This window comes from Choloepus didactylus, chromosome 8, assembly GCF_015220235.1.
Source record: "Choloepus didactylus isolate mChoDid1 chromosome 8, mChoDid1.pri, whole genome shotgun sequence".
Lineage (NCBI taxonomy): Eukaryota > Metazoa > Chordata > Mammalia > Pilosa > Megalonychidae > Choloepus > Choloepus didactylus.
This window is the reverse complement of record NC_051314.1, coordinates 122,441,594-122,561,466: the sequence shown is the minus strand read 5'-3', so window position 1 is coordinate 122,561,466 and position 119,873 is coordinate 122,441,594. Positions and strand designations below refer to the sequence as shown.

Below are 119,873 nucleotides of genomic sequence, written 5' to 3'. Positions count from 1 at the left end.
TCCTTAACTTATTTCCTTCATTTCTCTGCCTTAGTTCTTAAAATTCTTGCATTCAATTTAATTGTTTTTGAACAAATTATTTAGTCTCCAGATATTCCCTGATAAAAATAAGTCTCTTGAAAAGACAAAACCTTAAACTACTAAACTATATCAAGCTAGAGATTCACAAAAATAACAACACATTGTATTAAGCATTCAGTCATGCTTGAATTACTATGACTTATTGTATTTAAAAGAGCATCTGGAGGCGGGGCAAGATGGCAGACTGGTGAGCTGTATGTTTTAGTTACTCCTCCAGGAAAGTAGGTAAAAAGCCAGGAACTGCGTGGACTGGACACCACAGAGCAATCTGTCTTTGGGCATACTTCATACAACACTCATGAAAACGTGGAACTGCTGAGATCAGCGAAATCTGTAAGTTTTTGCGGCCAGGGGACCCGCGCCCCTCCCTGCCAGGCTCAGTCCCGGGGGAGGAGGGGCTGTCAGCTCCAGGAAGGAGAAGGGAGAATTGCAGTGGCTGCTCTTACCGGAAACTCATTCTACTGATTCAAACTCCAACCATAGATAGACTGAGGCCAGACACCAGAGACTCTGAGAGCAGCCAGCCCAGCAGAGAGGAGACAGGCATAGAAAAAAAACAACACGAAAAACTCCAAAATAAAAGCAGAGGATTTTTGGAGTTCTGGTGAACACAGAAAGGGGAAGGGCGGAGATCAGGCCTTGAGGCGCATATGCAAATCCCGAAGCAAGGCTGATCTCTCTGCCCTGGGCACTTTTCCTTAATGGCCCTGGTTGCTTTGTCTATTAGCATTTCAATAACCCATTAGATCTCTGAGGAGGGCCGTTTTTTGTTTTTTTTTTTTTTTTTTAAATCCTTTTTGCTTTTTCTAAAACAATTACTCTAAGAAGCTCAATACAGAAAGCTTCAAAGAATTGAAATTTGGGCACGTCAAGTCAAGAGCAGAACTAAGAGAGCTCTGAGACAAAAGGCAATAATCCAGTGGCTGAGAAAATTCACTAAACAACACAACTTCCCAAGAAAAGGGGGGTGTCCGCTCACAGCCACCATCCTGGTGGACAGGAAACACTCCTGCCCATCGCCAGCCCCATAGCCCAGAGCTGCCCCAGACAACCCAGTGTGACGGAAGTGCTTCAAATAACAGGCACACACCACAAAACTGGGCGTGGACATTAGCCTTCCCTGCAACCTCAGCTGAATGTCCCAGAGCTGGGAAGGGGGAGCAGTGTGAATTAACAGAGCCCCATTCAGCCATCATTTGAGCAGACTGGGAGCCTCCCAACACAGCCCAGCAGCCCAGAACTGCCCTGGGGGGACGGCACTCACCTGCGACATAGCACAGTCATCCCTCAACAGAGGACCCGGGGTGCACAGCCTGGAAGAGGGGCCCACTTGAAAGTCTCAGGAGCCATACGCCAATACCAAAGACTTGTGGGTCAGTGGCAGAGACAAACTATGGCAGGACTGAACTGAAGGATTAGACTATTGCAGTAGCTTTAAAACTCTAGGATCATCAGGGAGATTTGATTGTTAGGGCCACCCCCCCTCCCCGACTGCCCAGAAACACGCCCCACATACAGGGCAGGCAACACCAACTACACACGCAAGCTTGGGACACCACTTGGGCCCCACAAGACTCACTCCCCCACTCACCAAAAAGGCTAAGCAGGGGAGATCTGGCTTGTGGAGAACAGGTGGCTCGTGGACGCCACCTGCTGGTTAGTTAGAGAAAGTGTACTCCACGAAGCTGTAGATCTGATAAATTAGAGATAAGGACTTCAACTGGTCTACAAACCCTAAAAGAACCCTATCAAGGTCAGCAAATGCCACGAGGCCAAAAACAACAGAAAATTATAAAGCATATGAAAAAACCAGACGATATGGATAACCCAAGCCCAAGCACCCAAATCAAAAGACCAGAAGAGACACACCTAGAGCAGCTACTCAAAGAACTAAAGATGAACAATGAGACCCTAGTACGGGATATGAAGGAAATCAAGAAGACCCTAGAAGAGCATAAAGAAGACATTGCAAGACTAAATAAAAAAATGGATGATCTTATGGAAATTAAAGAAACTGTTGACCAAATTAAAAAGATTCTGGACACTCATAGTACAAGACTAGAGGAAGTTGAACAACGAATCAGTGACCTGGAAGATGACAGAATGGAAAATGAAAACATAAAAGAAAGAATGGGGAAAAAAATTGAAAAACTCGAAATGGACCTCAGGGATATGATAGATAATATGAAACGTCCAAATATAAGACTCATTGGTGTCCCAGAAGGGGAAGAAAAGGGTAAAGGTCTAGGAAGAGTATTCAAAGAAATTGTTGGGGAAAACTTCCCAAATCTTCTAAACAACATAAATACACAAATCATAAATGCTCAGCGAACTCCAAATAGAATAAATCCAAAAAAAACCCACTCCAAGACATATACTGATCACACTGTCAAACATAGAAGAGAAGGAGCAAGTTCTGAAAGCAGCAAGAGAAAAGCAATTCACCACATACAAAGGAAACAGCATAAGACTAAGTAGTGACTACTCAGCAGCCACCATGGAGGCGAGAAGGCAGTGGCACGATATATTTAAAATTCTGAGTGAGAGGAATTTCCAGCCAAGAATACTTTATCCAGCAAAGCTCTCCTTCAAATTTGAGGGAGAGCTTAAATTTTTCACAGACAAAGAAATGCTGAGAGAATTTGCTAACAAGAGACCTGCCCTACTGGAGATACTAAAGGGAGCCCTACAGACAGAGAAACAAAGACAGGACAGAGAGACTTGGAGAAAGGTTCAGTACTAAAGAGATTCGGTATGGGTACAATAAAGGATATTAATAGAGAGAGGGAAAAATATGGCAAACATAATCCAAAGGATAAGATGGCCGATTCAAGAAATGCCTTCACGGTTTTAACGTTGAATGTAAATGGATTAAACTCCCCAATTAAAAGATATAGATTCGCAGAATGGATCAAAAAAAATGAACCATCAATATGTTGCATACAAGAGACTCATCTTAGACACAGGGACACAAAGAAACTGAAAGTGAAAGGATGGAAAAAAATATTTCATGCAAGCTACAGCCAAAAGAAAGCAGGTGTAGCAATATTAATCTCAGATAAAATAGACTTCAAATGCAGGGATGTTTTGAGAGACAAAGAAGGCCACTACATACTAATAAAAGGGGCAATTCAGCAAGAAGAAATAACAATCGTAAATGTCTATGCACCCAATCAAGGTGCCACAAAATACATGAGAGAAACATTGGCAAAACTAAAGGAAGCAATTGATGTTTCCACAATAATTGTGGGAGACTTCAACACATCACTCTCTCCTATAGATAGATCAACCAGACAGAAGACCAATAAGGAAATTGAAAACCTAAACAATCTGATAAATGAATTAGATTTAACAGACATCTACAGGACATTACATCCCAAATCAACAGGATACACATACTTTTCTAGTGCTCACGGAACTTTCTCCAGAATAGATCATATGCTGGGACATAAAACAAGCCTCAATAAATTTAAAAAGATTGAAATTATTCAAAGCACATTCTCTGACCACAATGGAATACAATTAGAAGTCAATAACCATCAGAGACTTAGAAAATTCACAAATACCTGGAGGTTAAACAACACACTCCTAAACAATCAGTGGGTTAAAGAAGAAATAGCAAGAGAAATTGCTAAATATATAGAGACGAATGAAAATGAGAACACAACATACCAAAACCTATGGGATGCAGCAAAAGCAGTGCTAAGGGGAAAATTTATAGCACTAAACGCATATATTAAAAAGGAAGAAAGAGCCAAAATCAAAGAACTAATGGATCAACTGAAGAAGCTAGAAAATGAACAGCAAACCAATCCTAAACCAAGTAGAAGAAAAGAAATAACAAGGATTAAAGCAGAAATAAATGACATAGAGAACAAAAAAACAATAGAAAGGATAAATATCACCAAAAGTTGGTTCTTTGAGAAGATCAACAAGATTGACAAGCCCCTAGCTAGACTGACAAAATCAAAAAGAGAGAAGACCCATATAAACAAAATAATGAATGAAAAAGGTGACATAACTGCAGATCCTGAAGAAATTAAAAAAATTATAAGAGGATATTATGAACAACTGTATGGCAACAAACTGGATAATGTAGAAGAAATGGACAATTTCCTGGAAACATATGAACAACCTAGACTGACCAGAGAAGAAATAGAAGACCTCAACCAACCCATCACAAGCAAAGAGATCCAATCAGTCATCAAAAATCTTCCCACAAATAAATGCCCAGGGCCAGATGGCTTCACAGGGGAATTCTACCAAACTTTCCAGAAAGAACTGACACCAATCTTACTCAAACTCTTTCAAAACATTGAAAAAAATGGAACACTACCTAATTCATTTTATGAAGCTAACATCAATCTAATACCAAAACCAGGCAAAGATGCTACAAAAAAGGAAAACTACCGGCCAATCTCCCTAATGAATATAGATGCAAAAATCCTCAACAAAATACTTGCAAATCGAATCCAAAGACACATTAAAAAAATCATACACCATGACCAAGTGGGGTTCATTCCAGGCATGCAAGGATGGTTCAACATAAGAAAAACAATCAATGTATTACAACACATTAAAAACTCGAAAGGGAAAAATCAATTGATCATCTCAATAGATGCTGAAAAAGCATTTGACAAAATCCAACATCCGTTTTTGATAAAAACACTTCAAAAGGTAGGAATTGAAGGAAACTTCCTCAACATGATAAAGAGCATATATGAAAAACCCACAGCCAGCATAGTACTCAATGGTGAGAGACTGAAAGCCTTCCCTCTAAGATCAGGAACAAGACAAGGATGCCCGCTGTCACCACTGTTATTCAACATTGTGCTGGAAGTGCTAGCCAGGGCAATCCGGCAAGACAAAGAAATAAAAGGCATCCAAATTGGAAAAGAAGAAGTAAAACTGTCATTGTTTGCAGATGATATGATCTTATATCTAGAAAACCCTGAGAAATCAACGATACACCTACTAGAGCTAATAAACAAATTTAGCAAAGTAGCGGGATACAAGATTAATGCACATAAGTCAGTAATGTTCCTATATGCTAGAAATGAACAAACTGAAGAGACACTCAAGAAAAAGATACCATTTTCAATAGCAACTAAAAAAATCAAGTACCTAGGAATAAACTTAACCAAAGATGTAAAAGACCTATACAAAGAAATCTACATAACTCTACTAAAAGAAATAGAAGGGGACCTTAAAAGATGGAAAAATATTCCATGTTCATGGATAGGAAGGCTAAATGTCATTAAGATGTCAATTCTACCCAAACTCATATACAGATTCAATGCAATCCCAATCAAAATTCCAACAACCTACTTTGCAGACTTGGAAAAGCTAGTTATCAAATTTATTTGGAAAGGGAAGATGCCTCGAATTGCTAAAGACACTTTAAAAAAGAAAAACGAAGTGGGAGGACTTACACTCCCTGACTTTGAAGCTTATTATAAAGCCACAGTTGCCAAAACAGCATGGTACTGGCACAAAGATAGACATATAGATCAATGGAATCGAATTGAGAATTCAGAGATAGACCCTCAGATCTATGGCCGACTGATCTTTGATAAGGCCCCCAAAGTCACCGAAATGAGCCATAATGGTCTTTTCAACAAATGGGGCTGGGAGAGTTGGATATCCATATCCAAAAGAATGAAAGAGGACCCCTACCTCACCCCCTACACAAAAATTAACTCAAAATGGACCAAAGATCTCAATATAAAAGAAAGTACCATTAAACTCCTAGAAGATAATGTAGGAAAACATCTTCAAGACCTTGTATTAGGAGGCCACTTCCTAGACTTTACACCCAAAGCACAAGCAACAAAAGAGAAAATAGATAAATGGGAACTCCTCAAGCTTAGAAGTTTCTGCACCTCAAAGGAATTTCTCAAAAAGGTAAAGAGGCAGCCAACTCAATGGGAAAAAATTTTTGGAAACCATGTATCTGACAAAAGACTGATATCTTGCATATATAAAGAAATCCTACAACTCAATGACAATAGTACAGACAGCCCAATTATAAAATGGGCAAAAGATATGAAAAGACAGTTCTCTGAAGAGGAAATACAAATGGCCAAGAAACACATGAAAAAATGTTCAGCTTCACTAGCTATTAGAGAGATGCAAATTAAGACCACAATGAGATACCATCTAACACCGGTTAGAATGGCTGCCATTAAACAAACAGGAAACTACAAATGCTGGAGGGGATGTGGAGAAATTGGAACTCTTATTCATTGTTGGTGGGACTGTATAATGGTTCAGCCACTCTGGAAGTCAGTCTGGCAGTTCCTTAGAAAACTAGAGATAGAGCTACCATTCGATCCAGCGATTGCACTTCTCGGTATATACCCGGAAGATCGGAAAGCAGTGACACGAACAGATATCTGCACGCCAATGTTCATAGCAGCATTATTCACAATTGCCAAGAGATGGAAACAACCCAAATGTCCATCAACAGATGAGTGGATAAATAAAATGTGGTATATACACACGATGGAATACTACGCGGCAGTAAGAAGGAACGATCTGGTGAAACATATGACAACATGGATGAACCTTGAAGACATAATGCTGAGCGAAATAAGCCAGGCACAAAAAGAGAAATATTATATGCTACCACAAATGTGAACTTTGAAAAATGTAAAACAAATGGTTTATAATGTAGAATGTAGGGGAACTAGCAGTAGAGAGCAATTAAGGAAGGGGGAACAATAATCCAAGAAGAACAGATAAGCTATTTAACGTTCTGGGGATGCCCAGAAATGACTATGGTCTGTTAATTTCTGATGGATGTAGTAGGAACAAGTTCACTGAAATGTTGCTATAGTATGTAACTTTCTTGGGGTAAAGTAGGAACATGTTGGAAGTTAAGCAGTTATCTTAGGTTAGTTGTCTTTTTCTTACTCCCTTGCTATGGTCTCTTTGAAATGTTCTTTTATTGTATGTTTGTTTTCTTTTTAACTTTTTTTTTCATACAGTTGATTTGAAAAAAGAAGGGAAAGTTAAAAAAAAAAAAAAAAGAAAAAAGACAAACAAGGAAAAAAAAAAAAAAAAAAAAAAACGATGAAGTGCCCCCTTGAGGAGCCTGTGGAGAATGCAGGGGTATTCGCCTACCCCACCTCCATGGTTGCTAACATGACCACAGACATAGGGGACTGGTGGTTTGATGGGTTGAGCCCTCTACCATAAGTTTTACCCTTGGGAAGACGGTTGCGGCAAAGGAGAGGCTAGGCCTCCCTGTATTTGTGCCTAAGAGTCTCCTCCTGAATGCCTCTTTGTTGCTCAGATGTGGCCCTCTCTCTCTGGCTAAGCCAACTTGAAAGGTGAAATCACTGCCCTCCCCCCTACGTGGGATCAGACACCCAGGGAAGTGAATCTCCCTGGCAACGTGGAATATGACTCCCGGGGAGGAATGTAGACCCGGCATCGTGGGATGGAGAACATCTTCTTGACCAAAAGGGGGATGTGAAAGGAAATGAAATAAGCTTCAGTGGCAGAGAGATTCCAAAACGAGCCGAGAGATCACTCTGGTGGGCACTCTTACGCACACTTTAGACAACCTTTTTTAGGTTCTAAAGAATTGGGGTAGCTGGTGGTGGATACCTGAAACTATTAAACTACAACCCAGAACCCATGAATCTCGAAGACAGTTGTATAAAAATGTAGCTTATGAGGGGTGACAGTGGGATTGGGAATGCCATAAGGACCAAACTCCACTTTGTCTAGTTTATGGATCGATGTGTAGAAAAGTAGGGGAAGCAAACAAACAGACAAAGGTACCCAGTGTTCTTTTTTACTTCAATTGCTCTTTTTCACTCTAATTATTATTCTTGTTATTTTTGTGTGTGTGCTAATGAAGGTGTCAGGGATTGATTTAGGTGATGAATGTACAACTATGTAATGGTACTGTAAACAATCGAAAGTACAATTTGTTTTGTATGACTGCGTGGTATGTGAATATATCTCAATAAAATGATGATTAAAAAAAAAAAAAAAAAAAAAAATATAAAAGAGCATCTGATTGAAAATCACAAAACCCTAGTCACACTATGTAGTGCAAGAAAAAGTACTTTTTTAAAATCTTGTCTTTTGTGGGTTGAATTTTGTCCCCCCCCCCCAAAAAAAGTTCAAATCCTACACTCAGTAAGTGTGAGTGTGATCTATTTGTAAATAAAGAGTATTTGCAGATGTAATTAGGATATAAATTAAGATGAAGTCCTACTAGATTGCAGTAGGTTCTAAATCCAATCACTAATGCCCTTATAAGAAGAGACCCAGAAACACACACACACACACACACACACACACACACACACACACACACGAGAGTAGACCACGTGACAATGGAGGCAGAGACTACAGCGATGCATGTACAAGCCAGGAAACAACAAGGATTGCTGGCAACCACCAGAAGTTAGGAGAGAGGCATGGAACAGATTTTCCTTAGAGCTCCCAGAAGGAACCAATCCTGCCAAAACTTTGGTTTAGGACTTCTAACCTCCAGAACTGTGTTTTGTTTTTTGTTTTTTGTTTTTTGTTTTTCATAGTATCCTCTTTTTTTTTTTTTTTTTTTTGAAGTCCTGCTTTTTTTTTTAATCTTTGTTTTATTTAGATATATTCACATACCATGCAGTCATACAAAACAAATCATACATTCGATTGTTCACAGTACATTCACAACATAGTTGTACATTCATCACCTAAATCAATCCCTGACACCTTCATTAGCACACACACACAAATAACAAGAATAATAATTAAAGTGAAAAAGAGCAATTGAAGTAAAAAAGAACACTGGGTACCTTTGTCTGTTTGTTTGTTTGTTTCCTTCCCCTATTTTTCTACTCATCCATCCATAAATTAGACAAAGTGGAGTGTGGTCCTTATGGCTTTCCCAATCCCATTGTCACCCCTCATAAGCTACATTATTATACAATTGTCTTCAAGATTCATGGGTTCTGGGTTGTAGTTTGATAGTTTCAGGTATCCACCACCAGCTACCCCAATTCTTTAGAACCTAAAAAGGGTTGTCTAAATTGTGCATAAGAGTGCCCACCAGAGTGACCTCTCGGCTCCTTTTGGAATCTCTCTGCCACTGAAGCTTATTTCATTTCCTTTCACATCCCCCTTTTGGTCAAGAAGATGTTCTCCGTCCCATGATGCCAGGTCTACATTCCTCCCCGGGAGTCATATTCCACGTTGCCAGGGAGATTCACTCCCCTGGGTGTCTGATCCCACGTAGGGGGGAGGGCAGTGATTTCACCTTTCAAGTTGGCTTAGGTAGAGAGAGAGGGCCACATCTGAGCAACAAAGAGGCATTCGGGAGGAGGCTCTTAGGCACAATTATAAGGAGGCCTAGCCTCTCCTTTGCAGCAACCGTCTTCCCAAGGGTAAAACCTATGGTAGAGGGCTCAACCAATCAAACCACCAGTCTCCTATGTCTGTGGTCATGTTAGCAACCATCGAGGTGGGGTAGGCCAATACCCTTGCACAGAACTGTGTTTTAAGCCATCCCAGTTTGTGCTATTTTGCTATGGCAGCCATGGTAAACTAACACATCATTTAGCCAAAAAATGGAGAGGTCAGAAAACAGAGGCCTGTACCACAAGTTGAAATGACACATGAGCATCCACAGAAACAAAATTTAAAACTTAAATGATCTACTTTGTATAGAATGGAATTGTTTTAATCATTCCTCATCTTTTATTAAGAAAAGGGGGAAAATTTGTTAACTATCATTCCTACGGAAATTCACTTTCATGCACCCTCTCAAGGATTCACTTCAGATTCCAACCCAAATCTTTAGCCTTCTTAAAGCTAGAGAAATGACATTTAAATACTTAGCTTTGTTCTGCTTCTGGACTAATACCTGAACCTTCAATAACAATGGCTAATGTTGACTAAGTATATATACATATTTCTATTAACTATATATTTTTATATTTTCATATAAACTAGTAGTCCTATATGTAAATATATGCATATATGCATAGTGCATATATTTTATGTATTAGAAACATATTTTTCTATTTATTTTATTTGTATTTCATAAGCTAAATTAATAAGCTTGTCTTTTCTATTACTACATTATATAATTAAAACAATAAAATCATTCATCAGGATGCCAAAAATTCAAACTCACTAATGCTATCTTTTTTTTTCTTTGACTTTTCTTTTAATTAAATTCAGTTTTATTGAAATACATTCGCACACCATACAATCATCCATGGTATACAATCCACTGTCCACAGTATGATAACATAGTTATGCATTCATCACCACAATCTATCTCTGAACATTCTCCTTACATCAGAAAGAACCAGAACAAGAATAAAAAATAAAAGTGAAAAAAGAACACCCAAATCATCCCCCCATCCCACCCCATTTGTCCTTTAGTTTTTATCCCCATTCCTCCACTCATCCATACACTAGATAAAGGGGGTGTGATCCACAAGGTCTTCACAATCACACTGTCACCCCTTGTAATCTACATTATTATATAATCGTCTTCAGGAGTCCAGACTGCTGGGTTGGAGTTTGGTAGTTTCAGGTATTTACTTCTAGCTATTCCAACACATTAAAACCTAAGAGGTGTTATCTATATAGTGCATAAGAATGTCCACCTGAGTGACCTCTCGACTCCGTTTGAAATCTCTCAGCCACCGAAACTATCATCTCATTTTGCATCCCCCTTTTGGTCAAGAAGATACTCTCAGTCCCACGATGCCGGGTCCACATTCATCCCCGGGAGTCATATTCTGCATTGCCAGGGAGATTTACACCCCTGGGAGTTGGGTCCCACCTAGGGGGGAGGGCAGCGAGTTCACCTGTCGAGATGGCTCAGTTAGAGAGAGAGAGGGCCACACTGAGCAACAAAGAGGTACTCAAGGGGAGACTCTTAGGCACAACTACGTGCAAGTTTAGCCTCTCCTTTGCAGTAACGAGCTTCATAAGGGCAAGTCCCATGATCGAGGGCTCAGCACATCAAACCGCCAGTCCCAATGTTTGGGACAACATCAACACCAGTCCAGGTGAGGAAGTCCAACACATCTACACCTTCCCCCAGATCCTCGGGGCTGGGGAGGGGGATGCTGTGAATATATTTTTTATTATCTGCCCAAATTACTCTGGGATGTGTCACTATTTCACTCCAGCCTATACTAACCTACCGTATCTCACTTCCTATTCAAAGTTCCATGCAGTTGTGGTGTTTGAACAAATCAACTGTAGAGTTGTATCGTTTAGAAAATTTAGATCCTGTACCAAATAGATATCTCTTCCCTTGGTCTCACACGGAAGTTGAAGTTTTAAAACACAATCAGTTTCAACGTTTACCCTTTGGCTTGGCTTGCCCTGGTCTTAACCAGACCTGCTTCATTCATATCACTAATTGAAGTCTGGGCTCTTTTTCAGCTTTTTTTTTTTTTTTTTTTGACAGTGGCTGTATGCACTAATACTGACATACATATCTGCTGAGTTCTAGCTCTGAGTTTCAGGTGTCTCAGACATATGTAATGCTCTCTTTTTAAATTGAAGGTATTTAGATTTACTATTCCTACAGAAATCCAATTTTGGTGTCTTCAATTAAGTAATATTTTACATCATGTCCTTTGCTATATGTAATAATATGGGTTGGCAGTTCTGCAATTTACAGCTAATGAAATCTATGCTCAGACAACATAAAGACATGATAAAAATTAGTCAAAATCTGAGGAGTAGTTAAAAGTTACTTTATATGATCTATCTATATACCTATCTATATATTTCTAAAAGTGGCATAATCTAATGTTTACAGGGAGATTGCTAAATTAAAATTCAATACCAAGTGAAAATATTCTTTTAATATGATGGCAAAACTCCACTCATTTCCAAGAAATTAAAAATATGACAGTAAATTACCAGCAACTCTCTCTAAAGAAAATATTAAAGTATTTTCTAACAGAAATATATATCCCAGATTAAATCTTGGATATGCAGAAAGAAAAGAAGAGTTGAAGAAAACAAAATTATGTGGATGTATTTAAATACATATATATTTTTAATGTAATTTTATATTGATATATATTCACCCACTATACAATCCATCCATATACCTATGTATGGCTATATTAAAAAAAGAGAAATTTATTATAAAGAATTGGCTCACATGGCCATGGGGGCTGGCAAGTCTGCATTCCATAGGGCAGGCTGAAAATTCTGATAAAGGTGATGTCTAAGTCATTAGTCCGAATTCCCCAGGGGAACCTGACTGTCTGGAAATTCCAAGTAGAGCCAATACTGAAGTTGAGTTCAAAATCCTTAGGGAAAGCTGGCTGCTGAAGCTAAGTCAAAATTCTTTTTTCTGACTTTCAAGTCCTCATTTATGACTCTTATGACCTCCAACTGTTTGGATGAGGAGAATCCCCACATTGCTGAAGGGGATCATTTTGGTGATATAGATGCAATCAGCCTTTGTTTCAATCAACTTATTATAGATGCAAATCTCACCTTTGAAATACCTTTACAATAATAAGCAAGCCAGTGTTTGACTGACCAAACAACTGAACACCATAAGCTGGCCAAGTTGACCTATGAAATTGTCCATCACACAGTGTTTGAATGCGTTGTCATAACTGTTTGCACAAATAAGCTTCTGGACCTAAAAGCAAATTCAACAAAATGCAATGTAAATATCCACACACAAAAGTCAGCTGTGTTTCTGTACACTACCATGAATAATCAAAAAAGGAAATTAAGAAAACAATTACATTTACAGTAGCATCCAAAATAATAAAATACATAGGAATGAAATCACCCAAGGAGGTAAAAGACTTGAACACTGAAAACTATAAAACATAGCTGAAAGAAATTAAGAAAACTTGAATAAATGGAAAGACAATCTATGTTCATTGACTGGAAGACTTAATATATTAAGACAGCAATAATAGCCAAAGCAATCTACAGATTCAATGCAGTCCCTATCAAATTCCAATAGCCTTTTTGTATAAAGTGAAAAGCCAATCTTCAATTTCATATGGAATTGTAACTGATCCTGAATAGTCAAAACAATCTTGAAAAATGAAAAACAAATTTGGATAATTCACACTTACTACAAAGCTACAATAATCAAACTAGCATGGTACTGGCATAAGTATGCATATATTGAACAATGGAATAGAATTGAGAATCCAGAAATTGACCATTGCATCTATGGCCAGCTGATGTTTGAGAAGAGTGCCAAGACCATTCAACACAGAATAACAGTCTCTTCAGCAAATGGTGCTGGAACAAGTAGACATCCACATGCAAAAGAATAAAATTGTACCCCTACCTCACAACATACACAAAAATTAACTCAAAAAGGATCAACATCCTAATTATAATAACTAAAGTCATAAAACCCTTAGAAGAATGCAGAGATAAATCTTCACAACCTGAGATTTGGCAATGGCTTCCTAGATATGACACCAAAAATAGAGCAATAAAATTAAAAATAGATAAATTGGACTTCATCTAAGTTAAAAACTTCTGTGCATTAAAGAGACCATCAAGAGAGTGAAAAGACCATCTAAAAATGGGAGAAAATAATTTGCAAATAATATATCTGATAGGGGTCTAGCATACAGAATATATGAAATATTTTTACAGCTCAACAACAAGAAGACAAATTACCCAACTTAAAAATGGGCAAAGGGCTTGAATAGACATTTTTCCAAAGAAGATATACAAATGGTCACCAAACACATGAAAAGAATATCCATTTTTAGTCATTAGGGAAAAATCAAAGTCACAATTAGGTATCATGTCACAGCCAATAAGATGGCTATAATAAGAAAAAAGGAAATAACAAATGTTTCTGAGACTGTGGAAAATCAAAGCCCTATTGTACTGTAATAAGAATATGGTTCATCTGCTGTGGAAAATAGCTTGGTGGTTTTTTAAAAAGTTGAATGCACAATTACCACATTGCCCCACAATTCCACTCCTAGATATATAGTCTAAAAGATTGAAAACAAGATACGCAGACAAGTACATGTGCACTACAAGGATGTTCAAAGTGGCACTATTCACAACAGCCTGAAAGTGGAAACAGCCCAAATGTCCATCAAAGGATGAAAAGATAAAAAACTTTTAGTACATATTTAATAAACAAATAGTACTATATTCTGTTGCATGAAATATTATTCAGACATAAAAATCAATGACGTACTAAAATGTAATACAGTGTGGAAGAACCTTCAAAATACTGTGCTAAGTAAAAGAAGCCAGATAAAAAGGTCACATATTGCATGAATTGATTTATACGAAAAACCCAGAATAGATAAATCCATATAGACAGGACATGGATTGGTGGTTGCCAGGACTGGGAGGGGGAAATGGGGAGAAAGTGTTTAATGTGTAAGAGGTTTTACTTTGGAGGGATGGAAATATTTTGGAACTAGATATAGGTGGTGTTGCACAACATATTGATTGTAGTAAATGACCATGGATTGTTCATTTAAAAATAGTTAATTTTATGTTATGTGAATTTTACATCAGTAAGTTTTTTTAAATAATTGTTTTTTACATTTATGAGACCTCTTAACTATAAGCATAAAGGAAAGATGAAAGTAAAAAGATGAAAACCTATACCATGCAACACAAACCAAAAGAGAACTGCTACAGATAAAGTACTGATGTATTATAATGAAAGAAACATGATTGGAAATGAAGAGGCATATTCCATAATGATAGTTTATACGAAGCATTAGGAATATGTTTTTAAAATTGCTCTGTACCTAATAATGCAGATTCAACACAAAATTGAAAGGAAAAGTTAACAAACGAAAAATCAAAAACAGATATTTAAACACTTTTCTCTTGCTCTTTATCTCGCAAGTAGATATTTCAGTAAGGCTCTAGAATAATTTAAATTAGACATTTAACCAGCACATGCACACACACACACACAACATACAAGTATAAAATAAATGTATATATTTCAAGTTCACCTGGAACTTTCCCCCAAAAAATATTTGCTCATATTTCCAAGAAAATAAATACAAAATATATAGATCTGTGTTGTCAATCATAGCCACAGGTCAATTCTGGTAAGTAGGCATTTGAAATGTAGCATTCAAACTTACAATTAAATTTAAATAAATTTTAAAAACCAGTCCTTAGTCACACTAGACACATTTATACACAGATATAGAACATTTACAGCTTTACAGCAAATTCTCTAGACACAATTTACCTAAAATAGAAATTAATAACAAAACAGTTGAAAATCCTTATACAATTTTAAATTCAGTAATATATTTCTAAATAACAGAAGGGATAAACAAATGGTCTCAATGAAGGTTCATAATTTTTATATGAATTACAAGGAAAATATATCAAAATCTGGTGAAAAAATGGATTGCTTTAAATGCTTATATTAGGAAAAGAACAGAAAATCAATTATCTGAGTATGTATCACAATAAGCTAAATATTGAAAAGCTAAAATTAACTGAAATTACATCAAAATTAAATAAATGGAAGAAAGTAATAAATAGTGCAAATTTATGACAAACAATAAATATTTTAGAGAGGGTCAATACAGCAAAAAGTGTTTCCAACAAAAAGACAACAAAATTGATAAGACATTGTGCCAGTTTGAATGTATTATGTCCCCCAAACGCCATTATCTTTGATGTAATCTTGTGTGGGCAGATGTTATCAGTGTTGATTAGATTGTAATTCTTTGAGTGTTTCTTTGGAATGCACCCCACCCAGGTGTGGGTGATGCCTGATTGGATAATTTCCATGGAGGTGTTGCTCTGCCCATTCGGGGTGGGTCTAAGTTGATCAGTGGATCCATATAAATGAGCTGACAGGCAGAGGGAACACAGTGCAGCTGTGAGTGATGTTTTGAAGAGGAGCTACAGCCAAGAGGGACACTTTGAAGAAAGCACAGGAGCTGTGTATGAGAGACATATTGAAAACAGCCACTGAAAGCAGACTCTTGCTCCAGAGAAGCTGAGAGAGAACAAATATCCCAAGGGTAACTAAGAGTGATATTTTTGAGGAACTGCAGCCTAGAGAGGAACGTCCTGGGAGAAAGCCATTTTGAAACCAGAACTTTGGAGCAGACACCAGCCACGTGCCTTCCCAGCTAACAGAGGTTTTCCAGACACCATTGGCCATCCTCCAGTGAAGGTACCTGATTGCTGATGTGTTACCTTGGACACTTTATGGCCTTAAGACTGTAACTGTGTAACCAAATAAACCCCCTTTTATAAAAGCCAGTCCGTCTCTGGTGTTTTGCATTCCGGCAGCATTAGCAAACTAGAACAGACATTGTTAAAGAAAACATCAAAGAAGGCACAAATAATTTATATCTGGAATGAAAATGGAGGCACCATTTTGGTTCTTGCAGATTTTAACAGATAAAAGTATTTTATGAATGTATTTTAATAATCATATGAAATACAAAATTCCTAGAAAATGCAATTTACCTAAATGCAGTGTAATAAATAAAAACTTTGAGTAACCCTGTGTTAAAAAATTGAGGTTTTTTTTTTAAATCTTCACACAAAAATATCAACAAGCACGGATGGCATAAATAGTCGATGATAACACTTGAAGATACAGGACTTACACTTACACAAAGGCGTCAAGGTAAGTGAAAAAGAGGAATGTTTCCCGATAAAATCTCAATAGCAAAATTGGTAAGGTACAGAGAAATAAAAGCAAAATCAATTGAATCTCTTAACATGGATGAAGAAAACATCTTAAATTAAATATTACATATATAGTGATTTTAAAAATGGACAGAACAGCACAATCAATGTGGCTTTATTTCAGAAATGCAAGATTGGTTTAACATTTGAAAAGACATAAATGTCCTTTACTTCATGAGCATTATGAAAAGAAAACATATATTGCCATTCCAACTGATATAAAAATGATAAAAATGCAACCTCATTAATTACAAAACCTACTAGAAAAATAGGAATACAAGAGAACTGTTTGAATCTGTGAAAGATATGTTGGGAAAAAAATCAATAAATCTCTATGGTGAAATGTTGAAATTTTTTCCCATAAAATAGGGAATGATGCATATAGAAACTTTACAATGCCTTCTCTTCAGCCTTGGAAATGAAACCATAGCAAGTGAAAGTAAGTCAAAAAAAGAAATAACAATAAAATAGCTGTTTGTGTAAAATACAGAAGAATCTACATTTGAAATTACAGAAATAATACATAAAATCAACAAAGTTGCTAAGATGAACATTCCAACATCAATTTTATTTTGATTTACAGCAAAAATAATTACAAAAGGAAGTTTAAAAACAGGGATGACTTGACAAAAGCATGAATGTGAAATACCTATATCTTTGTAAGACTTGAAAACAGAAAAATATAAAATATTTTAGAAATTAAAGAAAACTTAAATGTGGAGAGATATTTCACGTTAGTGATAGGAAGACTCAATATTGTAAAGATAACATATGTTTACAAATTATTTTAAAAGTTAAATGCAGTCCTAAACAAAATCATGGCAGAGTATTTATTTAACAGCTTTATTGAAATGAAATTCACATAACTTAAAATTCAGCCATTTAAATTGCATAATTCGCTGGGTTTTTTTTTTTTTTTTTTTTTTTTTGTATATTCACAGAGTTTGCAATCATCACCATTATCTAATTTTAGAAAATTTTCATCACCCCTAAAAGAAATCCTTTCTCCGTTAACAGTCATTCCCATTCCCATCTCAGCCCTCAGAAACCATTAATGCACTTTATATCTGTATGGATTTGCCTATTCTGCACACTTCATGGAAACGAAATCATATGATATGTGATCTTTTGTGACATATGAATGCCAAAATATAAAACTGAGCAAAAGAAGCCAGACACAAAATAATTACTACAGCATTATTTCCAATACACAAAATGTTAAAAGTCAATACAAATCTATGGTGTTAAAAAAAGATGATTGTGAGTTTGGGCATGATGTAGTGGATAGGAGCTTGTAGGAGTGGAGCTTCTGAGTTGCCAATTTTATTTTATTTAATATTGAATTATGTTAAAGTTACAAGGGTGTATTTGTTTTGTGATAAATTATCGAGTGGTAATGTAATGATTCGTGTTTTTTTTGTTTATATACTATATTTCAATAAGTGTTTTAATACATTTTCATTATTAGAACAAATAATATAATTCATTATAAGACAGTTGCAATCATATTATTTCCATTTCATGATATATAAAGTAACTTCAAGGACTCCAGACTCAGGCGTTTTAACTCTAAAACTCATGCTTACAAACATAGTGTTTTGGAGATACACAAGTCTCTGCCTGAAGGCCATCTAAGCGTAGCATAGCACAGCTATATGTAGGATTTTGTGAATTTTTCACCCTGTAATAGAGAAAAGTACAGAATTCAGCTATATTTCTTAGGGGAAATCTATGAAACAATGTCTTTTTTCAAATAACAGCATTAGAAGAATATTTCAAAAATAGATAATGCCATTTTTCATGTAATATTAGTAATAACTGGTTCTTTTGACCAATGAATATACCATTCTTAACTAATGTTTATACTGGCATTACATGTCACTAATTTTCAATGCTTCTACATATCTATAATGCAAAGGATTTATTAATCTTATTCTGAATTTTTCTTTTTTATATCTTTTCTTCTATATAGCATCATTCAGAAAAACTTACTTTTTGCTGAAAATGAAGCCTTTTATCCATTCCCATGGATGATTACTGCTTTTACGAGACAGTCCAACCCACAATCCTAATGATAGGGTACTTAGCACACTCTATCAGAAAACAAAGAAATTCCATTTCGATAATCATTTTTAAGATTAATATATTTTAAAAGGCAGGTAGTGTTTTCTTTCATATGATCATTAATTTTCAATTCAAAACGAGAGTGCTAGATTCTGTTTTAACAATACAAATATATTAAAGTTGAAAACCACTTTTTTGTATTGCCAAAAACTTTCAGAATGTTTGTACTTTTGACTGCAAATTAACTCATAAATTTTTCTACCTAATAGTTTTATTTTTCTTCAAGAAAAATGGAGATTTATGTCATTTAATAGCTACCCAGGTTAATAAAATTAACATAACAATGATTTTTAAAAATGTTTCCATATACTGTGATATTTTTCCCTTTAAATGAATGTAATTTTTCTATGTTTCTTAGAGTTTGGCTTTTGAGAATGAAATTAAAGGGTTGCCCTTGGGGAGATAAATGACATGAAAGCCAAAATTTGTTTTCTGGGCCTCACTGTGTTCTTTCACTAGATTAGTCCCCCTTTTATCTGTTTCTATATTGGTGGAATACCAAGAGTCCAGACAAAACGCATTTTCCCCTGCAACTGTCTGCTAAGTACAACTATAAACCCTGGAAATGAGGAAAGACATCAGCAAAAGTCAACTCTGCAAGGTGAAAAGAGAAAGGTAAAATTATTTGGGACCCCAGGACTGGAGGAAAAACAGACTGGCAGGGTATCTTATGTCCCTCTGCCCAACAGAAGAAAGAAAAGAAAGAAACTTAGACCTGGAATTTCCTGACCCCCAACCTGGCAACAGAAGGTGGCTCAGGTAAGTTCATTCCACCTCTGGATTGAAAAAGAGCCCTGCAACAATACCAGGTAAACCTGGCTCTACTGGAGAGAAGGCTCCACCAAGAGCTCTGCTAACAGTAAGGAGTGGAAGGAAGAGCTTCTCCTCCCCGACCAAGAGACACGAAAGGAGGGTGGATAGCAAAGAGGAGCCCATAATAAGGCTCCACCCAGGAAGTCTCTTTACCCAGAAGGCACCAGACACACCTCCCTGCAGGGCCACTAGGTTGTCCAGCGGCACTAGCAAAGAGGATATAGCATGTTTATAACTATCTCAAAATCAAATGTTTAAAATTTTAAGATGTTAATACAGTTTGGAACAGCTCGTAGCCTGCATTTGAAATTGTCATGAGGTCCTCTTGTAACTGCTACTCTGCAAAAGAGTGAAAATCTAAGTCACATTCTATGTTACCGTGAGTGTTACACATAAGGCTAGCTACTAAAAATTTTGGAATATAATATATTTTTAATTATGCTGTTCTTAAAGCTGTATCATTTGGGACTCTTCTCTCAGTACTCCATAGGACATATAAACAGAAAATCATTAACTATATTGAAGATTTGAATGACACCATTGACATGTATAAAATTCTCCACACAACAGCAAAGAATACACAATCTTCAAATGCACATAGTTCACGCACAAAGTTAGACCATATTTTGGGCCATAAAACAAACTTCAGTAAATGTTAAAGAATGGAACCATAGAGTACTTTCTTTGAATTCAACAGAACATAATTAGAAATCAATAATAAAAAATTATGGAGAATCTAAATAACCCAAGGGGTCAAAGAGAGCATCACAACGAAAATTAGAAAAAAAAAAATTGAAAAGAATGAAATGAAAACACAGCATACGAAAATGTGTGGTGTATATCTAAAGAGTACTGAGAGTTAACTTTACAGACTTAAAGGAATATTTAATAAAAGTGAAAATGTTTCAACTTAATGATCTTAGCTTCCACATAAAAAAATAGAAACAGAAAAAAAATTAAACCCAAATCAAGAAGGAAGAAATGTGTAAACATATGGGCATAAATCAATGAAAGTGGGAAATAATAAGTAAATATAACAAAACATTGTTCTTTGAAAGATCAATTGAATTTATAAACCTCCAGCCAGACAGATCAAACAAAAAGAGAAGATATAAATTCTATACACAGAAATGAAAGAAAGGAAATGCCTATATATCTTACTGATATAAAAATATCAAAATATAATGTACATGTAAATCTCCCTGGCAATGCAGGATATGACTCCTGGGGATGAATCTGGACCTGGCATCATGGGATTGAGACCATCTTCTTGACCAAAAGGGGGGATGCAAAATGAAACAAAATAAAGCTTCAGTAGCTGAGAGATTTCAAATGAAGTCGAGAGGTCACTCTGGTGGACATTCTTACGCACTATATAGAAAACACTTTTTAGGTTTTAATGTATTGGAATATCTAGAGTAAATACCTGAAACTATCAAACTCCAATCCAGTATCCTTGACTCTTTTTTTTTTAATTCATTTTTACTGAGATATATTCACATAGCATGCAGTCATACAAAACAAAGCATACATTTAATTGTTTACAGTAACATTATATAGGTGTGCATTCATCACCAAAATTAATTTTTAACATTTTCATGACCACACACAAAAAAATAATAAGAATAAAAATTGAAGTGAAAAAGAACAATTAAAGTAAAAAAGAACACTGGGTGCCTTTTTTTTTTTCTTTTTTTTCTTCCCCCTTTTTTCTACTCATCCATCCATAAACTAGACAAAGGGGAGTGTGGTCCATATTAGCCTTGACTCTTGAAGATAATTGTATAACAATGTAGCTTACAAGGGGTAACAGTGTGATTGTGAAAACCTTGTGGCTCGCACTCCCTTTATCCAGTGTAGGGATGGATGAGTAGAAAAATAGGATTAAAAACTGAACGGAAAATAGGGTAGGATGGGGGGGGATGATTTGGGTATTCTTTTTTACCTTTTTTTAAATTCTTATTCTGATTCTTTTTGGTAAGGAAAATGTTCAAAAATAGATTGGGGTGGAGCATGTGAGACACCAGAAGAAAGGAGGAAAGATAAAGACTGGGACTGTGTAACTTGGTAAAATCTAGAGTGTTCAACAATTGTGATAAAATGCACAAATATCTTCTTTTACAAGGGAGAACAAGCAAATGTCAATCTTGCAAGGTGTTAAAAATGGGGAGGCATTGGGGGAGGGATGCAAGCAATGTAAACTAGAGACTGTAACTAACAGAATAATTGTATTATGCTTCCTTTAATGTAACAAAGGCAATATACCAAGGTAAATGCAGATAGGAGGGGGGGATAGAGAAGGTGTGTTGGACACTTGACATTGGTGGTGCTGTCTGGCTCTTTACCCTACTTTGATTTGGGGTTGCTTTTCCTTTTGCTACTTCCTGGCTGTCTTTTTTTCCTCTTTCTTTTCCCTCTCTACCTTCTTTGACGCTCCCTCCTGCCTTGTGGAAGAAATGTAGATGCCCTTATATAGATAGTGGTGAAGGTGGTGAACACATAAATATGTGACCATACAGAGAACCATCGATTGTTTACTTAGGATCAAATGAATGGGGTATGAACAAAACCATCTTAAAAAAAAAAAATGGGTTGATATCAAAACCTCAAGGGCAATATACTGAGTGAAATAAGCCAGACACATAAGGACAAATATTGCAGGGTCTCACTGATAAGAACTAATTATAATATGTAAACTCATAGACATGAAATATAAGGTACCAAGATATAGGACGAGGCTTAAGAATGGGGAGTGGTTGCTTAGTATGAGCAGAATGTTCAACTAGGATGAACTTAAATGTTTGGAAATGAACAGAGGTGTCAGTAGCAAGATGTGAGAATAACTAACAGTGCCGAGTGGCATGTAAGTGAGGTGGAAACAGGAAGCTTAGAGTCATATATGTTACCGGAAGGGAAGTTGGAGGTCAAAAGATGGGAATGTATAAAACTGAATCCCATGGTGGGCAATATCCATGATTAACTGTACAAATATTAGAAAACTCTTCCATGAACCAGAACAAATGTATGACAATACAACTAGAAGTTAATAGTAGAGGGGCATATAGAGAAGAAATATATACCTATTGCAAACTATATACTACAGTTTGTAGTATTTCAACATTCTTTCATGAACAGTAACAAATGTACTATACCAACACTACAAGTCAACAATTGAGGGGGGTTAGTTAGGCATATGGGAGAATTTGAGTTTCCTTTTCTTTTTCTTTCTTTTTTTTTTTTTTTCCATCTTTCACTTTATTTCTTGTCTGGAGTAATGAAAAGGTTCTAAAAATTGAACAAAAATTAAGTGTGGGGATGGATGCACAGCTATATGAGGGTACCAGGAGCAACTGACTGTACACTTTGGATCTTTGGATAATTGTATGGTATCTGAACAATCCCAATAAAAATTAAAAAAAAATGGATTGTGGTGATGAATGCATAAGTATATGATGGTACTGTGAACAGTTGATTGTACACCATGGATGATTGTATGGTATGTGAATATATTTCAATAAAACTGAATTTAATTAAAAATAAAATGTGAGCAGTAAAAAAAAAAAGAGATTGGGGTGATGAAGGCATAACTATATGATGGTACTATGAACAGTTGATTCTACACCATACATGATTGTATGGTATGCGACTATATCTCAATAAAACTGAGTTAAAAAAAAAGTAAATGAACATGGGAGGAGGAGGGGAATGGGATGTTTGGGATGTTCATTTTTATTTTAATTTTTATTTTAGTTTTTGGAATAATGAATATGTTCAAAGACTGTGGTGGTGAATGCACAACTATACAACAATACTGTGAACAACTGATTGTACACTTTGGAGGATTGTATGTTATATGAATATATCTCAATAAAATTGCATTAAAAATATATAATGTACAATTGCATACTAATGAACAAGAAATTTGGGTGATGAAATCTATTTTCTGAAACACCAAAGATCACTCAAAAAAATGATAACCTGAAAATACGACTAACAAAGCCAAGTGTTAACAAGTATGTGAAGCAAGTGAACACACATACAATTTTAGGACAGGAAAATGTAAACACATAGGAAACAATATTCCAATTTTTCTTTTATAATTTCTTTTAAAAATGCACTTCACCTATAACTAACCCAGCAATTCCAATTTAATTCAACAAAAATTGAAAATATATGTTCCCATAATTTCTTGTACAAAATTCATCATGATAGTTTTCTATATAACAGCAAAATTCTGGAAGCAACTCAAATGTCCATCAACAGTTGAACAGATAAACAAATTATGGAATGTGTATTCACTGGATTAGTACACAGGAAAAGATTACTGGTATATGGCTAAATCTGAAAAAAATATACTATGTTGAATGAATAATGTCAGTTACAAAAATATTATACTGTTTGATTCCATTCATGTGCTGCATTAACATAAGGCAAACTAGGTATAATGTCAGAAATAAGAAGTTCAAAAGTGACGTTTGACTAGGCATAGATACCCAGGTACCTTATGGGATGGAGGAATATTCTGTCTTGATTGGGGAGTTGGGTTCACGGGGACATACATTTGTCAAAAGTGATTGAACTGTATCCTTAAAGTCTATGCATTTGAATGCAGGTGAATCACCCCTCAATTTTAAAAAAACACAGAAAGAACAGATGAAATCACCGCCTTAATATAAATACTCAGATGTACATTGGCATGCAAACATATAAGCAAATTATGATATATCTATACAATTGCTATTCAACAACAAAAAGGAATAAATTCTTGAAACACCCTACAACATGGATGAATCTCAAATTAATTATTTTGAATGAAAGTATCCAGATAAGATGAATATGTATTGTATGACTATTTATAAAAAATTCTGGACTATAGCAATTAATCCATGGTAAAGAAAGTAGATCCATGATTGCCTGATGGTTCCACAAGTTGTATGCATATATCAAAACTTATGAATTATGTGATTTAAATATGTGCAGTTCATTGCATATCAATTATACCTCAAAAATATGTTAAAATAGAAAAAAGGAAACTCCCTCATTCAGATAGAATTATCACCAAAACAATAGCAAAAAGAACAGGAAACCTATTCAATGACGAAATGTTTAAAGTTTCCCTTCTGATATAGGTAAATAAGACCTGATGTCCTATGTCGCTATTTTCAATCATCTTTGAACTGGACAACCTTTACAATTGAAAAGAATAAGGAATAATAAAATATATATTAATTGGAAGAAATGAAACTGGCACTTCATAGATGATAAAATTGTATGTGTAGAAAACCTAAAGGTATTTATTTACAGGTAAATTATCTGAATTAAAAAGTGAGTTTTGCAAGTTGCAAGATATAAGGTCAATGTACACAAACCTATTGTAGTGTGATATGTTAGCAATAGCTGAAGAGTAAATACAAAAGATAACTGGAGACAGCCAAGAGGGACTCTGAAGAATGCACAGAAGCTGAGGGAGTAGCTGTAGCTGAGACAGACAATTTGAAGACAGCCATTGGAAGCTGATGCAGACATTTTGGAGAATGCCATTTTGAAACACAACCCGGGAGCAAGCAGATGCCACCACATGTCTTCCCAGCTAATGGAGGTTTTCCGGATGTCATTGGCCATCCTCCAATGAAGATTGGATGTTCCCCCATCTCTCTTCCTCTCCATGGGCCTCCCTGTTCCCTGGACACAATGATTCTGAAATTAGGCCAGTTACTCACCCTTCAGTGTTCTCTAAGTGTTTAAGTGAAGGAAGAATGGCATGTCTATTGCGTTAAATTAAAAGCTAGAAATGATTAAGCTTAGTGAGGAAGGCATGTGGAAAGCCGAGATAGGCTGAAAGCTAGGCCTTTTGTTCCAAACAGTTAGCCAAGTTGTGAATGCAAAGGAAAAGTTCTTGAAGGAAATTAAAAGTACTACTCTAGCAAACATATGAATGATACAAAAACTGAAACAGCCTTATTGCTGAAAAGGAGAAAGTTTTAGTGGTCCAGGTAGAAGATCAAACCAGACACAACAATCCCCTAAGCCAAAGCCTAATCCAAAGCAAGGTCCTAATTCTCTTCAATTCTGTGAAGGCTGAGAGAGGTGTAGAAGCTGCAGAAGAAAAGTTAAAAGCTGGCAGAGGTAGGTTCAGGAGGTTTAAGCAAAGAAGCCATCTCTATAACATAAAAGTGCAAGGGGAAGCAGTAAGTACTGATGGAGAAGCTGCAGCAAGTTATCCAGAAGATCTAGCTAAGATAACTGATGAAGGCGGCAACACTAAACAATAGATTTTTGATGTAGTTGGAACAGCCTTATATTGGAAGATGTCATCTATGACTTTCATAGTTAGAGAGGAGAAGTCAGTGCCTGGTTTCAAAGCTTTAAAGGAAAGGCTGACTCTCTTGTTAGGAATTAATAGAGCTGGTGACTTTATGTTGAAGCTAATGCTCCTTTGCCATTCAAAAATCCTATGGGCCTTAAGAATTATGTTAAATCTACTCTGCCTGTGCCCTATAAATGGAACAGCAAAGCCTGGATGACAGTGCATCTGTTTACAATATCGTTGACTGAATATTTTAAGGCTGTTGTTGAGACTTACTACTCATAAAAAAAGATTCCTTTCAAAATATGACTGCTCATTGAAAATGAACCTGGTAATCCAAGAGCTCAGGTGGAGATGTACAGCAAGATTAATGTTGTTTTCATGCCTGCTAACCTAATATCTATTCTTCTGTCCATGGATCAAGGAGTAATTTTGACTTTCAGGTCTTATTTAAGAAATACATTTCATAAGCTATAGCTGCCATAGATATTGACTCTCTTGATGGATCTGGGAAAAGTCAGTTGAAAACCTTCTGGAAAGGATTCTTCATTCTAAATGACATTAAGAACATTCGTGATTCATGGAGAGGTTAAAATATCCATGTTAACAGGAGTTTGGAAGAAGTTTATTCCAACCCTCATGGATAACTTTGAGGGGTTCAAGACTCCATTGGAGGAAGTAACTGCAGTTATGGTGGAAATGTCAAGAGAACTAGAATTAGAAATGGAGCCTGCAGATGGGACTCAATTGCTGCAATCTCATAATACTTGAATGGATGAGGAGTTGCTTCATACGGATGAGCAAAGAAAGTTTCTGGAGATGGAATCTTCTGGTGAAGATGTTGTAAACATTTTTAAATGGCATTGAAGTATTTAGAATAGGACATAAACTTAGTTGATAAAGCAGTGGCAGGGTTTGCGAGGATAAACCCCAATCTTGAAAGAAGTTCCGGGGTTTATAAAATTTTATCAAATAGCATCACATGATACAGAGAAATCTTTCATGAAAAGAAGAGTCATTGATATGGCCGACTTCATTGTTATCTTATTTGAAGAAATTTCCACAATCACCCCAACCTTCAGTAACCAGCATCCTGATCAGTGAGCAACCATTATCACTGAGGCCAGACCCTTCAGCAGGAAAACAATTATAACTTGTGAAAGACTCAGATGATGGTTAGCATTTTTTGCAATGAAGTATTCTTTAATTAAGCTACTTTGGTTGTTTTTATTTAAGACATAATGCTATTGCACATTTAATAGACTGCAGTATAGTGTACACATAACTTTTATATGCACTGGAAAATCAAAAAATTCATGTGACTTGCTTTATGGTGATATTTGCTTTATTGCAGTGGTCTAAAACTGAAGCTGAACTGTCTCTGATGTATGCCTGCATAGAGGCAGAAAGTTTTGGTGGATGATGATGGATAGAAATAAATTAAAGAAGAAATTGAGGAGAAATTGAAAAAAAAAAAAAAGATAACTGGAGTCAAAGCAAATTGAATGTGCAAGACATACACAAAACTATAAAAGTCTTGAGAAAAAATAAATGGAAGACTAAACCATGTTAATACATAATATCAAAAAGATGTCAATTTTCAACAATCTGTTGAAAATATAATTTCAATAAAATCACAGCATGTTTTTATGAATGTATTTATATAGGGATTTAAAAGTTCAATATAACATGGTACTCTTGAAGAAGAACACTGTGAAGGAATTATTTAATATATTGAATATCAATAATTAATATGAAGCTTCAGTAAACTTGACCATGTGATCTTGCTGCCAAAAAAAAAAAAAAATTGAACCATGGAACACAAGTGATATCCAGGAACACACACACACACATACTCACACCTATACACCCACATACTTAACTTATGACAAAGGTGGCATAGAACGGAATGGAGAAATGATCATCTTTGCTAAGCATTATGCTCCATCAATTAGTTAATTATATAGAAAGGTCAATGTTTATTCTAATTTGCAGCATCCCAAAGAGAGCATCAGAAGAAATAAACCTAATAGATTGTATATTTAAATGTATAAAGTAATTTTTTTAATTAAGAAATAAAGTAAATGGGAAAAACAGATTAATACAGGAAAATATGAACTTCAGTTAATTTCTGAAATAGGTTCAAAATAAGCACTAATCCTCCCCAAATTCTGAATTGGATTATGTTACAATTAATAAATTCTGTTTATTTATGAGAGCCCAAATCTAAGCCACAAAGGGAAAAATGCTATTTGAATCTCATAAAATCAAGAAAGAGCTCATATCCAAAACAGGTCAAGAACTAATTAAAAGGAAAAGAAGAGCACCCAGGTAGGAAAAATTAACAAGAACAGGAACATACCCTTCACAAAAAAAATTACAGGCATACCTCATTTTATTGCACTTTGTGGATACAGCATTTCTTACAAATTGAAGGTTTGTGGCACACCTTCATGAAGCAAGTCTTTTGGTGCCATTTTTCCAACAGCATGGGCTCACTTTGTGTCTCTGTCACATTTTGGTAATTTTTGCAACATTTCAAACTTTTTCATTATTATTATATTTGTTATGGTGGTCTGTGATCAATGATCTTTGATGTTACTATTGTAATGGTTTTCGGGTGCCACAAACCATGCCAATATAAGATGTCAAACTTAATCGACAAATGTATGTGTTCTCACTGCTTCACTGACCTGTCATTCCTCATCTGTCTCCTCCTTGGGCCTCCCTCTTCCCTGATAAACAACAATATTGAAATTAAGCCAAGAAATCACTCTACAACGGCCTCTAAATGTTCAAGTGAAAGGAAGAGTCACACATCTCTCACTTTAAATCAGAAGCTAGAAATGATTAAGCTTAGTGAAAAGGCATGTCAAAAGCCAAGATAGGCTGAAGGCTAGGCCTCTTGCTGCAAACAGTTAGCCAAGTAGTGAATGCACTGGAAAAGTTCTTGAAGTAAATTAAAAGTGCTGTTCCAGTGAACACACAAATGATAAGAAAGTGAAAATCCTTATAGCTGATATGGAATATGTTCTAGTGGTTTGGATAGAAGATTAAACCAGCCACAACATTCCCTAGAGCTGAAGCCTAATCCAGAGCAAGACCTTAACTCTCTTCTAATCTATAAAGACTGCAAGGGGTGAGAAAATTGCAGAAGAAAACTTTGAAGCTACAAGAGGTTAGTTCATGAGGTTTAAGAAGCCATCTCTAGGGCATCAAAGTGCAAGGTGAAGCAGCAAGTGCTAATGTAGAAGCTGCAAGTTATCCAGACCATCTAGCTAAGATAATTGATGAAGATGACTATACTAAACAAGAGATTGTCAGTGTAGATGAAACTGCTTTATATTGGAAGATGATACAATCTAAGACTTTCATAGCTAGAGAGGAGAAGTCAATGTCTTGCTTCAAAGCTTCAAAGGATGGGCTGACTTTCTCATTAGGCGCCAATGCAGCTGGTGACTTTATGTTGAAGCCAAAACTCATTTACCATTCTGAAAATCCTAGAGCCCTTAAGAATTATACTAAAGCTACTCTGTGTTCTACAAATGGAACAACAAAGCCCAGATGACAGCACAGCTGTTTATGACATGGTTTACTAAATATTTTAAGCCCACAGTTGAAACCCACTGCTCAGAAAAAGATTCCTTTCAAAATATTACTGTTTATTAACAATGCACCTGGTCACCCAAGAACTCCAGTGGAGAGGTACAGCAAGATTAATGTTTTTGTGCCTGCTAACATGACATCCATTCTGGAGCCAATGGACCAAGAAGAATTTTCAACTTTCAGGTCTTATTATTTAAGAGATACGTTTTGTTAGGCTCTAGCTGCCATAGATGGTGAATCCTTTGATAGATCTGGACAAAATCAGTTGAAAACCTTCTGGAAAGGATTCACCATTCTAGATGCCAATAAGAACATTCATGATTCATGGGAGGAGGTCAAAATATCAACATGAACAGGAGTTTGGAAGTTGATTCCAACCCTCATGGATGACATTGAGGGGTTCGAACCTTCAGTGAAGAAAGTCACTGCAGACGTGGTAGAAGTAGCAAAAGAACTAGAATTAGAAATGGAGCCTGAATTGTTAGAATCTTATGATAAAACTTTAATACAGTATCATAATAAAACTTTAATGAATGCTTCTTATGGATGAGCAAAGAAAGTGGTTTCTTAAGATGGAAACTACTCATGGTGAAGATGCTGTGAACAATGTTGATATGACAACAAAGGATGTAGAATATTAGATAAACTTAGTTGATAAAGCAGTGGCATGTTCGAAAGCATTGACTTTGATTTTGAAGGAAGTTTTACTGTGGGTAAAATGCTATTAAACAGCATTGCATGCTATAGAGATATCTTTTGTGAAAGGAAGGCTCAATCGAGGTGGCAAACTTCATTGCACAGCCACCCCAATCATCAGCAACCACCACTCTGATCAGTCAGCAGTCATCAATATCAAGACAAGACCTTCCAACAGCAAAAAGATTACAGCTCACTGAAGGCTCAGATGTTGGTTAGCATTTTTTAGCAATAAAGAGTTTTTAATTAAGGTATATAATTATTTTTTGTTTTTTGTTTTTTTGTTTTTTTTACACATAATGCTATTGAGCACTTAACAGACTAACTTTTATATGCACTGGAAGACCAAAAAAAAAAAATTGTGTGACTAGGTTTATTGCGATACTCACTTTATTGTGGTCTAGAACCAAGCCCTCAATATCTCCAATGGCTAATAGCACATAAAAATGTGTTCAAACTAATTGTAATCAGGAACACGCCTATTAATATCATAATGATACCGCTATCTGCTATATAACCACCAGAACTTCTGCTATTAAAATTCCTGATGTACTAAGTTTTTATGAGAATGTAGATTGAGAGACATGCCCAGTCGCTAATGGATAAAATGTGTATTTGACAATCAAACAGGAAACTGTTGGAATAATTTAGAATTTTGCCACATATATTACTATGCCCATGCAATTTCATTCCTATGAATACAGGTAGTATACACAAGTGTGTTTAGAGAATAATTATTCACAATAACCAAATAATACAAACAACCTAAATTTCCTTCCACAGTACAATAGATTTTTATTGTTATATTCACATAATATAGCAGTGAAAATGTACAAACTACAGTTAACTGCAACAATATGGATGAATTGCACAAATATATGTGATTGAAAGCAGACAGACACAAAAATGCATTCTATATGATTCCATTTATAAAAAGTTCAAAAACAGGCAAAGCTAAATATATATTAAGTCAGGATAGTGCTTTAGAGAAGAGGGTGGAAAAAGTGATGCGAGCAGGCACAGGTTGGGGATACATGGGGCTGAAACTTCTATTTCTTGACCTGATTTGTAGTTAATGGGTCTATTTATTCTTTTTGTGAACAATCTGCACATTTATGATAACTTTAATTTTTTATGTATAGTGAAACTAAACTAAGTTAATTTTAGGGAAAAAAGCATTGTAGAAACATTATTTTTCATGAAAACAAAGAACTGAAAATAAGCAAATATACATTAATGGTATAAAAATATAAATCAAATCTAAATTCAAGTTGGAATTTTACACAGTCTTGAGAAAAACTATAACTATGGGAAATATATGGATGAGTCCTAAAAATATGATATCATTTGAAGTAAGTTTTTAAGAAAATGTTAGAAACACTTAAAATCTCACCATTTCTTCTTCATTATCTGTGTAAAACAGGTTAGATTTCTTAGAAGCACAGGCCATCAAACTCTCGTTCCATGTTTTTCGTTCAGCACTTATGTAATAACAATTATTGGAATATGTAAACCACTCCTTTGGACAATGACCACAATGAGAGGCTGAAGAAAGATTATGGTACAGAAACCACTTGAATTTTAAAAAGGAAAATGAACTGACATGTATTCATTGGTATAAACATATATATGTATATAACCTGTATACACACCCTCACATCACAGGTTGACACATATAAAGCAAACTGCCCCCACATACAGAAAAGGGTCAGCCTCTTAACCCCAAATTTATTTATCCATGTAAAGCAATCAATCAAAAACTCCACCCTATACATGTCCTGAAAAATCACTGAGCCATACCATTTCATTACAATAGTAAAATATTTGCTTTTTATTATAACAGTAGAATATTACAGCAAATTGACAAAAGTGATTTTAAATGAATACTTCTTATTGTTGGACAATAAGGAATGCCCTTATATAATCCTTATTTGTGAAAATTTATTGCTCAATTTTATACTTTTTAAAAAACTATTATCATATTTGTGTGGCATAAGACAGAGACAAAATATAACCTGCACCAATATATGAGAAATTTAAAAATGATTACATACCTTTCTGGGTTCTTTTTATCAGGGAATAATTTTTCAGTTCCTGTATTTCAGGAGCTAGAAATATGAATGTAGTTCTTATAAAATTAATATTGCTACTAAGAAATAATAATTTTAGTTTCCTAGCTTGAAATTTCATATACTATTTAGAATTAGAACAATATTGAATAAAAATATTTACCAAGGAAAATTAATTAACAATTAAAGTCTTGGAGGAAACAATTTCAATAGCCAAATGGTCCAAAATCTACCTCTTGTACGGGATTTGGTTTAATGACTCTCAAATCTTCATTTGTATTTCTAAGTTTTTTAAATAAACTTGCTTCTCCCAAAACAAGTAATTGTGATTTGAGATCAGAAGCTGTATATATATATATATATATATATATATATATATATATATATATATATACACACACACACACTTAAAATTAAGTATATATATGTAGTTAGAATTTTAAAAAATTCTGCAAACATTCTGTTATTTATACTTTGATAAATTCAGAATAACCTTTACACATTTAGTCAAATACATATATTTAGTCCCAATAAATACATTAAAATGAGAATTCTGTCCCCTAATATTATGAAATATTTAGAGGAATTTTCAACATCATTAAAAAAAATTCCCTTATGTTCACTCAAAAACTTACTTGCAGTAATAACTATGACTGACATGGTTATAACAGAGGCCATCAAGACAAGACACAATATTCCCAGGATCCCAGCAATGAGTCTTCCCCGAGGTGATGGGAAATCTTCTTGGAAAGAAAAGGGTAGATGGAGGCAATTGTTTGGTTTACATATAGGGAATCATTTTCATAAATGCTGAACCCCCAAACCACATCCTCCATTGTTATCTTTCTCTCAGAAAATACCACTGAATTTTCAATAAATATAATGCTCCCTGAGGTATTGATCAAAGCCTACAGATTTCAACAGTCTGAATAAAATTACTTTTCAGAATTCATACTAGAATACCATATCCATATTTTGAGCTCTGATGCACAAAAATGAAAAAATAAATGAACTTATTCGCTAAATCTGACTATCCATGTCCCTTCTGTAATCTTTACTTTTCCCTCACCTTTGCATCTCAACTGCACATTTTAAAGCAGTTATATTGAGAATCTATTAAATGGTTTACCTTTGCAGTGTGAATTCTCGTCATTCCCTTGAGGATCATGAGAAACATTTTGAAGTTTTAATTCCGCATAGGTTATTTCCTGCTCAGTGTCTGAAATGGAGCAATTAGTGCCCTTAGGCTTGATTTGCTTCCTCTTTGGGTTCTTGGCCAGATTCAGTTCTGTGTAGATTACACCTTGGTTATTCATCTCTGCAGCTCAGTGGTGACAGAGACTGTGCTCAATGACAACTGTGCTTAAGAAGTTGATACATGATGTATATAATAACAGATCCCTAGTATCCTCAAACCGGACGGGGAAGGGGAGGAGGTGAGGTGAAGATCAGACGTCATTTCTCAGTTGAAGAATCTAAAGGTCTGGTGCTAATTTACATAAAGCTTTAAACAACTGTTTCATGGTGTAGTAAGTATTTGTTAAAATATTCTGCATTTGACAAAATACTATTGGTTGGAGTGATGGAAAACTAAATTATTGTGGAACAAAGTTCATAAATAAGAATAGCCTTATTTATTTGGTGTCAGATTTGAGAAAAAGATTTAAATATTGTAATGTGTTAAATATTAAAAGTCTATATCAAAAAAAGTATGCAATTTTCATGATAGTTTTGGAATACAATAAAGGTTAAATAAGTGCTCTAAAGATAGGAGAAATGGAAAATTAGCATACATTTCATTTATTACACTAAATTATTTTGATTTAGTGATATTCATATATTTATTAAAGAAGATAAGGGGTTTTATATGATCTTTTTCTTATGAATGAATGGATGGAAAGTTTTGAGGACTCATTAAAAACTTAAGGAAATATTTTATAATTTTGAAAAACTAATTAAACTTATCCACAATGTAAAGACTATTGGGAACACCACCAAAAAAAAGATGTTTTAAATATTTATTTTATACAAATAACTGTCAATTGATTTAATGGCTAAAAATACAAGACCATAAGTTGATAACTAATTGTGCAGACCATTTATGAAAGAACATAATTTGTTCAGACTTCCAGAAAGATACTATGATTGTCAAAGGCAGTGAGGATTCCTTTGATTATGTAAGTAATTGTAACCATTCAGTTAATGTAATTTAATAATTCAGTCAAAAAAGGCTCTGGCACCAGTGATATCTAGAATTTAACTCTGGCTTCGCAACTTGAAATGTATGGCCTTTAAATAATTACTTAGTGTCTCTAGGACTAGTTTTCTAATCTAAAATGGGAATAATAATATTTAATAGTAATGCTTGTAAAACATTTAATAATCAACCTCTCAATAGATGTTTATTTAGTTATTATTTTAGTCACAATTACCATGTTATAGTTTCCGATTCCTAGCAGTCAGATATTATAAAATAATTCATTAGAAAAGAGTCTCTGAAAACAGTGAGGTTCATTTCTTTGTATATTTATCTTCAATTTTTAAGACTTTTGAGTTTTATTATTAAGATTAGATTAGCATTTTATGGAAGCTATCTTATGTTTTTTTTTTGGAAAAAATCAAACTGCATGTATTTCTACTAATTTTTATGAGGAATTATGTTTTCCCTTGAATCATTCGATGAATTAGTTTTTAAGAATGCAGTAATAAAATGTGGGCTAATTAAATATAAAATAATGCATTATTATCCAATGACACTCCTTTGACTTATTAAAAAATTCAAAATTTATGATTCATTGTTACGATGATTAGAGAATTTCAATTTAAATTATGTTGCTTAACAAAGCCAAAGGTGTGTGTGTGCATGCATTTGATGATTCTTCATGGGTAATAATTTGAATAATTTAAGAAATACTTCAACATACTTCATATTTGAGGTTTGACTTTTTTTACCCTGAGTTATTTCAATAAAGATTCCAATGTCCTACTTTGATTTTATTGTACATTAATACCACAGCTGTATCATGTACAGCTTTGTAAACTCCCACTGAATGAGGGAGACAGGAGGACAGTGGCACATACCTTTGTCAGCCAGAAAGTCATGCGTCCATTGGTAGGGGGGCTGGTGACTCTCCTACAGAGGCCTGCTATAGCTGTGTAAAAAAAAAATGATATTTAAAGGTATAAATCCAGGGCAAGAACCAACAATATCTGTGCTCTTCACAGACTGCCTTTGGTGACTCAGAGTGAAGCCAGAGTGTAAGAAATAAATGGCTCATGAATGTGTCACTTAAAGGTATGAACAGGAAATTCTCATCATTGGGCTATTTTTAAGTCAGTTCATCACATTGCACACCTCCAGAACATAGGGGACTTTGAACTCCTGTTGCAAGTAAAATGTCTACCTTGAAATGTGTCCCTTAGATGGTCCCTTTCAAGTGCTTTTAAGAAAATGGTCTCATGTTCTATGGGTTTTGGGGGGAGAGAGGGCTTGACCCACCATGCAGTTAGTGTGTTTCAATCTCAATCACAAATTCTGCAAATTTAGGCCACATTAACACTATCTTAGATGTCTAAACCCTATACTTAGGGTTGGTTGCTAAATCTTGGCATGACATACTTCTTTTCTATATCTCCTTATTATGACATTTCTATTATGATATCAAATATTCTAAAAAGCATATTGCCATTATCAACAGGTAAAGATTTTTGTCACTAATTATTCTGAAGAATTACTACATTTTCTACCTTATGTAGCTGACACAAAGACCATAAATCCAAATTTATCTCCTTGATTCTTCTGTCCTAGTTCTTAAAGTTTTTGCTTTCAATTTTATGATTTTAAAATAAATTATTTAATATTCAGTTATCCCCTGATAAAAAATAAATGTCTTTTGTAAAGATAACATATTACAATATTGAAATATATCACCTTGCTAGAAATTGATATATTAAATAGCCACTCATTATCACTTAATTATTCAAACCATAATCATGAAAAATTGTATTTTTTAAAGCTTTTTAAAAAAAACTTTTTATTGAGGTATAATGAAAAATGCTTAAACTAATCTTAAGTGTACAAGTCCATACATTTTTATAAATGTAAACAACTGTGCCAGTTTGAATATATTGTGTCCCCCAAACGCCATTATCTTTGATGTAATCTTGTGTGGGCAGACGTTATCAGTGTTGATTAGACTGTAATTCTTTGAGTGTTTCTGTGGAGATGCGCCCCACCCAACGGTGGGTGATGACTCTGATTGGATAATTTCCATGGAGTGTTGGCCCGCCCATTGGGTGGGCCTTGATCAGTGGAGCCATATAAATGAGCTGACAGGCTGAGGGAACTCAGTGCAGCTGTGAGTGATGTTTTGAAGAAGAGCTACAGCCAAGAGGGACACTTTGAAGAAAGCACAGGAGCTGCAGATGAGAGAGAATTTGAAGACGGCCGTTGAAAGCAGACTCTTGCTCCTGAGACGCTGAGAGAGGACAACTCCCAAGTGCAACTAAGAGTGACATTTTTGAGGAACTGCAGCCTAGAGAGGAATGTCCTTGCGGAAAGTCATTTTGAAACCAGAACTTGGAGCAGACGCCAGCCACGTGCCTTCCCAGCTAACAGAGGTTTTCTGGACACCATTGGCCATCCTCCAGTGAAGGTACCCAATTGTTGATGTGTTACCTTGGACAGTTTATGGCCTTAAAACTGTAATTGTGTAACCAAATAAATCCCTTTTATAAAAGCCAATCCATCTCTGGTGTTTTGCATTCCGGCAGCATTAACAAACTAGAACACCAACACTTATCTTTAAGTTTTTAAACATATTTACAGCTCTAAAATGCATAGGATAAATTACAAATAAATTTTTTAATTAAATTCAGTTTTATTGAAATATATCCGCATACCATACAATCATCCATACTGTGCAATCAACTATTCACAGTACCGTCATATAGATATGCATTCATCACCCCAATCTATTTTTCAACATTTTCCTTACATCAGAAAGAATCAGAATAAGAATTAAAAAAAAGTAAAAAAGACACCCAAATCATGCCCCCCATCCCACCCTATTTTTCATTTAGTTTTTGTCCCCATTTTTCTACTCATCCATCTATACACTAGATAAAGGGAGTGTGATCCACAAGGTTTTCACAATCACACTGTCACCCCTTATAATCTACATTGTTATACAATTGTCTTCAGGAGTCCAGACTACTGGATTGGACTTTGATAGTTTCAGGTATTTACTTCTAGCTATTCCAGTACATTAAAACCTAAGAGGTGTTATCTATATAGTGCATAAGAATGTCCACCAGAGTGACCTCTCAACTCCATTTGAAATCTCTCAGCCACTGAAACTTTATTTCATTTAATTTTGCATCCCCCTTTTGGTCAAGAAGATATTCTCAATCCCACAATGCCAGGTCCAGATTCATCCCTGGGAGTCACATCCTGTGTTGCCAGGGAGATTTACAACCCTGGGAGTCAGGTCCCTCATAGGGGGGAGGGCAGTGATTTCACCTGCCAAGTTGGCTTAGCTAGAAAGAGAGGGCCACATCTGAGCAACAAAGAGGTACTCAGGGGGAGACTCTTAGACACACTCATACACAGGTTTAGCCTCTCCTTTGCAGTAATGAACTTCATAAGGGAAGTCCCATGATAAAGGGCTCAGTACATCAAACCACCAGTCCTCAATATTTATGACAACATCAGCATCAGTCCAGGTGAGGAAGTCCAGCACTTCTGCATTTTCCCCCAGCTCCTCAGGGGGGCCCTGCAAATATATTTTTATTCTCTGCCCAAATTACTTTGGGATGTGTCACTATTTCACTCTAATCTCTACTAACCTACCATATCTCACTTCCTATTCAAAGTTCCATGTAATTGTGGTGTTTGAACAAACTGACTATAGAGTTATACTGTTTAGAAAATACAGATCCTGCAACAAATAGACATCTCTTCCCTTGGTCTCACATGGAAATTGAAGTTTTAAAACACAGTCAGTTTCGACCTTTACCCTTTGGCCTGGTTTGCCCTAGTCTTAACCAGGTCTGCTTCATTCATATCACTAATTGAAGTCTGGTCTCTTTTTCAGCTTTTTTTTTTTTTTTTTTTTTTTAAAAGTTGCTGTATGCACTAGTACTGACATTCATATCTGCCAAGCCTAGCTCTGAGCTTCAGGTGTCATAGAGATACCCAATGTTCCAGAGACCAATCAGGTTACACACTAAGGGATCAGGTTCTCAAAGTTTGGAGATAGCCATTACAATTCAGGAATAGATTTGACTGCTGTAAGAGCTTACAATTTAGGGAACATCACAATAATCATTCCCCTCTTAGACTGTGTTCTAAGATTCAATTCCGAGTTTACACATTGTAGTTAGTCCATATTGGTGAGGCATTATAGTGTTTGCCTTTATTTCTGGTGTATTTCACTCAAAATGCTGTGTACAGGATCCATTCACCTCGTTGTGTGTCTCACTGCTTCACTCCTTCTCGTAGTTGCTCAATATTCCACTGTATGCAAACACAATAGTTCACCATTCTGTCCCTCAGTCTATGTACCCTTAGGCCACCTCCACCCATTGCAAATCATGAATACTGCCTCCATGAACACCAGTGTGCAAACGTCCATTCTTGTCTCTGCTCTCAGATCTTCCAAGTAGATACCCTATAAAGAGGTTGCAGGACCTTTTGGCCCCCACATACTTAGCTTTTTTGTGGAACCACCACACTGGTCTCCAGAAAGGCTATACCTGAATAATTGTATTTTAATAGGAATCTTCAAGAAAAAATGACAAAAACTCAAATCAAACTATGTAGGACAGAGACAAGTTTTGTTTTGTTTTGTTTTGTTTGTTTTTAATCTCTTCTAAACAAAAAAAAATGTGGTAGGCAGAAAAAGGAGACTTTTAAACCACAAGTCAAAAAGACAAAAATGCATGAAAAGAAATAATAGATAATTTAGATCTATTTGTATCAAATAGAATTATTTTAATCATTCCTGATCTTGAATCAAGAAAAGGTAGAAATGTTTGTTAGTTTGTTACTTAGCAGTCCTAAGAAAATTCACTTCCATGTCAGCTCTAGGAGATTGAGGATAGACTCAAACCTTAACCTTTCTTAATTCTAGAAGTATGGCATTTAAATCCATAGTTTTGTTCCTGGGTTCTCTACTTATTTCTTGAGCTTTTAATAATAACAGCTAATGTTGACTAGCTATAAGTGTATTTGTATTTATTATATTTTCATAAACTAAATCCATAATATCCTTTATGTATATATGTATATATATACAAATATACAACCACATAAATACATATATGACTGTGTCATTTCTGATAATGGCAGAACCTAGAGATGGTTAACTTACACACCAACACCACATGAAAATATCCTAGTGTGAAGGCAAAATTGAGTTATTTCCAAAGAAATTTTTTAAGAAAGAGAGAAATAGTTATCTGCTGACTTCCACTAAAGTATATATTAAAGCATCTTCTTCTATTAGAAGAGAAACTTACACTTTAAGTTTCTCTTATTTATGCCTGGATATATAAGAAGGAAAAGTGTGCTGAAGAAAATTAAATTCTGTGACTATATATAATGAATAGTGACTGCATAAAATATTAATGATAAATTTTCCAATTTTAAAATATATATTTGAGTTAAAAATGCAAGGGAGCAATTTGGCAGTAAGCGGTAATTGGAGTATACTAACATCTTTTCACTGTCAGAGAAGTGGTGAAAGTGCTAATTTGCTAGACTTTAATAAGCAAAGAATTTATGTTAAAAAGTGTATAGCACCATTAAAATAATCATGTAAGCATATTGAATAAAAAGCTTTTATAAAGTGAAAAAATAAAAATATGTATTCCAAAAATAAGCCAAAAAACAAAGAAAATTAATATATAGTTAGAGTTACCTATAAAAAAGATAGTAAATGGTAGAGTTCTACAAAAAAATGAAATGATCAATCTATTAAAAATAAATAGAATAATTATCCAATTCAAATACAACAAGTGTTAAGGAAATTCAAAGTAGCTTTTTTCTGCTTAATGAGACACATTAAATATGAGCATAATGGAAAGATGAAAGTAAAAATGTGAAAAATATACTGTGCAACACAAACAGGAGAAAACTACTGTAGTTAAATTATTATAATGGAAGAAACACTATTGTAAATGAAGAGGCATTTTCATAATTATAGACTAAACCATTAGGAACATGAATTTTTTATTTGTATGCATCTAGTAGCACAGCTTCAACACAGAACTGAAAGGAGAAGTGAACAAATAATCATAAATGGAGATGTAAACACTTATCTCACAGTACTTATAGATCAAGTTGATTTTTTAGCAAGGCTATCAAAGGATTTAAACTAGACAATTAACCAGCACACACATACATATATGCACAAAACATACAAGAAGAGAATATACATACAAGTATAGAATACACCCTCCAGGAATGCAGGGATGGATATAAGAAAATAAAATTTAAGGAGATCAGACACTGAAATACACCACTGTAACAGAAGGAAAGGAAAAAAAATCACATGATCATCTCAATTGATGCCGAAAAGGCATTTGACAAAATCTGACACCAATTCATGATAAAAACACTCGTAAAAACAGGAATAGAAGAGAACTTCCTCAACATGATAAAGGTCATTTATGAAAACTCACTAACATTATACTCAATGGTGAAAGACACAGTTTTAGCTTTTCCCCTGAGGTCCAGATGAAGACAAGGGTGCCTGCTCGGACCACTGTAATTAACATTGTGATGAAAGCCCATGCCAAAGCAATTAGGCAAGAAAAAGAAATAAAAGGCATCCAAATTGGAAAGGAAGGAGTAGAACTATCTTTATTTGCAGATGACATGAATACACAAGAAAAGAACTAGAACTAGTAACTTCAGAAAAGCTTCAGGCTACAAGATTAACACTCAAAATTCAGTTGTTTTTCTATACACCAGCAAAGAATATTCTGAAATGGAAAGTAAAAAAAATTCAATTTACAATAGCATCTAAAAGAATAAAATACCTAGGAATAAATTTAACCAAGGAGGTGAAGGGCTTGTACCCTAAAAACTACAAAATACCACTGAGGAAATTAAAAAAGACTTAAATAAATGGCAAGATAAGAAGAATTCTTATTCTTGGAGATAAGAAGAATTAATATTTTTAAGATGTCAACACTACCCAAAGCAATTGCAAAGACTCAATCTAATACCTATCAAAATCCCAGAAATATTTCCTGTAAAATGGGAAATCCAATCCTTAAATTCATATGGAATTGCAAGGGGGCCCAAACAGCCAAATCAAAACTGTAAAGGAAGAACAAAGTTGGAGAGCTCATATTTCCCAATTTGAAAACCTACAAAGCCAGACTAATTTTAAAAGTGTGGTACTGGCATAAAGATAGACATACAGACCAATGGAAAAGAATTGATAGTTCAGAAATAAACCCACACACCCTTGTCAAAAACTGATTTTTGACGAAGATGTCAATTACATAAATTGGGGAAGGAGCATGATCTCTTCAATAAATCATGATAGGAAAACTGAATAGTCACTTGAAAAAGAATGAATTTGGCACCTACTTCACAACAGATACAAAAATTAACTCCAAATGGATCAAGGACCTAAACATAAACTCCCAGAAATAAATATAGAGGGGACCTTCAAAATGTGGATTTGGCAGTGATTTCTTAGAAATGACAACAAAAGCACAAGCAACAAAAGAAAAATTAGATTAAATAGACTTCATAAAAATTTAAATCTTTTGTACATCAAAGGAAACTCATGAAAATGAAATGATGACCTACAGAATGGGAGAAAATAATTGCTAATCATATTATATGATAAGGTTTTAAGATCTAGAATATATTTTTAAAAAACTGTGAAAACTCAATAACAGATAAATAACAGTTAAAAAGTGGGCAAAAAGAATGAATTTGGGGGACTCACAACTCCTGATCTTAAAACATGTTACAAAGTCACAAGAATCAAAACAGCATGGTGGTGGCAAAAGCACAGACATAAACCAATAGAATTGAATTGAGAGTTCAGAAATAACACGTTTGTGGCCAACTGATTTTTGACAAGGGAACACAATTGAATTGGGAAAAACTAATCTCTTCAACAAATGGTGTGGGGAAAACTGGAACTCCATTTACCCAAAAAAAAAGGAGACCCTCCACCTCATACCAAATACAAAAATCAAATCAAAATCAATCAAAGACCTAAAAATAAGGGCTAGAACTATCAAACTCATAGAAGAAAATATAGGGAAGCACCTTCAGGATCTTGTGTCAGGCAATGATTTCTCAGAATTTACAGCCAAAGCACAAGCAAAAAAAGAAAAAATAGATAAATGGGACCTCATCAAAATTTAAAACTTTTATTCCTCAAAGGACTTCATATTGAAAGTAAAATGACACCCTACAGAGTAGGAGAAAATATTTGGAAACCAAATATTTAATAAAGGTTTGATATCCAGAATACACAAGGAAATCTTACAACTTAATAACATCAACAAAAAAAACAAACAAACAATACAATTAAAAAATGGGCAAAATATTTGATTACACATCCCTCCAAAGAAGACATACAAAATAGCAAGGAGCACATGAAAAAATGCTCAACATCTTTGGCCATCAGAGAAATGCAAATTCATTTCCCACTCATTAGAATGACTACTATTTTTAAAAACTGAAAATAACAAGTGTTGGAGAGGTTGCAGAGGAAAAGAAACACTCCTTCAATGCTGGTGGCAATGTAAAATGGTGCAGCCACTATCAAATCAGTTTGGTGGCTCCTCAGAAAGTGGAAAATAGAATTTCATATGACCAGCAATCCCACTTCTTGGTATATACCCAAAAGAATTAAAAGCAGGGACTCAAACAAATATTTGTACACTATAGCAGCATTATTCATAATAGCCAAAAAGAGAAAGCAACCCATGTCCATCAACGGTTGAACGGATAACCAATGTCTTAGTTTCCTGACTGTGATCACAAATACCACAAACATCATTTGAAAAATGATGTCCACACAAAGACCTGCACACAAATGTTGATAGCAGCCTTATTTACAGTTGCCAAAACCTGGAAGCAACCAAGATGTCCTCCAACAGGTGAATGAATAAATAAGCTGTGGTATATACATACAATGAAATATTCATTCATTGTTAAAAAGAAGTGATCTAACAAGCTACCAAAAAGTCCCAGAAGAAATCTAAAGGCATATTCCCAAGTGAGGGAAGCCAGTCTGAAAAAGCTACATACTGCATGATTCCTACTATATGACATTCTGGAAAAGGTAAAACTATAATAAAAATATCAGTGGTTGCCAGAGGTTCAGAAAGTCAGAGGTGAGATGACTAGGTGGAGAACAAGGTATTTTAATGACAATGAAATGATTTCGCATGATATTCTAATGGTGGGTACATGTCATTATACATTTGTCAAACTCTGTAGAATTATACAACACAGAGTAGACCTTAGTATAAACTATGGGCTTTAGTTAATATTAATGTATCAATATTGTTCATCAATTGTAACAAATGTATCACACCAATCCAAGATAGTAATGATAGGGAAACTGTGGGGGAGGGAGGCAGATATACAGAAGTCTGTACTTTCCGCCTAAGTTTCCTATAAATCTAAAACTGCTCTAAAAAATAAAGTTGTTACAAGCAAAAGAGAACTTACTTAAAATAAGTAACTTCATACTTAAAGCTTTATTTATCAGGTCAGAAACAAGGCAATAATACTTCTTCTCTTCAACCTGACAAAGAAGGTTCTAGCAAGTATAGTACAGGAATAAAGAAGTAAAATGTATAGAGATTTTTTTTTATGGTATATAGATTTTTAAAGTAAGAAAAATAACTATTTTTAGAATATGTATTGTGATTGTAGAAAGTTCAAATTGATCCAGAGATAAACTATCATAAATAAAAATGTTTAACAAAAATCACTTGGCCAAAAATTTAGTGTATGGATATCAATTGCATTTCAATATATCTATGTGTCTGTAAACATTTTCAATATTTACAAATTATTGTACCACAACAATAACCCCCTCAAAAAAACACACCAAAAAACTTTCAGAATTTCAGATATAGAATTGTGGGTATAGACATTAATACAATGGAATATTACAGAGCAATGAAATTGTCAAACTAGATACATAGAGAAATATGAATGGATTTTAAAAAGCATAATGTTGAGTTAAAAAGCAAGATATACAATAACATATACAATTAACTTCATTTAACTTATAATCTAACAAAAGAGTATACTACATTATATTGTTTAAAGTATGTCTGTACATGGTAAAATCATAGGGAAGAAAGCAAGAATATTTTTACCATAAAAGTCTGGATAGTGGTTGCATTAGGGATAAAGAAGGGAATGTTTATAAAAAATGTACACATATATGATTTTTCAAGATATGTTCCTGGGTGTACTAAACAGGTTCTGTTTCTATTGTTGTGTTAAGCTGCAGATATCTCTTTTATGAGCATTTACATATGTATTCATATTTCAAAATAGAAAAATAAAAAATCACTACTTATCTGGAGCAGTCTTGATTTTTTAAAAGTGCAGTCCCTCAGGTTCTAATTCCAGGTTTTTTTCTATATTTAATAAGTAATAACAACTGCTGTTGTAAATAAGCCACATTTGGGGGCAATACACACAATGAGGTGCTAGAAAAATAATATGTATTAATATTTGAAAGCAAATTGCATTTAATGTAAAATTTATTGGTATTCCTTCATGAGAATAAATATGAATGTATTTGTGTGTATGTGTGTGAATGAAAACCATCTAACCCTTATTCCACTACTTGCTCATATATTAGACTTTTTAAATGCTTTTTAAAAAACCTTTTCCTATAAAAGTCCAGAAAAAAAAGTAACAACACTACTTAATCATAAAAATTAGAAATACACAGTAATGTAGCACAATAGAATCTTCTGATTTAAGTCATTAGAAGAAAGGAGGGTAGAGTGTTTTAAAAATAATTCACTTTTTTTCATTGATCACAAATTTTAAACCTCCAATAGTGACCATTCGTGAAAATTTAATACTCATTCTCTATTAGGTAATTTTCCCAACAATCTCCTGTCACTTCTAGAGACAAATAGAGACTTTTTAGGTTGCAAAAAAAGAAAATCTTTTAGAATCAATACCTCCCTTTGCTGGAGAAGTCACAGCCACACATGCTTAGTGGCCGTCTCCCAGCCCTCACCTAACCCCAACCTCCTACTCTATTTGTGTGCAGATATTTCAGTCTCTTTCCATTTCACAGCCTGGGGTAGATGTTAGATCTAATGAAAAGGTCCAATCATACCTTAAACCTGAGAACTGGCAACAAGCAACCCCAGATGCTTACCAGGGTGGGAATTCTCGTGGTAGGGACCCTCTCCTTGAGAATAAATATCCTACCCTCCAGCAGCACAGGTTTGTCTCTCCTCTCCAATGTGAAGTGGGGTGTGCCGAATTGTCATCCACAGACCCTGACCTGAGCCTCCCCAGGAGTCCTGCCATGATGAGATCTTTTCCCCTGCTATTTTGGACCCTTTGTGCTGTGCAAGTAGTAAAGCAGGCATTTGCTAGAAATGCCTGTTTTGCCTAAGCCTGTGTTCCCACAATGCAACACATAGCAACTCACTCCACAGATTTTGGTGCAGCAAGCTGGGTGCACAGGAAAGTACTGAGTGAATTAATTTTTTGGCCATTCTTTTCATTGCTCTTGCATTCCTTTTATACAGGAGCATCTTGGGCAAAACAGGACTCAAGGCTTTGTGGGCTCAACTGAGGAGGTCATTCCCACTCTACCAGCCTGGATAGATGTACCAACCCATTGCTAGGGGTCCTAGGATATGCTGTCTCCATCCTTTGGGGGGAAGGACAGCAGTAAATGGGACTTTGAGGATACCCCATGAATGTCAGTTTGTTGGCTAGGTGGTTTCTCTCTGAGATCAATAAGGTTGGGTCTTTCACTAATTGGTATACTCTGCCCCAACTCAAGGCTTCTTGTACCTGCTCATTCTGGAGCCTGGCAAGCCTGCACTTGGGCCACCCAGACTGATCTTGTGGTTACTGTGAGGCCAGTCATTATTCAGGAGGCTATTAGAAGAAGGGGACTTGGAGGTGAAAATGAAAGTACGAGCTTTCATGGAGAAAGAGATATGAGATATGAAAGATAGGTGTTGATAGAAGCCTAAAGAGGATCTCCTCATGGCTGTCCCAGCTTTACAATGATGGCACCACTGAATAAAACTGGCAAATGGCTCAGCCATCTTTCCTATTTATTATCTGATTTGCCTTGATGGAGAGGAGTCCATGATTCTGGATTTACCTCTTTCAGCAGATCATTATTACTCTGGCTGGGAGTAAGCAGCAATGAACACATGATACACAATCAGATTCCACAGAAATATTTTAAACCAACATCATGTTTGAGGTGTTTTAAATAACATTCACATAATTATTTTAAAAAATCAAAGAAAATCTAATTTTCCATTACAATTTTGCAAGCCAATTAAAAGAAAAAAGTTGAATGGTCAAAAGTTAGGGAATTGAAAGGACAGGGAATATATTTAATTTATTGTTTCAAGTGCCATGAGTTTACACTTATCTTTTGAAAAGATTGGGTGATGCATTCATTCATTCCACCAAAAATTTATTTGTAGAAATTTCTTAAATTTTACGTAATCAATGCATGTACAAGTTATAAAAATATTTGTCACTGACAATGCACTATAATAAATACATACAATAATAGCCAAGTAAAGAGCAATTGAATTCTTCAAAGTAATTATTTTATAAACTAATCACATACACACACTTGGAGATTTTAATTTTCTTTTCAAATATGTTTTTACTAATAGTCAATTATCTGAAAAACACTATGATTAGTCAAAACTAAAGAGAGCTATTTAGCTACATAAAAAATTGAGAAATGTAATAGAAATATTTACAGGAATATTTAATGGTAAAGACTTCAGGCAACAGAGGCAGAGAAGACAACTAGAATCTTGTTTTTGTTATATCAACTCGAATGTGTAACTTAATCTCTCTAACCCTCAATTGTTACATATAAAATGAGAATGATATGATAAAATATAAAAAAAAAAGTGTTTAGAGGATCACATGAGTTAGTTAGAAACATTCTTAGTCATGAGCATGTAATATATAATATGTGCCAATAATTGTTGGCATGGTGGTGTACTTGGTCGAATAGACCAGGAACGTGAAGAAAATCATGACTTTACCATCACTTTTTGTCTTTTTCACTAATGTAACTCCTTTTGAGCATTATTTTGTATAGATTTTATAAAAGTTATAATGTTGATAATTTTGTTTAAGGAAAAAAGTTATAATGTTGATAATTTTCTTTAAGGAAAAACTTTTATAGAAGTTATAACAATCTTTCTGCCTACTCATCACATTTAATAAATGTATGAGAAACTGTACTTGATCATGAATTATTTACTTGAATTCATTCTATGGATAGTATCATTATAAAAGGACAAAAATATATAGTACTATATCATACTATTTTTTATTCATTTTATTGAGATATATTCACATACCACGCAGTCATACAAAACAAATCGTACGTTCGATTGTTCACAGCACCATTACATAGTTGTACATTCATCACCTAAATCAATCCCTGACACCTTCATTAGCACACACACAAAAATAACCAGAATAATAATTAAAGTGAAAAAGAGCAACTAAAGTAAAAAAGAACACTGGGCGCCCTTGTCTGTTTGTTTGTTTGTTTTCTTCCCCCACCTTTCCACTCACCCATCCACAAACTAGACAAACGGGAGTGTGATCCCTATGCCCCCCCCAATCCCACTGTCCCTCCTCATAAGCCACATTTTTATACAGTTGTCTTCAAGATTCATGGGTTCTGGGTTGTAGCTTGACAGTTTCAGGTATCCACCACCAGCTACCCCAATTCATTAGAACCCAAAAAGGGTTGTCTATATTGTGCATTAAAGTGCCCACCAGAGTGACCCCTTGGCTCCTTTTGGAATCTTTCTGCCACTGAAGCTTATTTCATTTCCTTTCACATCCCTCTTTTGGTCAATAAGATGTTCTCCATCCCACGTATATCATACTTTTTTAAAAGACCTGAAATCATAGGAAAATTCTGGAGAAATGGTTGATCTTCAAGACTGTTTCCATGAATTCACTTTAAACTAGGCCCACTAACAGTCCCTACTGTATGTATTTTATGAACTTACCTAATTATCTAAGGGTAATAATTTGAGCAGTTCAAGAAATCCTCCTAAATATATGAATTTTGCTCTTGCCCCTAAGTTATACGCATGAATGTTTCAATTACCCACTTTGAATTAACTGTCTATTTATACTAAAATTTTTGTCCACTTTACTACTTTTACAGTCTATCATTAAATGAGTTCAACAAACAGAATGTAATAAAATTGCACTTACCTGATGTAAGCTAGGCAGCCCTGTGATCATTTTCAAGGGGAGTCCTTTGTACCTATGATGAAAGGGTGGCTAAGATGTTAAAAAGTGTATTAAGATAATTAATTCAAATTATTCAGATTAGTTTTCCTAAAAAGAAATTGGAAAATAATCTGTGTTCCTGCAGACTGATTTTGAGTGTGCAGAGAAATCTGAGAATAGGAAAAACAAAATCCAACCACATTACTCAACAAAGTTTCACTTAAGATTTTAATAAGAAGTGATCACACTTTGAATATTGTGAGTTAAATTTAAACTCAACTTCCATCTCAAACACAGAGTCTTTTTATTCTCATTGAAAATAATGTTTCACATATATCATTTCATTTCAAAAAAGAGAATTTTGCCTACCCATTCAGTCAAGTTGTTTTCCCCTCAATTATGAACCTTGAAACCTACCATATGTTAAGAATATCCATAACCATGACCTGCTCCAGGGTTAAGTTGTTAAAATTCGCCTTTTATATGTATTATCATCAAGGCCATTTGAAACAGCCATTTCAAGTAATGTGTATAAATATTAAATGCAACAGCATCATTACTGTTAGGTAATGTTTTTTTTCACAATTACACTTAGGAACACCAACATTTGCTACTTAATATTTTCTGGCACAAAATTATCCTTCACAAAATTATCTCTTTGCCTTTCAATCATAATTATTAGAATCTGTGCTTTAAATTTTATTCATTCTTATTACTGACTATATCTTAAGAAATTGTTAAAAAGCAATGGAAGTTCTCTTAAGACATAGTCAGTTAATAAGAATGAATAAAATTTAATGCAAAAATTTAATAATTATAACAGTTTAATAAATTGAAATATCTACTCTTTGAGGATAGAATTGTAAATAAAATTAGTCAAAATAAACCCAGCAAAGAATGACTTATTTAATAACCTCCCATTCCAATATTTCTTTTGTTATTCACTAATTATGATAAATGCTTCATTTTTGTATAAATAAGATACTTTAGAAAACAAGCTTAGGCCGAAAAGGAAATATTTTATTTCATCTAAGTACAATATAGGAATGGCAGAAATTATGCCAACCAAGAACCCCAAGGTCATCAAACTCTTCTCAGATCTTATCTTTGATGTGGTCTACATGTTTGATTTCTTTTCTCAAACTCTTTTTTTCCCATGAGGCTAAATTCTAGACTTGTAGCAACAGCAATTTTACATATTCCAGGTCTTAATCCCTGGAATTTGTAAATGTTAATTTATATGGCAAAAGGGATTTTGCAGAAGTGTTTATCCTGTATTATCTGACTTGGTTCTAAAAGTAATCACAAGTGTCCTTATAAGAGGGTGGCAAAGGGAGCTATGACCACACAGGAAAAGATGGCCATGTGAAGCTACACTGCTGGCTTGGAATATGGAGGAAGGAGCTAAGAGCCTAGGGATGCAAAGAATGCCGTAAAAGCAAAGTAGGAAAAGCCAAGGAAATAGATTATTCCCTAGAGTCTCCAGAGAGCACAGCCCTGCTGATGCCCTATAAAACTGATTTGAGGCTCTGACCTCCCAAACTGTAAGATGTGTTTGTTTTTTTTTTAATCAGCAAGTCTGTGGTCTTTTGTTACCAAAGCCACCAGAAACTATTACACTCATAATTGAAAAATCTGTCAATAACCCAAATGGCTATCAAAGGATGAATGGATACATTATGATGCATTTATACAATGGAATACTACTCAGCAACTCAAAAGGAATAAACCATTGATTTACATGGATGGATCACAAATGCATCATACCAATTAAACGAATTCATATGCAAAGTTATGCAAATTTAAAATTCCATTTAAATCAAATTCTAGAAAAGGAAACAATATATTGACAGAAATCTGATCAGTGGTTGCCAGTGGCCAGGGACGGAAGTAGATGATTGCAGGGGTAGTCATGTACTTACCTCACAGCCGTCTACCCATCTTCACCCACCCCTCTCCTTTTCTTTGTGTGCAGATGTTTCAATCTGCTTCCACTGCACCACCCAGAGGACACGTTAAGTCTAATGGAACTGCCTGACCATATCTTGACCGTGAAACCAGGAACAAGCAGCCCCAGCTGCTTGTCAGAGCAGGAACTCTGCACAAAGTTTTCATGATACACATTTTTTGCTCAGTGGCAGGTCGCCCTTTCTCTGGGGTGGATTAAATACTCAACACTCAAACAGCAGTCTCTTCTCTTGCATATGAAGTGGGTCCTGTATTGCTGCCATTCACTGACCCTGACCCAGGCAGTTGATCTCCCTGGGCAAATGGCTATGATGCTTTGGCTCTTTACCCTTGCTCTTTTGGACACTTTGTGCTGTATAAATAATAAAGGGGTTGTTTGCCGAAAATTTCTGTTGTGCCTGAGCCTGTGTTCCCATGATGCACCATATAGCAACTTGCTCCATAACAATTTACTGCAATGGGACATGAGAAAATTTTGTGGTGGTGGCAATATTCAAGATTGTTGCGGTGATTCCATAACTGTATTCCTTTGTCAAACTCATTAAAATTTACAGTTAAAATTGGTCAATATTATTGTAAGCAAAGTACTCCTCAATAAAGATTATTAAAAATCCAAGTTATTTAGCATTTTATCACTTGGGATTCTCCTACTCATTATTAACAAAAGAAATATAATATTTTTTTCAAGTTTCATAAGAAATTTCTCTACTCTGCTGACAATAGGAGATTTCATAGCACCAGTATAAAGTCAAAGCCAATGCTAGACTTCCTTTATGCTTATAAGCACAACACTATATATTAATTCAAGGTTGATAGCTTTCTAAAAACTTATTTTTTTCAGTACTTTAAAGATGTTCCACTTTCTTTTCTTCTGCATTATTTTTAATGAAAAGTCATTGATAATTTGTACCATTTTTCCACTGAATATAATGGGTTGTTTTTCTTTGGCTGCATTCAACATGTTATCTTCATTTATTTTTAATTTCAGCCTTTTGACTATGACATCCCTAGGTATCACAGTTTTCCTTTTATGTATCTTTCATTAGGTTTGTTGAGCCTGTTGGTTTTTATTGTAAACATTTTTATAAACAAATTTGGAAAATTTTCAGCTATTGTTTCTGTAAATATTTTCTACCTCATTTTCTATGATCTATGTCAGTGATTCCAATTAACTATTTTTATTAGATCTTTTTGATTTGTTCTTCAGATAAGATAATTTCTATTCTATCTATATTCATGTTCACAATTTTTTGCTCCATTAGGTATCTTTGGTTAAGCCCTTTCATTGAAATTTTCACTTCAGTTATGGTTCTTTTCATTCACATTTGGTTTTCTTTCATAGTTTTCATTTCTCTGCTAACATTCACACCTATTCATTCATTGTAACCATATTTAATTTCAAGTTCTTGAAAGCATTTATAAAAGCTGCTGTAAAGCTCTTCTCTGCTAATTGCAAATATTGGAACTATTTTTGGTTCACTTTCTGTTGAATTTTTTCTCTTGAATATTGGTCAAATTCTCTGGCTTATAAACAGACATAATTTTTACTTGTATTTTGTAATTTGTGAATGATACTTTATGGAATCTGTGAATACTGTTATGCTCCCATTGTGTCATAGACCATCACTTTTTAGAGAAAAGAATGGCTCATTTATCTAAGGTAGGCTAAGAGACTAGGAAAAATATTGGCTTGATTTAAAGATAGGTCCATACAAGATGCTGGTAATGGCTCCAAATATCCAGCTGTTGCATTATAATTCTACTTAGAGTTTGATTTTTAAAGAGATTTCATACTACTCAGCATACTCATGCAAAACTAAAATTTTTAAAATTCTAGTTGAAATGATGATGTTTTCTTGGATTATAGGTCTGCTCTTAGTAAGAGGATGTAAAAAGGGTATTTTTTAACCTTCTGAGTAATCTGCCTAGAAGGCAAAAGACTTTGGTCTTTTCAGAATAATGTCCTGTGCTTTATGTTGACTTCTTCAAGTCCTTTATAGTTTAAGAGAACAAAGTATTCTCATTTTTTTTTTAAAAGAGCCAAGATTTTTTTTTACAATCATGTAACTCCTCTATTTACTTTTTAAATCTTTTATTGTCACTTCAGTTAAATAGGGGACCAAGGATTGTTTCATAGTGACCCATGCTCCTATTTAACCAAATGTTCAAACCTCTTGACAACTCTTGACATTTTGTCTTCCTCAAATCAAACCCTAAATGATGTAATCTTGGTTTTATACTGTCTTTGGGATTTCCCAAAGAGTCCCTGGAAAATCACAAAGGATTTTTTGCCTTGTAAAAAGAGAGATTCTAAAAATAATTAGGTTTATTTGATAAGTTATGAATTGCCTGGAAAGCATTGTTAAATCAAGAGAGATACTCTTTTGTATGGGTAAAATGTTATTATTATAAATATTCCAGAAATTATGTGAAGTTCCTAAAAACATGTCAGTGTCCTCCATATATGTCCTGGTGCTGCTCTACCTGATGCTGGCAAAAACAGTAGAGTGTTACTGGTCATAATTTCAACTATTCTTTAAAAATATGCTACCTGCCACAGAAACAACCAAAGTTCTTTCTCAGTTGCATTATTTTGTAATGATTTCCCATTAGATCTTTCACATTTGTAAAAGAGTATTAAATTAACTACAGCCATTTTAAGTCTTTTGCCATCTATACAGTTTTTTATTCTGATGCTTCCCTCAAAGCACTTGCAATCAGCAACAGGCCACAATGCTTCATCTTCAAGTCTTCAACAAAAAAAGACTACCTCAAAGACATAAGGAAAGGACTATGGCTTCTAATGACATTGCTTAAATATCTTTGAGACCCAAACCACTGAACCATGTCAAGATTTCCAGCGCTCTAGTGGAGAAGCTGAGGGGTTCATGAGACCCAAGATCGAGCAAACCAGGATTAATTATTTAGGACTAAATGAACTAATGCAGAATAGAATGATCAGGGTTTTGTTTGGAATATTGCTGGTGCTTTAATATTCTGTTTTCTAGATACAAGGAATTCCTTTCTTTTTTCCCTTAAACTACCTATAACTCATAGAACATTTTCTTTTTTTCTCCCTACCTGATCCCTCCAGAACTCAGAAATTCTTACTGAAAATTCTTATTTTCATGGCAATATAATTATTCGTATAGCTTCAGTAAGAATCTGTCCTTGTTAGCAGGACATAGTTGGAGACATTGATTATATAACAAAAGCATTGCCTGCAATGTCATATTTGAAAATGATGCTTATTTAATCAGATATGATCAGGAAGTTTTAAGGAACAAAGGTTGACTTTATGGAGCCAATCCCTGCAAAGCTCTCTTTGAAACACTGTCCTGGTACCTGACTTCAGGGTTCCCAGCCTTACAAGTAAGTAAGGAACATCCCTTCCTGGCAGGCATACACACTGTATGATAGTTTGGAGACCTTGAGAAAAGACGATTTCACCCAAATCTATAAGTACTACAGGTGAAATCTTGTGGTGAGTTCTTGGCTTGCTTGGCTCCCATGCCTGGAGAGGCTTTTGAAAGTACAATCTGAGAGTCTGTATAAAAACATCTAGCAAAGCAAAGTTAAACTGCCTATAAGACAAATCACCATTTCTTGCTGCTCCTAGGTAAATAAGATAATGAAATCAGCCTTATTTTATGATCAAGAATAATTTTTCTTTGGGAATATCTTTAATCAAAAGTGAGGTGACTTAGGAGAGGGGCAAGATGGCAGCATAGAGAGGAGTGGAATTTAGTTAGTCCCCTGGAGCAACTAATAAACAACCAGGAACAACTAGTAAATAATCTGGAACTACTTTTGGGGGACAACTGTGACTGTCCACACATCATACACCAACCTGGATTGTGTGGAATGGCTGAAATCACAACATAAAACCTGTAAGTAAAAACTGCAGACCCATGCCAGGAGCCCCCTCCCCCATGGCAGGCTGAGCTGCAAGACCTCACTGTGGGAGAAAGCAGCATCCCTGGAGTGAGTGAATATAGTGCAACCAAGCTCCAACTGGGGTTTTAATTAACAGATGTGGACTGCTAAATACAAGTTACAAACATAGACAAACCCCTAGCAAGCAGCAAAGTACCCTGAGGTTGCTTTCAGTGGGGAGGAGGTGAGGCTGATGGAAAAAAAAAATACTTAAAAAAATAAATAGAGGTTTTAGAGACAACTGACCTTAGAGAGCCAGAAAAAGCCTGGGCCCCAGGAAAGGGAGCCCAGAAGACTGGGTGCTCTCTCTGACCAATGAGCAAAACTGGGAGGCCATGGACTGGCTCTGAAAAGGGCATTTCTTTCCCTTTTCTCTCTCAATCTGAGTGGCTCAGTGGAGAGAGCCTCAGCCATTTTCAGTTCACAGTGCTCTGACCCAGACAGGAGTGGAGTGAACAGAGACAGAGAGACAAAAGAGTAAAAATAATTCAAATACAGAAGATAATTCGCAGGTGGTGTATCTTTCCTAAGAGGAGTGAGGTGGGGCCCAGCTCTAGTGCCTGTCCTCCCTTCAGAACTCAGACCCCAGGGCCTGGAGGAAAACAGTCAAAATGGAAACAACCTAAGCTGAGAACTAAAGGGACCACACATCTTTACACCAGTTGGGAGTCACAGGCTGACAGGTGCCACCTGCTGGGCAGGTTAGGAAAAGCACAGCAGCTAGAGGCATCACAGGGAAGTCTGTCAATCTTCTAAGACACATCCTCAGGGAAATGTGACACTGAACATAGCCCCATTCTGAGACCTGAACCCATTCTGGACTGGGAAAATCTGACTGGGATAATCAAGGAAACCAGATGCTTAGACAACAGAAAACTACAAATTACACTAGGAAAAATGAAGATATGCCCAGTCAAAGGAACAAACTTACACCTAAACTGAGATACAGTTGAGATATTGTTTCACTTTAATGAAGCAATCAATTAAAGATTTTCAAAGAAATATGCTAAATCCATTCAACAACCAAGTCAATGAGACAGGAAAGATATGGCAAAAAAGATGAAGGATATGAAGAAAACACTTGGCAAACATAAGGAAGAAATTGAAAGTTTGAAAACACAATTGGCAGAATCTATGGAAATGAAAGGCACAACACAAGAGATGAAAAACATAATGGAGACATAAACAGCCAATTTCAAGAGGCAGAAGAAAACACTCAGGAACTGGAGAACAAGACCTGAAATCCTAGACGCAAAAGAACAGATAGGGAAAAGAATGGAAATATATGAGCAATATCTCAGGGAATTGAATAACAACGTGAAGTGCATGAATGTACATGCAATGGATGTCCCAGAAGAAGAGAAGGAAACAGGGGCAGAAGCAATAATAGAGGAAACAATCACTGAAAATTTCCCATCTCTTATGAAAGACATAAAATTACAGATCCAAGAAATGCAGCGTACCCCAAACAGAATAGATCTGAATAGACCTATGCCAAGACACTTAATAATCAGATTATCAAATGTCACAGACAAAGAATCCTGAAAGCAGCAAGAGAAAAGCAATCCATCACATTCAAAGGAAGCTTGATAAGACTATCTGTGGATTTCTCAGTAGAAACCATGAAGGCAAGAAGGAAGTGGTGTGATATATTTAAGATACTGAAAGAGAAAAACCACCAACCAAGAATCCTGTATCTGGCAAAACTGTCCTTCAAACATGAGGGAGAGTTTAAAATATTCTCTGACAAACAGACAATGACAGAGTTTGTGAACAAGATACCTGCTCTACAGGAAATACTAAAGGGAGCACTACAGACAGATAGGAAAAGACAGGAGTGAGAGGTTTAGATCACAAGTTTGGGTGATGGTAGCACAACAATGTAAGTACACTGAACAAAGATGACTGTGAGTAGTGTTGAAAGAAGAAGGTTAGGAGCATGTGGGACACCAGAAGGAAAGAGGAAAGATAAAGACTGCAATTGTATAACTCAGTGAAACCTAGAATGCTCAACAATTGTTTTAAAATGTAAAAACATGTTTTTACATGAGGGAGAACAAATGAAATGTCAGCCTTGCAGGGTGTTAAATAATAGGGTGGTATTGGGGAAAAAAATACAATCAATGCAAACTAGAGACTATAGTTAACAGAAACATTGTATTATGCTTCCTTTAATGTAACAAAGGCAAGATACCAAAGCTAAATGCCTATAAGATGGGGATATAAGAGAGGGATATGGGACTCTTGGCATTGGTGATGTTGTTTGACTCTTTTATTGTACTTTAGTTTAATTCTATCTTTCCTTTTGTTGCTTTTTAGCTGTTTTTTTTTCTTTCTTTCTTTTTCTTTTGTCTCTCTACCTTCTTTGACACTTCCTCCTTCTTTGTGGAAAAAAAAAATGGAGATGGAGATATCCTTATATAGATACTGGTGAATGCACAAATATGTGATTATACAGGGAACCATTGACTGTTTACTTAGGATGGAATGTATGATGTGTGAACAAAACTGTCTTTAAAAAAAAGGTTGATGAAGAAACCTGGAGGGCACTGTATTGAGTGAAATAAGTCAGACACATAAGGACAAATATTGTATGGTCTCACTGATATGAACTAATTATAATATGTAAACTCATAGACAAGAAAAATAAGTTACCAGGATATAGAACAAGGCTAAAGAATGGAGAGCAGTTGCTTATTATGAGCAGAATGTTTAACTAGGTTGAACTTAAGTGTTTGGAAATGGACAGAGGTGACGATAGCATGTTATTGTGAGAATAACTAGCAGTGCTGAATGGTGTGTGAATGTGATGGAAAGGGGAAGCTTAGAGTCACGTATGTCACCAGAAGGAAAGTTGGAGGTTAAAAGATGGGAATGTATAAAACAGTGAATCCTGTGGACAATGTCCATGATAAATTGTACAAATATTAGAAATCTCTTCCATGAACTAGGACAAATGTATGACACTGTAACTAGAAGTTAATAATGGAAAGGCATAATGAGAAAAAATATACCTGTTGCAAGCTATGTACTACAATTAGTAGTACTTTAACATTCTTTCATCAACAGTAACAAACGTACTATACCAATACTATGAGTCATAATGGAGGGGGTTGGTTAGGGATATGGGTGGGAGGATATGAGTTCTTTCTTTTTGTTTTTTTTTTTTCTTTTCTGAAGTAATGAAAATATTCTAAAAATTGAAAAAAAATTAATTGTGATGATGGATGCACAGTTATGTGATGGTACCATGGGCAATTGATTGTGTACTTTGGATGACTGTATGCTATGTGAACAATCTCAATAACATTGAATTAACAAAAAAAGTGAGGTGACTTATAGAGAGAAATTGTGCTTCAACCAAAAACTAAATCACAGTCTTGTCGGGTTATCAAATTCTGCTCCTGCTCAGTGTGTTTGAGCTGTTTTATACTCCTTTGTCAACTCCAGGTAATTGCATAGGTTTGTCACCTACTGGATCCTGTCCTTTTGCACACACTGTCAGCCCTTAACACATTCACAGTTTCCTTCAATAGCAAGCTATAACTCTCCAAACCAATGTTTCCAATTTTTCTCTCACCCTCCTCATTTGGCATCACTGAGAATCAAAACCTGACTGCCCAGATTTTTATAGGGACTCTAGGTTGCATTGTAGCTACCTTTCCCGAGGATCTAAAGGAGTGAAAACTTGGTAAACAATTTGCAGGACTCATCACTGTAGCAGACCATGAGCTAGATTTCTCCTCAGACAAGCCACTGACTGAGTCATTAAGGAAGTCTTGCATCTCTCTTGTAAGATGCCACAACGGAACTTTACCATCACCTCTTAACAGATGTGTTTTAGTTTGCTAAAGCTGCTGAAATGCAGTATATCAGAAATGGGCTGGCCTTTAACAATGGGAATTTATTAGTTTACAAGCTTACTGATCTGAGGCAATGAAAATGTCCAAATGTAGGCATTATCAAGATGATACCTTCCTGAAGACAGGCTGCTGGCGATCTCAGCTTCTCTGCCACAAGGAAAGGCACATGGTGGGTCTGCTGGTCTCTCCCTTCTCTCCTGAGATTCATTGCTTTCAGCTTCTGGCTTCTCTGTCTTTGGCTTTCTTTCTCAGCTTTTGTGTCTTTTTCTCTATCAGCTTCCCTGTGTTTCTGTGTCTTTCATTCTCTTATAAAGGACTCCAGTAAGAGGATTAAGATCCACCTAGGGCGTGCCTCAACTGAAATAACCTAATCAAAAGGTTCCACCACAATAGGCCTATACCTGCAGGCATGGATTAGCTTTAAGAATGTGACCATTTCTGGAGTACCTGACAGCTTCCAACCCATCATAAGATGGTTCAACTGATTTTCCAGGGGCAATGCCAAGACTCTTCAGGGGACTCTTTCTTAGTCCCTAATTTGTCCCACTCAGATCTCTGATCTCTGAATTGTCCAAAGAGAAATGAATTTTATCCATCTTGAACAAAAAGGCAGGCTGTCAATGTTGAATTTTACCTGAACTCTGTGAGCTTGGAAAACAAGAGAAATCTCCCAACCTGTGTGTTATAGATCAAGAGGGTCTTATGACATCTTAGCTTGACTAAACATTAGACAGATCTCTTCTTGTCTCTAGGCCCCTGACCTCCCTTATCTTGACCTTAAAGAATCCAGACAAAACATGTTCCACCCGGCCTTGACGGTAGACACAGGAGATGACATCATGTAACCAACACAGCCCATTGTTAAACTCTCCTGCCCTCTGCTTCAGGGAATTCAGGCTTTGCTCTCTCCCCTGTTAATAAAAAAAGTCCACTTAGAGACGAACTAGTAAGAAAACGGTGGAATAAATATCAGCCCAGTGGTCAAAACTCCAAGAAGTCCTGTTGTTTTTTTAAGCAATTTTATTGAGACATTTTCATATGCCATAAAATCCACCCAAAGTGTACAATCAATGACTTTTAGAATAATTACAGAGTTGTGCATTCATTGCCACAATTTTACACAAATCAATCTTTTCCCAGCCCTACATAACTACAAATCTAATTCTGTCTTTATAGATTTATTTATATTTATATTTAATTTAAATGGAACTATACAATATGTAGTACTTTATGTCCATTTTTTTCACTTAGAATAATGCTATTTAAAACTATTGTTATTTTTAATTTGAGAAGTTGTAGGTTTATTGAAAAGTCATGTAAAAAATACAACATCCCCATATAAGCCCCTATTGTTGACACTTTTCATTTGTGTGGTACCTTTGTTACAATTGATGAAAGAATATTAAAATAGCACTATTAATTACAGTCCATATTTACATTAGGTGTATTTTTCCCATATACCACCTCGTATTAGTGTCATGCATTTGTTATAATTCATGAAAGAACATTATTATATGTGTACTATTAACCCCAGTCTATCATCCACAACAGGGTTCACTATATTATACAGTCCCATGTTTTGTGTCTTTCATTCTACTAATATACATAACCCCAAACTTCCCCTTTCAACCACATTCATATACATAATTCAGCACTGTTAATTACATTCACAGAAATATGCTACCATCACAACCATCCATTTCTGAATCTTTACAATCAAACTAAATAGAAATTCTGCACAAATTAAGCATTAGCTCCTCATTCTCTAACCCCAATCTATCTCCTCGTAATCTATATTCTAGGCTCTAACTATGAGTTTGTTCTTTTTAATAAGTTCATGTGCTAGTTTGTATATATTATGTCTCCCAGAAAAGCCATGTTCTTTATGCAATCTTGTTGGGACAGACTTACGAGTGTTTTAATTAGGTTGGAAGTTTTTTTATTGCTTCCATGGAGATGTGCCTCATCCACCTGTGGTTGAGACCTTTGATTGGGTTATTTCCATGGAGATGTGGACACTGCCCATTCAAGGTGGGTCTTGATTGGTTCACTGGAGTACTTAAGAGAGCTCAGGAGCCAAAACAGATGCTGATGCTTGGAGACACTTGGAGATGCAGACAGATGGACATTTGGAGATGCTAAGTTAAGAGATGAAACCCAGAGTCTGCCCTGGAGAAGCTGAGAGGACCCTCAGATGCTTAGAGAGAAACATCCCAGAAGAACCAAGCAGAGAACTGAGATAAGCTAAGAGAGACAGAAGCCCAGGGACATTTTGGAGAAAGCCATTTTGAAATACAACTTGGGAGCAAAGGACCAGCGGATGCCAGCCACGTGCCTTCTCAGTTGACAAAGGTGTTACAGACACCATCAGCCTTTCCTCAGTGACAATATCCTCTTGTTGATGTCTTCGTTTGGACACTTTTATGGCCTTGGAACTGTGGATTTGTACCATAATAAATCCCCTTTATACAAGCCAATCCATTTCTGGTATTTTACATGATGGTAACTTCAGCAAACTGTAACAGTTCATATCAGTGAGATCATACAATATTTGTCCTTTTGTGTCTAGCTTATTTCACTCAGCCTAATGTCCTCAAGTTTCATCCATGTTGTTATATTAGGCATCAGGACTTCATTCCTTTTTACAGCTGAATAGCATTCCATAGTATAGGTATACCACATTTTGCTTATCCATTCATCGGTTAATGGACACTTGGGTTGCTTCCATCTTTGTGTAATTCTGAATAATGCTCCTATGAATATCAGTGTGAAAATGTGTGCTCAAGTCCTTGTTTTCAATTATTCTGGGTATATACCTAGTAGTGGGATTGTTGGATCATATTAGCAGTTCCATACTTAGCTTCCTGAGGAACTGCCAAAGTCTTCCACAGTGGTTGCAGCATTTTACATTCCCACCAGCAATGCATGAGTGTCCCCATTCTCTACATCCTCTCCAACACTAGTAGTTTTCTGTTTTTTTAAATAGTAGCCATTTTAGCAGGTGTGAAATATCTCATTGTGGTTTTGATTTACATATCACTAATAGCAAATGACATGGAGCATCTTTTCATGTGCTTTTTAGCCATCTGCATTTCCTTTTAGGAGAAATGTCTATTCAAGACTTTGACCAGTTTTTTTAATTGGGTTGCTTGTCTTTTTATTGTTGAATTGTAAGAATTTTTATATATTCTGGATATTAAAGTCTTATCAGATATGTGGTTTCCAAATATTTTCTCCCATTGAGGAGGTTGTGTTTTCACTTTCTTGACAAAGTTCTTTCATGCACAAAAGTTTTTAATTTTGAGGAAGTCCCATTTATCTATTCTTTCTTTCATTGCTTATGCTTTGGATATAGAGTCTAAGAAACCATTCACTACCACAAGGTCTTGGAGAAGCTTCCCTACAATTTCTTTTAGGAGTTTTATTGTCCTGGTCTTACATTTAGGTCTTTGATCCATTTGGAGTTAATTTTTTGTATATGGTGTGAGATAGGAATCTCCTTTCATTCTTTTGCATGTGGATATCCAATACTCCAAGCACCATTTGTTGAAGAGACCATTCTGTCCCAGTTGAGTGGACTTGGAAGCCCTGTCAAATGTCAATTGTCCATAGATGTGAGGGTCTATCTCTGAATTCTCAGTTCAATTCCATTGGACAATTTACCTATCTATATGCCAGTACCATGCTGCTTTGACCACTATAGCCTTGTAATATGCCTTAAATCTAGGAAGCTTGAGTCTGCCAACTTTCTTTTTCAAGATGTTTTTGGTTATTCAGAGTCCCTTATCCTTCCAAATAAATTTGATAATTCATTTTTCCATTTCTGCAAAGTAGGTTGTTGGAATGTTGATTGGATTGCATTGAATCTGAAGATCAATTTGGGCAGAATTGACATCTTAACAACATTTAGCCTTCCAACCCATGAATGTGGAATGTCTTCCCATAAGTTTAGGCCTTTTTTTATTTCTTTTATCAATGTTTTATAGTTTTCTGTGTACAGGTCCTTTACATCCTTGGTTAACTTTATTCCTAGATATTTTATTCTTTCAGTTGCTATTGTAAATGGAACTTTTTTCTTGATTTCCTCCTCAGATTGCTCACTATAATGTATAGAAACACTATCAATTTTTTGTGTGTTGATTTTGTATCCTGCCATTTTGCTGAAATTATTTATTAGCTCTAATAGCTTTGTTGTACATTTTTTGGGGACTTTCCAAATATAGAACCATGTCATCTGCAAAAAGTGGAAGTTTTACTTCTTCCTTTCCAATTTGGATGCCTTTTTTTTCATGTGTGTGTGTGTGTGTGTGTGTGTGTGTGTGTGTGTACTACTCTAGCTAGAAATTCTAGTACAAGGATGAATAAGAGTTGTGACAGTGGGCATCTTTGTCTTCTTCCAGATTTTAGAGGGAAAGCTTTCAGTCTTTCACCATTGAGTTTGATGTTAGCTGTGGGATTTTCATATATGCCCTTCATCATTTCCTTCAATTCCTACCTTTTGAAGTGTTTTTATCAAGAAAGGATGCAGGATTTTGTCAAATGCCTTTTCTGCTTCAGTCAAGATGATCATGTGGTTTTCCCCTTCAATTTGTTAATGTGATGTGTTACATTAACTGATTTTCTTGTGTTGAACCACCCTTGTATATCTGGGATAAAATGTACTTGATCATGGTGTGTGATTCTTTTAATGTGCTCTTGGATTCAATTTGCAAATATTTTGTTTAGGATTTTTGCATCTATATTCATTAGAGAAATTGGCCTGTAATTTTCTTGTAGTGTCTTTATCTGGCTTTGATTTTAGGGTGATTCTGCCTCGTAGGAATTTTTGAAGCATTTGAGCAGGATTGGTATTAATTCTTCTTGTAACGAATGGTAGAATTCAATTGTGAAGTCATCTTGTCCTGGGCTTTTCTTTGTTGGGAGGTTCTTGATAACTGATTCCATCTCTTTACTTATAATTAGTCTTTGAGATCTTCTATTTCTTTTAAAGTCAGTGTTGGTTGTTCATGTGTTTTCTAGGAATTTGTCCATTTCATCTGACTTGTCTAATTTGTTGGCATACACTTGTTCTTAGTGTCCTCCTATGAGCCATTTTATTTCTGTGGGGCCAATAGTACTGTCTCCCCTCTCATTTCTGATTTTACTTATTTGTATCTTCTCTCTTTTTTTCTGTCAGTCTAGCTAAGGGTTTGTCAATTTTATTGATCTCAAACAACCAAATTTTGGTTTTGTTAATTCTCTCTATTGTTTTAGTATTCTCAAACTCATTTATTTCTTCTCTGATCTTTGTTATTTCTTTCCTTCTGTTTCTTTTGGGATTTGTTTGCTATTCTCTTTCTAGTTCCTCCAGGTGTGCAGTCAGTCTTTGATTTTTAGCACTTTCTTCTTTTTTAAGGTAGGCATTTAGAGTTATAAATTTTCCCCTCTGCACTGCTTTTGCTGCATCCCATAACTACTGATATGTTCTGCTCTCATTTTCACTCTGTTCTTGAGATATTTACTGATTTCTCTTGGAATTTCTTCTTTGACACACTGATTGTTTAAAAGTGTGTTGTTTCACACTCTTTGTGTTCTATCTATTGATGAAAGTAGTGTATTGAAATCTCCAATTATTATTGTAGAGACATCTATTTCTCTCTTCAGTATTGCCTACATTTGCTACAGATACTTTGGGACACCATTGTTAGGTGCATAAATATTTACAATTGTTATTTCTTCTTGGTGGTTTGCCACTTTTATTAATATATAGTATCCTTCTTTCTCTCATAACAGTTTTGCATTTAAAGTCTATTTTGCCCCAGCTCTTTTTTTGTTATTGTTTGCATGGAATACCTTTCTCCAACCTTTCACTTCACACCTATTTGTGTCTTTGTGTCTAAGGTGAGTCTCTTGTTGATCGCATGCATTTGGGTCATAATTTTTTATCCATTCTGCTAATCTCTGTCTTTTGATTGGGGAGTTTAATCCATTAACATTCAATGTTATTACTGTACAGGCAGTACTTATTTCAACCATTTTATCCTTTTGTTTTCAGAAGTCATAATTTCTGTTTGTTTTTTTACCCTTTTAGTTAACCTCACTGATAAACTTCATTTCTACACTCTTCTCCAAGCCTCTCTCTTCTGTCTTTTCCTTTCAGCCTGCAGAACTCCCTTTAGTATTTCTTGTAAGGCAGGTCTCTTGTTGATGAACTCTCTCAGTTTCTGTTTACCTGTGAATATTTTAAACTCCCACTCATTTTTGAAGGACAGTTTTTCTAGATAACTTCACTGGCAATTTTTCTCTTTCAGTTCCTTAAATACATCATATCACTGCATTCTTGCCTCCTTGATTTCTGAACAGAAATCAGCACTTAGTCATATTGCAGTTCCCTTTATGTGATGAATTACTTTTCTTTTGCTACATTCAGGATTCTCTCTTTATCTGTGGCATTTGAAATTCTAATTAATAGGTGTTTGGGGTAGGTCTATTAGGATTTATTCCATTTGGAGAATATTGTGCTTCTTGGACATCCATATTTATGTCTTTCATAAGAATTAGAAAATTCTGCGCCATTATTTCCTCAAATATTCTTTCTACCCCATTTCCTTTCTCTTCTCTTTCTGGGACCTCATGATACATATATTTGTGCACTTCACACTGCCATTCAAATCCTTGAAACCCTGCTCATTTTTTTCCATTCTTTTCTCTATCTGTTCTTCCTTCTGTAAGATTTCAATTGTCCTGTCTTCTACTTCGTTTCTTTCCTCTGCCTGTTCAAAATTGCTCTTGTATGCCTCTAGAATATTTTTAATCTCTTCTATTTTGCCTTTCATTCTATTCTATTTCTTTTTATACTTTCAAATTCTTTATGCTCACATAGTGTCTTCTTCATATATTTCATCTTTTCATCCATATTTCCTTCACCTCCTTGAATTGATTTAAGAGATTTCTTTGAACATCTTTGGTTAGTTATTTCAAATTCTGTATCTCCTCCAAGATTTTAATTTGCTCCTTTGACTGGGCCATATCTTCCTGTTTCTTAGTTTGGCTTGTAATTTTTTGCTGATGTCTAGGTATCTGATTATTTTGATGAGTTTACTCTGAAAGTCGGTTTCTCTCTCTTGCCTAGGCATTTATTGTTGATTGGCTTTGTGTTAAGACTCTTCTTTGATATTTGGTTCAACTTATTCTAGACCTTTAGATAGCCCCTGTTCAAATGATCAGAGTTTTTCAGCTCTTCATCTGATTTTTTCCCTAGATATGTGGGAGAATTTTTAAGATTGCACTATTTGTGCAATTTTTTTCACTCCAGGATAAAATTCCCTTTCTTTTGTTCCCTCTTCAGGAATCTTGATCTGTTCTGTTTCTTTCTGTTTTGTCTCTATAATTTTTTTTTCTTTAAACTCCTTTCATTGTCCCTAGGTGCTTTTGCCTGGAAGGCAAATTCTGTAGAGGACATTCCCAAGTCAGTCTTTCCCAGCCAAAACAAGACCAGGGGCCCATGAAGGGTGCTCAGACTAGCTCTACAGTGCCCTGGGGACAGGGTCAAGGAAGATGCCATAAAGCCCTTTTGATGGCTCCCCAAAGCTGCCTGTTGAGCAGATGGCACCCTTCAGCAAACTGTTCCCAAGCCCTAAGGAGGCACTGTGTCTTTAAACCTTCACTGCCTCTGCCACTTTCAGGGGAGGGATTGAAACTGTGGTTGCCACCACTTTTGTGCAAGGTAGGTTGAAACAGTAGATCTAGATCAGAGCCAGGACCCAGCAATACAAATTTGCTAATCAAAAGCCATAAGCAGTGCTTGGTCATGCTCCTCCCTCCACCACCACTATTCTTGGGTAAGAGGATTTTTATGTCCCTTCCTGACAGCAATAGCTATCCAGGGGCTGGATCCCAAAGTGGCCCATCCTGAGAGTGAGGGATGGGTACTGGCAGGTTCCATGTAGAGAGAGCTACTCACAGTTCTCTACCACAGCTTATCACCACTTCCCACTCTTCCCTGGATGCTATGCAGTGTTCTTCTGGCCTCTTGAGTCCAAAAACAGTTGTTTCAGAGAGTCCCCACCTGTTTATTAGCTGTTTTGGAGGAAGGAGTGAGTCACAGAGCTCCTACTGTGCCATCTTCCCCAAAAGTTCCTCAGTCCATCTGTTTTGCACTGTTTTTAATGACAGAGTCTAACTGGTTGCAGGCTGATCAGAGACTTGGAAATATGAAAGTTGAATGAACATTTCAGAATAAGAAGAATATGAAAATATGTGTGTTTTAACCAAATGCCCACCAGAGTACATCCACTGCAGAAGAAACAATCAATAAACAAGTGGACAAGATTATCATTCTGTGGACATCCTCTATCCTTTTGGAGCCATCATAACACTGAAGAAGAAATTTTAAAAAAGTAAATTGCTACACCAGCTGAGATTATTGATTCCAATTTCCCTGGGACTATTGGATTGCTATTGCACAACAAATATAAGTAGAACTATGCCTGGAACACAGGTGATTCATTCAGGAGCCTTCTAGTACTCACATGATCAATGATAAAGATTACTAGGTAACTAGAAATACTATGGAGATAGGGTTTTGGATACTGGAGGAGTAGTTTTGGGTCATCTTGCCAGTTAAAAAAACCTGAGCAGGAAAAAAATAAAATGTAGAATAGGTAGTGAAGAAGGAAGTTATGATTTAGCCTCAAAACCATTTACATAGGCAGGGACTATGCATATATCCCCTCCCTCCCTGCTTTTGCTGCTACCATGTGCAAGGAGCACTGGTAATTTCTATCATTATATTTTAAGTTCCATGTGGGAACGTGCTGAATTGACATTAATCCATCATCTTAGGTTGACTGGAGGATCTATGTGCCTCCCTGTGTTGACGACAAGGAGATTTTTATCTGTATAAAGGGCTAAAATGCATGCTAAGTGGCAGAACCTGTGAGTTATTCTTTATTTGTAAAACTCCACCCTGTTGTTCACCTTTTCTTGTTCTGCTCTGCTCTACTCCCCCAGGCTCCCTCTCCTGCTAGCTACACATTGGATTTGACCAACTGACAGCATGGAAAAACTGGAATGCAAAAGCCAGAGTGTTTGCAGATATCCATAGTACAAATAGAAAACCATAGTCCATTTGAAGTTACCCCCACAAGGTCACCAACGATTGAGTTGAGAAGAGATGTGCAAAATTGGCTCTCCATAGCCAGTGCCAGCTAGTTTCAGTATACTGCTGCCTGGCAATGGCAATGGCTTCCCACTGTTTCTAATTTCTGAATCTTTCTTGTTTGTTCTACTAAACCTGTCCTCACCTCTGTAAGTAGTCGTTTCATTCAATCTTTTGAACAATCTGAAATGGTGTCTGTTTTCATACCATAGCCTTGACTTATACAGAAATTTTTTTATCTTTGTGTCACTAAGGTTTTTCAAAGTATTTAACACATAGAAGGTATTTGCTAACTTTTTATTAATGAATCAATATAAAATATGAGCTATGATAAGGAGAATAAATACCTCAAAAAATTTGTGGGTAGTAATTTTTCTTATTCCCAATAACATTAAAAATCTCAAGAATTAAAATAAAATAATCTTAGATCAATAAAAAATATTTAGCAACACTTATAACAATTTTATAAAAGCAACAAATAACCAAAGTATTTTGTAAATATTTTATTCTTTAGGATTCAACAACATATATTAGTAAAACAAATACTGCTATATGCTAAGCTCACAGACATAACTTTTCTTAGATGAACAGTCGTCATTATAAATATAGCTTCCTCCTATATATGCACAACTATAGTTCTTCCTTCCCAGAAATGTTAATCTGTGTAAAATTTAAAAAAAAGTAAAAAAGGAAATGTGGTATATGCAAATGTCAATTTTTAATTCTACCTTAAAATTAGCGACAAGAACAAACAAACAAAAAAGAATAAAACAAAAACAAAAATCAAATCAAAACAAGAATAAAAACAAAAGACGCTGAAAATTAATGGTCTTTAATAGAAAACATTAAGCTTAGCAGAAAATACTAGACAGTGCCTAATCTCACCCTATTTGTTCAAGTACAGTTATAGGTCAAATAAGAAATATTATGAATATGATAGAAGTTTATGTGCTCTATAAACTTCCCTAATGAAATGCACAAATTACTCCTCAGTGTCCAGCAGAGTTAAAAATACAGATGTCCTCAAAGTGAAATTACTTATAAAGAGCCAAAAAATTTCTCTCAATTATTTCCCACTTACTGGTCCTCATATACCATGATACTTTATTTTTCTTGGTTGCTCTTTCTTTGCCCTATACAAGTAACTAAACAAACAAACAAAAAAAATTCCACATTCTCACAGAAAAGTTCAGCTCTCCAGACACTGTACTTACAGGCTTTGGACCACTTTTGTGCCATCTTCCCATAGCCAGGACCCATTGGTTTCATTCATTTTGAGGCTAATCCATCCTTCAATTCCAAACACTGATAAGATTTCCTATTGGGAAAAATTCATAAACCAGAAATTTGTGTTTATTATAATCTACTCCTTCCTTACTCAAGGGCTGATGCTAAAACTTTTCCCAAGGACTTGCAGGTGTTTCCCCTTAGTTTTAATAGGCATTTTCTCAAGTTACCGTCTCATTTATTGTTTTGTTTCCTGGTGGCACTGGATATTCAAATGATTGAGTTTCTCTAATTTCTCCCTAAGAAATTTGAATTGACTAAGAAAATATTGCACACTTTTGAGAACCATCACCATTTCCCAAATTATGGGGTTAATCACTGATGCTTCCAAAACAATTATAGTAATCATAAAATGAAAAAGCAGAAGTGTCTGCCCTACCAGCTCTTCCCTGACGTCTATCTTCAGAAGATGGGAATTCAGCTCCTCACAGGTAGCATGGCTCTCTAGCCAGGTTTTGGTTTCATTGGAAAGATGATAACAACTATTTCCAAATCCAATCCAGTGGTCTTGACAAAGATCACAGGAACATTCTAGAAAATTGTAAACATATTAAAATAATAATAGTACTAATTATTACTAACACAATCACTTAATTTATAATATGTTTTAATACAAATACATTGATACATTAGATAGAAAGCAAAACATGAGTTTTTGTAACACTTCTGAACCCTTCTTTCCACAACCCATCGCTAACAATAATTAATATTTATATTTTGTTTGTTGTAAAAAAATTTTTTATTTAAAAGTTGTTATAAAATTGCACCCCAAAGAAAAGTAATTTCAAATAATATTCTAATCATATTGGACATGATTAAAATTATGCTTGCATATTTAAATGGCTAAACAATATGTCATCATATGAACACAAAAAGCAATTATTAAACTATTCCAATTTTGTTGGAGAATTTATTAACAATTTTAAATATACAGAACAAAATAAGTCATAAAAAAATTGTCAGTACTTTTTACAAGTTATGCTCCAACTATTTAATAAACACAATTTGCATACTTTCTTCAAATCTTTTTTATAATCAGCAAAAATACAGAATTAAAGTCACTTTTGTCCTGAAGAAAATGATTACGTTTTCTTCTCTCTTTGAGGAAAGAAGTTAGTTGGTCCTGTTTCCATCAAAATTATTGTAGTATTTACATGTATGCACTATATGAGACCAAAAAAATTATTTATGTTTTTATTAATTTATTTTGATAACATCTTTTACACCCAACTTTTTTGAAGGAATTTTATATGTTGAGAAAGGTGGATCAAGAGCAATTACATTAATATTTGTATAAGATGTCATAATATGAATATCCCACAAGTTGCCCATGTTCTTGAATTTATGGTTAATATTTTTAAAAATTTTTTTAACATGTCAAAGACTGATACATCTTTCAGTGAAACTCTGTAAGAATCTCTTTAAGGTAAATAGTGAAGAGTGAAAAAAATAATTTATAAAGAATGCATGTGTTTGCTATTACTCATATTACAATTTCACCAATAGTGCATGTCTTCCTTTAATCTATTTATTTTGCTAGCATTTTTAGATTTTCAAATTTAAAAAAAACTACCAATCCACCAGATTTGAAATGATATGCTATTATATAGTAAAAATATTTCCTAACTGCCAGTGAAAAGTATCTTTTCATGTATATTAATTATATTTTGAATTTCACTTTTATGATTTTCTGGTTCATATCCTTTGCCCCCACCCTCATCTGACAATTTGTTCTTTTTCTCTTTTTCTTACTGATATGAATGTGTTATTCCAGATACTACTCTTCTGTTTAATATATCAATTTTAAGTTTTTCTCTCTAAAAAGCTATGGTGTTTATCTTTGATTTTGTTGATGTTTCACTTTTCCTTCTATTACAGTGGAGTTTTAAAAATTTTAATGAAGTCAAATTTATCTATCTCTTTTATATTGCTCTGTCTTATTTTCACCTTAGTAAATCTTTTCCAACCCCCATGTTATATATGTAATTTCTTCTTTATTTTCCGATAGATATTCTTTTGTGTTAGGTTTTTAGCACACCTGCAACCATCGACTGCAATTTAGTTTTGCGTATGGAAAGAACGAGATGGTCTACCTTGATTTTATTTTGTTCATAGATATAATGAATCAGCATCAAGTATTGGATAGCTCACCCTCGCTCCACAGATTTGTGCGGTTCAAGTATCTTGTTGTTGAGAAGTCTTCACTCACCATCCACAAAAATGGAAAACTTCTTCCGGTTCTATTGCATCTAAATACCAAATGTATTTCCTTAATGGCAAATAACATAATCCAGAAAAAACAGTCTTTTTTATTAAAGCCTACATTTTGTCTTCTCATCATTAGCGGCAAGCATCATGAAGACAGACATGTTTACGCGGCCATAATTGCTCTGCCAAGAAGAGCATTTTGCAATATGCACAGAACACATTTTCATTAAATGGACTGCCATTCAGGATCATTCTGGCGTAACTGTCCTTCTCTCTGAGGTATGGCTTGTAGAAGATCTTCAGTGAGATTCATGGGTGGTATAATTCCAATTTACCGAAGTTGGAATTTTTTTCTTTCATCATCATTAATAACTGATAGAGTAGCTAGGTTTAAAAGCCCAGGTTGAAATGTATTTACCATTTTTTTCTTTTAGCACTTTATAAATATTATTCTACTGCTGTCCTCTAGTGTTGTTAAGAAAGGGGCTGTCCATTTAATGCCATTGTCTTTGGAGAATTGGCAGTATTCTATAGTAGTTTTAAGATCTTCTCTTTGTCATTTGTGTGCTTCAGTTTCACTGTGATACTCCTAAATGTCTTGCTTTGCAATTTTGTACTCCCTAAATCTGAGAATTCGTGATTTCCGTCTATAAGAAAATATTCTTATAAGCCATTATTTCATTAAATATGCTTTCTCCCACATTCTCTTTTATGTACACTCCTTTAATTTAGTTTAGAGATTGGTAGGCTTGTGAAGTCTATTTTCTTTGTCTTCTATCTTTCGTTCATATTTTTAGATCTACCATTTAGTTCAATAATTGTCTCTTCAGTTATGTTTAATCTGATGGTTATCCTGTCTACTGCATTTTAATTATGATGATTAATACTTTTATTTTTAGAAGTTGCATTCAGCAAACATTTTTTGTACTTCTCAGAAGCCCTCAGTGTCGCCCACCACCTGGACCACTAGGCTGGGGCCACCTCATCACTTGCCTTGGAAATATTTGCAAGTAGCACCTCATGTGGCACTGCTGATTCTGTGCACCATTTTCAAGTTTGGATGAAACACCATAAACTAGGGCTTGGGATCTTGTAGAAGAGACTGGGTGAGTCAACCTAGTAATGCAGCAACTTTTTATTCCATCAAGGAGGACTTTGACCAATGGGACACAGTATGCAAGTATTGCAATATGCAAGTATTTCTTCTTTTCTCTTACCCATAAGCAGTTCCCCTTGCAGCCTTTCCCAAACAGACTCGCTTGCAGAGAGATTGGTTGAGACTTTTTACTGTTCACTGTGAAACAACAGCCAACATTGTAACACATTTTTTTTTCACCTCAATCTTCGGTGCCCCCACCTTTCACTTTGTCCTCTTCTTCATTGCCCTGGGTTTTCCCTTCCCAGATAAAATTTCAGCACTTAATTTCTTGTCTCAGCCTCTATCTCTTAACACACCCAGGCAAAAACTAAGTTTACCTTTGGTTCTTTTGTAAACTCGGTCTGATATTTTCCATATTGGTCCTTCTCATATTTTCAATTCTCCTTTTTTAACTATTACATTTGAAAGACACCTAGCCTTTATTCTGTGTCTGATATTTCTATCACCTGAATTTATTGGCATGTAAATTATTCTGTTTCTTATTTCAGCTTAAAACTGTTCATGACTTTTTTATCATGCAACTTGATTTTTTAAGTTAATTTTTATATATGGCAATCATCTGGAGCCTGAATTAGAGCTTTTTTCTTAGAGAGATAATCTGAAGGTGCTTTCCCCAGAGTGATCTGGAGTGACACCAACCCACAACAGCAGAGGGAATGTAAGTAAATTCTGAGTGTACCTGCCTAAGAAATTATAGAGGAGTCTTTTTATCAAACTAGAATTTCAGCTAATTAATAAAGAATTTTTTTTCTTGACTTCTCCTGGCCTTATGCAATAATCTAATTTTCAACTCTTTTGCTCAAGCTCAGCTAACACCTGAACTTCTGTCTCTTTTGCAGCTGTTAAACCCAGACTGTACATTTACCAAGATGAGAAGTATCTCCAAATTGTGTTGACTTCAGAAATCAGTATACTACTCTGGTCTTAAGCTTTCTCTCCATTTTTGGCCCCAGGTGATTTCCTTCATTTAATTGCAAGTCTAGATATGAAATTAATATGAAATTTTTAAATGTCTTGAATTTTATCCATCTGGGCACCTGAGGCAGAGAGAAGCTAGGTTCAGAGACATGCAGGAATGGATGTCTGAGCTGGTGAGCACCGCCCCGTAGGCAGAGGCTGGGGCAGCAGCTTTGGCCCCTCCCTTCCCAGCCTCCTTGAACCTCCTCTCTCCTAGGGTGCTGGAGCTGCCTTACTCCTATTAACTGTTGAAGGTAGATATGACAATAAAGCCACAATGAAGGAACAGGAATTAAAAATGTAAATAAAAATAATTAAAATAATTGAAATTTTAAAAGGAAGAGAAAGTGGAAGAGAAATGCAGAAAAACTGGGGAAACATCAGCAGAGAAAGAAGCTGGCAACATTGTTTCAATAACTTCCTGGAAGACGGAAAGTAAATAACATTAATTAATTTACCTTTAACTGACTAAGCAAATATGGGGAAATGACAACATAAATGGCCAGCACTGGGAAACAGAAGCATTCACTTCTCAGAAACCTTGAGACTTACCAGAGGGCAAGGGTCAAGCATGAGGGAGATGAGGGAGAGATTGAAAGTATGTCCAGAATAATTGGTTTCCCATACCCTGTAACCCATTCTAATATACTGCCCTACTCTACAAGGCAAAACGGTGTTCAAGATGTTAATTCTTTGGGAAACTGATGTAAAGGGATGTCAGACCAAAGAACAGCAGGGAGGTAGGGGGCAGGCCTCAAGGGCAAAGCAGAAAGCAGAACTAAGTAAATACCTGCTAGTTAGTAGTGTTACTCCATCAACACCTTTTTTTTTCTCTAAATCAGGAGTAGGCAGGACTATAAACCCTGGGGTGGATATGGGGAGGTGGGGGCTGTAATTCTTCTCTACGTATTAAAATTCATACAGAAGTAACATTTGCAAGGAGTTAAAGGAAGTGAAGGATGGTGGTAAATATGTGTTCTTTCAACCAAATGGCCACCAAGCACCTGAACAACCTGCAGCAAAGTGGGCTCTTACTCAAACAGAATCTCTATTCAGCTTTTTAATTCATCAAAATAGAGCAATTTTTAAAGATATGCAAATACTCAAAATATATATTTCACATGGGCCAATTCTTAAGAAGTAGCTAAGTTCTGTACTTCCTAAAGAAAAAAATAATTGTGCACTAAATCTTTATAAAAGGAAAAGATTGAATCCTTACAGGAGATATAACATAGAAATCTCCTGTAGTTGAGCCTCCTACCTAGAGTGCAGTTAATCCAGATTTGAGGAGGGAGATCAACATACTGGTGTGATTGCATGTGAGAGAAAAAGTGGAAGAGGATAATGAAGAGCTATGCCCGATTTTTTTATTGATAATGGAAGAAAACAACTTATACTAGTAAAATGGATAAATCAAACATTACCTACTTAAAGATATTATTTTGAAATGTGAAGGTAGTAAGGAAAGAACTTGAAGAGTTGAGAACATTTATGCCTGGGTAGCAGAATAAGGGAGAAGGAAAAGGAAGGCAGGTAATCACTGCTTTTAATCGGATCTTCATATTTCTCTTCTATTTTTAACCAAGTTAATTGAGGCCTAATTTGCATACAACAAAATGTACCTCTTTTAAGTGCACTCTTTGATGAGTTTTGGCAAATGAATATGCCTATGTAACTACCTCTATGATTGTATTTAGAATATTTCCATCATTCATCATGTTCTTTCCCAACCAATGCCTCCACACGCTCTACCCAATTCCAGTAGCCATGGATCTGATTTCCATCACTGTAGATTATTTTTTGACTTGTTTAGAAACTCATATAAATGCAATCCTTCCCAACAAGAACTGTTTTGCACCTGGCTTCTTTCAATCTTCATGTTTGGGAGATTTATCCAAGTTATCGTGTATATCAGTATCTCATTACTTTTTATTGCTGAGCAGTATTTGATTAGATGACTAAACCACAGTTACTCAGGCATTTCATCTGGCGATAGATATCTGAAGGGTTTAAATTTTTTACACATTATCAATAAAATGTCAATGAACATTTGTGTACAAGTCTTTTTGGAGACATGTTTTGATTTCTTTGTTTAAATGTCTATGAGCAGAATTTCTGGGTATGTGTGAAAGTACCAGTTGTTCTACATTCTTACCAACACTTGGCACTGTCAAGTCTTCACATTTTAACCATTTCAGTGGGTGTGTACTAGTAACTCATTGTGATTTTAATTTGTATTTCCTACCTAGATGATTTCCTCTCTGGTTGATCTTGATTTTGATATGACTGGCATATATTTGTTATTCAATACATATTAAATCACATTTTCATTTAAATTATAAAATCAGAAATAATACTCAACTTATATTTACAATACTTTGGGTCTTTTCATATTCTCATGTGTCATTTTCTTATTTTACCCAACATAAGTATTTCCCTGATAAGAGACTGAACATACAAAAATCAATAACCAATTCTTGAACTGCATTTGCCTACCATGATTCATTAAAGTTTTGTGGCTCTAAAGATGATTAACTTTTACCCCAAATCATTCACAAATATTAACAGTGAACTCAGCACAGTTAGTACTCACCATTTTTAGAAGATAGAGTAGGAATTATTGAGATTTTTCTCTTTTGTTCTTCTCTTGCAGAAAATACTGTGGTAAAAATCATGGTAGTGATTAGTACTATTAGGATAAAATTATTAAGAAAAAGTGAAAATTCAGTCTTGATAGCAAATAATTGAAAAATATAATGCTGCTGTTGTGCTGGCTGTAATCAGAATGGATTATTTTCTTAATTACTTACAGTTTGCAAGCAAGACACCCACTATTGTCATCAAGACCATAAACAAAACTCCCAGGCTTCCAGCAATCACTTTCCATGATGGAGACTGGTGATCTGACAAAGGAGAGACAATGATTGAATTTTGTCATTTCCCAGAAGTAAGCAGATATAAAATTTAAGGCCATGTGTCTCACTCTCAGAGGGCAACCTTCATTTTCTAATTCTTGAATGTTCTCATCCTCATTACAACTTTCTAAGCCACACGAAGAATCCCGGTTATTTATCCCCACATTGTCATCCTGGCAGTTAGTTCCCTCTTGAGTTCACTTTGTCTCTGTCCAGCTTGTGGCCCAGGGTATGTCACCTGGACCACCTTTGCCAGCATCTTTGAGCATCTTTGACCTAGTCTATGAATTTTAAACTCTGTACAAACCTAAAACTTACTCTCTCTGCTAGTAAACTGGTAAATTAAGTACACCTAGAGAAAACTAAATTGTCATGCAAATAAAACACTGAGTTCCAAATTCCATCTGAATTTTAACATTCACTTATTCCTCAATAAATTTATTAATCAATATTTACTGAAGTGCAATGGGGACACGGCAAGATATAATTTTCTTTTTGTTGAGATGAGAAATAAATATTATAAATTAAATAAATATGGGCATGTTTACCAGATTATAATCTAGACCCATAAGCATAGGAAATGCTTCCCTAAAAAGATGGTATTACATTGAAGGTTGGAAGAAAAGTAGGAATTAATTATTTCTTGAATCCTGGGAGGTATTGGAAGAAGCATCAATAAAGGCTATGAAGGTGAGAGCAAGTTTGATGCACACGTGGAACTGAAATTACAGTCACCTGGAATTCAGAGAGCCGAGGTGGGAGTGGAGGTGGAAAGGTAGGCAAGTCAAATTCTGTGGGACTGAGTATACTTATACTGTTGGATTTTGTTCTTAATTTTAAGAGCAGTAGGAAATTTTGCAGACAATTTTTTCAGTGATTTTGCTTGCATCATAAATAATGGATTGAAAAGTGCTTAGATTGGAAGTGGAAAACCCCCTTGTCGCAGTAATACTGGAAAAAAAAAATGATGGACAAGGAGAGAAGCAGGTTGGTTTGAATATACTCTGCTTGGTGATTGCTTGAGTGTGTTAAGGAAGAGAGTGCATGAGGAGTCAAAACCAACCTCCCCTTCTGGGATTTAGATTAAACAGTTAGGTAGCTCAACACTATCCTCCACTCAAATACCAAGCCCTTAATCCAGGCAGACATGTCACTTACTTAACCAAGAAGATTGCGGCCAGCAGACAGAACTCCCTTAACTGATACCTGCATATATAGGTATTACCATTATATATTTATGCCCTATTCTTATCTCCTTCCTTTTCCTTTCAGAGGATGAGCAATTGCTCTATGGTCCAAGTAAAACTTTTCACATGTCCTCTTTCATTCCAGTCATGTAGTCTCCATCTCACCTACTCGTATACTTCAGTATTGTCCCATCCTCTCCTGGATATGCAGCCTCATAAATCCAAATTCATCATGGACAGTTTCCTCTGAACTATTAAGAGTCATTTCAAATGCCATATCATCTGATTTTTAAGGACTAATCATTATCTATAGCCTATTTTTCTTAAGAAGGGGTGAGATGACTGCACAAATCATTTAAGCCAGAAATCTCATTATAATATTTTGTTCATATCTCACCTTTACCTCCAATAATCAAACAAAAAGTCTTATAAGTTTTACCTCCAAAATATATTAAAACTTTTTCCTATATGTCTTTGATAAAACAATAAATTATGTTCTTTGAAGATCATTGTTTCTTCATCTTTGCAGGTCCCATGATAAGCCTAAAGTAAGAATTCAGTTAAGTATTTGTGCAACTGAATGAGACTACACAGAATTGAAAGCTAATATTCAGGAACTGTTTGAAAATAGCATGGGAAAGAAGCTTAGAATTTATGCAATCTCCATACAATTAAAGAAATTCTTCTTATAAGTAAAGCAATTCGGTCAGTTCCTGGGTCAATGATATTTTTTAATAAATGAACACAGTGGAGAAGTATTTCAGAGAGAAGCTATTTCATGGCAGTATTCTAAAACAGTTGCTGAAGATCGATAATTAGTGTCATGGAGCAATTTTGTAATGAGTTAGAGAGAAGCAAACCAAGAATCACGATCTAGCTAACAAAATATTTATAATAACAACCATACCTTTTCTTTTTCCCCTAACAAACCATTTTCTTTGCTGGAGGTAAGATTTGTGAAATTTCAGTTCCATATAATTTGTTTGCTGTTCACTTGATATAACAGTGCTCTGGTCAGTCTTGAGTATTCTTTGCTTCTGTTGAGATTTGGAGAATTTAAGTTCTGTATAGGTTACCTCTTCCCTATTTACCATATCTTTTTGCTTATTCTTAGGCATTTTTTTTTTTCCTGGGAAGACTTGGATTGCTTCTGCTCAGTCTTGATAAATTGTAGCTTTTTCTCTTTAATGTCTAATAGAAATGTGAAGAAAAGAGTTAAGCAGTCATTGTGTCAGATTAGGTAGTGAAGAATGCATTCATTCTTATGTACAAATAAGCATTTAGGTATAATACTTAAGGGGTAAAAAAGGGAAGAAATGAGAGTCTAAATCTTTCTTTTCACTTTACAGTCCTCTTTATCCATAAGAATGCTTTTAACTTTCTATAATAAGTTTTAAACATTTCTGTTCCTCTCTGAATTAGTTTTTGAAAGAAATGGATTAAGGAATATATATTTTTCCTTCTCATTTTTCTCTGTATAATGAATAATGCAAAGAATGCATGGACAGTGGCTAAAACACAACTATACTGATGAAGAATTGAACATTTAAATTGGATAGTAAGTCTTTTTTTAAAAATTAGGTTGATATAAAATTTATTTCATCACTGAAATAATCTATTATTCAATGGATTGTGATATTTGTAGGGGGAAAACTCATCTCTCTCAGGAACTGGGTAAATTCTACATTTGTAAAATAACTCTGTATCTCTTTAGCTACCAGCCTGCTATCTTTTTTCTATCCACCCAGATTGTATTTTATTACACAATCACGCACACACAAAAGCACACAAACTTACACCATCTAAATTAAAGAGACAATGCCAATGAACAACCAAAAAATAGATAAAAGAAATGAGGTAATTCATAAAATTATGAAATCTTCAATCTCATTAATGAATAAAGAAATGGAAATTTACAAAAATGGAACAATTTTCACCCATGAACTCACTAAATATTTTAAACCACTGATACTTTTTGAATTGGCAAATGATTGTGAGTAAAATATTATTTATAAGTACTTATTAAATTATAAAATATGCAAGTGGTCCACCAGCATTTCCATTGTACACAATTTCTCATCAATAAATATTCAAAAGATGTTCAAATTTACACAGCACAGATTATTTTGGTTTATTACCAAATAGAATGGAAAACAAAACAAAACAAAAATGGTCAACAACTGAAACATTCACAATTAAGGGAGTTGTTAAATAAGTTACGGCACATCTATACACTAGAATACTGCAAATTTTTTTTAATATAACAAGTAGTCTTAATATGTAAATTTGTAATATGCTATGTTTGCAGTGCTTAAATTTCCAGCAATAGAAAAACTGGAATAAAATAAGAAAGTCATTAAGGATTTTTTATACTTTGCTAAATTGTTTTCTGAAAATGTTTGGCAAATTTATACATTCACAAGCAGAAATTGTGGTTTATTTAAAGGTATATTGGAGTATAAGAATTTTGTTTAAATATCTGGAAAAATTAAACTAATTTTGTCCTCAGAAGAGAAAGGAAAATGACTATTGTTGCTGAGGATAGAGAACAGAATGAGAATTATCTAAGAAAAGTTTAAAAAGTAATAGAATCAGGTGGAAAATTGGTTCAAAAACAGGGCATTACATATATTTCCATCACTAATTTCACAACATGCACTCATAAAAATTTCAGATTAACCAAAATGCTAAATGTAAACCATGAGGCAATAAAACTAACAAAGGATTAAAAGAAAGTACAGGTAAATAACTATAACTTTCTAGTTACATACAGATGAGGAAAGAAATATAAAAGAAAAACAGTTAAGTCAAACTACAGAAGCATGTTTGTTGAGAATGTAAAGATTTTTATCATTAATAAGCACATTAAAAGACTTATTTCACCACCAAAGAAATACAAACTAAAAAATTAATGATATATCACTTTCACCCTTCAAATCAGTAAATACTGATAAGCCAAATGAAATTACACTGAGTAGGACAATGTGCAGGAAAATAGGCATTTAATTACATGTTTCTGGTTAATCTATAAATGGGCATACCTTTCTGAAAAATAATGTATCTGTATGTATGAAATCAGGTCAATATAAGCTTATCTTATCACTGAAATAATCTATTATTCAGTGGATTCTGTTATCCAAAACCAGATAATATTTGAAATACTGATCAGCATTTCAAAACAGTGGGAAAATATGGCTCATTCAATGAATTAATTGATTAAAGATGATAGACAGTTGGAAAAATAAAACTATAATTAAATGCCAAGGCAAGAAAAACAAAACAAAAGAAACAGTTGGATTCGGAATTCGCACCATCATTTATAAAATGAACACATACTATATTTTTACAGAAATTATTTGCTCCCAAACTATCGTTTAATACATTCTGCGTCAAGGATTGAAATTTATATCCAAGAGTAATGTATTTTCTAACTTCTAGAGAGAAGCAAGTAAGTGAAAGCAATCATACTCACCAACTTGAAGAGTATATTTGAAAAGTTTGTAGAAGAATCATAGGTGTGAAAAAATATAAAATTGGTGCAAACTGGAACTAATGAAATCATACAGCTGGTTATCTGGCATAAGAACCTCCAGGCAAGACTTTAGGTTATAACAAAAATCGAATATGACGTGTGCTATTTTGTTAAAGAGTCAGTGAAAAACTACAAAGGAAGTTCTCACATAACAGCTGATTTGTAGTCCACTTTCCCCAACAAAATACCTGTCAGTATTTGGCAGTGAAAATGATGTTTTAATATGCTATAAACTTAGGAAACTTTTAAAAGTATTTCATAAACCATAAATCTTCCTATGTAAAATAAATGAATAAAAGGTTGGACTTAAAGACTGCTTAATGAGAGAACATACCCATGTCAAGTCTAAGGCCTTAAAGGGAAAAAAAATGAGCAAAAATTTCACCTTGTGATAAAGATTATAAGAAATAAGGACACCCCAGGATAGCTAGAAAAATGTATAGATTTATCATAACAGAAATTACATTTTTGGCCTTATTCATTAAAATTATAATTTATAATTCTTAATGGTAGCTGATGTCCAAATCCACTCTATGATATCTACATTTTATTTATTATAGCATAATATAGTATATGGTACAGTATAGCAAAAAACTGTATGGAATTTGGAAGATCAGTGGTCATCAGTCTGTAGGTATGAAAGAAGTTACCTTACCTTAAATTTCTACCTTTGGCTTTCTTTTTTGTTTGTACCTGATGACTCAGAAACATAGTTCAGATATTACCCTTCTCAAGCCTCTCCCACTTATTTATGAAAGTCCCATAAAAGTTCACTTTCCCTCTCCTCACTGCTGCTTGCTATGTCCTCCCACGCATCCTGCACATTCATCAATAATGATGAACCACATCTTCCTCTCCATCTCCAGCCCTTCTATCAATGTCCACGGGCATGATCCTCCTATACCCCAGCCATTCAGTCTCTTTGCCTCCCCACCTCCAAATAACTTCTCCATCATGCCTTAGTCAACTACTCCCCAGGGAGCACCTTGGTCTTCATCCAAACCTAAATTATTTTTTATCTTCAAATGTCATATTAAAACCTGCCACCCTCTGCACACAGCCTCATCTTTCCATTGTGCTCATTCAGCTCTTTCCGACCTGAAAATGCTTTGATCTCATTAGCATCTCCAGCCCCATGCCAACTCTACTGTGTCCCAATCTACTGGAACAGGCTGCTTATTTCTTTACTTTTCTCTTTGTCAGCTTAATTCCGTGGCATGCTATTTCAAAACACTTCTGCCAACACACTAAACTCCCTTGAACCTCCTTTGGTCCTACTTGTTCACCAAAATCATAACTGTATTTGAAATCAACTATCTGTTTCTATGAATGCCTGACCAAAAAAAAAAAAAGCAATGCTGCTAGAACAGGTCAGATTTGTTGGAACATAAATTCATTGTCACTGACATGAAATTGCTTTCATGCTGCCAGGAGTCCTGCTACTTTTATCAGGTCATCACTCTCTTGCACTGTCTAAAATCAATTTTACCACAAATTCTCCACTCTTGTTAAATATCTTACTCTTTCACATCCTCTCATATTCTCAGAAGATGACCTTTAACACAGAGAAATAAAAGTTGGTCATCTGGTCATCAGACTGAAACTCTCACAGCTTTCTACCACCAAGACACAAACCTACTTATATCTGCATGTATCCTGTACCACTTCTATCCTGTTAGAAAGATATGTTCTTCTTACTCTTCAATAAGGCTAATTCCATCTGCATTTGGATTCATTCCCCTTCTGCCATCTAGGGCTTATACAATATCAATCACTCCTCTTCACTTTTGAATATTCAGTGTTTTCCTAGTAGCATTTTTCCCATCAGTTTAAATAAAATTTTTCACCTCATGTGACTGTAAATCACTCTATACCTACTGCCCTCACTACCATTTTTCAAAAGGCAAGGTTCTCAAAATGTTGTCTGCATTTAGACTCTATTTCTCATCTTTTGCTCTTATTATTAAACCCACTACAACCTGGTTCCTGCCCCTATCATTTCATGGCATCAGCTCTGTTTTAGGTCACACAATATCTCTGTCCCACTAAATGGATGCTTTTATTTTTCTTTTATTTGAGCTCTCAATAGCATTCAACACCATTCAGCACTTCCTTATTATTAAACACTCCTTTTATTAGTCTATATTTTCTTGGCATCTTCATCTAGATGCCTGGTTTCAATTACCACCTATTATTAAGTGATTTCTAAATATATATCTCTACCTCACACCCACTAGGATAGCTATTGTTTAAAAACAAAACAAAACAAAAAAACAGAAAATAATAGTGCTGGGAAGGATGTGGAGAAATAGGAACCCTCACACATTGTTGGAGGGAATGTAAAATGGTGCAGCCACTATGAAAAATAGTTTGGTAGTTCCTCAGAAAAGTTAAAGAAAGAATTACTATATGACCCAGCAATCTCATTTCTAGGTATATACTCAGAAAAACTGAAAGCATGGACTTGAACAGATATTCATACACCAATGTTCATAGCAGCATTATCCACAATAGCCAAAAGGTGGAAGAAACTCAAATGCCCATCAACAAATGAATGGATAAACAAAATGTGGTATATACATACATTAGAATATTATTCTGCCAAAAAGGGAATGAAGTTCTGATACATGCTACAACATGGATGAACCTTGAAGATATTATGTTGAGTGAAATAAGCCAGAAACAAAAGGAGAGATATTGTATGATTCCACTTATCTGAAATAGCTTTGGTATACAAATTCATGGAGACAGAAAGTAGAGTACAGGCTAACAGGGACAGCAGGAAGAATGGGGAGTTATTGCATAGTGGATGCATGCTGTCTGTTTAGAGTGATGGAAAAGTTTTAGTAACAGATGGAGGTGAGGGTAGCACACCATTGTTAATGTGATTGATTCCACCAAACTGTATGCTTGGGAGTAGTTAAGATGGGAAATTTTACATTGTACATATGTTTCCACAATCTAAGATGACAGTGACAATCAAGTGCAATACATGATCCTGGACTGGATTGAATAATGTAGGAGAAAATGCCCAAAAGAACAGTATTTAGTACAATTAAAAAAATGGAATATAGATTTATGCTTTATATCAATGTTAAATTTCTTGAACTTGATAACTGCATTTAATGAGGTTAAATAATTAACCTTTTTCTTAGAAAATGTACATGGAAGTACTAAATGTTCAAGGAGGATGATGTATGCCACCTACTTTAAAAAGTTTAGAAAATACATAAATAGATGATAGACAGACAGACAGATAGATGATAGAATGATAGAACAAATGTGGCAAAATGTTGAAAGTTTGTAATTCTGGATATGTGGGTAGAGGGTATATTGAAGTTCTCTATAGTGGGTTATGAATTATTTTTGCAACTCTCTTCTAAGGTGAAATCATTTCCAAATAAAAAGCTGAAGGACAGATAGATAGCTGATAAGATTTCTTCTTTAAATTTGAATTCATACATTTCCTTGTCAACTAATATCTGTTCTTAATACTTCAAATATTAACAACTCGACTCAACATCTCCAAAATGAAAACCAAAAAGCCACAATGATATCATCTGCCAAATCTGTCTCTATAGTAATGAATGCCACAACCTTTTAAATTATTAAAAAAAAGAAAGAGAGGAGGGGCAAGATGGCAGCACAGAGAGGTGTGAAATTTAGTTAGTCCCCTGGAGCAACTAATAAACAACCAGGAATAATCTGGAACAACTGTTGGGGGACAACCGTGACTGTTCACACATCATACACCAACATGGATTTGGTGGAATGGTTGAGACTGCAGCATAAAAACTATAAGTAAAAACTGTGGAACCACACCAGGAGCCCCCTCCTCCCATGGCAGGCTGAGCTGTAAGATCTCACTGTGGGAGAAGCAGCATTCTCGGAGAGAGCTAATATAGTGCAACCTAGCTCCAACTGGGGTTTTCATTAAGAAATGTGGACTGCTGAATACAAGCTACAAATACAGACAAATCCCTAACAAGCAACAAAGTACCTGAAGTTGCTCCCAGTAGAGAGGGGGTGGGGCTGATGGAAAAAATATTAATGAAAAAAAAAATACAGAGGCTTTTAGAGACGGCTGGTCTTAGCCAGAAAACAACTGTGCCCTGGGAAGGGAGTCCAGAAGACTGGATGCTCTCACTGACTGATGGGCAAAACTTGGAGGCTGTGGACTGGCTCTGAAAAGGGGCTTCTTTCCCTTTTTCTCTGTCTATACCTGAGTGGCTCTGTGGAGCCTCAGCCATTTTCAGTTCACAGCACTCTGACCCAGACAGGGGTGGAGTAAACAGAGCCAGAGAGAGAAAGGAATAATTCAAATGCAGAAGATAACTCCCTAGGGGGTGTATCTTCCCTAAGAGGAAGGAGATAAGGCTCAGCTCTAGTGCCTACCTTCCCTTCAGAACTCAGACCCCAGGGCCTGGGGAAAGACAGTCAAAACAGAAAAAACCTAAGCTGAGAACTAAAGGGACCACACATCTTTACACCAGTTGGGAGCAACAGGCTGACAGGCACCACCTGTGGGCAGGTTAGGAAAAGCACAGCAGCTAGAGGCCTCACAGAAAAGTCTTCAATCTTCTAAGACACACCCTCAGGGAAACTTGACAGTGAATATAGCCCCATTCTGAGACCTGAACCCATTCTGGACTGGGAAAATCTGATTGGGATAATCAAGGAAACCAGATGCCTAGACAACAGAAAACTACAAATTACATTAGGAAAAATGAAGATATGGCCCAGTCAAAGGAACAAACTTACACCTCATTTGAGATACAGTTGAGATATTGTTTCACTTTAATGAAAAAATCAATTAAAGATTTTCAAAGAAATATGCTAAATCAATTCAAAAACCAAATCAATGAGTTCAGGGACGATATGCCAAAAGAGATGAAGGACATAAAGAAAACATGGGGCAAACATAAGGTAGAAATCGAAAGTTTGAAAAAACAACTGGCAGCATCTATGGAAATGAAAGGCACAACACAAAAGAAAAACACAATGGAGACATACAACAGCAGATTTCAAGAGGAAGAAGAAAACACTCAGGAACTGGAGAACAAGACACCTGAAATCCTAGACACAAAAGAACAGATAGGGAAAAGAATGGAAAAATATGAGCAACGTCTCAGGAACTGAATGACAACATGAAGTGCATGAGTGTACATGTCATGGGTGTCCCAGAAGGATAAGAGAAGGAAAAAGGGGCAGAAGCAATAATAGAGGAAATAATCAATGAAAATTTCCCATCTCTTATGAAAGACATAAAATTACAGATCCAAGAAGGGCAGTGTACCCTAAAGAGAATAGATCTGAATAGGCTTATGTCAAGACACTTAATAATCAGATTATCAAATGTCAAAGATAAAGAGAGAATCCTGAAAGCAGCAAGAGAAAAGGGATCCATCACATACAAAGGAAGCTTGATAAGACTATGTGCAGATTTCTCAGTAGAAACCATGGAGGCAAGAAGGAAATGGGGTGATATATTTAAGATACTGAAAGAGAAAAACCACCAACCAAGAATTCTATATCTGGCAAAACTGTCCTTCAAATATGAGGAAGAGTTTAAAATATTCTCTGACAGACAATGACAGAGTTTGTCAACAAGATACTGCTCTACAGACAGATAGAAAAAGACAGGAATGAGAGGTTTAGAACACAAGTTTGGGTGATGGTAGCAAAACAGTGTAAGTACACTGAACATAGATGACTGTAAGTATGGCTGAAAGAGGAAGGTTAGGAGCATGTGGGACACCAGAAGGAAAGAGGAAAGATAAAGACTGGGACTGCATAACTCAGTGAAACCTAGAATGCTCAACAATTGTGATAAAATGTACAAACATGTTTTTACATGAGGGAGAACAAATGAATGTCAACTTTGCAAGGTTTTAAAAATAGGGTGGTATTGGGGAAAAAATACAGTCAATGCAAACTAGAGACTATAGTTAACAAAAGCATTGTATTATGCTTCCTTTAATGTAACAAAGGCAATATAACAAAGCTAAATGCCTATAAAAGGGGGATTTAAGGGAGGGATATGGGAATCTTGGCATTGGTGATGTTGTCTGATTCATTTGTTGTACTTTAGTTTAATTCTATCTTTCCTTTCGTTGCTTTTTAGCTGTGATTTTTTTCTTTCTTTTTCTTTTTCTTTTTCTTTTGTCTCTCTACCTTCTTTGATGCTTCCTCCCTCTTTCTGGAAGAAATGGAGATGTCCTTATATAAATAGTGGTGATGGTTGTGAATGCATAAATATGTGATTATACAGGGAACCATCAATTGTTTACTTAGGATGGAATGTATGATGTGCGAACACAACCATCTAAAAAAAATGGGTTGATGAAGAAACCTTGATGGCATTATTTTCGGTGAAATAAGTCAGACACAAAAGGTCAAATATTTTATGGTTTCACTGATATCAACTAATTATAAAACATAAATGCATAGACATAAAATATAGGCTACCAGAATACAGAATGAGGCTAAAAAATGGGAAGCAGTTGCTTATTATGAGCAGAACGTTTAACTAGGTTGAACTTAAGTGTTGGAAATGGATAGAGGTATCAGTAGCACGTTATTGTGAGAATAACTAACAGTGCTGAGTGGTGTGTGAATGTGGTGGAAAGGGGAAGCTTAGAGTCACGTATGTCACCAGAAGGAAAGTTGGAGGTTAAAATATCAGAATGTATAAAACAGTGAATCTTGTGGTGGACAATCTCTGTGATTAACTGTACAAATATTAGAAATCTCCTTCATGAACTAGAACAAATGTATGACACTATAACTACAAGTTAATAATAGAGGGGTATATAGGGGAAAATATACCTATTGCAAAGTATGTACTACAGTTGGTAGTATTTTAACATTCTTTCATCAACAGTAACAAATGTACTATACCAATACTATGAGTCAATAATGGGGGTGGGGTGGTTAGGGGTATAGGAGGATTTGAGTTTTCTTTTTTGTTTTTATTTCTTTTTTGGAGTAATGAAAATTTTCTAAAAATTGAAAAAAAAATTAATTGGGGTGATGGATGCACAGCTGTGTGATGGTACCTTGGGTAACTGATTGTACCCTTTGGATGACTCTATGATATGTGAACAATCTCAATAAAATCGATGTAAGAAGAAAAAAGAAAGAAATATGAAAGTTCTCCTAGGTATCTACTTCTCTACATGCCCACAACAACTGCAAGGCCTGGCCTATTTTAAATAATAAGTAATTCTCACACTGTCTGCTCTGGTGTGACCCTGTCTGCCTGTCCATTTCCACATCATACTACACTTGTGCCTGTATCTGATAACTTGTCACATTGTCCTTCTTTCACTGAACAGGCCATTCTCACTTACACCACTGGGGCTTACACATCCTATTTTTGCTTGGAACACTCTCTTCCCCTTCCCTTTACCTAAGGAACTATGAGAATTCTCTTATAATACCTAACTTCAATCTACACTCCTGTTGAGAAAACTTCATGGATCCCCTGAACCAGGCCAATTATCTCTATTATATTTCTCATAGCATCATATTTATACTTTACTTTTATTTTTAGGCAACAACCAAAATTCTAATTTGGAACAATTTCTGTGATTATTTGATAGATAGTTTTTTCTCCAAAAGTTCTAAGTGTGATGAGGATAGACTCTGGTCCATTGGTGCTATCATTTTATACCTTGACATTTAGTAGACACAAAAAATGTTAAATCAAGTGAATCAGACAATATATTACAGAATATTTAATAAGCTGTATATTTAACAATTGCCAATAGTTTTGGGAAAATGAACTTAGTTCCCTGTGTCTCAAAATCTACAAGTGGATGAAATAATAAACATTAACTATGTATAAGAGATGAAAGCACATGAGAATGCATGTTTAATCTTTGTTTGGAAAAGGCCAAGAAAATGTACAAATGAAGGGAAAGTTTAAGAATCACAGATTTGGCCAGACTAAAGAAAAAGAAAATACTTGTAATTTATGTAACACATGATTTATAGTCACATATAATAAGAGCACATCTGAAGAAAAAGGCAGCCAACCTTTATAAATGCATGAATATGCATTTCATACACACACAAAAACACAAATCAATTAAAAATGTGAAAAGATGCTTATCCATCCTCATAATAAATGATATGCAATGTAAAATAAAATGAAGACCACTGTTTTTGATCACCAGACTGGCAAAAGCTAATGAGCTCCTTTATTGGAAAAGAGACACACTCACACTGGCAAATGTGTTCTTCAGGGGATTATTTAGAAAGTTTGGGGTATACGAATCCAAAGATTTGTTATGAACATAAATTTCTTATACTAAAATTTAAAATTAATGGATCTGGGGAGCCAAAAAAGTCCATAAAGCATTTTCAGGTATCAGCGACTGAGTCCTTCAAAATGGGATTGCTTAAAGATATCATGTGTTACATGCTAGAGGATGGTATAGTCAGTCAAAATAAGAGTAATAATGTATATGCAACAACACTGAAAGAATTTCAATATTTATATTTTTAACAAAAAGCCATTCACTTAACAGTATAGCTCAGTCTATGCTAGTGAGATACATATGATCATGTTTATGGGGAAAAAAAAAGAGAATGGAAACCCTTTATATATTTATTAAAGCTTTTAACATATGAAATATCTATAAATAACCTATATAATATCTTTCATAATAAATACTATACTATTTATAATCTGTTGGTTATATAAAACATATATAATATATTAGATGAAGGCTCTTAAATAATATAATCCATTTCTTACTAGAATGGTTAATTGGTAATCTTTCCAGCCACAGATAACACCAGCTCAGGTCTTAAATAGAAATCAGCCCCCTGTTACATAGCTGCCAGCCAGTACAGAAATCAACCTAAGTTCCCTAATCAGTTAATATCACAACAGGAGATAAGCAGGCCATGTGGAATCAGCCCTCATCCTTTCTACCCACAAACTCTAGGGCATCTTCTGTCTCCCGGAACATGTCTGGGCAAGTGAGCATGGGTCCTGCCTCTATTTGTCACCCTCTTTCCCCAGGTTGGGCAGTAGGCAATAACTCTGCAACTTCTCCTCGAATGGTGCCACTCAACCCAATATAAAATATACTTTCAAAATCGAAGTTTCTCCCAATCCATCCCCTGCAGTTTCTCTAGGAAAACTGTTCTCAAACTTTGAACTTACAAACCTTCTAAACCTTCTAAATCCTGATTATTATGTAGACACAGTGTTCAGGTCCCCACTTAGCACATGTGGATAGAATACATGTAGCACGGAAATTGAGTACGGGATCTGATGATGCTGCCCAAGCACAGGCTTTGTTGGAACACCTGAAAGAAAGAATGGAAGGACTTCAAAAAGGATTTGAGATTCAAAAGAAAAAGCTGGATAAACTAAAAGCTGAGGTCAATGAAAAGGAGAATAACCTAACTAGACGGCACCTGAAAAGATCAAAGTCCATATCCCCAATATCTTCACTCAAAGAAGTGCAGCAGTTGAGAAGGTATAAATGACAACTCTGGAATGCCATTCCTCAACAAAAGAGACTGATTTTTTTCAAGCCAGGACCACATTTTAATCCATCACTATTCATAACCCTTATTCATAACCCTTATGACAATACTGGATTTGTAGGTCTTGTGTCACAAAAACCCAAAAAATGAATGGTCCACCATCAAAACATCCAAGACTCAAGACATGGAGGATTATGAGGGAGTTCAGTGTGATTGCACTGCCTGTGTCTTTTTGAACCATCTTGTAACTTTTTTTTTTCTACATTTTGAACCTTAACATTTTGAAACCAAACCATAGAAACATTTGCTGTGAACAGTGTGAGATTCCAAAACATTTCTGAGCAAAAGGCCCTATATCTTCTCTAAAACCACATCTAAAGTTCAAGGAACCATTCTGTCATCAGGGGGAGAGTTGCACGGCTCTAAAGGATTTTATCAAATTGAAGGTGTGACAAAACGGTGTCGGGCTAATGTTAAGTGTTAACCTGTAGTGCTAATACCTCCGTATAATGCGATGACAGTTGAAATTCATGGCCTGAGAGGTAACCTGCTGTAAGATTTGGTTGCCAGGTACCTAATCAGATCCAGTGTTACCAGCGTTCCGCAATGGATAATGCTCAATATATCAATGCCAGGGTGTTACCGATACCTTTTTCTCCTCATCTTACTACTAAATTTTGACAGGCATGAGGAAGAAATGATAGTATTTTTACTTTTCAGACACACTCAGAGAAAAGGAATAAGGCTTAACTACCTAAGCTGCTTGCTGCTGCTTAGTTCCAGTGGACAGGGGAAGAATTTCACAAGTTTGTCATACTTTTGGCCTTGTGGTTGTCTTCCCTGGAAATATTTTCACTCTGTGAAGATGTAAGATTTAAAGATTAAAAGGAAGCAGCATGCACTGTTTTTACAAACCTGCAGTGAATACTGTACAGATGTTTTGAGTCTGCTTTAAATGATTCCTTTTCTTCTTTATTATTTTCTCTTATTTCTATCTATATAGTGTAACAGTCCTTTGTTAACTAATATTCATTTTTTTCCTTTTTCTGATTAAACATGATCATGTCTCCTTTTAAGCCTTACCTGAGTTAAGCAATGCTTTAAAATTAAGCATTAATTAAATGAAACTGTGCACATAATAGCTTTCCTTTCCTTATTCTGTGTTTTGCCCTCAAAGTCCTGATATTCTACGAAGACGTGGATGCTGCACAGTGAATTGAAGAAAATCTGACAAGAATTATGTCTCTGGGACACACTTTAGTGGTGGGTGACAGAACAGTGTTTTTGTCTTCCACAGGGAAGATTAAAACAAAAGATATTTTCAATTCACTGACAGAGCAACACAGTTAAGCTTGCTTTCTCTGCCTGGTGTCCTGCAGAACTTTCACAGAGATTTTTACTGGGAAAGTACACTTTCACCACCAGCAGCAGCAGCAGTATCTCCAAACTTTTTTCTAAACCTGGCTTTGTGGCACTAACATGTATTTATGAAGGCTGGGAGTATTTAAGACACCTGAACAAAAGCTGGAAAAAAGAAAACCAAGCAAATTGGAATTCTAAGGCAACCTCAAACATCTCTTTATTTTGATGATTTATAAGGAAAATAAATATTCAGATGATCACGAATGTATACAGCTGAATGAAATCAAGGAAAAGTAATAACCAGATGCATTTTAAAAGATAGAATTTTGAAATTAAATGTAAGTGCTTAAAGCAGGGCTAAAGGAAATGCTGAAATGCAGCAAAAGACAGGATGCAATGTAGACTGCCTCCTATTGTAAATGTTTGCAAGTGGACAATTTAAAAAGAAACAGGTTGTTCAGTGCCTTTTCTGGTGGATGCTTTCTATATGATTGCCAAACAAAGCCTTGACTTCCAGGCTTTGCATTTCATATATGGGAAGAAATATAACAATTGTGAATTTGAAAACAGACTCCAAATTCTTGCATTTGATGCTTTTTGTCTTTAAAAGAGGTCTTGTTTTTCAACTTCATCTGCAGTTCTATGTGAAGGTTGACAAATCAGTTCCTCCTTGTTTTATTAATAGAACCAATTTGACTATATGATAAATGAATGAATAAAAACATAAATAATGCTGCTTATTGATTCTGAAGGAGGACCAAGATATCTGAAATTTAAGGAAATATTTTATTTTACTGTGAATTTATTTCACAGTGTGAATTCTTCTCATCCTTAGTCCAATTTGCCTCCTCCTGACAACTGAAAAGTACATGTGCTTGCTTTAACAGGATTTGTTAAAAAAACATATCTGCCCACAGCTCACACTGGTAGCAATATGGGAAAAGACATCCAGCCTGCACTGTTTGTTGATAGTGATGGACCCAGATTTCAAAGCCCCTTGCCTGATGTCCAGGTTGTGTTCTCCATAAACATATGCTAAGATAAAGTTTGGGGTGCAAGGTGTCTGCAGGAGTAGGCAGAGGAAAAGATGAGGGGTGACCGTCAGAGTTTTCCACGTTGAACCAAGCCTCTGGGCTTTTCTTCGGCTGCCTCGCTTGGCCCCTGGAGGCTGGCTGCTCTTGAAAACACATGCTCCCCAACAAAGCAGTTCTCTCAGTGGAGACAGACCCCAAGGAAGCTGACAGCTTCTCTGTGTCATTACTGTGGTTGTAAATGGAGTTAATGCTAATCCACAAACTTGTGTATATTAATTTCTAATAAAAGGGTGATTAATTTGGATTCAAGCCAAACCCACACAGTTCCTGAGTTTTCATACTCCCCTCCACATAATTTATGCCAGGGTCAAATTTTGTATGCTGATAAGTATGAAAGCTTAGTCTTCTCTCTTTATGAACATCATTAGAATATTTATGAATTATTTAGATCAACCTCATTTTCTCAACCAGTATCTTGTTTACCTTATTTTCCAGAAATGTTCCCCATATTATGTTCTTTGTAGTCTTTCCATTGTCAAAAATATATATTTACAGATATAGCAAGATGTCACACTTTCCTTTAAGCAGTTCACACATAATTCATGCCATTTATTTCTGCCAAATAATCAGTAAATAGCAAATAGCACCTCTGACCTTGTTCTCTTCATAGGCTGGACTGCACATTCCCTCAAAGCCACAGAGAATCTACCACAGCCTTGGCAAAACTAATGCCTGCTGTATACTTAAACGTAAGCAGAAACGCCCTTTGCACACACTCGCCCACGCACACACACAGTTATTTTTCTATTTACTTTCCTGTGATACATATATTCTGCTTTTTTAAACATTCAATTTTATTGGTCGTCTTTCACTCACATGCATTTCCTGAGTGTGGGAGTTATACCAGCTTCTTTTTCAATTCCTCATAACCCCTGAGAACCAGCAAATATATTTTGTTGTTGTCAACTTGAAAGAGCATAGGAAAAGCCTTGAGAAAGAAAACAGTATCTTCGAATATGCTGTATCTTATGTCTGAAATATCTTTCTCTCACTTTCATTTGGTTAAATCTTAAATATCCCAGAAAATTCTTTTCAGCTGTGAAGACTTTCCACAGCCTACTCATTTGGATGAGGACAAATTACATAGTCAACACAGCCCAGGCTCAGATTTATCACTGTCTTCTCTGCACTGTAATTTTCATGTCTTGTTCACCATACATTGCAAATGCCTTGATGGACAATGCTTACTTATATTTGTAACCTTAGGGACTAACACATTTACTGGTTGAGTAAATAAATAAATAGCCTTAGAATTTATGGCATTTTCTAGAACTTTTATTTATTCTGTACCACAGATAGAAAAGCACAAAATGATATTTAACATATTAACTCAGTTAATTATCTCTTTTGTATTTACTTTTCTGACAGTCATAACTTCTAAAATGCATGAATACAAAGAGAAGTGTTTGGGAAAGGCATGTAAAATATGAACAATCAGAACCTAATGCTTTTTAAATAAACCACTTACAAACAAGAAAATGATTAATACATTTGCTTTTTCTACTTTCTACTTTTTCTCCTTTTACTGACAGCTCTTCCCAATTCTAGATTCAGCCACAAGCACTCTAAAATAAAAATTGCTTGTATGAAATTACAGTTAAACCAGTGAATGCAGTTAAAAAGTTATTACAATGGAGTGTGAATTAGTGTGAAGTACATGCAAACCCGATTCATTCATTTCTATTTTTTAAGAAAGATTTAATTAAAATTTTAACATTTTTATAGCTGTTCAACTACCAATTCACTTTTTACTATATAAACATAAAATTATGATTACATATACAATCAGAACAAGGAAAATTACTGAGATAAAGAGAGACATTCCATAATGTTAAGGAGGTCACTTCTCCAAGAAGGCAAAGAATTACATTCTTTACATGCACCAAACAACAGAACATAAAATACGTGAAGCAAAAACTGATAGAAAAATGAGACAAACAGACAAATCCATTATCATAGTTGTATACTTCAACACATTTTTTTCACTAATTGATAGATCAAGCAGGAAGAAAACTGGAAAGGATATAATTGACCTGACAGCACTATCAATCAACTTGATGTAATTGACAGTATAGAATATTTCATCCACCACTTTCTTCTCCAGCTTGTATGGAACATTTACCAAGATAGACTACATTTTGGTACACATAACATTCCTTATCCAATTTTAAAAATAGAAATCATATAAAGTGGTGTTCACAGACTACAATGGAATTAAACTGGAAACCAAAATATGAAAGACAGCTGGAAATCCTGAAATATTTGTAGATTAAACAACACCCTTCCAAAATAATAAATGGATCAAGGAAGAAATCTGAAGAGAAATTTAAAATATTTTGAACTAAATGTTTTTCTGGAAGAGACTGTGGAAAATTGGTATTATTATTTCTTCCACCCCACCTTAAATGTTCATTAGAATTTACCAGTGAAGTCAGGTGCTTTCTTTTTTGGAAGACTATCAATTACTGATTTAATTAATTTAATAGGAATAGGCCAATTCAGATGATCTACTTCCCTTTATGTGTGTTTTGGTAGTTTGTATCTTTCAAGAAATTGGTCCATTTCATCTAACTCATCATAAAATTTGTCAACAGTTGTTCATAACATTTTTTTAATTATCTTTTTAATGCCCATGGGATCAGTAATATTTTTCTCTTTCATTTCTGAAATTGGTAATTTGTGTCATCTCTCTTTTTTTCTTGGTTAGCGTGCCGGTTTGGATGTATTATGTCCCCCAAAATGCCATGTTCTTTGATGTAATCTTGTGAGGGCAGTTGTATTACAGTTGATTAGGTTGGAATCCTTTGATGGATGGGGATGTGACTCAATCAACTGTGGGCAAGACCTTCGATTGGATAATTTCCATGGAGGTGTTACCCCACCCATTCAGGGTGGGTCTTAATTAAATCAATGGAGCCATATGAAAGAGCTGACAAACAGAAGGATCTCAGTGCTGCTGTAGCTGAGAGAGTCATTTTGGAGGTGGCTGTTGAAAGTAGACTTTTGCTAGTCTGGAGTTTGCCTGGGAGCAACTAAGAGAATACTGCCGGCCACCTAAACATCCTGGGAGAAAACCGTCATGAAACCAGAACCTTGGAGCAGATGCCAACCACGTGCCTGTGCCTTCCCAGGTGACAGAGGTTTTCCAGATGCCATCAGTGTTCTTCAGTGAAGGTAACCTATTGTTGATGCCTTTGTTTGGACATTTTCATGGTTTGACTGTAAACTTTGTAACCAAATAAAGCCCCTTTATAAAAGGCAATCCATTTCTGGTATTTTGCATAAACGGGCAGCATTGGCAAACCGGAACAGTTAGCTTGGATATAGATTTATCCATTTTATTGACATTTTTTAAAAAACAGTTTTTTATTTCATGATTTTCTTTATTGCTTTCTGCTGTAATTTTTATTACTTCTTTTCTTCTGCTCATTTTATACTTAAATCACTTTTCTTTCTCTAGTTTCTTGAGATAGCATAGATTACTGATTTTAGATTTTTCTGCTTTTCTAACATGTGCATTTAATGCTATAAATTTACCCCAAGTACTGCCTTGCTGCATCCCACAAATTTTGATAAGTTGTATTTTCATTTTTATTTAGTTCAAAATATTTTAAATTTATGTTGTCTTCTTTGACCCGTGTGCTTTTAGAAGTGTATCATCTAATCTTCAAATATTTTTTAATTTTCCTGCTACCTCTTTGTTACAGATTTCTAGTTTAAGTCCACTGTGGTCTGAGGACTTACTTGCTATGATTTCTATTCTATTAACTTAATTAAGGTATGTTTTATGGCCCAGAATGTGGCCTATCTCAGTGAAGGATCCATGTGAGTTTGAGAAGAATGTACATTCTGTAGTGGTTGGATGAAGTAGTCTATAAATATCAATTAGATCTAGTTGACTGGACATGCTGTTCAGTTTCAATGATATCTTTACTGATGTTCTGTCTGCTGGATCTGTCAATTACCCATAGAGGAGTGCTGAAGTTTCTAACTTCAACGGTAACTTTGTCTAAATCTCCTTCTAGTTCTATCAGTTTCTGCCTCATGTACAGTGATGCACTGTTGCTAGGACATACACATTAGGATTGCTTTGACTTCTTGGAGAATTGATCCCTTTATTATTATGTAATACCCCTCCTTATTGCTGGTATTTTCCTCGTTCTGAAATCTGCTTTGTCTGAATTAATATACCTATTCCAGCTCTCTTTTCATTAGTGTTTACATGGAATATCTTCCTTCATTTCTCTTTTAATCTGTGTCTTTATATTTAAAGTTGATTTCTTGTAGTCAACATATAGTTGGCTTGTGTGTTTTATGCACTCAGACAGTATCTGTATTTTTTTAATGTATTAGAGAAATTATGGGTTTACAGATCAATCATGCATAAATACAAGATTCCATATACCACCCCACCAGCAACAACTTGCATAGGTGAGAGACATTTGTTAAATTGATAACAGCACATTTTAATAATTGTAATATTATTAACTTAGGTTTAACCTAGGGTTCACTGTTTGTATGGTGTAGTACCATGGATTTTTTTAAATTTTATTCTGTTACCATATATATAATCTAACATTTCCCCTTTTAGTCATAGTCAGATATATATTTCAGTGCTGTTCATTGTGATCACAATGTTGAGTTACCACAACAACCATCCATTACCAAAAGCCTTCCATCATTCCAAACAGAAAACCTATATATTTTAAGCCTTAACTTCCCATTCCCTATCACCACCCCATTCCCTGGTGTGATGGTTTGAAGTTGTATGTATCCTGGAAAAGTATGTGCTTAAGGTTAATCCACTCCTCTGGTGGCTAGGATCTTAAGTTAAGATGTGACCTGCTTCATTCAGGGTGGGTCTTAATCCTCTTACTGGGGTCCTTTATAAGAAAATGAAATTAAGACAAAGATAGAGAATGCTACAGAAGCAAGAAGCTGAAAGCAATGAAAACCAGAGAAGGAGGTTTGTCATGTGACAGAAGAGTCCAGGATCCCTGGCAGCTGGTCTTCAGGAAGAAGGTATCATCTTGATCATGCTTTCTATTGGACATTTTTACAGCTGCAAAACTGTAAGCATGTAAACTAATAAATTCCCATAGTTAAAGCCAACTTATTTTCTGGTATCTGCTTTCAGCAGCTTAGCAAACTAGAACAGGGTTTGGTACCAGGAAACTAGGGTGCTGCTATTACAAATACCAAAAATGTTAAAAAAGGCTTTATAATGGGTAAAGAGAAGAGTTGGGAAGAGTTGTGAGGTGCTTGATAGAAAAGGTCTAGATTGCTTTGAAGAGACTATTGGTAGAAATATTGATAGCTGGAAAATATGCCTATTAAAAATTTCTTTGCTTAGATCTTCTAATACCCTAGCTGAGCTGGTTTTCTATTAATCTAATCTTAGCAATCTACTCTTTGACTTAGTTCCTGGAGGAACATCAACCAGATCCTCTCAGTTCTGCTTGCAGTAATAAGATAACATCTTAAAGCAAACCAGAGAGAATGGCAAACCTCCTCCTCAAAAGGCAAAAACTTGGACATTCCTGAGCAATCAGTTAAGAAAAATCATGAAGACCCTGCACGTAGGAGCTTGCACATGAACATCTAAACTTAAACTGCAGTTCATGTGTCACCAAAACTGGAACAGGATGTGCTAACCTAACAGGAATGTATCATGGAACCACCATTTAGGTTTTTTGTTTGTTTGTTTTTGTTTTTCTGACCTTTATACCCTTTTCTTTACCTATAAAAACCCTACTCACACCCTCACTTCGAAATGGTTTGGGGAAGATTCCTCCAATTCCTTGCTTGTGCACCTGCAGTAAAGGCACCTTCTCACTGAGAGACATGTTTCTCCTTTGTGGTGCCGGATTGGGCAGCCCATTCTATTGGAAAAAGCCATGCCTGCAGTATCAATATGATGCTAAAGGTACTTCTGATGAGGCCTTAGAGAGAAACAATGAATGTGTCATTGCAAACTGGAAGAAAGACAACCCTTGTCTAAAAGTGGCAGAGACTTTTGACAAAATTGAGTCCTGATGTCCAATGGAAGGCAGAATTTAAGAGTGATGGGCTTGGATAATAGGCTGAGGAAATTTCCAAACTAAATGTAGAAAGTGCAACCTGGTTCCTCCTTGAAGCTTATAGTAAAATGCAAGAGGAAAGGGATAAGCTAAGAACCAAATTCTTGGGCACAAAGAAACCGGAAATTGATGGTTTGGAAAATTCTGAATTTTTGGAAAACTTGTTCCCAGAGAATAGTGTTCCATGTGAGGATTTAACTGAACATGTAATCAGTCAGCCATTTCACTACAAGTCAGGATTGGAAATGCAGTTATCCAGGAAGAATTTGTGGAAAGTCCTACTCTCTGATAAGATTTGGGCCACTGTGAACTGCATGAGAAACTGAGATTTTTGTGAGATCTGTATGAACAGAACCACAGCCAGCCTGGACTAAAAGGGACAGAAAAAGGACAGATTGAAGGAAAGATAACTTCAAAGGCAGAACTATGGAAGCTGAGGTCTGGACTGAAGACACCTTCTTGGGCCAAGAGAGAAGGTCCACCCATGTATGTGGAAAGGATGAGTATACTCAGAGCTTGGAAAAGGCAGGCCTTCTGCCCATTGTTCAGGAACTGTTGTTACCACCCAGGATTCTCAGGTGCATGGGGTATTGCAGAGAGGCTGGCCATAGACTCAATTCTTGAAGATGTTGGAGCCTTCACCCCAGAGTTTGTGGAGAGCATGGCCACTTTGCACGTGCTTGGAAAAGGTGGGTTACTGGTCCATTAAGCCTCCAGGACAAATCATTGTTCCACAGATGAGTATGGAACTTGTCCTCTTGTCATGTTGTAATCATAGATTCAGACCTTGAGTCTAATGGAGTATGTCCTGCACAGTTTTGGAATTGTTTGGGACCTGTGACCCTTGTTTTCCTTCTGATTTCTCTCTTTGGAAAGGGAAATTTTATCCCTCCATTGTATACTGGAAGCAGATAACTTGTTCTCTAAGTTTCACAGATCCACAGCCAGAGAGGAATTTTGCCCCAGAAAAGACCACACCTATAACCAATTTTGATGAGACTTTGTACTTAATACTGTGATGGAATGAATGTATTTTGGGTATGGAAATAACATATCTTTTTGAAGTCCAGAGGGTGGAGTGTGATGGTTTGAAGCTGTGTGTACCCCAGAAAAGGATGTTAAAGTTAATCCATTCCTGTGGGTATGGACTCATCATAAGTAGGATCTTAAGGATCTTTTGGTGAGTAGTAGGATCTTAAGATGTGACCTATCCTTAATCCTCTTACTGGAGTCCTTTACAATAGAATGAAATTCAGAAAAAGAGGGCCATGGAAGCAAGAAATGGAAAGGGATGAACACAGCAAGGGAAGGGAGAGCCCATCAGACATTGCCATGTGCCTTGCCACATGACAGAGGAGTCCAGGATCCCTGGTAGCCAGACTTCAGGAAGAAGGTACTGTCTTGATGATGCCTTCATTTGGACATTTTCACAGCTTCAAAACTGTAAGCTCCTAAACCAATAAATTCCCGAAGTTAAAGCCAACACATTTTATGGTATCTGCTTTTAGCAGATAGCAAACTAGAACATCAAGTAACCTATATTCTAGATTCTGACTCTATGAGTTTGCTTATTCTAATTATTTCAAATTGGTAAGATCATACAATGTTCTTTTGTGTCTGGCTTATTTCACTCAACATGATGTCTTCAAGGTTCATCTGTGTTGTTGCATGCATCAGAACTTCATTCCCTTTTATGGCTGAATAATGTTCCATTGTATGTATATACCACATTTTATTTATCCATTCATCAGCTGATGCACACTTGCATTGCTTCCATCTTTTGGCAATTGTAAATAATGCCGCTATGAACATTGGCATGCAAATGTCTGTTCCAGTCCCTGTTTTCAGTTCTTCTATGTATATACCTAGTAGTGGGACTGCCAGGTCATATAGTAGTTCTATACCCAGCTTTCTGGAAACTGCTAATCTGTCTTCCACAGCAGTTGCACCATTTTACATTGCCACCAGCAATGGACACGTGTTCCTATTTCTCTGCATCTTCTCCAATGCTTGTGTAATTTTCTATTTTTTTAACAGCAGCCATTCTAATGGGTGTGAAATGGGATCTCATCATGGTTTTGAATTGCATTTCTCTGATGCATCATTGTGTTGAGCATCTTTTCATGTGCTTTCTGGCCATTTGTATATCTTCTTTAGAGAGATGTCAATTCAAGTCTTTTGCACTTTTTTAAATTGGGTTTTTTGTCCTTTTGCTGTTAAATAGAAGGATTTCTTTATATATTCTAGAATTAATCATGTATCAAATAAGTGGTAACCAAATATTTTCTCCCTGTGTAGCTTTTAATTTTACTTTAATGATAAAGTCTCTTGATGCACAAACTTTTAAATTTTGGTGTGATTCTATTCATCTGTTTTTTCTTTTGTTGCTTGTGCTTTGGGTATAAAGTCTAAGAAAATATTGCCTAACACGAGGTCCTAAAGATATTTCCCTACATTTTCTTCTAGGAGTTTGATAGTTCTAGTTCTTATATTAAGGTCTTTGAACCATTTTGAGTTGTTTTTTGCATATGTGTGAGATAAGGATCCTCTTTTTTTTTTTTTCAAATGGGAGATAAAGCTCTCCCAGCACCAATTGTTGACATGACTATTCTTTCCTGGTTGAGTGGTCTTTTCCATCTTGTTAAAAATCAGTTGGCCATAAATGTGAGTTGGTTTCTGAGCTCTCAATTCTATTCCACTGATCAATATGCCTTTCCTTTTGGTAGTAACATGCTGTTTTGATTACTGTGGCTTTGTAATAAGTTTTAAGAATGGGAAGTATGGAGTCCTCCAATTTCATTCTTCTTTTTCAAGATGCCTTAGCTATTTGGGGCCCCTCACCCCTCCATACAAATTCAATGGTTGGCTTTTCCATTTCTGCAAAGAAGGTGGTTGGGATCTTTATTAGGACTGCTTTGAATCTGTAAATTGCTTTGGGTAGGAATGACATCTTAATGATATTTAATCTTCCAATCTATGAAAACAGAATGTCCTTCCATTTATTTAGGTCTTCTTTGATTTATTTTAGCAATGTTTTGTGGTTTCCTGTGTAAAAATCCTTTACATCCTAGGTTAGATTTATTCCTAGGTATGTGATTCTTCTAGTTGCTATTGTGAAAGGGATTCTTTTCTTGATTTCTTCTTGCTGTTTTCATTGCTTATGTACATAAACACTATTGATTTTTGGGTGTTGATCTTGTACACTGCCACTTTGCTGAGTTCATTTATTAGCCTGGGAGCTTTGTTGTGGATTTTTCAGAATTTCCTGCATATAAGATCATGTCATCTGCAAATTTCAATATTTTAAAACATTAACTCTGGGGTTTATTCCCTGAGATGTCTGCTTATTGGTTTTGTAAGCAGTTAGTGATAAGACAGAGACATTCTTGAGCTTCAGCCCTCTTATCATGAAGGTCTGCCCAAGGTGAATGCAGCACACAGGGTTTTCCCTGTCTTTCTGGGCTTTGTCTGGTCCTGGGCTTTTACTCATTAGTTGTTTTGAATTTCCCTGTTTACAGGAGTTTGGCTGTCCCCTCTGTTTCCCAGGAGACAGACGTCCATCTCCCAGGTGTTTGAAGCCAGCAGGCCTTTGTTCCAGACTGCCTGTCTCTATAGACTTACACTCCTTTCATTTTCTCAAGTTGTTTTTGCCTGAAGACAATTTCTGGGTGTAGGGTCACCCCAGAGACCTTTTGAAGTCAGTCTTTCCCAGTCAAAATGGCTCAGAACACCATTCTCTGTGTCTCTGTGTTTTAATTGATATTTTTAGATCACTCACATTTAAACTTATTGATACAGTTGGATTAATATCTATCATATTTGTAACTGTTTAGGTTTCATTTCAGTTGTTCTTTGTTTTTTTAGTTTTTGTCTCCCACTCTTCTTTTTTTTTTTGACCTTCTCTGGTTTTAATTGAGCATTTTATATGATTATGTTTTCTCTCCTCTCTCAGCATATCTATTATACTTCTTTTGTAAATTATTTTAGTGACTGCCTTAGTGTTGGCAATACAAACTTATGACTAATCTAAATCCACTTTCAAATAACACTGTACCACTTACTGGGTAGTCCAGGTATCTTATAACAAAGCATTCCCAATTTTTCCATTCTGACCCTTATAATATTATTGTCATATATTTCACTTATCCATAAGCTATGATCATTCAATATATCATTGCTATTAATATTTTTAAATATTATTATTTCATATTAGTTAAGAATAAAAAAAGACTTTATCTTTATTTACTCCTTCTCAAATATTATTGTTTTCTTTTGTAGATCCGAGTTTCTGACCTGTATCATTTTCCTTCTCTGAAGAACTTCTTTTCACATTTCTTCCAAGTCAGAACCACTAGCAACAAATTCTTTCAACTTTTGTTTGTCTAAGAAAGCCTTTATTGCTCCTTCAGTTTTGAAGGATAATTTTGCTGGATACACAATTATAGGTCAGTGTGTTTTTTTTCTTTCAACACAATGACTATTTCACTCCACTCTCCTCTTGCATGGTTTCTGAAGGGAAGTCTGATGTAACTTTATCCTTGCTCTCCTATAAATAAAGTAGTTTTTCCCTCTGGGTTCTTTCAAGGTTTTCTTTTTGTCTTTGATTTCCTGAGGTTTAAATATGATATGACTAGGTGTATATTTTTTTGGTATTTATCCTTCTTAGTGTTCTCTGTGAGCTTCCTGGATCTGTGGTTTAGTGTCTCCCAATAATTTAGGAATAGTCTCAGCTGTCATCACTTTAAACATTTTTTCTGTTCTTTTCTCTTTCTTCTCCTACTGGTATCTCCATTATTCAAATGTTTCAACTTTTGTAATTGTCACCACATTTAGTTCATATTCTGTTCCATGTTTGTCAGTCTTTTTTGTCTTTGCTTTTCTGTTTGAGAAGTTTCTATTGACTTATCTTCAAGTTCACTGATTCTTTCCTTGGCCACATTCAATCTACTGATGGGCCCATTGAAGGCATTCTTCATTTCTATTACAATGTTTTTTATTTCTAGCATTTATTTTTTATCTTTCTTGGAGTTTCCATTTCTCGGCTTATATTACCCATCTATTCTTGCATGGTGCCCACTTTTTCTATTAGAGCCCATAGCATATTAAACAGAGTTATTCTAAAATTTTGATCTGATAATTCCAAAATCCCTGCCATATTTGAGTTGGGTTTTTATGTTTTCCCTGTTGCTTCAGACTGTGTTTATTGCCTCTGAGCATGCCTTGGAATTTTTTGTTGCGAGCTGGACATGATGCATTGGGTAAAAGGAACTGAGGCAAACAAGCTTTATCTTTTTTTGGGGGGGTGGTTAGTAAATTGCAATTAAACTGAGAAAAGCCTCTTTTAAAAGCAAATTTAGAGAATTACAACCATCTAAGAAAAAAACTAAAAATTCCCTGATTAATTATCAAAGCAAAATAAACAAAACACATAGCTGCATCTTTATTAAGAAATCATTCTGGAATTGAAGACCAGAAACTGTTCTTCAACTTTCAGGGCCACATTCCTTAGCTCATACGTTTATCTTCCAGGTTGCATGTGATCCTGACCATCTGATTTTGAACATTTTCTGCTTCCTTGGTCCAATTTTTCTGAGTCTTTTAGATTGGGCTATAATTGTCAGACAAGTGCTACTTAAAATATTTTAGAAAGGGCTCATTCCACGTAAATAAAATGACAGAGTGTGCAGGTATGAAAATAACTTAAAAGAGAATAGACCACAAGTGGTTTGATGATTAAAAGACTAGAGTACATCATTTGATATGATAGAATGTAATTGAAATACGGGAACTGAAAATTTGATGAGGTAGGAGGTTATACAAAATTGGTTATTTTCAGAAAAGTTTTCCAGGATGATGAAAAGTTTTGCATCATGATGAATTTAATAAAGATTTATTCAAGAAAGAGGCTAAAATAAAGGGTCCTAATAGGAAAAGAATTGTAGCTGTTAAAATCAATTATTTGGATGACAAAATTCTCCACAATAACAGGTGAGAATAACAGGGAAAAATGGAAGAATGGTTGTGTTTCTTTCTATTTTGTACATTTTGATTCTTAGCTTGTGAATTTTTGATCCAAGTATCTATCTTTTGTTTGTTTTAGAATATTTAAATCAGTTTGGAGTATTATGTTAGTTTTCTTCTGTTTCCTGGCTTGTTTGGTGCTTAAATTTTGTCGTTTCAAAATGATTCTCATTTTCTGTGTTCTTCCTATTTCATCTTCCTTTGATTGATAAAAAATGCTTTTTTATGGACCAGGATGGTCACTGGGGTACTTTGTCAGATTCCTATGTCAAGAGTATCCTCTTCTGTCAAGATAGTGCAATGCAGCTTCTTAAATGAGTGGATTTGGGGAAGGGGGAGAAATTTGTTGTATTCTGTTCTTTGAATGTTATTTTGTTTAGCAGTATCCCAACATCCACTCCCACCTCACCTGACCCCACACACATATGCACATACATTTACTTTATATATATATGGTACATTTGCAGAATGCAGTATATACACACACACACACTGCACAGGTTCCAAATGTGCTCATTCCTTCTTTTTTACCCTCTTCTTGCCTAAAGTGTTGTCTTTACAAAACTACCTACTGGAGTACAGCTCATACTTGTAAATCCATTCCCTCTATGTAGAAATCTATCTACTAGCACTCCTTTTCAGGATTTCCACACTTAACGGTGCCTTCCTCTTTCTGGAGGAAGTCCTGTTTGTCCTAGAACTCCATAAAATGTTAGTGGTTGTATCCAGAAATAACTCCACTAGAGATTGGTTGTTATTTTTCTACTTACAGGTTATTTGAAGTTTTAGTGTTCTCTGTCTCCTATTCATGCTAAAAGCCTGGATTTGTGTGTTTTTATTTTTCATGTGCTCTGTATAGTTTTTTAAGAATATGCTAGGAGACTTGAATTTAGGCAACTGCCATTATCTCTTTGTATCAATCTAATTGAGACGAGAACTGTCAAAAGGCAAATCAGAGTTGAGTTTGCAGACTACAGCATTTTATTCAGGACCGAAAAAGTTTTGCCGCAGCAAAAGAAGCCAGATCACTTGCAAGAACAGAAGTAGCTTCAGAGTTATAGGGATGGCAAATGAGTTTTGTAGACATAAAAACGAAGTTAGTTTGACCAATATTGATTGGACAAGGATTTGTCCATCCTAAGGAGATGGTTTAGGTCAGGTGGGCTTTATTTTGTATTGGGTCAAAAGTAATGAACTAGGGGCTTAATTGGTTATCTGGGTCAGCTGCCTTGGTGGGGATTTCAAATTTCAAAACACAAAGAGGAAACTCAAGAGGGAATTTGAAGAGGAAGTAGTTTTTTTGTTGTTGTTGTTGTTTTCTTTTTGTCCCTGAGGAGTCCCCAGGGCTTTCTCTATACAATTTTATCAGAACCTAGGTTTCAGCAGAATTCTCTGCTCTCTACCCATTTCTGAAATTCTCTCTGCCTTGATTTTCCTTACTCATGGCCCAAGTGTTATGAGAAAACAACAAAAAGGGCAGAATAATATAAATATTTTGCATTTCTAGAGCCTGAATAACTTTGGTATATTCTTTTAAATAAGTATACAGAAATTAAAGCCCTAACAATCTATTGTGTATTTTTTGGGTAAAGAGTAATTATGCTGTCAGAAAGGCATTTTCACTAGCAGACAGAATTATAGTCAACCAAGAAAATGTCAAATTTTAGACTGGTTAATTGATTATCAAAGCAAAAAAAAAAAAAGAGATCATGGATCAGCCTTTTGTGACTACTTTATTCAAACATGCAATTCCTTCTTTGACACTGCAAAGCACCCTTCACTGCTTTATTTTTCTCACTAGCACTTATGGTCATGCAGTACAGATATCATTTACTCATTCATTGTCTGTCTTCTTCCCACTATAATGGAAACTCCATGGATAGGCTTTTTCATTGTTTTGTCCACTACCACTTCTTCAGACCATAGAAGAATGCCTAGTGTAAAGGAGATGCTCAATAAATATTTATTGAATGAATGAAAAATATGTTCTTGAAAATCAATGTAAATGTAATCTTCAATTTGGTTAAAGAATATGTACCACATATAGTTCAGATGAAAAGATTGAGTGAAAGAAAGAGATAGAATAAAGTATATTTAGTACAATCTGTTAGGACATTTCCAGTTCAAAACTGTGTCTGTATAATATCTCCCATGCAGCTCTTAATAACCTCCCATTATAATGAATGTGGAGAAATCAGGAAAACTCAAAGACCTAAATACTAAGATGGACAGACTTCCTCATGCTAGAGAATGTAAGTGAATATCTGGTGTCCATAACACATTTCCCAAAATAAATGCTATTTTACAAGGAAAAAATAAACATTAACAAATATCTCCATTAAGTAGTTGCTCGGATAGTATTGTTAAGTTTTATAGAAAAAAACTAGATTAAAAGGAAATATGTATAGAAGAAAAAGGGTCTACTTTTAAGAACAATTAAAGAAAACTGGGCCATTACTGGCTAAAATGAAAATTTTACAAAATCAAAGAAAAATACAAAGCAAAACTTTGGAGTGATAGGATAATTGGCTTTGCCCCAGTCAGGGCTTCAGTTTCAATAAGCACCCAGTACACTGCCAGGAAGTGCCCTCTAATAACTTTTTTCAGACCACCATGAGTCCCTACAAGGCCTATTCCATGCTCCCAGAAACACACCAATGCTATTAGTTATTGGCAATCGTCAGGAAACTAAACAACTAGTGCACTCCAATCTGAACAAGGAAGAACATAAAATTTCCCACCAAACCAAAGCTGCATATAACCTTAGCTACAGCCACACATAAGTGACAAATCCAACCAAGTGCAGTTGGAATTGCACGAAGCCATACAAACTCAGCTTCTTGGGAACACAGAAAAGACTGTCAGCAGAGAGAGGCTGGTGGGACTGTAAGAGATCAAATAGCTCTGCCTCTCACAAGCTTCCCCTCCTTGGACTCCGGACAGTATATCGTGAACTTGGATTTGGCCCAAATTTCCAGTAAATTTTTACTCAGCAGTGGGAACCCACTATCCCTCCCAAACAGTTACCCCCACAATCCACACTGGTTGCAACTCTCCAACACCACAGACAAGTTTCCAAATAGTACTCCTGGTATTAACCACCATAGGATCACTAATTTGATGGGCAGTAAGAACTGCATCTTGCAGGGTACCACACCGACAATTAAAATCAATAGAGATAGCCATGTCCAAAGAGTTATCCACACAAATTAAACAAACAGCTCAAGCCCAGAACTCGATCGAATTTAATTGTACTTTACGAGCCTTGGTGTTAGATAACTGCATAGAAAGCCCTAGATCACTTATTGGCTGCTGCAGGAGGGGTCTTTGCACTCACTAACGTATCTTGCTGCATATGGGAAAATAATACACACCAAGTTTTGTAGATAATTAGGGACATGTACCAAAGAGGCCACAATGCCATTCTATTGACCATAAAGATTGACTGAACAGATTGAACAAATGTTATTCAACTGTGAGAAGGAATGAAATTCTGATACATGTGACAGCATGGATGAACACTGAAAACAACATATTGAGTGAAATAAGCCAGATACAAAGGGACAAATACTGTATGATCTCACTGATATGAAATAATAACAAATTAATAGTCAGAAACTGGAATACAGGTTACCAAGGGCCAGGGTGGGGATGGGAATGGGAAATTAATGCTTAATTGGTGTAGTTTCTGTTTGGGGTGATGGAAAAGTTTTGGTAATGGATGGTGGTGATGGTGGCACTGCACCATGAAGGTAATTGACAATACTGAATAATATATTTGAATGTGGTTAAAAGGGGAAATTTAAGGTTGTAAATATGTTACTAGAATAAAATTTTTTAAAAAAACCCAACACAGGAATGTACAATACAGTGAACCCTGATGTAAACTATGGACTATATTTAATAATATAATAATATTGCTTCCTCAACTGTAACAAAGGTACTACACTAATGCAAAGTGTTAATAATGGGGAGAGGGGTATATGGGAGTTATGTATTTTCTGTATGACTTTTTGTAAACCTGTAACTTGCCTAATAACATTTTTTAATAAAATTTAAAAATTTTAATGAAAGGGAAAAAATGTTTTGTATTTGATCAGTTCTCATGGCTTTTCCCTACCTAATGGGTAGACTAGCCATGAATGGTGCTTAAAATCCTAGTTTACGTACTTACAGGATTCTGGGTTGTTAGGATGCTTTATTGCTGGCTCCAAACTCAGGCATTATGAAATAGCATACAACTCAGATTATAATACAACTTGGGACCAGGGGATTGACTACTATATAAAGAGTCAAAGGTAGCCCTTGTGTGTGGCTTTGTGTTGCCTTCTTCCCAGCAGGCTAGGAACTAAACTCAGATTCTTACAATCCAATTGCTTTTAAAATGGCCCAAATAAGCAATTTTTAACCATTTGGAGCTGACCTGCTTTGCATACCCCAGAAAATTTCACTCAACATCTGCTATCCACCAATAACTTAAAATTCTGATACTGTAAAGTCCTTGAGCCACTTTGACCCTTTTTTCTCTGACCCTTCTTTGTTCTCTGACCCATTGTCTCATCACTGTGCTTCTGAGAGGCATCACCGAGACAAGCAGCCCTTTCTCCCATTCCCACCCCCCTGCAAGCTTTCCTTGCCCTGCATCCCCTTCTGGGTGGTTCACAGTAGATTCTGGAAGGTCTACCACTAAGAAGGACTGCCCCTCCCAGGCAAATGTCCAAGTGCTGCCAAAATAAAGCTTATGTCTTACTACCATCTAGTGGTCAAATCTTCTTCTTGATCAGCTCTGAAATCCTTGGATTCACAACATCCACCTGCAAACAAAGAAACAATTAAAAGCCGGTATTCATCATTATTCATTTAAAAAGCATCCTGGTCTCTGCAACTTATCCGAGCAACTCATTTCCTTAGTCAATTAAAAAAAACGACTAGAGGGATATCTTAGTTGTTAACAAATATAGGCATACCTCATTTATTGTGCTTCGTTTTAATGCAGTTTGCAAATGGTACCGATCAAAAGCATTGGGTTCTCTTTTTGATGCACTCAGATGACCAATTCCTGAGACTCCAGAGTTTCAAAGAAAGAAAGTTTATTGCTAAGCATAAAACAGGATATCAGATGGCCTATTGGCCTAAAAATCTGTCTCCCCTCCACTCCCCGCCCATTGCAGTAACTCTGAAAAATTTATAGTATCAAAAGATGGGTAAGTTTTAGGATAATGATCACAATGGCTCTAGATTAGATGTGATCTAATTATTGAACATGTGTAGATTGATTACATGCATAGCAAGATAGTTTAGGGATTGGGATGGGTCAGTTTGGGGCTGACTCCAGTTCCTTCACTAATAAATACTAGGGGCTGTCTTGTAATCGTAAGAGTCTGAAGTTGAAAAACAGGATTAGGGGCTGCTAATGAGGACCAGACACCAGATTTTTACAATCATAAGATAAAGGCTATATAATTATACAATCATTATCAAAGATTAAGGCAGCTGGGCCACAAGTAGTAAGAGACTAAAGGATACACTATTATCAATGGGCTTTTAAATATGATAACACAAAACAGGGAAACTCCCATGATGGTTTGTTAGAGATGGCCTTTTTGTTCAGATAACTGGCCAGTTGCTTACTAGAACACTGAGCATTATCACCAAAGCTTAAAACTTCATCTGCAGCCAAAATATAACTCAGTATTTACTGCAGTTCCCAATAACCAGGGAGTGCTTTTTTTCCATTTGATTTGCAGAGATTAAGTCATTGTCATTTAACGAATGTGCCATTTTCAGATGTTCTTCGAAACTGGAAAAGCAATTTTCCCCTTGGTTGCATAAAAGGTGAAAAATTATATTTTCAAGCTTATTACTTGTTCATTCTTACCCTTTATTTCCACAAAATGGGAGCCCAGGTCCATGCAGACATTTCTGCTTTCTTCAAGGTTTTTTTTTTTTTTTATCTCTGTGAGAAAAATAGCGGCATTTATCTCCACAGCAGGACCATTTGTTTCTGTATGTGTCACCGCACTTTTCTTAAGAAGATAAATAAATAAAATTAGTTTGATTCTTACCCTAGGAAGTTTTTGTTCCCAGGAGCTGTGATCCAGGCACCCTCCCCAGTCCTAAGATGTTACCATGAAATCTGAGCACCCAGTTGCTGCCTCAGAAGAAAAAAAATAACAGATTTGTTGCTGGGAAGGGAAGAGTAGTTTTCTTTTTTGCAAAGCTTTTTCCATGATGCCATGGCACCACAGCATGTGTGCAAAAGGAAGAAATATTTAACTGTTTACCAACCTTATTATTCTCTTCATTTATTTTTTGTACCTATATTAATAACCCTTTTCCTCCAGTTCTTCTCTAGCTTCATAGAAGCACAATAATTATTTTTTAAAGACAGAAAACAATCCTGTTTTCTCCTCTCCTACTCATTGTATTTTTTTTTACTTTTTTTTAAATTTCATACAAGTTTCATACATATTTTACCCTCACCAACATTTTTACTCCAGCTGTATATAGTACTTTGAAAAACAATGCTCTAATGCAAATTGTCATCATTACCTTTACAATTTATAAAGTTTTTTTGAAATATCCATTCATATGACATGACATAGCAATTGTATACATATAATAATATAGCATCACAATAAATAAAGGAAAAATTAAGAAAACTAAAAGGAGAAATGGATATATCATAAACAGTTTAAAATATACTCACTGAATTTTGATATCTGAAAAGTATAGGAACAAAAAGTTACTAAAAAGTCAACCTCAAAGTTAATTTACAGAGGCAAAGCCAAGATAATGGAATTAAACTTGAGCAGGAATATTATGAGTCAATTGTAAGTGATGGGTAATATGGACAAAAGATAAGAGTCTTATCACAATGTTTATTCAAAATTGAGAAATAAATTTGGATATGAGTCCTATTGAATTGAATGTTTCAGATGATAATTTAAAGAAACTCCAGGGGAGTTCCCAGGATTTTCAGGTTGTTCATGATTTGGGGAAACAGGATATAATTGCTCTTAAACTTCTGTCTCTTGAAGTTCCCCCACTTGAGCAAGTGAGGGGTTGAGATCTGTTTTAAGGAAGTTTCATTTTTCTTTTAGCAGAATCATATATACATCAGTAGAGCTTTGCAAAAACTCAATGGATAACATTGTCCTATAATCAAATATGAACCTACTAAACAATCACATTATACTATATGCATACCATAAATTAAATAGACTAAGAGAGCCCATCTGCTATTGACTTGGCTCTGAAAGAACTTGGAAAACTATTTTATTTCTATTATTTGCAAAATCAATCAGCTGATGGGCCCATGAACAGACGCTACTAAATTTGATCAATAAAAACTGCAATCACCTTGAATGAAAAATATCTCTACCACACTTAGCTTTTGTAGATCATTAGTTTAATAACGAAATCAAGATTGCCTGGCAATAACTTGTTATACCAATTTTTAATCACTAATGCTTATTTGTACTCCACACATGAGTAACTGATCCTTTAAAAAGCATTTACTTTTTATATGAATAATGGAGCTCTCATATGCTTGGGTATCATTATCCAAGATTTTATGATGTTTGTAAGAAATTGGAAGTCTGAAATTCACCAATATTAGAGAGTTAGGTTAACAGATCAGTTATAATGCTGTTAAACAGAGATTTCATTTTTATTTTCAAAATTAAGAAAAAATATATGTAGTATTAAAAAATCAGGAAAAAATAAAATTTCTTCTCCCATAGTTTTAATCTTGTTTTTCATACTTTAGAAATTACATGCTTGTGATTCTAACTCTTAATGTGCATAAATACTGTTCTCATTATTTTTAATACATCTCCATATGTAGATGAGGGCTGATGGACCTGGGGTTCTGAGGGAAATTATAATCTTTTAACAGAATTTAGATATCATGATTATTTCAGTTCTCCAGAGAACATAAAGTTAGGTGAAATTATCTTACATATTGTCTCATACATGTTATACTTGCTTTGATTATTCAGATCCATGTGAGAAGAATTTAAGAGTTTCTGGAAAAATCATCATTATGATTAAGATAGGCTCCATTTGCCAAAGAGCAGTCCTTGGATTTATATAAGTGAACTCTTAAAAACAGAGAGGAACAGAGTTTTTTTGATTAAATAAATAGTAATTCAAATATTTGATGCTAAGATCTGAATTATATACCGAATAAAAGAAGTGAGTTTTAATTACCTGGAAGCTAGCCAAATGATAGGGAAAAGAGGTGGGGAGATAATATCCATTAAGTATATTTCTCTTAAATAGATTCGTGTGTGTGTTTCTGTGCATGTAAGAACACTGGAAAGAGTCGATTTTTTGAAAAGCTATTAAAAGAAGTTATATGCCAATATTTTAAATATAACTTTCTTTGAGTAGGTATTCAGTACCCTTTCCCCCTTCTTTTGGTAACAAAACTACTTTCTTCTGTGGGAAGTGCTTTTATGGGGTTTGGGACAGAGAGAGCATCTGGCCAAAGCAGGCTAATCAGACTTTTCCACCAATACTGAAATGGTGTGAGTCCAGGGCTGCCAGTGGAGAAAACCCATCTGAGAATGAAGCCAAGGGGAGCTGAGCAGAACTGGGATAGTAAGGGAGAAAGCCCTGGCCACATTGCTTGAGTTCATGAATCTAGCTGTACTAAAAGCCAGCACGTAACTGTCAGTTACGTGAGCCTGTAAGTTCCCTGGTTTTGCTTAAATTAGAGTTTAGTGCCTGCTACTTACTCCCCTCAAACTTCAAATCATTAGAACAGTGAAAATATTTATTGCTAGCAAGGTTGTGTAAAAACGTCTACTTATACTTTGCCAGTGGACATGCAAATTAGTAACTCATGTTTAGAAAGTAATCTTGCAAAATATATTCAATATATTTCCTGTAAACTACACATATTCTTAGACCCAGAAATTCAAGAATGTATGTTGTAGGGTTATTCATAATGGTCAAAATTTGGAACAAAGTGAATGCCCACCAAGAGGGACTAGTTGAATAAACTACAGTAAATTCTTATCATGGACTATGAGGTTGCCGTTAAAAAGAATGAGTTGCAGCTCATCCTCACCAAAGAAAAGAACTGGAGAAAACAGCCGACCTATTCTGGGGCTGAAGGAGCCTATTCAGGGGCAGAGGCTCATCTCTCTAAACTATCAAGGTTATCCAGGGATGTTTTGGTTATTTTGAACTGTTGTACTCAAATATTTGACATCTAAAATTTTTGGCATTGTGGATGATATTTCTGGTCAGTTCTTGTAAAAGTTTTATTTTATAAAGCTTTTTGAACAATAGAATTTCAAAAGGGCTTCAGTATTTTCCAATTTAATCCAAGTTAGTCTTACTCAGAGAAGACTTTTTTCCCTCCTTGGAAGATATTAAATCAACTTTGCATTCCTGGGATAAATCTCTATCATGTTTTGTCATCCTTTTTATATGTTGCTGTATTTGGTTTTCTAATTTTTTCATAAAGACATTTTTGTACCTTTGTTCATGAGGGATATTGCTTTGTAATATTTTTTCTTGTGATGTATTTTCCTGGCTTTGTAGCCAGAAGAATACTGGCCTCAAAGAATGAGTTAGGAAGTATTCCCTCTGAAAGTGTTTGCATAGGATTGGTATTATTTTGTTTTTAAAAATTTGATAAAATTCACCAATAAAGCTGTCTTGTCTTAGGCTTTTGTTTGTGGGAATATTTTTAATTGCTAATTCAACATTTTACTTCCTTGTCTTTCTTCTTGAGACACTTTTGGCTATATATGTTGTGCCTGTTTGGATGTATTATGTCCCCCAAAATGCCATGTCCTTTGATGCAATCTTGTGAGGGCAGATGTTTTAGTGTTGATTAGGTTGGTATCCTTTGATTGAGTGTTTCCATGGAGATGTGGCTCAATCAACTGTCAGACCCTTGATTGGATAATTTCCATGGAGGTGTTACCCCACCCATTCAGGGTGGGTCTTGATTTAATCACTGGAGTCCTATAAAAAGGTTCACAGACAGAAGGAGGTGCTGCAGCCAAGAGAGACACTTTGAAGAATGCACAGGAGCTCAGAGTGGAGCTGGAACACAACCTGGGATCAGCAGATGCCAGCCACGTGCCTTCCCAGCTAACAGAGTGGATTTAAGATACTGTCTGGAGGGAGGAGCTAAGATGGTGGCATAGAGAGATGTGGAATTTAGTTAGTCCCCTGGAACAACTAATAAACAACCAGGAACAACTAGCAAATAATCTGGAACAATTGCTGAGGGACAACTGTGACTGTCCACACATCGTACACCAACCTGGACTACCGGGTAGAAAGGCTGAGATTGCAGCATAAAATCTGTAAGTAAAACCTGCAGAACTGCACCAGGAGCCCCCCACCCCCACCCCCATAGCAGGCTGAGCTGCAGGACCTCTATGTAGGAGAAAGCAGCATTCTCAGAGTGAGCAAATATAGCTCAGTCCAGCTCCAGCTGGGGTTTTAATTAACAAATGTGTGCTGCTGAATACAAGCTACAAATATAGACAAGCAGCAAAATACCCTCAGGTTGCTCCCAGTGGAGAGGAGGTGGGGCTGATGGAGAGAAAAAATTTAATTAAAAAAAGAAGAAAAAATACAGAGACTTTTAGAGACTGACCTTAGAGAGCAGGAAAACACCTGTGCCCCAGGACGGGGAGCCCAGAAGACCAGGTGCTCTCTCTGACTGATGAGTGAAATTGGGGGGTCATAGACTGGCTCTGAAGAGGGGGGAGTTCTTTCCCTTTTTCTCTCTCTCAACCTGAATGGCTCAGTGGAGCTTCAGCCATTTTCAGTTCACAGTGCTCTGACTCAGATAGGGGTGGAGTTGACAGAGTCAGAAAAACAAAGAAACTGTTGAAATGCAGAAGATAACTCCCTTGGGGGGGTGTATCTTTCCTAAGAGGAAGGAGATGGGGCCCAGCTCAAGGGCCTGCTCTCCCCTCAGAACTCAGACCCCAGCGCCTGGGGAAACAGTTAAAACAAAAACAACCTAAGTTAAGAATTAAAGGGGCCACACCTCTTTACACCACTCAGGAATGACAGGCTGACAGACATCACCTGCTGGGCAGGTTAGGAAAAACACAGTGCCTAGAGACCTCACAGGAAAGTCTGTCAATTTCTAAGATACACCAACTGGGAGACTTGAAACTGAGTATAACCCCATTCAGAGACCTGAACCTGTTCTGGTCTGGGAAAATCTGATTGGGTTAACCAGGAAAGCCAGATGCCTAGACAACAGAGTACTACAAACTACACTGGGAGGGGCAGAGATACGGCCTACTCAAAGGAACAAACTTACACTTCAATCAAGATACAGTTGAGATATTATTTCACTTTAATGAAACAGTCAATTAAAGATTTCCAAAGAAATATGCTAAATCAAATCAAAAACCAAATCAATGAGTTCAGGGAAGATGTGGCAAAAAAAGACAAAGGATATAAAGAAAACACTAGGCAAACATAAGGTAAAAATTGAAAGACTGGAAAAACTACTGGCAGAATCTATAGAAATGAAGGGCACAACACAAGAGATGAAAAACACAATGGAGGCATATTTACCCAAAAAATAATAATAATCATATTGAATCAAGATTTCCATTTAAATCCTTACGACTCTTCAAATTTGGCCTCTTAAGTATGGATTCTCCCAATCCTTTCACCTCAACAAACAGTCACATGGAAATCTGATACTGTATTAAAGTGTCCAGTGGTTGAAAATGTAATGTTTGGGTCCTGAACTTGTGTTTTAGTATTTACACAATTATTTTTGTTTTGTTTTGTTGTTCTACATATATCATCTTATCTAACCCTCAACAAACAAATAAGGTTGTTATCCTTATTTTATAGTTAAACTAGGATTTAGAGAAATTATGTGACTTACCATAGGGCACTCAATTTGTAAATGGCACATCTGTGCATTTATGTAGCATATTTTAATACTCATTTATACTTTAATAGGTGAAGAATGAATGAATTATGTGCCCATTCTCATTCCACTTTTCTGTACTTAATAACAGAAATTAAACCCAGTTTTGTCCAATTCCAAGAGATAGTCTTCTACAAAATCACTTTGATTTTTTACATTTGAAGATCATGCACAGAATTTAATTATGAGAGACAAGGACAAAACTGGGCCAGGCTAAGATTATCGCCTCCTGATGGCTAGTATGAATTTACAGTGATACCAGAAAATGAATGAGGATAATAGCTAGAACAAGAATTTAAAACTAGGCAGATTATGAGTTTTCTGCAGAAATGTGGAGGATGAGGAGAGAACCACTAATGTCCAGCACCATTTTTCAGCCTAAATAAGGAAAAGGAGTTCACTCTAATTACCCTATTGAAAGCATTTCTGCTCACCAATTTAGCTTTCAAAATGTTTCTTCATGGTTTCTTTCTTGTCAGGCTTACACCTTAAATATTCAGCAAGCTGAGGACCCTGGACCAGACCCTCAGCATAAAGTCTTCTGTTCATCTCGGGAAGAGAGCCTGTCTGATCTCCCCAACACACATTCAGGTCCACAGTGCGGTGTCTTCACAATACCTGAGCTGGCCAGGGGGCCAGGACTCTTCAAGTCTCTGTGCTTGTTCACATGAAATCGATCCTCTCCTTTTAGACAGGGAAAACCATCCCAAAAGGCAGCTTTTGGAAAAGTAACTCCTCCACTCCAAAAAGAGCTGCCCACACATGTTCTATGTAACATGTACACTGTTGAGTTAAAACACTGAGGCCGACAGAACTCAGCTGAGTTCCAACTGGGGTTTTAATTAACAAGCATGGACTGCTCAGTTCTGGCTATGGATCCCCAACAAGCAGACAGAGGCTTTTGGTGGTGACTGGCCTTGGAGGGCCAGGGGACCACTTGGGGTGGGGGGGAGCCCAGGGGACCGGGTGTTGTCTCTGGCCAATGAGTGGAGCTGGGGGGAGCCACAGAGTGATCCTGGAAGGGGTCTTTCTGTCCCTTTTTTGGCTTGGTGGAGAAGGCCTCAGCCGTTTTCAATTCCCAGTGCAAGGGTGGAGACAGCAGAGTCAGAGACTATTCAAATGCAAATGACCCCTCCCCAGGGAGTATATTTTCCTAAGAGGAAAGAGGTGGTGCCAAGCTCTACTACCTGCCTTCCATTCAGAACCAGACCCAGGCCATGGGCCACCTCCTTATACCAGTTGGGACTGACAGGCTGACAGGCACCACCTGCTGGGCAGAAAAGCACAGTGACTTGAGGCCTCACAGGGTGTGTCAATCTTCTAAGACACACCCTCAGGGGGACCTGAAACTATTGCCTTCCTCGAAGACCTGAGCCTGTTCTGGTCTAGGAAAACCTGATTGGGTTAACCAAGGAGGCCAGATACCTAGACAACAGAAAACTACAACCTACACTAGGAGGGGCGAAGTTATAGCCCAGTCAAAGGAACAAACTTACACTTCAACTGAGATACAGGAATTTAAACAACTAGTGCTGGATCAATTCAGAAAAGTTTAGGGAAGATATGGCAAAAGAGATTAAGCATATAATGAAAACACTGGGCCTACATAAGGTAGAAATCGAAAGTCCGAAAAAACAACCGACAGAATCTATGGAATGAAAGGCACAATACACGAGATGAAGGAAACAATGAAGACATACAACAGCAGATCTCAAGAGGCAGAAGAAAACACTCAGGAACTGGAGAACAAGGCACCTGAAAGCCTACACACAAAAGAACAGATAGAGAAAAGAATGGAAAAATATGAGCAATGTCTCTGGAAACTTAAGGAAAAAACAAATGGAGGAATGTACATGTCATGGGTGTCCCAGAAGGAGAAGAGAAGGGAAAAGGGGCAGAAACAATAATAGAGGAAATAATCAATGAAAATTTCCCATCTCTTATGAAAGACATAAAATTACAGATCGAAGAAGCACAGTGTACCCCAAACAGAATAGATCTGAATATACCTACACCAAGACACTTAATAATCAGATTATCAAATATCAAAGACAAAAAGAGAATCCTGAAAGCAGGAAGAGAAAAGTGATCCATCACATACAAAGGAAGCTAGATAAGACTATGTGCAGATTTCTCAAGAGAAACCAGGGAGGCAAGAAGGAAGTGGGGTGATATATTTAAGATACTTAAAGAGAAAAACCACTGACCAAGAATCCTATATCTGGCAAAACTGTCCTTCATATATGAGAGAGAGCTTAATATATTCTCTGACAAACAGACAATGACAGATTTTGTGAACAAGATGTCTGCTCTACAGGAAACACTAAAGGAAGCACTACAGACAGAAAGTAAAATACAGGAGTGAGAGGTTTGGAACACAATTTTGGGAGATAGTAGCACAGTAATGTAAGTACACTGAACAAAGATGACTGTGAGTATGGTTGAAAGAGGAAGGTTGGGAGCATGTGGGACACCAGAAGAAAAGAGGAAAAATGAAGACTGGGACTGTAGAACTCAGTGGAACCTAGGGTGCACAATGATTGTGATTAAAGGTATAAATATGTTCTTACATGAGGTAGAACAAATGAATGTCAACATTGCAAGGTGCTAAAACTGGGGTGGTAGTGGGGAAAAAATACAATCAATGCAAACTAGAGACTATGATTAGCAGAAACATTGTATTATGCTTCCTTTAATGTAACATAGGCAGTGTACCAAATCTAAATGCATACAGGGGGACGTAAGGGAAGGGTATGGGACTCTTGGCGTTGGTGATGTTGTCTGACTCTTTATTCTACTTTAGTTTAATGCTATCTTTCCTTTTG

The 119,873-nt window shown here is 35.6% G+C and overlaps 2 protein-coding genes and 1 pseudogene across 4 annotated transcripts; 1 reads left to right on the top strand and 2 right to left on the bottom strand.

The window, feature by feature from the left end:
• Positions 1–17,680: 17,680 nt before the first annotated feature.
• Positions 17,681–33,775, bottom strand: LOC119541320 (NKG2-A/NKG2-B type II integral membrane protein-like). 2 transcript variants are annotated; one of them, XM_037845133.1, is made up of 6 exons: positions 33,521–33,775; positions 33,027–33,134; positions 32,377–32,430; positions 31,716–31,867; positions 18,769–18,869; positions 17,681–18,457 (listed from the first exon to the last, which is right to left on the bottom strand). In XM_037845133.1, the coding sequence occupies exons 1-6, from the start codon at positions 33,705–33,707 to the stop codon at positions 18,346–18,348; spliced, it is 714 nt and encodes a 237-aa protein (XP_037701061.1). In that variant the 5' UTR covers positions 33,708–33,775; the 3' UTR covers positions 17,681–18,345. The 2 variants fall into 2 exon arrangements, with proteins under 2 accessions (XP_037701061.1, XP_037701062.1); XM_037845134.1 differs by having other exon boundaries at positions 33,027–33,131.
• On the bottom strand, positions 33,645–81,114 carry LOC119541318 (killer cell lectin-like receptor subfamily I member 1). 2 transcript variants are annotated; one of them, XR_005218228.1, is made up of 9 exons: positions 80,987–81,114; positions 78,422–78,705; positions 76,223–76,315; positions 76,006–76,071; positions 69,468–69,619; positions 69,016–69,119; positions 48,878–48,929; positions 35,473–35,543; positions 33,645–33,679 (listed from the first exon to the last, which is right to left on the bottom strand). XR_005218228.1 is itself a non-coding variant. In XM_037845129.1 (7 exons), exons 2-7 carry the CDS (start codon positions 78,630–78,632, stop codon positions 68,350–68,352), a joined length of 738 nt encoding a protein of 245 aa, XP_037701057.1. In that variant the 5' UTR covers positions 78,633–78,705; positions 80,987–81,114; the 3' UTR covers positions 68,316–68,349. The 2 variants fall into 2 exon arrangements, 1 of the variants encoding a protein (XP_037701057.1); XM_037845129.1 differs by lacking the exons at positions 33,645–33,679; positions 35,473–35,543; positions 48,878–48,929 and adding an exon at positions 68,316–68,461.
• An 8,327-nt stretch (positions 81,115–89,441) lies between these two features.
• On the top strand, positions 89,442–117,719 carry LOC119542903 (annotated as a pseudogene).
• Positions 117,720–119,873: the final 2,154 nt, after the last annotated feature.

Bases quoted from the DNA above. Each gene is read 5' to 3' on its own strand.
- LOC119541320 (XM_037845133.1), bottom strand. From the start codon at position 33,707: ATGAATAACCAAGGTGTAATCTACACAGAACTGAATCTGGCCAAGAAC. The intron at 31,868-32,376 runs GTATGTAATCAT...ATCTTTCTTCAG, and splicing joins GATAAAAAGAACCCAGAAAG to CCTCTCATTGTGGTCATTGT. The intron at 18,870-31,715 runs GTGAGATTTTAA...GTTTTCTGATAG, and splicing joins CAGATAATGAAGAAGAAATG to AGTGTGCTAAGTACCCTATC.
- LOC119541318 (XM_037845129.1), bottom strand. From the start codon at position 78,632: ATGCCTAAGAATAAGCAAAAAGATATGGTAAATAGGGAAGAGGTAACC. The intron at 76,316-78,421 runs GTATGGTTGTTA...CTCCTTTGTCAG, and splicing joins TGTTAGGGGAAAAAGAAAAG to ATCACCAGTCTCCATCATGG. The intron at 69,120-69,467 runs GTAGGGCAGACA...TTTTCCCAATAG, and splicing joins TAGACGTCAGGGAAGAGCTG to GAAATCTTATCAGTGTTTGG.